Below are 121,896 nucleotides of genomic sequence, written 5' to 3'. Positions count from 1 at the left end.
TCCTTCTTGGCAACAAGGGCACACTGCTGACTCATATCCAGCTTCTCATCCACTGTAACCCCCAGGTCCTTTTCTGCAGAACTGCCACTTAGCCAACCGGTCCCCAGCCTGTAGCGGTGCCTGGGATTCTTCCGTCCTAAGTGCAGGACTCTGCATGTTTCCTTGTTGAACTTCATCAGATTTCTTTTGGCCCGATCCTCCAATTTGTCTAGGTCACGCTGGACCCTATCCCTGCCCTCCAGCGTATCTATCTCTCCCCCCAGCTTAGTGTCATCTACGAACTTGCTGAGGGTGCCATCCATCCCATCATCCAGCTCATTAATGAAGATGTTGAACAAAATCAGCCTCAGCGCTTGGAAGCTGTGGCAGGACCCAGACGCCCTCTCCTGGTTTCAGAGCCTGGGCTCCAGCTCATCCACACTGCGGTTTCTAAAGCCCCAGCTGTGGGCCTAGGCTGGGACCAAGATGCTGGCTAGACCCCCTCCCTGCCCCCTTCGCCGGCAGCCACGCAAACAGCCTTATGGGAAAAGCGCCCCCGGCCCCCCGAAAAGCGCTAGACCAGAGCTGGGCGTTATGATGATGAATGGGCCCGAGGCTCTGGCCCCTGCCACCAGTGAGCTGCCCTGGCGCCTCGCAGCCCCTGCACTGCCTGGGGCGGGGGGGGGGGTCCGCGGCTCCCCCCGCGCCCCGCTCTCACGGGCGCCAGGGAGCGGGCGGGGGGCGGCGCGCGCCGCGCGCCCCGCAGCAGCAGGGCCCGGGGAAGGCACGCGCAGCCCCCCCTCCCCCCGCGCGTTCCCCGCCCACGCGCTGCGAGCCCCGGGAAAGTCTCTCTCTCCTCCAGGCGCTCTATGGTCTGCGCGCTGGAGCGGGGGGGAGGGGCTCCCGGCCGGGGCGTTCGCTCCTCCCGGCTCCGCTGGGCGAGCAGCAGCCTGCGCGCGGCCGCAGCCGGGATGCGGCGGCTCCCCGGCGGGATCTAAGGTAAGGGGGGGCGAACTCTGCCCTGCCCCCCTGCAGGGCTGCTGCCCTGCAAACTTGCCCGGTGCATTTCCCGTGGGGCGCCTGGCGGACGGGAACAGGAGTGGGGGGTGGGTTGTTCGGGGATGGGGGGGCGATCGGCAGCCCTGCCCTGGCTAGGAGCCTGGCTTGTCTCCCCGTGCTCTGCAGGCGAGCCGCTGCCCGGAGTTGTGCTTGCACGGGTACGGGTTACCCTGTGCACACTCGGTTTTGTGGGGTGCAGCTGGGTGGCTGGTGAATGCTGCGGTGAGGCTAGTTTCATAACCATCGCCCTCGGCTGGGAAGGCAACTGGGAGCCCAAACTTGCCATTTCTGTGTAGCAAGGGGAATAACGTGTGCGAACACACAGCCTCGAGGGGAGGCTGCTTTCAGGAGGGGAAACCATCTGTAACTTGTACTAATGGTCCCTTCCTTGAGGAAACCGAATTCTGTGGAAACTTGTATTCCGAAAACCAGGGAATTTACACACCCTTGTGAGAGGACCGGAGTTATGTAATATTAGTGCTGTGTGGCTTGTGATGCTGCAAGTGCTTTTTTACTACCGTGAGGCACCCATCAATGAGTGTGTTCACAACCATTTCAAGGCACGGCACGGAAAAGAAAACCAATTTCTTTTAATGCTCACTTGCAAGTAGGGGGCTGTTGTGTTTTGAAATAGCTTTATAGTAGACATAGTACATGTATCTACTTTGTTCTTTGGTTAGGTGTATTGTCTACCACATTTTACTCTTTGCTGCATTCTGCAGTTTTTCTACTGTTCATTCAGATATTTGGCCACCAGAGCTCTGCTGTTTCTTTGAATATTGTTTTGATTTAATACATAGAACGTTTGTTGAAGTCAGTTACTTACTATAGGGGAATTCGGTTGTCTAATGTGTGGTTTTAAAGTTATTTCAGTGCTCTCCCTATTTACTAGGGCAATATTTTTTTCAATAAGGGAATTGAATGTTAGTGGAGGTAGGATCAGTCTCCAGAATTACTTGCAAGTATGCTGAGCTACGTCTCTAACCCATTTTGTGATTGGAAGGGTGGCTAAAAATGAGTGGTGGGACTTTTGGTTTGCTTTCCTCGCTAACAGTAGGATTTTGACATGAGGTGATCTTGGCGTAGGGTGTTGTTTCAAAACAGAGTGATCCATGGCAGAAGTAACAAAGGAGAGGAGAGGGCATCATGCAAGAGTCAGAACCTGGAACTGTGCAGTATCTCGGAGCTCTGCCAGTCTTTTGATCAAAACTGCATGAAACCCCATTAGAATACAAGCAAAAGGGAAAGGTGGTGGTACCTTTCTAACATGGGCATCCAACGTGGTTTTCTGTACTGGTGGGTTACTGTTGTAATCTGCTGCATTGTGTGTACCAGATTAATATATTTCCTTACGCTAAACCCGTTGGATCCGACTGCCACATGGAGTAGATACTTTTTTGGAATGTTATCACAGGGGAATACAAAGATCTACTTTCGTGAATATATTTCAGGTTGGGCAGGAGGGAGGGTATGCTGCCTGCCTACCAAGGCATTGTGCTTCTGAAACAGGATTCCTCTGGCCCTCCCATGGGCACTAATGGCACATTTAGTCCTGGCTATGGTGGGATTTTGAGACACCATCCCTAAGGCAAGTCTGTGGGGAGAAGCGGCTCAGGGAGGTTGGGGGTGGGTCTGTGGGGAGAAGCAGCCCAGGGCGGTTGAAGACAGGTCAGTGGGGAGAAACGGCCCAGGGAGGTTGGGGGCGGGTCAGTGGGGAGAAGCAGCCCAGGGAGGTTGGGGGTGAGTCTGTGGGGAGAAGCGGCCCAGGGAGGTTGGAGATTTCAGACAGCTTTGTGGATCTAGTTGTGTTGTGAGCTGTTTGAGGGAATGCTGCTGTTGGGAAAGGTCTCTCCGCTGCCATGGGGAGCATTTGTGTTGGTCTCCCTTCCTGCTCACACCATTTTCAATGGTTTCTTGCCATTCAGCTGCCCTATTGAACAGCCCTCAGTGCTGCAGCTTGTGTATAATGACCCCACCCGTGAAACTCCAGACAGCACCTGGCTGCTTTGTCCTCTGCAAAGCCACCCGGTACAGTGCACCAGGGGTGGGGTCTAGGGAGCTGTCTTCTTCCCCCAACTGGTTAATAAAGCATGTCCGATCTCAGGTACTTATCTGAGCCCATCACCCTGGTGTCTGAGCAGCTCACAGACTTTAATGCATTTATCCTCACGGTAACCTCGTGAGGTCAGGCAGTGTCATTCCTTCCCTTGTACAGATAGGGAGCTGAGGCAGAAGGAAGCCCAGGTTGGATCAGGAATTGAACGCAGCTCTCTTAGCCAGCATCCTGATCAATGAGCCATTCTTCCTCTGTCCTCATCTGTCTCAGCTCCCCCTGGAGACGTACATTTGTAAACGGGTGGGTTGGCAGTAGGGTGACCAGACAGCAAGTGTAAAAAATTGGGATGGGGGATGGGGGGTAATAGGTGCCTATATAAGAAAAAGCCCCCAAAATTGGGACTGTCCCTATAAAATCGGGACATCTGGTCACCCTAGCTGGCAGGCTCCTGAAAGAGTTTCCGGTTGTACCTATTGTTTTTGCCCTTCTCCTGTCTCTGCACTTCTCATTCGAGCCGTTTTTTTTCCAGTGCCCCTCTCCCACTTCCTCCACACTCAGACGCCAGTGTCTGATCTCTCCTGTTAGGAGGAAGGCCGTTCCTGCTGTCAGGATGAGTCCATTGTGAGGCGTGTTGTCGTTCCAGCCCCAGATGTATGTGGTTCTATGTAACCCCTGCGCCTGGTGTCATTGATGGGGCCAGTTATATAGTGTTTGCTACCTTGGAAAACATGAAATGTTTCCCGGGGAGGTGACCCTACTCATTTGAGGGGTTCCTGCCTACTCGCTGCTGGCTCAGGGGTCCCTGGTATGAATGTGGGGACTCCAGGATAGTGGGGTGGGGAACGGGACAGCAATGGACCAGCATGAGACACAGCCTGCATCTGCACTGCCAGAGTCTATCCCCTGTCACTTTATGCCCAGGTCTACATTAATGTGGGGGTCAACCTAAAATACGCCACTTCAGCTATGCTATTCGCGTAGCTGAAGTGGCGTATCTTAGGTCGACTTACCTGGCCGTGAGGATGGCGACGAGTCGACTGCTGCTGCTCCCCAGTCGACTCCGCTTCCGCCTCTCGCAAGCTGGAATTCTGGAGTCAACGCGGAGCGCGATTGAGGATCAATTTTATCGCGTCTACACTAGACACGATAAATTGACCCCCGATAGATTGATCACTACTCACCGATCCGGGTTCTAGAGATGGGGGTGAAGAACAGATTGATGGGCCAGGTTTCTGTGGGACTGTTTCTGACTGGGCGAAGACTCTGGAGGCCCCTGAGCTGCTGGCAATGGCTGAGGATGGAGCTGTGCACCCTAAGGAGGAGGATAGCATTGTGGGGGGTGGTAGGTCCATTGCCTGGAGCTCCCAAGAGCCCTGTCTTACCCTGGCACGGGGAGTTCTCGAGCCACCGATCTTGCACGCTGTGGTGATGATGCTGGGTCCCGGCCTGGAGCTGTATCGCCTGCTCCCTTGGGACAATTGGTATGCGAGCTGCTTCCATTGAATCTCCCTCCTTCAGGAATGAGGAGACTGTTCTAGCGATGGCTCGATGTTCTCCTGGGCTGGTGGAGTCTGGGAGAGAAGCCGAGGACAATGAAGATCTCTGGGATGCCGCCCTGGTTCCGGATGTCCCCACCAATAAGCAGATAGGAAGGTTGGGTACAGGGTGAAGGGGATCGGTGCTTTTTGGCTGGCACTAAAGGGAGGTGTGCACAGACCCACTGCCCTCTGGAAGAATTGCTCCTGTGTGTGTGTGGGGGGGGCAGATTGTGACCCCAGAAGCTTGGGACTGTGTCTGATTGTGACTGTGGTTGTCAAAAGCATTTCTCTGGTGAGAGCTGGGAGGCTCCCTTTGCGCACTGGGAAGAGACTGAACACATGTGTGGTGTCTAATGCCTTTTACCCCGAAGTCCAACTCCTCTAAAAGTCACTCGTGTCCCTGATGATGGTGTATGCTGCCTAGTGCTCCTCCTGTTTAGTCAAGCTGCATTTTGCTGCTGCTGATGGACGTCTATGACGGATGTCTGTGAAATCTTTTAGAACCTGGGCTGGTATTATCTTCTGTCTCAGTTTGGTGGATTCATCCCATGAATACCTCTAATCATCAGAGCTGTGAAAAGTAAATTGACCTTTACAAACCCCCTACACCTGCATCCTCTGAAGAAATGAGATTTTTAATTGAAGATTTCACAGGCAAAAGAAGATTTGTTATAATGAAACAGAGCTATAAAGCTGCCACACAGTCCCCTCCCCCTGGTATCAGTCATCTCATAGACCTTACGGCCAGAAGGGACCATCCAGCAGCAGTGAGATGCACAAGGTGGTCCTTTTTTTTTACTGCATTTAGTACTGTGGGGTATCTGTGGTGATTTGATTATATTTAGCTACAAGGACACCATCAATTTAAAAATCACATTTCTGTCTGACTGTTATTTTTATTTATTTATTTGCCTACAAGTGCAGCTCAGCTGACTGTAGCTTAAAGAGAGCAAAGGGGGGAAAAGTCTAGTGTTGGTTTGTTTTTTAATTTGTTTACCCCCCCTGTGGCTTCCGCAGTGCCTTGTGTAAAATCAGCATCATTGTTTCCCCCTCTGTAGTAAGCCTCCTCTGTTGATGTGCGTCTTTCACAAAAGCAATCAGGGAAATAGAAAACCTTGACCAATTACTGCAAACCCCATAAATGGGCCAGGGACTCAGGGCAGGGTGAATCTGACTTTTAATTTCATTTTTGAAACTGAGTTGATTATAAATTGGTGCTGCCCCCTTTAGTTCAAAAAAACATGGCCCTGATTCAGGAAAGCAGCTCTATTCAGGAAAGTGCGTAAGTACCTGTTTTAACACCACGGACTTAAATAGAAATGGACTTCAGGCCAGGTGTACGTGCTTTCCTGAATCAGCAGTAGCTGCATATTAAGGGCTTCAGGTTGGCATATGCAGTGATCTCCGTGCACTCTTTGATCACTCCAAACCATTTTGGGGACTGCGTGGGCTGGTGAGGAAATTCTGGGTTCAGATACTGGCCTGGGCTCCGTGCCTCACTTCCCCAATCTGTTAGAGGTGGAAGATAATTGTTAGCACACTTCACAAGTCTGGGTGCGAGGATCAACTCATGTTTGTACAGTAACTAGGACAGGGGTGGGCAAACTTTTTGGCCCAGGGGCCACATCTGGGTATGGAAATTGTGTGGTGGGCCATGAATGATCATGAAATTGGGGGTGGGGGTGAGGACTCAGGCTGGGGGTGCAGGCTCTGGGGTGGGGTCAGAAATGAGGAGTCCAGGGTGCAGGAGAGGGCTCTGGGCTGGGGCAGGGGTGTGTGTGTGGGGGGGGTGAGGGCTCTGGCTGGGGTCCGGGCTCAGGTGCAGGAGTTTAGGACCAAAGAGTTCGGATGGCAGGAGGGGGATTAGGGCTGAGACAAGGGTTTGGGGCACAGGAGGGGTCAGGGGTGAAGTCTCTGGGCGGCTCGTACCTCAAGCAGCGGCATGTCCCTGCTCTGGCTCCTACGCGGAAGTGTGGCCAGGCAGCTCTGCACGCTGCCCCAGCTGCAGGTGCTGCCCCTGCAATTCTCATTGGCCCCATTTGCTGGCCAATGGGAGCTGCGGGGGTGGCGCTTTGGGCAGGGGCAGCGTGTGGAGCCCCCGGCTGTCCCTACGCATAGGAACTGGAGGGGGGACGTGCCTCTGCTTCCAGGAGCCGTGCACAGCAAGCCCCTGACCGCGCTACCTGGCAGGAGCTCGAGGGCCGGATTAAAATGTCTGAAGGGCTGGATGTGGCCCCCGGGCTGTAGTTAGCCCACCCCTGAACTAGGACATATAAAGTGCTATACAAGAGCTTATAGGTGATCTTTGTTGTTGTTGTTTTGTAAATAATAATACTTGATCCTTACCGGGCTCCATCCATAATCTCCAGTCTAAACAGATAAGGTGGACAATACAAAGAAGTAGGGCAGGGATTGGCAACCTTTCAGAAGTGCTGTGCCGAGTCTTCATTTATTCACTCTGATTTAAGGTGTCGCGTGCCAGTAATACATTAGAATGTTTTTAGAAGGTCTCTTTCTATAAGTCTATAATATAGAACTAAACTATTGTTGTATGTAAAGTAAATAAGGTTTTTAAAATGTTTAAGAAGCTTCATTTAAAATTAAATTAAAATGCAAATCTCCCCGGATCAGTGGCCAGGACCCGGGCAGCGTGAGTGCCACTGAAAATCAGCTCGTGTGCCACCTTCGGCACGCGTGCCATAGGTTGCCTACCCCTGAAGTAGGGCATCAGATTTTGCCACTATTACTTTATTCTCTGAGATGTGGGGAAGCTACTCTGTAACTATAATGGATAGTAGCTGAATAACAGGGAGCTCAGGACTAATAAATGTCCCATATAAAGCCCTGGGTAGAACGCTCCTCCTTTAACTATTGTACTTTGATAGCTATTTTATTGTGACGGCCATGATTAAGACTATCAGAAACAAAAGATTGTAAGAATTCCAGGACCACATAGCCTTCAGTCATAAATGAGGGCCCCAAAGACTTCTTCCTGAATGACCTGGGGAATCGATTTCAGAACCTCCTGCTGCATATAAAGAAGTAATCAGTAGTTTTGTTAATGCTAAAGCTTATTAGGTGACTTAGACCCAGAATTTCAATTTTGTGTAAGAAATAGAAAATAAAACATGATTCTAAGCATTTTTAATAAAAATTTAATGCAGTTTCAATGCAAATTTGTGTTTGTTTTGCAACATACCCTAGTAGGACTTGCACCGTTGTCCTAACACAAAACCAGGAAATGAAACTGACTAGAAAGAAAAGTGAAATTTATTCAGTTTGGACACAGACAATAATCAAATTCAGGATTGTAAATAACTAGGGCTAGTAAATAACTAGGGCTGTTGATTAATCACAGTTAACTCGTGATTAACTAAAAAAATTTAATCGTGATTAATCACAGTTTTAATCGCAAGTGACATTAATATTTTTGGATGTTTTTCTACATTTTCAAATATATGCAGAATAGAAAGTATACAGTGCTAACTTTATATTATTATTTTTATTACAAATATTTGCATTGTAAAAAGATAAACAAAAGAAATAATATTTTTCAATTCACGTCATATAAGTACTGTGGTGCAATCTCTGTATTGTGAAAGTGCAATTTACATATGTAGATTTTTTTTTGTTACATAACTGCACTCAAAACCATAACAATGTAAAACTTTAGCGCCTACAAGTCCACTCAGTCCTACTTTTTGTTCAGCCAATTGCGAAGACAAACAAGTTTGTTTACATTTACAGGACATAATGCTGCCTGTTTATTATTTACAATGTCATCTGAAAGTGAGAACAGACATTCGCATAGGACTTTTGTAGCTGGCATTGCAAAGTATTTACATGCCAGATACGCTAAACATTCGTATGCCCCTTCATGCTTCGGCCACCATTCCAGAGGACATGCTTCCACACTGATCACGCTCATTAAAAAATAATGTGTTCATTAAATTTGTGACTAAACTCTTTGGGGGAGAATTGTATGTTTTCTGCTCTGTTTTACCCACATTTTGCCATATATTTCATGTTATAGCAGTCTCGAATGATGACCCAGCAAGTGTTTGTTTTAAGAACACTTTCACTGCAGATTTGACAAAACACAAAGAAGGTACCAATGTGAGATTTCTAAAGATAGCTATGACACTCGACCCAAGGTGTAAGAATCTGAGGTGCCTTCCAAAATCTGAGAGGGATGAGGTGTGGAGCATGCTATCAGAAGTCTTAAAGGAACAACACTCCAATGTGGAAACTATAGAAGCCGAACCACCAAAAAAGAAAATCAACCTTCTGCTGGTGGCATCTGACTCAGATGATGAAAATGAACATGCATTGGTCTGCACTGCTTTGGATCATTATTGAGCAGAACCCATCATCGGCATGGACACGTCCTTTGGAATGTTTGTTGAAGGGCATTTGGCATGTAAATATCTTATGGTGCTGGCTACAACAGTGCCATGTGAACACCTGTTCTCACTTTCAGGTGACATTGTAAACAAGAAGTGGGCAGCATTATCACCTGCAAATGTAAACAAACTTGTATGTCTGAGCGATTGGCTGAATAAAAAGAAGTAAGACTGAGTGGAGTTGTAGGCTCTAAATTTTTACATTGTTTTATTTTTGAATATAGGATTTTTTTACATAATTCTACATTTGTAAGTTCAACTTTCATGATAAAGAGATTGCACTACAGTGCCAGTAATGGAATTGAAAAATATTATTTCTTTTGTTTTTTATGGTGTAAATATTTGTAATAAAAATAAATATAAAGTGAGCACTGTACACTTTGTATTCTGTGTTGTAATTGAAATCAATATATTTGAAAATGTAGAAAACATCAAAAAATATTGAAATAAATGGTATTCTATTATTGTTTAACAGTGCGATTAATCGCGATTCATTTTTTAATCTCTTGATAGCCCTATAAATAACCAGTGTAAATGGTGAAAAGTAAATTAGATTTCCCAAGTATTATTTTGAATAATCTAGATTTCTAGTAATAGGGAAGTAATTTGAGGTTTTTTTTTTTCTGATTCATACATCATCACAAGTCATAAAAATTCTGCAGCCAATGACTTTAGTCTAACTAAAGTCACTGGGTGCAATCTGATATCCTGTCATCCACAGAAAGATGAGCTAGTGGTTCTTTCTGACTTCAAACTTTATGAAACATCACTTGATTTTTCAAATAGCATGTTGCCCTCATGACTCAGCTGGTAAAGGGTGATTACATTCAAATGAGTAGGTCATTGGCAATGAGTAAATACCAAACCATATGATGATGTGTTTAGAGCCACTGACCAGAACCACCACACCGTGTTTAAGGCTGTGTGGTCTGGTAGACTGAGCACTGGACTGGGCCTCAGGGCATCTGGGTTCTGTGCCTGCTCTGTCAAAATCCTTCTCCCGGATGTTGGGCAAACCACTTCTGCTCTCTGCCCTTTGCTTGTCTTGTCTACTTACCTTGTAAGTTCTCTGGGGGCAGGTGCTGTCTTTTACTGTGTTTGTGCAGCTCCTAGTACACTGGGGGCTTGATCTCAGCTGGGGTTTCTAGACACTTCTGTAATATACATCATTAATTCAACACCGTTGCTCTGCAATAAGGAGAGCATGGGTGGAAGATTCAGAAACCCTGTTTTTCATTATAGATTTATTTCCTGGTCACCAGTAATGACATTTTCAGCCACAGAGATAATATTAACAGGACAGGGTTTTTTTTTGCCATTTTCATGCTTGCTGAGAATAAACATTTGTGGGTTGAGAGCTATGGATAGTACAGCGTTATGAAATTGTTGTGAGGATTGTGCTTGCAAGTCTCCAGTGGAAGAGAGATGCATTGAGGCTTGCAATTTAAGGTAGAAAGTCAGGGTGAAATCCTGGCCCTATTGAAATCAATGGGAGTTTTGCCACTGACTTGAGTGGAGTTAAGATTTGAGCCAGCCAGCCAGCCCTATCTCATAGAACTGGAAGGGACCCTGAAAGGTTGTTGAGTCTAGTCCCCTGCCTTCACTAGGCAGGACCAAGTACTGATTTTGCCCTAGATCCCCAAGCGGCCCCCTCAAGGATTGAACTCACAACCCTGGGTTTAGCAGGTCAATGCTCAAACCACTGAGCTATCCCTCCCCTCTTATGTTCCTTTTGCACCCAGCCCTCCCATTGGAGCAATGCAGGGTTGGGCCCAGGGGAGAAGGAGAACAATATTTAACAAATATAACAATGACCAAAAATAGAGAGAAATTATCTTAAATCTCTTGTGGAGACAGATTTGACATAATGCCTGGCCCCACTAATCCTTGAATGCGGATCTAAGTGTGCAACAGTTAACTACTGTCCCTGTTTCTTTGTAACATTTGTGGGCTGTAAAGAGAAACTTCTGTATGTGTCCTGGGCATGGTCCAAACCCCAGTGAAATCACTGGAAAGGTGAATATGGGATGGTGCAAGATGTACTGGGCACATCACGATGGAAGAAATGTAATCCTCTGGGTTAGCTTCACCCAGCTGCCTCTTTATCATAACAGAGAACCTGTGCGCATAGCTCAGCTGAGAATGCATCCTAAATCCCGTTCCCCAGGGTTCTTCATGGCTAATCTCTCATCTACTGATCAGGCCACAAATGTTCCATCACATTTAGAAGTGCCTCTTTTACAGGCTTGTTATGTTAATTAAAGTCTGTTTCAGCTCAGAAGCCGGATTTCCCTGTCTCAGATCATGGAATCCAAACCGATGAAAGAATTACTCATTTTGTGAAATATGAAGCAGTGCAGTTTTAAATTGTTTGAAGGACTGACTCCCCTCCACCCCACCCCCGAAAAAAATACTGAGCTGATGAAATCAGCCTGCGGAGAATCTCCAAGCCCTCCTCGTTAGCCCTGTGTCCCAAATGAAGAATGAGAAGCAGAGGCAAAAGCTCCAGAACTTCATCAGCCATTGCTGGCCCCACTTCTCCTGGGCTTGGCGTAGGGGTATCCAGCTGTACAGAATCAGGAAGCTGGCTATGACTGTCATGGCTGGGGTGGATTCTCAGTAAATCCAAAAGGCCATGATGGGTTCTCCAAAGGCAAGGCCTGAAGCTGTCGTTTGAGCGGCTAGGGGATCAGGCCCCAGAAAGGGAACATCAGTCTCATAAACCATAATTCCTCATTTAATACAGTTGCCTGTTGAGAAGCCTACCTTTGGCATACGCCTTGGCAAGTTCACCTTAGTGCACAGTTCTGCTGTGCCACGGGATTGTGGTTTGTTTGTGAGGTTCCCTGTCTGTTTTGTGTCCGTGATGCTAGGCTTGCAGGCATCTTACATTCTGAGGTCAGGCTGGGTCCTTTTCTCTTTGCACTTTAACTCTAGTAATAAAGGGACTTGAGAAAGGCCAGATGCTACCCAGGCCTGTACCCACTCTTGTCTTCAAAGCGAGCCCTTACTGCCGTGGTTCTCAACTGCGGCCCCTGGGCCACTTGCAGCCCAATCAGCACACAGCTGTGGCCCATGTGACTCCTCAGGGCCAGGTAGTAGATGTATTGTTTGGATGTGACCCACATAACGCATAGAGAGCTGCAAATGCGGCCCACAGTGGTAAATAGGTTGAGAACCACTGCCCTACTGGTACCAGCGCAGCCCCACTGCATCTGCAACTGAGTCACTGATTAGAACCGAACGACCTGTTTTGGGGATGATGCACAAGCCGGACTAGAATCCGGCTCATAGACCCATAGCTGCGTTAGGACCCTCAGGCCTCGAAAAGCAGCAAAAGCTTATTTTTGTCACTGGAGCCAGCACGTCTGACTCTCGGTGCACACCAGAAGATCTGTCCGGTCAGATGGTGTCATTTCACGTCGTCACTTTGCAGAGTGCAGCTGCACTTCACGCCAACGATTCAATGTTCTCCTGATAAATACACTCTCGACAAGCCCTGGATTTCACTCCTTCCTTCAGTTGTCAGCTGTGACCTTCTGCAGACAGCGCCTTTCAGACAGAGATTTTCCTGCTTCCCTAAACCCAAACACCTTTCATTTCTGAGTGTGATATGCAGTGTTACCTCTTCCTCTGGTTGATTTATTTTACAGCACAGGGGATTATTGTGCTGGCAGGATCTATAGATCCAGATAGCCCTTTTTATCCCCCATCCCGCTTTCTTGGGAGTCCTGAAGCTGCAGGATAGAAATGAAAAGCAATGCTTACCACCCTGGGCATCCTAGAGTGACCGAGGTGCATTTAATGAGTGTTACAGGCTACAAGGCTAAAATCCAGCCCTGTTTGTGCTGAGATTCTAAAAGCTGCCTGGATGTAACAGGACAGAATCACGCATCTCACACATCTCAAGAGCCGTCAAGCCACACAGCTGCATAGCAGAGCCTTTAACCAGCCAGTAATTACTGTCTGCTTGCTAAAGAGGGATAACGGAAGCGTGTTCTGTGCTTCCAGAACCCCTATAGGTCTCGGAGTAGCAGGGATTTATTTTTTAAATCTTGGGAGGGTTAAATGTCCAGCTCTGTAAAGATCTTGCTGCTCATGAAGAGGCAGCTATATTCTGTAGGGAAAGTTCTACTGTCTTCCCAAGCATGACAGCTGAGGGCCCAGACCAGAGCTGGGTAAACTACGGTCCGCAGGTTACATCTGGTCTGTGGGACCGTCCTGCCCTGCCCCTGAGCTCCTGGCTGGGTGGGCTAGCCCCCGGCCCCTCCCCTGCTGTCCCTCTTCCCCCCACAGCCTCACCTCACCACGCTGCCAGCGATCTGGCCTGCCACTCAGGCCAAAACGTTTGTCCACCCCTGCCCCAGACTATGCCCTAGAGCAGCAGTCTTCAAAGCCCCAGTGTCCTAAACACCCAGTCAACTTAAAAAATTCAAACTCGTCCTTTGGCTAGCTGAGCAGCCGGCGGCCTGGGTAGCACAGGATCAGGAGGATGCAACCCGTGGCCACCCTGATCCCCCTTTAGACCTATAAGGGCAAATTCATCACAGGGTCAGGTTCAGCCTCTGGTACAGCCTGTCCTAATTTGTGCCGCCTCCTGCTCACAGGCTGTAGGGGATTCGCAGGAGCCCCCGATCTGCCTCCCAAAACACCCATCCTGCTGGAGATGCCCTGCACCAGTGCTGTTCGAGTTGTTATGCCTGTCCTTGTACTGGTGTAACGGCCATAGGGCAACACGGACTCTGGCCCAGAGAACCAGGCGTACCTGACTGGCTCCTTGGTCTCCAGGTCACACGCGCCAGGGGCCCATCGGCTGCTAGGTATTGTCCTTGTTCTTTACATCAGTGCACGGTGGCTGTGAAAGGCCGTCGTTCTGGGCGGGTGGCACCGGGCTCTGCCTTGGCACTGATGTAGTTGCTCACACGAGGTGCAGGGCAGAGCTGAAGGAGGCCCCTGATGTGCACTGAAGCCTTGACTCGGATTCTGCAGGGAGCGAGTTGTTGGTGCTCTGCACAGCCATCCAGGCAGGTTGGGTTCACTTTCCAGTCCTGGCCCCTCTCTCCCTGGGTCAGCAGGGGCCAGGAGAAGGGCAAAGGCAGCACAGCCAGCCCCTGGGGTGGGGTGGAGCCAGTGGGCACAGAACAAACCCGTTGGACATCTACGGGAAATGGAGTGAGACTGAGGCCACGGGAAGGAACTGTCACAGATCTAATCAATGCCTGCGTTTGATTGTCTAACGCCTGTCTTTGTGTCCCACTGTTGCTAGGTGACTATGGAGATCAGCGGTCTCCCGGTGGAGTTGTGGCGCCTGATTTTATCCTACCTGCGTCTGCCCGACCTTGGCCGCTGCAGTCTGGTTTGCAGAGCTTGGTACGAGCTGATCCTCAGTCTGGATAATACCCGATGGCGCCAGCTGTGCCTAGGCTGCATCGAATGCAGACACCCGAACTGGCCCAACCAGCCTGATGTGGAGCCCCAGTCCTGGCGGGAAGCCTTCAAACAGCACTACGTCGCCTCGAAAACCTGGACCAAAAACGCCCAGGACTTCGAGTCCTCCAACTGCTTCTACTTGTTCCGAAGGAAGAAGGACCGCCATGTCCTCCGCGTTGGGCAGGGCTGCGAGTTCGATACCCTCCGGGCCGCCTTGGCCTCGGCCGGCGTCTACGACCGGATTGTGCTGCTGCCAGGGGTGTACGAAGAGCAGAGCGAGATCACCCTCAAGGTGCCAGTGGAGATCATGGGGCAGGGGAAACTAGGAGATGTGGCCCTGCTGGTCAGCATTGATCAGCACTGCCCAACCACCCGCCTGTGCAATGTGGTCTTTATGCCAGCCTGGTTCACCCCCGTTGTGTACAAGGTGGGTCTGAAACTCTCACGGTAGCCTCGTCCCTTGATGGCCCTGGCTGGAGATGGGAAACGGGGTGGAGTGGGCCGATGCTCTGAGGCGGCACTGAGCATTCTCTTCTTTGGACGGCTGGTTCTTGCTCATGTGCTCATAGGTCTAACTGGTATGTGGGGTGGGGAAGGAATTTCCCCCCTGGCTCAGGTTGGCAGGGACTTGGAAGGGTTTTTGCCTTCCTCTGCAGCATGGAGTGTGGGGCATCTGGGTGTATCTCACTAAATCAGTCCCCTGCCATTGCAGGGATTTGGGCACTGGTGCATCTTGGTCCCTCCTGTTCTCTGCCTGTGGCTCACAGTACTTTAGTCTCCTGAGGACTGTAATACTTTAGTCTAATTCTGGTTGTTGGGTTTAGTGTGTGGCTGCTGGGTGGTATTTGTGGCCTGTGAGATGCAGGTCAGACAGGTCCCTTTGACATGCCTTCCTGGAGGATGCACACACATGATCTCATTCATGCTCTTTTTTAGTAGTGTTATCTAGGGCTTAGAGAAGTCAGGACTCCTCGGTTCTGTTTTTGGCATGGTAGCTGACTCACTGTTTGACCTTGCCCATGTTACCTTGGGCCTGGTCCAGACATTCGTACTCCATCAGGCTACTTGAGGCGCAGCCATGGGAGTAAAGGTTTGAAAATCTGACCTCTTGCCGCTCTTTGCCTCAGTTTACCTGTCTGTAAAATGGAAACCTACCTTACAGGAGTTGTGGGACTCTGTTTTTTAAAATAATTTAATTATCTACTTCATTTAACCTAATTGCTTTTAAAATGCTCAGAGGAAAAGTGCTATACAAGTGTTAAAAGGAAAAACTGTCAGAGTAAAAAAAATTGTATTTAAAAAACAATAGATTTCCTGCTGTGTGTTTATTTAGATTATTGAAACACAGATTAATTTACTCTTCACTGTTGCGTGCTGTTTAGTGACTTTGTACAAATTTCCTTCAGCCTCCACAATGAAAGTAGAAACATTTCCCTTCCATGGATCGTCAGTTTTGCTTTCTGGATCATAATCAGCTCAACGCTTCAGCGTTTGGGTTGCAGACAGTGAATGGAGAATGTTTCCTTCCAAACAAGCCCATTTCCCATTGGTGTTTTTTATTTTAAAAAGAAGATGGAGCCATGAAATTGATCTTAGATTTTGCAAAAGCTTTTACAAAATAATTTGTTTAGCTTGAAATTGACTTGACAGTGTCCCTTTTAAGCAGCTTTAAAAAAAGGGGGAGGGGGAAAAGAGGAGGGGGAAAGATGTAGGTGTTAGATGCGTGACATAGCTGATCCCTCACTAAAATACTGCAGTGTTCTCCATTTGTTTATCTTAGCGCTTTGATTTGAAAGGCTGCTCCTTTACCCTGAGAATGTGCAATGTGTGGCTGACGAAGAAAAGGTCAGGTGTAAAAATTGGAGAGTTGTGCAAAATGATTCCTGTGGCCTGGGAGCTCCTGTCCCCAGTCACTGATTGTATCTTCTTATCAAAATCTCCCCCACAGTTTGGGGACCACTGTACCAGATCCCGCTGGGTCATGGCTCAGATATGTTGTCAGGGCAAGGTGGGGACACTGTCGCTGCCTGTGTCGTACTTGTTGTGGGGATAAGCAGAGAGCTTTGTAGGAGACCCCTGTCTTTCCTCGCCACAAGGTGTTTAAAGATTACTGAGGCTGATCTCCAAGGCTTTCTGCACACAGGCCATGCTGGGTTGTGTCACAAAGCTTCCCAAGGCATGGAAGGGACAGCTGACGACATGACAGACGTCAGCGATCCAGTGCCACGTTCATGTGGACAACAGTGAAGAGTGAATGAACTTTTCAGTGCTAAGGCAAATCCCCCTGCCTAATGCTGACCCATAGATGTGTGAGAGAAACATTTAACTTTCTTCCAGAATGCTTGGGACCTGGCATACAACAGATGCATGATAGTGTGTAGAGCAGATGCTGTGTATGCTCCTGGTACATTCATAAATATTTAGGCAAGAAGAGGCCATTAGGATGTCTAGTCCGACCTCCTCTGTATTGCTGGCTATTACATTTCACCTGCTTATGCCTGTACTGAACCCAACAACTCATAGTAGATGTTGCTCAGTTCAGTGGCCCCAGCAGGTCATGTTGAGCCACCTAGTTGCTGGGATGTGGCAGCTGGAGCCTGCCATGCTATCTAGCATCATAAAGGTAACTGATCGAGGTTGGGGCAGTTAAATGCATGGACTCTTGGTGCAGAAGCCAATGGGTGTCAGTTACTCATGACACATGCCAGTTCCATGTGCCACTAGATGTGTGGGGGTGGGGGGTGAGGGGGTTGCTTTGAGAAGTGGAGTGGGACATAATGGTATTGCCAGGAATGTGAGTTATTTTTGTATTTATTTTGTCTCATGATCGTTCTTCTCCAGACGACCTCTGGCCACGTCCAGTTCGACAACTGCAACTTTGAGAATGGGCAGCTGCAGATCCACGCCCCGGGGACGTGTCAGGTGAAGTTCTGCACCTTCAATCAGTCCAGCGTCCATTTCCACAGCGTGGCCCTCGGGGTCCTGGAAAACTGTGAGTTCACCGGCAGCGAAAACGCCTCTGTCACCATAGAGGGCATCCCATCCTCTGAGAGGAACTGGGCCTGCAAACACCTAACCACGCTGGCCAAGTCCCACTGCGTGTTACAGGCGTCAGACCCTGCGCTTTGCAACGTGTCGAAGCGGGGCGGCTGGGGTGGCCCCCCAGCGAGGAACATAAGGACCTGCAAGATCGTGGTGGGTGGGGACCAAAGTAATTTACATCCTGCTTCCAAGACTCAGCTGGTGCTTGAAAAAGCAGGCGAGAAAGAGGCTGAAGTCAATGGCAGACTTTATCCAGCAAAGGAGGGGGAAGCCATGACCCTGGAGACAGACTCTAGTGACAGCGAGCTGAGCACGAGCAGCGAGAATGAGGACGACGACCGGTCGATGTACAAACTGTCCTATCGGGCCCACGGTCTGAGCCACATGCTGGCCCAGGTGATCCACAGCAGGCCGCAAACCAGTGGGCTCACCGCCCTGCAGAGGGACCTGGAGCTCAAAACTCTGCAGCAGGAGCTGCAGAGGGACAAGGAGGCCCAGTCTCTCGCCAGCTCTCTGCAAGGATGCCTCATTCGGAAGTGCCTCTTCAGGGACGGGAAAGGTGGGGTCTTTGTCTGCTCGCAAGGGCGAGCCAAGCTGGAAGGGAGCGTCTTCAGGGAGCTGACCTATGCGGTGCGGTGCATACAGAATAGCAAGGTGCTGTACAGGCTGGTAATGAAACCCTCCCATGCTGCTAAGGCCACCCGCCTGGGGAGTCAGTCGGCAGAGCCCATAGGCCACGTTGTTAACCGGCCTCCTGCTTTGCACCTGCACTTAAAGTGTGGGTGCAAATGAAAGCACTTAGATGTCTCCTTGATTGTACCCTCAGATCAAGGCGTTAGACATCCAAGTGCTGTCAGTTCTGGAGGCATCCGACTCTCCCTGCAAAGTTAGAGGCTCGATGGAGACCCCTTTAAAAATGTGCTGCTACCTGTCAGCATTTCCAAATACATCTGTGAACATGCCAACGGGTCACCCTGTTAGCAATGGAGGAACACAGGACTTGCCAGACTGGATCAGAGTGTGATCCGTCTAGCCCAGTGGCCTGCCGCTGACAACAGCCAGTGCCACCTGCTTCAGAGGAGCGTGCAAGAAACTCTGCAGTAGGTAGCGAGGAAGTAACCTGCTCAAAGAGACTGTTCCTTCCTAGCCTCAGATAGCTGGAGACTGACGCACTTTATCAGCATAGATTTGTAAAGTGGCCCAGTGTTCTAGAAATGCAAAAGAGTTCAGAATGTCAAAAAATTAATAGCCCTTCAGAAAGGGTGTAGCCAATGAAATTCACTCCCCAACCCCCCAAACCAGTTCAGACTATCAGACTGTGAGCTCTAGTGGAGCGATACTGGTGTGAAGGATCAGGTCTTGGTTTTGTATACTGGTAGTATAAGATTTCTGGTGCGCTTAACTATTCATGTCCTTGCTCTCAAGTGCCTGGTTCTCTCCCTGCTCTGATAGGTGAGCACGCTGTTCTCCCTTAGCAACCGTAACTGTTTTTCTCAAAGGAAATGAGTTTGCCATGGTACCTGTGACCAGTTTTAGATCCTAACTGTTCCATCCAAAGCTGACTTGAAGCTAAATGGTCAAGATGATTGTGGCGCTATAGACCCAATGTGGGACAGATGCCTCTCCCTACAGCAGCGCACAGGAGAGGTGTCTGTCTGACAAGTAGCCCTCCGCTCTTAGCAGTTCACAATTTCTGGCAGGAACAAGAGGACACACATGTCGTCTAGGCCACAGGCTTGAAAATGTTTGTTTGTTTCTTAGCAATAAGGATGTGGAAACTGAACTGAACTGAACCATAGCATTAAACCCTCAGAGGAGGACTACTGCAAGCTGATTGGCTGCGCTAGTAAGTGAGGCACTAGGTGGGAGATTATATAATGAATGTAATGATGCTTCCCAGATGAAATGCTTTGCAATGGCACCCTGCAGTGCCCTCATCCTCCCTTCCAAGTCATTAATTCCACCCATCTGCTTATAGGGAAAGAGATTTTAGTTGTTTTTTAAGGCAACAGCTAGTTCTAACACCTACCCCCTTCACCACAAACACATTGTAATCCTGGTAGACCCTAAACAAGTAATCTTACAAATTAGGAATGGGAAGGATCATTTATGTCACTTTTCCAGGCATGTGCTCTAGTGCTGTGGCGAGCCGTATGTTAAATGTCTTTCACATTATCGCTTCCATTACTTGAAGTCTGATAGATTAGTATCAAAACGTGGGAGATTTGCAGGAGAACCAAATCGCTGTATGGAAATGGAGAATGTGTATCGGGGCCTTCTCCAAAGGCAATTACAGCCTGTGGAGACTTTCCACAAACTTGAGAGGGCTTTGGTTTGGGTCCTGGTGTAGTGAAGCAAATGCTTACACGGCACATAACTGTGCTAACACGAGTAGCCCCATTGGGGCAGGGAATGGAAACAGAAAGGATGGAAATAGCTAGGCTGGAGCTGGAGCTGTTCTGGTGAAAACTGGCCAGGATTTAGCATTTGGGTTAACACCCCCTGTGACACTTTCTCGCCGTGCCCAGGACTGAGGGGCAGGTTCGCTGAGTTGGAAAATGAAGGGGAGAGGCAGGCAGTAACAGAAGGGGAGAGTGGCTAGTTCTGCAAGACAAGGAAGAATCAATGAAGATGGCAGAGTTCAGAGCCCCAGGAGGACAGAAGACAACTCTCAGAAGTTTGCAAGTGGGAACAGAAGATAAGAGGATTTGAAGTCAGAAAAAACAGAAGGCGGAAGGCAGGAGAATCGCACCATCACCAGGAAGAAGCAGGTCCATGTGATTGGAGATTCCTTGCTAAGAAGAACAGGCCTGTCCCCAGAGCTGATGCGGAGAACAGAAGGGTGTGCCTGTAACCCACACACCTCCTGGGTGTGGTGTCCTGTCCCATCTAGTGGCACCACGACCACTTAATGAGAGAGATGTAAAATGAGTCTGCTCTACAGCCTTAGCTAACAGCCAGTTGGCTTTTAGCTCATGCGGTAAAGGCTCATGCACTAAGCTCCAGAGGCCCCAGGTTCAATCCTGCCCACCAGTTACCGGGAAACTAAGATATGGGATGTGGACCTGAGGCTGAAGATGATCCTAATGGGAGCTGGAAAGAATCCTCTGATTGTCCTTCATGCAGGAACAACTGATACTGCAAGATTATTGCTGCGATGCATCAAGGGAGACTCTGCCAGGCTGGGGAAGATGCTTAAAGAAATGGAGGCTGAGATGATCTTCAGTGGGATTCTACCTGTCCCTGGAGGAGGAGAATGAAGGCGAGACAAGATGATGAAGATCAATAGATGGCTCAGGCAGTGGTGCCATAAGGAGGGCTTTGAGATGTTTGACCCCTGGGAGGCATTCATGTGCAGAGGACTGTTCTCATGGGATGGACTCCACCTGAGTAGGGAGGGAAATAGACTTCTGGGGTGGATGGTGGTACAACTGATTTAAACTAGCTTTAAACTAGGAATTCAGGGGAGACAGTTGGGAGATGCTCACGTAATCTCCACGCCTGAGTCTAATATTGAGCGGGAGGAAAATCAAGTAAGAGAAAATATACCAATGGAGACAGGAACAACAGAGGGTAGGAGAATGGACATCAAGAGGAAAGATAGGGCCACTACCACTAACAGTAACAGTCAGTAGGTGATACTGGCAGTAGGATCACTCTGTCTAATCGGGTGAGGAATCTGGGCAAAGCCAAGCAGAAACAACTAAGATGTGTGTACACCAGTGCAAGGGGTCTGGGTAACAAAATGCAGGAACTAGAACTAGTGGCACAAAAAGTGTGAGCAGATATTAGAGGGATAACAGAAGTATGATGAAATAGTTGTCATGACTGGAGTACAGGGATTGAAGCTATGTGCTGTTTAGGAAAAACAGAAATAAAGGTGAAGGTGGTGGAGTAGCATTGTATATTAATGATGAGGTAGTTAGAAGTGATGGACTGAATAAAACTGAATCTGTTTGGGTCAGAATCACTTTGGGGAAGAAAGATAACAGAGGCTCCTCTGGGAGAGTGCTTAGGGTCTGCTGTAGACTCCCAGGATCTGATTTGGATATGGATAGAGACCTCTTTAAAATATTTGTAATGAAATAAGCACTACTGGGATTTGTGTGATTATGGGAGATTTTAATTTCCCAGATGTAGACTGGAGGACAAGTGCTACTAAGAATGGTAGGGCCCAGACTTTTCCGGTTACAATCGCTGAGAGATTTCTTCACCAAATAGTCACCAGACCAACAAGAGGTGATGCCATTTTAGAGGTAGGGTTGGTAAGTAGCGAGGACCTCATAGAAGACCTGGTTGTAGAGGACAGCCTTGGTTCCAGTGATTGAGTTAATTCAGTTTAAACTAAATGGAAGGATAAACAAAAATAGGTCTGCAACCAGGATCCTTGATTTCAAAGGGAAAACTTTACAAAATTAGGGGAATTCGTTAGAGAAGTGGATTGGACTGATGAACTCAAGGATCTGAATGTGGAGGAGGCTTGGCATGAGTTTCTGAAGCTTTGACTTAAAGTATCTGAAGCCTGCATCCCAAGCAAGGGGGGGAAAAATCATAGGGAAGGGTTGCAGACCAAACTGGACGAACAAGCATCAAAGACAGGTGATTAAGGGAAAGCAGAACGCCTACAAGGAATGGACGATGGGTTGGATCAGCAAGGAAAGCTACCTCTGGGAGATCAGACTGTGTAGGGAAAAAGTGAAAACTGCCAAAAGCCAAGCGGAGTTTTACCTTGCAAAGGGACTTCAATAGTAAAAAAGAAAATAAGGAAAGAGGAAGTGGGACCATTAAGCCCCAAGGATCGAGATTAAAGATAATCTAGGCATGGCCTAACACCTAACCAAATATTTTGCCTCGGTTTTTAATGAGGATAATGAGGTGAGTGGACAGTGGCTAATGGGAACAGGGTTATAGAAATAGAAATTATTACATTTGAGGTGGAAGCCAAACTCAAGCAGTTTAATGGGACCAAATCAGGGATTACAGAAAATCTCCATCCAAAACTATGAACGGAGTGGGCATATGGAATTGCAAGCCCAACAAGAAGGATTTGTAATGAATCTGTACTCTCCTGGAGTCATACCCTATGACTGGAAAGTCGCTGATATAGTTCCTATTTTTAGGGAAAAAAGTGATCTAGGAAACTACAGGCTTGTTAGTTTGACCTCAGTTGCATGCAAGGTCTTGGAACAAATGTTGAAAGAGAGAGTAGTTAAGGACCTAGAGATACGCGGTAATTGGGATAAAATACAACATGGTTTTACAAAAGGTTGATCTTTCTTTGAGAGGATAACAGATTTTTTAGACAAAGAAAATGCAGTAAATCTAATCTCCCTGGATTTCAGTAAAGCATTTGATACAGTTCCACGTGGGAAATTGTTTAATTGGAGAAGATGGGGATTAATATGAGAATTGAATGGTGGATAAGGAATTGGTTGAACGGGAGATGACAGTGGGTCACACTGAAAGGTGAACTGCCAAACTAGAGCGAGGTTACTAGTGGAGATCCTCAAGGATTGCTCTAGGGACGGATTTTAATTCTCATTTTCATTCATTACCTTGGCACAAAAAGTGGGAGTGTGCTAATAAAATCTGCAGGCGATACAAAGTTGGGACATATTGCCAATATGGATGTCAGCTCCCTAATGTCTCCAGCCTTTCAGCCACTCAAGTTTTCTTCTGAGGGCTATGCCAGCCCCTGCTCTGCCTTGCTGGGTGTACCCCAGTCCCCGAACTCCTTCGAAGCAGCCTCCTGAAGCATCCAGCCCCTGTCACTGGACACTCGCAGGAATTACCAAGGAAGCTGTCCCCAAAGAGACAACACACCCACAAGCTTGTTTGATTCAGCAGCCCCAGTGTAACACCACAGCACTGCAATCTATTGATTGGGAAAACACATCTTGCCCTTTGTTACCAAGTATGTGTGTTTAAGAGACAGTGAGCAAGGATAAGAACAGGTTACAAAGAAAACAAAGGGTATAACATGCTTCTTACAGTCCGAGCTTAACTTTAACAGGCTAAAATCCTTGTCTCACCTAAAGCACTAGCGTCCCTGACTAGGATCCTGCTTTGAAGAATGTAAACGGCACTGCCCTTTGTGCTACCTCAGTGAAGAATGATAAAATGTCTTTTTGCGTCTCCATACATTTCCAAATTCAGTGGCACTCACACTGCCCAGATCCTGGCCACCGGTCTGGGGGGCTCTGCATTTTTTAAATGAAGCTTAAACATTTTAAAAACCTTATTTACTTTACATACAACAATAGTTTAGTTATATATTATACACTTATAGAAAGAGACCTTCTAAAAACGTTAAAATGTATTGCTGGCACGCGAAACCTTAAATTAGAGTGAATAAATGAAGACTCGGCACACTGCTTCTGAAAGGTTGCTGATCCCTGGTTTAAACCATATTTTAGTAGGAATCCACAGCTCCTTACACACCAACCATACATGCATCCCACAATGCTTTTGATGACCCGTGTGTCACCAGCTTTCATTTGATACTTGACACGACAGCCTTTATAGATTTGTACTATGATAACAATGGGTTAGGTGTAGTGAGTTTGTCAGGCCTGATGGGAGTTGCTGATGCTGAGTAGTGAACCCTTTGCCAGCTGGCACCAATGGGCCTCTGGGTCACACACCCCCTCTTGGAAAAAGTCCCATTGTGTCTTTAGTAACGGCAGATGCACATCACTTGTGCATTATGGTGCCTCAGATCACACGTATATTTAAGCTAGGGCCCATCAAAAGTTTTTCATCAAAACTTCTTCAACAGAAAATTGGGTTTTTGATTAAACAACATTTTTTTTTCAAAACGTGCCTGCTTTCTGTGGAAATATTTGACTTTGGGTTTTTTTTGGCCAAAACCCAAAATATTTTGATACAAAAATGCCACTGTGGTACCTAATGGGAGTTGTAGGTTGGTTGCTTCTTGTCTCCATTCTCCTCTATGCACCAGCCTTCCCAGATAGGCTTCATTTCCCATGATTCACCACCTCTGCCGGCCAAGGGGGGGACCATAGTGTGTCATGGGAAATGTAGTCTGACCAGGGAGCCCAACCTATAAAGGAGAACAGGAGTATGAGGCACATTAACTACAACTCCCACGCAACAACGAAGTGGTATTTCAGAACTGAAATATTTTGGTTTTCAATTATTTGCCAAAAACTTGACATTTTCCATGGGGCGGGAGGGAGGAGGGGATTCCAACCATCCTAACTTCAAAACATTTTCTGACTAATCAAACCATGGTTGTTTCTGTCCATACATAATAGTTGTAATGAACTCCTGCTGCCGTCCCTGAAGAGGGAGCACAGAACATGGATTTTATATGTCCTACAGAAACATCTGCTGTTTCTTGATGCTGGAGAGCAGCAGGTTGCTTTTTAGACAGGTATTTCAGAGATGTGGGGCTTTCTGCAACAGACCATAACAAGTTCAAAGTAAATCAATACTTTGAATTAATTCAGATCAGTTTCTTGTAATTTAGGTAACAGGGCGGAGCAAATCTAGGTGGAAAAGAATGGGAGAGGCTTCCGTAAAGAGAGAAGGAAATAAGGTCCTGAAATCGTGGCTTATGTAGGAGAAAGTGAACTGTCAGGAGCTTTCACTGTCTCCTGAATTGTGGATTACACCCCGGGGTCCACCTTTTTACCCACTCACAAACAACCCTCTCCCCGCTTACCAGCAAGCAAGAGCATTTCACATCGTCTCTTCCCAGTCTGAGCAGTCCAGGTACCTTTCCCCATAGGGTTGATATTGAGTAAACTAATTTGCTCTTGTGGATTTCTTCTCGGCCTGGCATTGGAGACCATTCACTTCCAGTTCATTTTCTGAGCTTGATTTGAATGGATTGCGTAATCCCCATTCTGGGAGAGAACGTGCGAGGCTAGAAATCAGCCGGGCTGGCTCTTTGAAGTGGGTGAAATCTTTTAGCTTTAGAACTCGGAAGCTGTACAATAAAATCCCTGCCCCGTTTCCTCTTATTACAGAGCTACAATGACATGATTCTTGGCTAAAACAGCTTCCCTCTTATCCCCGTTGGAGCAGCTGGGCCATGTTATTTGCAGCTGAAAGCCTTCTATCACAGCTCCAGCAGGGCCCAGCCATACACAGAGGTATTAGTAACTATAAGGGCCTGGCTCAAGGCAGGGAAATTCAGAGTTCAGAGTGAAAATGCTTCTTTACAGTTTGTGCTTCATTCATGCCTCTGTGAAGGTTGTGGGGAGGAAACTGGCTGTGTATAGGGAGCCTCGCTCTTGGTTTGATGGTGTTTGCAAAGCAGGGAGCATGCCCTGGGGGAATATGGCCAGATTCTCTGCTGGAGTAAGTGCATGCAGCTCCATTGTGCTCAGTGGAGTCTTCTCCCATTTCTAGTAGCAGAGAATTTACCCAGTGGACTGAGGCCTGGGAGAGTAACCCCAGTGCAAAGTCACCGATCCTGTGGTGGGGCCATCACTCTTGTGCCATTCCCCTCTCTGTCGTAACGGGCGTGGCTGGAGGAAAGGGGCAGGCCAGGGCACTGTCCCTACTGCAGTTTTGCCACTACAGCCTGTTAGCAGCTGATGTAACTTAGAGCATCCTCTGAGTGAGAACCAGCTGTGCATCCAGCAGCCCCAGAGTCAGGGGAACGCGGGGCTGAGCCGGAGGAAAGCCGTGGCAGGCGACACAGGTCCAGGCCTAGTTAAGCATTTCTGTGGCACCTGGAACTAGAGAGGGCCCTTTCGGATGCTGGACTGGAAACTGGATTAGCAGTTCTTACTGCGGGCTCTGCTTAGCATAGATTCCCCCCGGGCTCCGATTTGAAAGCAGAGACTCCAAGCTGAGGCTTCCCACTTTGCTATCAGTGCACGTTACAGCACCTACGTACTGTACCATGCTGCATGGTAGGCAATACCGACGTGCTGTGGGGGGTGAAGAGCGCAGCATCCTCTGTACCTTGGCCTTTGTTGGATTAACGATTTCTTTGCTCTCCGTCACGATAGCACGGAGGAACCTAGGGCCTGATCCAGTGGCCACTGGCGTCCGTGGAATCAGCTCCCTTGGCTCTAATGGGCTTTGGATCAGAGCCCAGCCCAGCAAAGCCCTTGAACAAGGTGCTCAACTTTCAGCAAGTGCCCGTCTCCCTGTTACCCCTGCTCTGCTGGGCAGGGCTTGGCACGGCACGGTGAACTGGCCCGCCCCATCAGGGCAGTGGGGAGCGACTAACCTTGCCCGCCTAGCTCCACGTTTAACTAACAGATTGAATGAAGCACCTTTTTTGGAACGAGCAAATAAAGGAAGTGTAATTTAATTACCTGCTGCTCCATGTTGTTCATTGAAGTGGGACTGTGTGAAAGCAATTTGTAGATTATTTCTCTCTAGTAATCAGACGTGGGGCTAGGGGTTTATTTGACTGGAAAGAATTAAATCCCATAACTGCAGGAGTATTAAACTACTTGTTTGCTTAAATAAAACAATGCAGCGATTAGAAGGTAATCCGCCTTAACTTTGCTGGCTGGGCTGATGCCGCATCTAGATACTAGGTGTTTTGCCGTCTGTGCCCTCTTGCTCAGTAGATGTGCTTTCACAGCATGCAAATAGTGCATTTGCTGGGCCAAATTCAGGACAGGTGTAAGCAGACGCTGCTCTGTTAGTGGAGCGGTGCCCGCTTCTACCAGGTCTGGATTTGGGTCTCTGACTTCAGGGTAGCTCTAAATAGCAGGGACGCATGCAAGCATTGTTGTAAGTTCTGCTTTGTCCCCTGACTTTGGAACCGCCTCACTCTGGGTGAGAAGCAGCTCGTTGAGTGATTCCCTGCTTTGCTGAGCTCTGTTTGGCTGCGTCTCATGAGATCAGTTACCATAGTGTGGCTCTGCTGTAGCTAACAATATCCCACATGTGGTTAAGGTCCATGAAATGTAATCTGGAGCACTGAGCACACACTAGAGGAAGGGTGTGGATGAGAAATACCAGTGAAGACACAGAGCACATTGTATTCAAGGTTAGTCATCCCTGCGCTGGTTTGGCATGATGGAGGCGTCTGACCCCAGTGCTTCTCCTGCTCCATCAGCTCCTCTCAGCCTTGAAGACTGGAGCCCCCAAGAAGCTGCCAGCTGAATGGAGTCACGAAGCTGGCACAGGAGAGCCAAGGTGCCACCAGCATGACCTTTGTGCAGGTCACCTCGCCTTGATGCCTCCATCTCCATGGAGACCTTGCTGAGCAACACCAGCACGCTGGTCAGGATTGCTTTGTGGCTCCACGGCCCTGTTCAGCTCTCTCTCTCTCTCTCTCTCTCCTCTCTGCCCCTCCCCCGGTGAGGTGCTGCTTCCCTTTGCTCCACGTTCTCCTCACAGCCTTGCTTTCAGGTCAGAGCTATGCTGGTCTGGGGCCGGTGGCCTCCAGCAGGGATGCACGTGTCGCCCCCCTGCCACGTTGCCAGGTTTGGGGTGGGGGAGGATTCCGTTCCCCCACCCCGAGCCTGATGCACGCCCCTTGAGAATGATCCATTTACATGGGCATTGCAAGAGGGGTGGGGTGGGTGTGGGGGGCACAGGCCCGTAGGAAAGACCTTAACAGACTCCGTTTGGTGAGAGACTCAATAATCGACCTAGCCCCTTTTATCCACTGCTCTGGGTCTCCCAGCACCCTCGTTAGGCAGGGACGTGCTCTTACCCCGTCGTACAGGGGAGCAGACTGAGGGGCAGAGATAATGGGGTGACCTCGCCCAGGGTCACACAGCAAAGTCCTGTCACAAGGACAGGGGGATGTTCCGCCAGTTTAAAAGGTGGCAAATTCAACACTGATAAAAGGCACTGCTTTTCCCCACAATGCTTAGACTGTGGAACTCACCGCGAGGGGGAGTGGCCAGAGCCAAGAACTTAGCTTGGGGATTGGACTTTTGTGTGGCTAACAAGAATATCCAGAGTTATAATTAACACTAAACATTTTGGAAGGGCTGTAAAACCTCCTGCTTCACTCTCACCAATCTCTAACTATTTGCACTCAGGCTGCGAGCCAATGTGGGGCAGTTTACCTCACATCTGCTACTGTGGGGTTCTTACACCTTTGTCTGAAGCTTCTGGCACTGGCCATTGGCCGAGATGGATACTAAACTAGATGGACCTTGGCAATTCCTGTGTTCCTATGCCTTGCCAAAGGCAGGAATAGCTTCCAGAGTTCCCGAATGGGCGCTCTAACCACACGTCCTGCCTTTAAAATAAAGGGAGATTGTGGACAACGTACAAAAATCCCTCCAAACGAGACCTGACTTGACTGTTTTACAAACAACCCAAAATCTAGTTCTGGGTTTCTGCGTGTGGCAGAATTCCCTCGGCACTGTTTGTCATTCGCACCCATCAGGCTTTATTTTAAACACTGTTATTGTTCCAGGGATGACTGTTTTGTGGGTGTTGGTTTGTTAACTCATCTCCAGAATTGTGCAATGCATCTTGAGTAGAGAGGGCCAGGTTTGCTGCTCATTTGCTCTGGTGGCATAAAACAGCCTTAAAGTGTGTGGGGAACACCCACCACCCCCATGGATGCAGCGTGTGCAGGCGTTTCCCTGGTTGGTGTAAGGGCTCTATCTCTGCCCCACCCCCCGGCCCTGGCATAGAGAAATGACCTGGGGTGTGACCAGAGGGCTCTGCACTGTGGCTGTTCTGAGCCTCCTGGGCTGAGAAAGAGCCTTGGGGAGCAGCGCACAAGTTAGAGCAGCCCTGAGGCTTCGTGCCCTGCATGGCCACAGAGCTTGGGAAGCACCAAGGTGGCTTGAAACCAGCAGCCAAGCACAGGAGTGGAATAACAGGATCAGGCCCAGGATTTTCCAAAAAGAATCCATTAAAATATTTGTGCGTGTGAGAGAATATTAATAACATCCAGCTCTTCTCACCAATACTTCTCAAAGTGCTTTGCAATGGAGGCCAGTATCATTATCCCCATTTTACAGGTGGGGAAACTGAGGCGGGGGGGCGGGAAAGTGACTTGCCCAAGGTCACCAGCAGAGCTGGGACTAGAATGCAGGTTTGCTGGGTCCCACGCCAGTCCTCTACCCACTAGGCTGCATTGGCCATCTGTAGCCATCATGGAGCATCTCAGCCCTGCAGGGGACTGACTGGCAAGGACACTTAGTCAAACCCTAATCCTGCAGCTGTGGGATTTCTCTCAATGGTATTGTGATGGCTGCTGCAGTGAAGCAGGGAGCAGCTGATAGAAATGAGAGAGACAGAGATGGACAAAGAGAAATTCATGGTAAGGATTTTAAAGTCCTGGCATGACAAGAAGTGTTTAGCTCAGGAATGATAACCCATGGTAGTAAGATGGTCTCTCTGCCATCAGAGCAGATATTGAGAGCTGCCCAAGGGAATCAGGTGCCCAAAGCCTAGTGAAAATGAAGGCAGTGTTGCTACCTCTTGTGATTTTATTGTGACTCTCACACTTGGGTGTTTTTTTTCCATGAAAACTGGAGTAATGGAAATAGGATGAAAGTTAGTAGTGCAAAGTGCAAGGTCATGCAGTTAGGGATTAACAACAAGAATTTTTGCTATAAACTGGGGACGTATCCGTTGGAAGCCACTGAGGAGGAGAAAGACCTGAGTATAATGGATGACTACGAGCCGCCAATATGATGCGGCTGTGAAAAAGGCTAATGCAATCCTAGGATGCCTCAGGCGAGGTATTTCCAGTAGAGACAGGGAAGTGTTAGTACCGTTGTACAAGGCACTGGTGAGACCTCATCTGGAATAACGTGTGCAGTTCTGGTCTCCCATGTTTAAGAAAGATTAATGCAATTGGAACAGGCGCAGAGAGAGGCTACTAGGATGATCCGAGGAGTGGAAAACCTACCTCATGTGAGGAGACTCAGAGCTTGGCTTGTTTAGCCAAACCAAACAAAGGCTGAGGGGAAATGTGATTGTTCCCTATGAATACATCAGAGGGATAAACAGTGAGGGGGAGTTATTTAAGTTAAGCGCCTTGTTGACAAAAACAAATGGATATAAACTGGCCATCAACAAGTTTAGGCTTGAAATTAGAGGAAGGTTTCTAACTATCAGAGGAGTGAAGTTCTGGAACAGCCTTCCAGGGGAGCAAAGGGTGGTGGTGGGGGGAGAATTGGCTTCAAGACTCAGCTTGAGAAGTTTATGGAGGGGACGGTACGATGAGACTGCCTACAATGGCATGTGGCCCATCGGCGACTGCTAGCATCAAATATTCCCAACGGCCAGTGATGGACACTAGATGGGGAGGGCTCTGAGTTACTACAGAGAAAATTCTTTCCCAGGTGTCTGGCTGGTGGGTCTCACCCACATGTTCAGGGTTCAACTGATCACCACATCTGGGGTCAGGAAGGATTTTTCCCCCAAGTCAGATTGGCAGAGACCCTGGCTGGGGGGAGTGGGGTGGAGGGGGGGTCACCTTCCCCTGCAGCATGGGACCGGGTCACTTGCTGGTTTGAACTAGTGCAAATGGTGGAGTCTCTGTAACTTGACGTCTTTAAATGATGATTTGAGGAGTTTAGTAACTCAGCCAGAGGTCAGGGGTCTGTTACAGGAGGGGGTGGGTGAGATTCTATGGCCTGGGCGATGGAGGTCAGGAGGTCGGACTAGATGAACATGATGGTCTCTTCTGGCCTTAAAGTCTGTGAATCTAATGAACTTTTTGGCATCATAACACAGAACATGATACTGCTAGTAGTTGAAGGCAATGGGAGTTTTCCATGCACCAGGGACTCCTGAGGTGGCAGAAGGTTAAAGCGATGCTTTTCCTACGAGGTTCCTTCTTCAGACACAGACTGACTGAAATTACTTTTCCTCTGCCCTGTAGATCATCATGCTGAAGAATGACATTCACCACTGCAAAGCATCAGGGATATTTCTGCGCTTGGCAGCTGGAGGTCTGATTGCAGACAATAACATCCATTCAAACTGCGAGGCGGGGGTGGATATCCGGAAGGGAGCCAACCCTCTGATACTGGTAGGTACATTCCCTCTGCCTGGATCTGTCTGACACTACTCCTTTTTTGGGGCCAAAAAGGCACCAAACATTCCTGTCTGACCTGCCCTGGAGTGTCACCCTGGCCTTTAAGAACTAAAGGATTTTGGCTTCTTGCCCCAAGGCTAACCTTTCTGGGTTCTTCGTTAGTGAATTCTGCCTCAAAATAATCTGCTTGATTCAGCAGGCCTCCTCTTGGACAAGCGTATTTCATTTGACATTGAAATGGTGACTCAAGGCAAACAGGCTATAGGGCTATTTAAACAATCCCCAAATGTCACCTACCTTGCAGTTGCTATGCTTAGGGAAAGAACAGTTACCTACAGGGCATCAGGGCATTCTCCTCACTCTAAACAGCATATCAAATGGACATTGAAATAGAGCAATGAAGTCACCTGTGCAGTCGTGCTGTAAATGATGCAGTCGTGATAAATTGCACCTTGCGCTTTGGATCAGCTCACCTGCCCTCTGCCCACCGTTCTGTCTGCCCTGGGTTTAAATCTCTGAGCAGCAGCCACCAGTGGGGGGGGGACCCCAACCAGCCTCATTAATGTGTCCTCTTGCCCTTCTGATGTGGAATTTCCTCCCTAAGTTGCCGCGTGCCGACTTCCAGGATGGACAGTATTGTTACTATTTCTTAAACATTGTTATTACAGTCGCACCCAAAGGTCCAAGTCATGACTGGGACCCCATTGTGCCGGGTGCTGTACAAACACTGCCTCCAATCTGAATTACCTCCCCAAGGCCGCGCTGGCCCAAGCCCCAGGATGGGTAATATTCAGCCCTGCGCCAGGGTCAGGTTTAAAATCCAGTATTTTGCAACTCTGCAGCGCTTGAAACAGCAGCTTCCCATTGGGAAGAGCTGAACAGCCAACAGCTCCCATTGCTCTCAGCTGGGGAGAAGGGAATCCCCATTGCTCTCAGCTGGGGAGAAGGGAATCCCCATTGCTCTCAGCTGGGGAGAAGGGAATCCCCATTGCTCTCAGCGGGAGCTGTGGGGCACTGAGCATTTTTGAAAATCTATCCCATAGCGCTTCTGTCCTTCCTCCCCTCAGCCCGTCTGCCCCGGGATCGGCTTAGACTGGGCTCTTATCCTGTCCGTCAGCACCCTGTAACCACTCCCTTGGTTACAGGGAGCACTCAGATGACATAACGAGCTGAGGACCAAAGCAGCCTGACCGGGGCTGTGTTCCAGGGCTACCAAGAAGTATGATGTTCTTGCGTAGAGCCCGGAGAGATCTTTATGTGGAGGAAACTGGAAGACTGAGCGTGACACACTCGCCGTCCTTGCTCTAAGCTTGTTCATCAAGCTCTGTTTACCACTCTGTTTCTGTCCCCTGAAAGAGCCGGTCCCGGCTGCGGTAAAGGCAGCGTGTCGCCATTTGAGTGCACCTAGCAGGACATTCACATGCCTCGGGATTAAGTGGCGGCCCCATGTATGTGTGTGAGAAGCATGGAGGTGTATTGCTCCACTCACAGATCATGCCCGCCGCAGACAAAACAAAATCCTTTCCATGTCAGCTGCACAGGACTGCTCTCTCCAGCAGCAGGGAGGGCTCCTGACTGGTTCGGGAGAGACAGAGCTTCCACTTCCATGGTGCTGCCCCCAATTCATATCAGGGCTGACCAACGTCTTTTTTCCTCCTCTGCTGGCTGTTTGGTAATGATCAACCTCTACCCAGCAGGCACATCACAGAGAGACACTGCCCAGCATGGCACCCTAGTTGGGTGTCCTCTGGCATGCCAGGGATTGAATGGGCATGAAGACCTCTGTCCCCAGACCTATCCAGGGTCAGGACCCATTGGCAGGGCAGGGTGGGGATGGCTGCAGTGCTACCGTAGCAGCTGGGTACATAGAGCAGGGGGACTCCAGTCATGCCAGGGTTGTAGATCCAGCATCTGTTTAATAGGCAACAGGTTTAATACAAACAAGAGGAAGTGCTTTTTCCACAAAATGCACAATTAACCTGTGGAACTCATTGCCAGGGGATGTTGTGAAGGCCAAAAGTATAACTGGGCTCAAAAAAAGAATTAGATCTGTTCCTGGAGGATAGGTCCATTGAGGGCTGTTAGCCAAGATGGTCAGGGATGTAACCTTATGCTCTGGGTGTCCCTAGCCTCTGATTGTCAGAAGCGGGGCATGGGAGATGGGGAGGCTCACTCAATGATTGCCTGTTCTGTTCATTCCCTCTGGAGCATCTGGCATTGGCCACTGTCAGAGGCAGGATGCTGGGCTAGGTGGACATTGGTCTGACCCATTGTGGCAGCTTTAAAGTTATTTCAATGCGCAGTAAATTCGTGCAGGAAAATTAAAAGTGGAACAAGACTTTGGTCCGCTAAAGGGGTTTCTGTTTTTGTGACCCCTCCTGGCAACTGGGTCCATTGTCCACATCCCTCTCCATACAAGCTGCCCATCTCTCTCCTGCAATCTCCTGTCGTGTACTCGTCTGAGTGATCTCTCCTCTATTTTGCCTTTATTCTCTCCGCATGTGCATAAATGGAATTGCAGTGTAATAAGATACACAGTGGCCTTCGCTCAGGCATCGTTGTCCTTGGCAACGGAAAAGGAATCATCCGTAGCAATCAGATCTATGGGAATAAAGAAGCCGGCATTTATATTCTGTATAATGGGAACCCCATTGTGAGGTATGTTATTAAGCAATGACCTCTCTCGCTCCCTCCTTTCATGTTCGTCTCCCCTCCCCTCCCCCCTGTATGTTTTTCATGTATTAACCTCCTTCCCCAGGTAAGGAGCAGAAATATCACTGTTATGGGGCTTTTCTGTGGCTGAGTCTGTCCCCCAAGAGCTCCCATGTGTAGTTCTCTAATGCTGACCTTTGATTTCAAAGGGAAACGGGCTTTGCCAGCGCTGCATTGTTCAGAGAAGGTGGCCGCTGGACTCTGAGTCGGGGGGAGTAAAGGAATCGTTCTTTAGACAAGTAATTGCCATTCTGGTTTGTCTTCCTGCTGAAAATCCTCCTAGCACTTTATTTCTTTTGGAGTTTGCTGACTACAGCCGATCCGTTTGAACCGGAGTGTCAGAGCCTGGCGGGTTTCCTTCAGACCAGCAGAATTCAGCTGACTTCATTCTTTGGCTGTGGTTCTTGGTGAACTCTTCCAACATGCTGCACATAGCTCCTGGTGAGGAGGGGGACAGCATGTGCTGTTTTCCAGGCTGTCTCCTGGCTATAGAGAGCAGAGATTGGATCATGTGCTAATCCATGCTGGGACTGATCCAGACTCAGTGCAAAATCACCCCAAGCATGTCATAGACTCCCCAAGGCCAAAAGGAATTGCTGTGATCATCTTGCCTCAATGTGTCCATCCCCCTCTGCCCCCTCATGCACACCCTGCCTGGCAACCCTGTCATGAAATCACAGCACATGGGTAGTTTGATTAGTCATTGATGCTGGAATTGAAAAGTGAGCTCTGGCCCCCTCCCCTCAGGAGAGTAATCCTTTTAGCCTTGATAAAACGGGTGGGACGTCTCCTTTGGGTCATATCCTGCCTTAGAATTGTGCGCGCAACCCTGCTGGCATGGGAAGCAGAATGTTCCCACTGAGGGCAGGGCACTGCCACCTGGACAGATGGTTTCGTGGTGTGGGAGTGAGGGGGTGCACTCCCCTGGTGCAGGTGACCCACGTTAAGCAAAGCGGCCTCCTCCTTAACCTTGACCTTGCTGCTCTCCCTGGTAAGAAGCGTTTCAATGCCTGGTGCGTTCCAAGGAGGGGCGGGGGATGGATCTATACTCTGCACCTGCCAGAGTCAGTGGGCAACAGGCAGCAATGGTACGTGCCAGCCGCCTCTCCTGAGGGGAAACGGAAAGCCATGCAGCTCGCCGAGTCCTCTTCTCCTCTGATTTTAGTTCAGAGGTTTGCCCTGGCCATTTTGGTCAGAAATGGCCCTGCCCCTTGCTGTTGGGATGGTTGGTTGCTGCCCTCCCACCCCAGACATGGCTGCATTTAGTAGTATTATTTATATTGCAGTAGAACCTAGAGATCCTAACTGAGATCAGGGCCCCACACCGCGCACACCGAGTGGGAGACAGTCCCTGCCCTGTGGAGCTTACAGTCCAAGTAAACGAAGGAAGAATGATCTTCCCAGGAGTAGAGGTCAGGAACAGAGGCAAAGAGAAACAAGTAACGTGTGTACACACACACACACACACACACACACACACACACACACACACACACACACACACACACACACACACACACACACACACACACACACACACACACACACACGATCAGGAAATGAATGAAACACACACACACACCCACCCCAGGATCAGGAAATGAATGCAGCTCACCTGTGTCTGAATCTATTGCCCTAATCATTAGGGAGCCCTTCCTCTCATTCTGTTCATATATAGGGACCAGAGTTTGTAAAGCATGTTGGGGTGAAAATTGCTGTATCAACATGCAATATTAGAACACTTAACGTTGTGAAATAAGCTGCCATATTCCCTTCATTTGCCTCCCCCCCCATGATGCTCTTTTGTTTGACTTTTAAGTAATTTGAGTTTTGTATTTTAAATAGTAATAACCATACTGTGCGTTTAGATAAAGTGACTTTCATCCTGAAGGAGCCCAAATTGCATCACAAAGTCTATTAAAGCCACTTCAGCCACTGTTGAAATGTAGCCCCCTCTGGGGTGGAATCTAGGATGGAATTCATGTAACGGCTCACAGCAACACTACACACCAGTTTAGGCAAGAAAAATATTATGTGGAATTGTAACTGCAAGGGATGTGTAGTAGGCAGAATGTGATTATTCATGCTAAGAATACGTATAATTAAGCCCAAATCTTGCAGTCCTTATTTAAGTAAAACTCCCACTAACTTCTCATTAGTCCACGTTCTGTGCTGAGTGCAGAGCTGAAAGTAGTCTTGTAAGCTACTTGTAAAAAGGCTTAAGTATAAGTTGCAGAACCACTTGTTCCAGGATGGGAGCTAGGATTGGCAAGTGCAAGACAGATTTACTGTGCTGTAAACCACCAGGGTCAAGAGGGAGTCTCTTTTATAAAGGGTTGTGGAAGTGCTCCATCAGACAAGTAGCAATTTCTGAAATGGACCGGTCTTCGTGATGGTGTGGCTAATAAATCTGGAGAAAGACAGGCTGAAGAGCAAGTGATTAGCTATGTAGCTTTCATTCTCTCCCTAGTCACAGTGTCGTTGGCAGGTTGCCGAAGCAGGTTATAATCAAGAGTAATCAAGATCAGTTGTTGATGCAAGAGAGGAGGAAAGGGAACGAGGAGGCAGGGATAATTTACTCTCGGGTTCCAGTAGGGGAAGAAATTTTATTCTGCCCAATCGTTGCTGAGCAGGCCATGGGAGCCTTGCCTTCGCTCCGCTACCAGTCGCATGCCTGATTTCCCCCTGCATTCAGCCCTCTTGTTCCTTCCAACCACATCATTCTGGGCTGCTCTCACAACGCCGTGGGACAACGAGCCTTCCGTGGCTACTGCTGAAACCGAAGCTGCTGTCCCGGCTCTATCCCTGTTGTGACTCTAAATATGCAGAGAACAGGGATCGGCATGGCAGTAATTGACTGAGTTAGATACATAAGCCTGTCTTCCAAACCTTTTAACTGTCCTGTCCGGCTGCCTGTAATTCGGACAGATAACTTCCAGATGTTGGGTTTGTAGCCAAAGCTCCTAGGCGCTGAACTACCATTGATTTTGATGCCCTTAGGCCCCTTGGCACTTTTTAAAGTCCCAGTAGGTACCTGGGTGCCTAAATACCTTTATAAATCTGGCCCTTAGTGACTTCGGAGCCTATGTTCCATTTTCCAAAGCACTTAAGTCAGGACTTAGGCTCCAAAGGGCCCAATCCTCAAAGGTATCTAGGTGCCTCTGAGGATTAGGGCCCGAAATGATCAAGGTGCTTTTGGAAATAGGACTGATGCTCCTAAATCACATAGGTGCTTTTGAAGTTCTTACTGCGGTGGGGTAGCTCCGTTTCCCTTCTCAAGCACTGAATCATATGTGGACAATAGGACATAGATGTCGTGGTCCCAGGCTGCACCTTTAAAAATACCCTCCTGTCTGAGCTTTGGATTTCGGCACAGCAGGGAAATGTGACTGTTAGCCAGCCAGAGGGTTACCCCTTTGGACATCTGAATGTCATTTGGATGCGTCTCCCGGGGCAAGATTTTGGAAATTCTTCTCAACTCCCATGGCGACTCCCATGAAATGTCAAATGCACAGCGAATGCGGGGACCGTATCTCTGCTTTTCAGTTCTTCGTGCGTTGCTCACTGTGTTTCTGTTGTAGTCATGGAGCAAGGTTGGCTTCCTCCGGCTGTCAAAGCTGAGCTGTGCTGACTAGGCATTAAGTGTAATTGAGCCTGGAGCGACGAGCGACTGCTTTGAATTCAAGCTGTGCAGTCGTGAGCACAGGTACTTCCCTGTGCACATGCAGAAAATGGGAGGGCGGTGCCCCAGGCTTCTTTCATGCTGTCAGGTGCCCAAGGGCAGCGAAAGCCCCTCATTTTCGGTGTCCTCGGTGCTTCGTCTGCACTTGGAGAAATACTGTCCTGTGCGTGCAATCTGACGCCCACTTTGAGAGAAAATAGCCCTGGCCCCCTTGATTCCTGTCACTAGCCTGCTCAGTGATTCAGCCCAGATGCAACAAAGCATGTTAAACATCTCCCTAGAGGCCCTAGCGGGTCATTCTCTGGTGAGTTTCTGTTTGTGGCTTGGATTTCTGTCCCTGGGTCCAGTGTTGATTTTCATCACTCTCTTGCTGGGTGGGCACTGAGGCAGGTCCTGTGTGAGGTTCTGTAGTCGGTAGATAGATTTTCCTTTTTGCAAACTCGAGGCTAAATTGTACGGGTTGAGCACAGTCCCTTGTACGGGATGCTGCACCAGCACAGTGCCCCTGAGAGCAGCAGAGGGCTCTGTGCTTCTCAGAGGATCCCTCCTCTGCTAAGGAAGGGAGCAGGTTTACTTCAATGGTGCAACCTACTCCTCACACGGACCAGCTCTGCTGCATGTGAGGGTATGCAGAGTCCTGGCTATGCCTGCCTACTCCGACCTTCTCCTCTCCCTTCCCCATAAGCTCCCACCAGGGGAAGGCCCCAGTGACTGCAGAAACCATGATTCTGGGCAGCCCTTGTTCACGCTGCCCAAAGTAAGGAGGGGGGTTTAAAAGAGTTCTAAAAGAGCTGGCTGACCATGAGCTCCCAGTGCAACACTGTGGCCAAAAGAGCTAATCGATCCTGGGATGCGTAAACGGGGGAATCTCGAGTAGGAGCAGAGAGATTTTTACCTGTTTTTGGCACTGGTGCCACCTCTGCTGGAATGCTGTGTCCAGTTCTGGTTCCCACAAGTTAAGAAGGATGTTGCTAAACAGGAGAGGGTTCAGAGAAGAGCCACGTGAATGAATAAAAGACTAGAAAACCTGCCTTCTAGTGATAGACTTAAGGAACTCGGTCTCTTTAGCTTAACAGAAATAAGGATAAAGGGTGACTTGATATAAGTACCTACATGGGGAACAAATATTTAATAATGGGCTCTCCAGTCTAGCAGAGAAAGGGCTAACATGATCCAGTGGCTGGAAGTTGAAGCTAGACAAATTCAGGTTGGAAATCAGGCATAATTTTTTTTTTTTTTTTAACAGTGAGAGCGGTTAACCATTGGAACAACTCACCAAGGGCCGTGGTGGAGTCTCCATCCCTGACAATTTTTAAATTCAGTTTGGATGTTTTTCGAAGAGCCCTGCTTAGAATTATTGTGGGGCAGGCCTCTGGCCTGTGCTATGCAAGAGGTCAGGCTAGGTGAGCATGATGGTCCCTTTCGGCCTAGGAATCTATGGGGTGCTCTCTGCTACCTGCCAGGTGGCTGCAGAGGGGCGAGCTACAATCTCAGGGCTTGTCTTCCCTACAGAGTTAACTTGAGTTGAAACTCGAGTGTTGCCCCATACCTGAGTCCTATCCACACACCCCCCCTTGACTCAAGTGCAGTGGTGCTTTTCCCTCGAGTTGGCTGGTCAGTCGGCTCCAGCTTGAGTTAGCACAACTCGTCAGCTGCTAACAGGGCCACCCTGCAGCGTGGATGCAGGCTAGCTCCACTTGAGAGTTGCAAGTCCTCCAGTGCCTTCCCATAATTCCTCCGGTATGGCCAGACACAACAGACAAATTCTCCCACAGTTCGCGGGGAAAGAGTGGCCAGAGCGGCTCAGCAGAGTGCAGTGCAAAGAACCATGGGGTGGGCTCCCAGAAATCTCAGCAGCACGCCCGAGTGAGGAGCCAGCAGCTCCAGTGTTCTCTCGCGGCCGGGCCGTTCTCAGTCGAGCGAGGCTGACTGGAGAGGAGTCGCTTGAGTGAGGCTGACTCCCACTAACTCTGCGGTGAAGACAGACCCTCAGGTGCCGGAGGGGAGACTATTAATACACTGTAAAGCTTGTAGCTTCTCACAGTAGATCATATGTCATGTTGGAGATGAAGTAACCCTTTCCCATTCCACAGCATTGCCAAAGGCCTCATGCATCTTCGCTGGCTGCAGGCGGAGGCTCTTTTCATCCTGGATGATGACCCATCGCTGTTAGGAGGCTATGGGGTTTTGGCCCTGGTGGGGGATCCTTAATCACACTGCTGTGCAGGTGCTTCAGGATGTCATGCTGCTGACATCAGTGAAACTGCTCCTTTGCGAAGAGGCCCTCGGGTGAGAATGCGGGGTCCCTGTGTCACAGGGCGGGGTTCCCTCCCCTGGGAGTCCTCACGGCAAACAGGCCTCACGCACTCCTGCATAGGTCCAGTGCTGTGTGCGTCATTCCCAATGTGCTACACCCCAGAGCATAAAGCTTCTTACCATCTCCCTTGGCGCAGGGGGGGAGATCTCATCGCTCGGAGATCCAGGGCGTCTCTGGCCCTTCCTCCCAGCCTCCCTTGTCTTGTGTTTAACTGTCCCCCCATGGCAGCTGTTTAATCATCCAGTCCCTGACTGATTGTCTCCTCAGTCTGGCCCATGCTTGGGAAGTGCAGTGACAAGTCAGCCGTAGGTGACTCACAACCTACAAGCCCCTTGTTGGGACTTACTGGTACAGCACCCAGGGGCCTTGGCTTTCCCAGAATGTTTCCCCTGGCTAGAGTGAAACGGTCCCCAGGGGAACGATTCCTTTTGTGTCGCCTGCATTCAGTCTCCCTTCCTGAGCTGAGCTTGCTCTGCGGACTCGGAGGAGAAGGGGATATTGTATGTGCCGCTCGGTGCGGTACCAGAGCAGTGGTGACGCACGCCGATGTGTTTGCTGGCCACCGATGTGATACGGCACCGGTGTATTTCAAAGCACGACGCAGTAAGTTCATAACCACCTGGCGAGAGCAGCCCAGGCGGATGAAAGAAGCCCGTTGGCGGTGCAGTGCAGTGTGGCAGGTACTGAGTTCTTGGCAAATGCTGCGTGCACATCACAAGCTCTGAGTGCTGCTAATTATGTTCTACCTCCGGCTGTTTGGCCAGGAAGCCCACGTGCTGATCCTGTGTGCAAACGAGCATGGAAGGGCTCTGCTTCTGTCGCTGCCTCCCGGCTGCACTCCCCAGCCCCTCTCCATCAGGGCTGATCCACCGTCCTTGCAAACAGCCAGCCAGAAGCCCTTGCTTCCCCATCGATGGGGAACGCTACGCTCAGTTTAAACCCTGCTGCCACTGAATAACCCCAATCGTTAGCACCTCCTTGCAGCCGAGAATTCTGTAGATCTCCGCTCCCTCCCTTTCTCCTTGCTTGCCTGTCCCTGTGCTCTCCCTACCAGAGAGGGGATTGTCTTGAGCTTTCTGGCAAGACACAGAGATTTCCAGCCACTGACCACTCCGTGCCTCAGTTTCCCCACGTGTAAAATAGGAGTAATAGTAACCTCTGCAAATTGCTTTGAAATCCTCTGAGAGTAGGCCCTGTCAGTGCAAAGGGTAAGCAGTCACACAGGAGCCAGCCATCTGTTTTCATACAAAACTCCCATTAACCCCAATGACTGTTTGTTTGTTATAGTTGTATTGCAGTAATCACTGTACAGACATTTACCAAAGAGACAGTCTTTGCCTCACAGAGTTTGTAATCTAAGTGTAAGGCAAGAGACATGGAACAATGGCCGGCCAAGGTGGCACTGACAAAAGATTCAGCTGCCTGATCTTTGTCACGGAGCCTGCACCAGGAGCTCGTCAATAGACAGCAGCAATGCTTTTAAAGGATACAATCACGCTGCCAAACAAAAAATGTGGGCGTAGTTAGTTTCTCCAGTGCATTCTGAAGTGTGTTATACCCGTGAATGAGCTGCTATTGTTCTAAATGTTTGCACCCCCTCACTGAATTGGGGCAGAACAGAAGATGCATTTTTGGAAAGTTAACTGAATTAAATAGTTGGGGGGATGTGTGTGTGTATATTTATGTGTGGGCAGAGGTACGGTACTTTCTCCCTTTGTTGTGTGGCAGCAGCTCTCTATATAAATAGCTATTTCTAAATATTGCGTCTTTTGTGAGTACTGCATTGTATTTCAGGGACACAGAGATCCTAATGCATAATGCTGTAATATTATTACGTCCGTTTTCTCAACACACGCTAGTAATAGAGAAAATGCGGATGCTTCTCTGTATAGCACAAATACAATTGCAAATAGGAGTAAATGAATGCATGCTCATATATAATGGCCAAATGCCCATATGATCATTCAGCGCTTCCTGTGGCCTTGGACTGTCCGTTCTAAAACACCGCCCATTTAGGGTGTGGAGGACCCTCATGATTTTTGGCCCAAATCTTCACAGATATTTAAATCAATGGAAATCAGGAGCCTGCAAACCTCTGAGGATCTGGGCCTTTGCACTCCCCATGTTGCCTGTTGCTTGAGCACAGTCCATGAACGGAGATGGTGCACTGCGCACAGACGGATCCCAAACGGCATTCATTTACAGTGAGAATAGGGGGGTAAAAACTGCAGCGTGTTGCCTTTTATGCCCAACGTTGGGAAGATGTGAGACGCGGGGCCCTTTATTCTCGTGAGTAATCCTTGCTCGGGCAAGGGGTCCTGTTGAAATCATTGGGACAGCGTGGGTAAGTGTCTGCAGGATGAGACTGCAATTGCTTTTCCAACAAACAGCTCTGTGGTTTTTACCCTCTGGCTTGCCTCACTCTTTATGACACAGCAAACTGAAAACAATTAAAATGCAACTTACTGAGCCAAAATCCACCCTTCCTTACCCCTGGGCGACCACGGGAGTGTAAATGACAGTACGATTTGTCCCCCTGTTCCAGAATAAACAGTGTGACATCTTGTCCCATGGTGCTCCTGAACTAAAATATCTGACTTTTATTTTTGCTTTGAAATACATCAAAGCATAATGTGCACATTTTATCAGGCCAGCTTTTTTGCCAACTGGGACTAACCCATGTGGCTTCACTTGAATTGTTGTGGATTTGCATTGGAAAGCAGAATCTGGCCTATTCTTTTCAGTTTACTTTGCCTTCCATTGATGCATTGATGTGTGTTATGGGGGTTCTCTCTGCATCGTGTTAATGGAGGATCATCCCATTTGATGCCCGTTACTTAGGTTTGAGGGTTATATTTATGACAATCTGTGAGCGGAGAGCATTTTTCAAACCTGCTGTTTCCTAATTTTGTGGCTTCTTTATGTTTTATAACAAGTATATTTGCGGGACTTGCAACATGATGTACATTTCCAAGAATAGCTGTCTCTAATGATAGGGTTGCTTCTATTGCTTTGTATTTCAGCATGTTTTCCCCATTTGATTGGCATTACAATTCATATTTTGAATCACATGAAAGTTATCCAAACGCCTGCAGCTCCATTGTCTTTATCAGTTTTGCATGTATCGTCTCCTCTGTCTATTTTTCCCTGGTTACACATGACCACTTTATTGTCACTACAAAGCTTGCTGCATTCTCATTAAAGAAGGAAAGGAACTGAACTGCAGCCTAGAGCCAATCAAGCAGGCAGCACTTTGAACAGAAGCGCTCCCTGCTGGGTAATGAGTAAAGGATATAAGGGCTATTACATCAGTTCATTTAACCCACAAAGTCTAGTTAGGGCAAATCTGTGTGTGATGAACATATAATAAAAAGAGCAACCACGATGGTAGCTAACTTTTCCCTTTCTTTCTACTCTAGTGGGAACCATATATTCCAGGGGCTTGCAGCTGGTATAGCAGTGAATGAGAATGGAAGAGGCCAAATAATAGGTATATAATTTAAAAGCAGCTTTGTTATGCATGATAGACGGTGCTTTCTAATGGGCGTCGAGCTTCTAAGTCATATTTAGATGCATCTTTCTTGCAAAGTTATTTTTGTTTTAGACTCAGTGGCTGGGTGCAACCTCCATTGGAATCAACCTTAGACTTAGGGTATGTCTTCACTACCTGCCGGAACAGCGGGTAGCGATTGATCTATCGGGGATTGATGTATTGCGTCTCGTCTAGACGTGATACGTCGATCCCCGAACAAGCTCCCCATCGACTCCGGAACTCCACCAGGGCGAGCGGTGGTAGCAGAGTCGACAGGGGAGCGGCGGCCGTCGATCTCGCGCCGCGAGGACGGAAGTAAGTCAATCTAAGATGCGTCGACTTCCGCTACGCTATTCTCATAGCTGAAGTTGCATATCTTAGATCGATTCCCTCCCCCACCCCAGCGTAGACCAGGTCTTAGATCATCAGACCATATGCCAATAAGGGAGGGTGTAGGCATGTCTTTTCTGTATTGTTTCGCTGGAATAATTGATCTCTCCTTGGCGTTGTTTGTTCGTAGAGCTGTGCTATGGAAGCAGCATTCCAGATCAACTGTATTTTTACTCATCCAGTATTTGGTTTTCATGGTGAACTTGAGTCGTCAACGTTATTCTACTTCAGCGGCATCTTGGAGTCGTTTCCCCTAGCAATTGTTCTGCTGAATATATACGTGGGAAGGAGGGAGGCTAATTAGGTAGAACTAGTGATACAACTAAGTGCAATTAAGCTGCTGAATACACTGCTGCCCTCCATTTGCAGTTACAGACAGTAATTATACTTAACTGAATCTTTGCTGTTGTTCCATAGGACAAGATGATAATTGTTGCCCTATTTTCCATCATAAAAAATGTAAATACAGGCCCACCACTATGGATTTTTAAAAAAAGATAATAGGTTTCTAAAAAAGCTGAATTGCTCCCAAGAGACAGGGCAGGATAAATACTCACTAGACCACAGAAGATAGTAATAGTGTGGCTCGCGCTAAAATTAAATCTTTTCTTTTGTTTCAAAAGACAGCGGCCTTTTTAAACAGCAGTAATCAGCCTCTGTTGTAATCACGTGTCCTGTCTCTAGCCATTGTTCTTCTTGCATCTCCTTGTCCTGTACTGCTGCTCTGGTGAGCTGGGATCAGGCCCCTCTGTGATTGGGTAAAGAACGGCGCTTATCCAGGGCCAATCCAGTAAAACTCCCGTTACCTTTGCCGAGAGCAAATTCAGGCCAGTTCTATGGGATGGTTTGCAAACAAAAAGAGGTGAAATTTGCTAAATCAATGGTGGATGAAATCCTGGTTCCATTATAGTCATTTTGCTGTTGACTTCAGGATAGAATTCGATGTGTTTTGTGAATCAGTTCAGCTGTAGGTGCATCATTTCCCTACTTCCCCAGCTGGGTTCTTCTGCCCCTGATACAAACAGGGACTTTGCTTTTCAGCTTCCTTGGGGGGAATGAGGACTTCCCAGCAGTGTGTGTGATTGTCAGATGTGTAATTGTTTAGCAGCTACGCCCCGGGGGCGGACGGTGCATAAGAACGCAGCATGGCCTCCCTTCTTTCTGTGGGGCTCTCAGGTGATTTTTTTTCTCTTCTGCTCTGTGTTAGAAAATGTCATTCGTGAGAACCAGTGGGGAGGGGCGGACATCCGGCGCGGGGGTGACCCTGTCCTCAGGAGCAACCTGATCTGCTGTGGCTACTCGGATGGAGTGGTGGTGGGAGAGAGAGGCAAGGGGCTGATCGAAGGAAACACCATTTACGGTAAGAAGCCAAAAATGTGGAAAATGCCTTGAGCTCTCCACGTCCTACTGTGCTGTCTCCTGCCTTTTGCTTAATCAAGGGTCCTGTGCAGCTTTAGAGTTGGATTCCATGCTGAGCAAGGGCAGGGAGGTGGGCAGGAAGTCAGTTATGGCTCCCTGATTCTCTGCCCCAGCACAAGTAAGAGCAGCCTGGATGCTGCTCCAACTTGTGCCAACTGGCTGTGGTCCCCAAGGGACCATACCCTAGCTGGGGATAGCCACGCCTCCTTCCCTCTCCCTGTCCCTAACAGAGCCCTTGTGCCAGGGGAGGGGTCCCTGGTGATGGGGGGAGCTGGTGTGTGTCCACTGGACTCCTTTACACCAGGGGAATCCATGCTGGGGGACTTGCAGCCAATCTCCACTCCCTTTGTCCTGTCTTGGTCTCTGGATTACCCAGACCAGCAAGAGGTTCTGTCATTACCTTCAGGGGCCTTGGTGCTGTGAAAGTTCCTCGACACCAGTAGCCAGCCCACAATCACAAGGTCTCACCAGCCTAGCTTCTCCTGGCAGGTTGTTGCCAACAGCCCTTCCAGTCCCATCTCCTCAAACCCAGCCTGCCCAAGTTCTTAATTACCAGAACCTTGGCCCATTCCCCTCTGGTTCATCATCTGTGCAGCCCTCCTGTTATCAGCTCGCTTCGACACAGACGTTCCACGCAGTTTATGCAACAGAGACCTGCTTGGGGTGAAAAAACAGCAACTGGAAAGGTTCTGCCATCACTGTAAGTTAATCCACCTCCCCGAGAGGTGGAGTCTAGGTTGATGGAAGAATTCTTCTGTCCATCTAGCGCTGTCTACACCAGGGGTTAGGTCAACGTAGCTACATTTCTCAGGGTGTGGGTTTTTAACTTCCCTGAGAGACGTGGCTACACCAATGTATGTTTCCAGTATAGACCAGCCCTTCGTTCCCGAACACTGGGGCTTTCTTTGCAGCTTCGAGCTATTTCTGTTTGCTTGGATGGTTCCTGGTGGTTTTATTCCTGGGCTGGACAAAGGCGAGGTGCTTGGGGCCGCCCTCGTCTGGTTGTGAGGTGCTGCTCACGTTGCACCACATTTGCAACTACAGTTTTCCACATGCATTCATAACCCGTGACCATAATGACTATTAAGTTTGGGGTATTACAAGCTTTCATAAAGTTCTTACTTGATATACTTCCATTGTACAGTAACACAGCATGCAATCAGTTGGTTTCACTGCTTATTTGTTCTCCTCCTGGGGTGTCGAAACCCTGATTGTCATGCTTAGAGCCTGCCATGGGGGTGTGTGGGTGTGGGTGTCCCTTTATGTATAATGATGTATCCTTAGGGATAGGTGTGTACTGCAGGGGCTGCAAAACAGCCGCTAATGGCCATCTCTCACCTCGCACCAGTGCTGCTGCCTTCACAGTCTTGGGAATACTTCTCTAGGAAAAGTCCCTGTCCACACAAAGCTGAGAGCTGTGGTCCAGTCGGGCAACAATTAGCCTGTTTTGGGCTATAGGGGGTCCAGAAACAAGTGTTATCTGGGGTCAGTGGTAGGAATGATAGGAGGACATACGGATTAATAGGAGAAGAGGGGAATTCACATGAGAACAGCGGGTCCCTTTAGGTGAAAGAAAAGGGGAGAGAGTAAATATGCTTTTTAAAATTAAATGCTCAGGTTGGAGCAATAAATAAATCCCAGTTTCACAGGATCAAAATGAAACGGCTGCACATGTGAAAAGCTGTTGGAACTCCCGGCATGGGCTCCTGTGCCTTGCACCGAGTACGTACAGCCTGACCCAAAGCCCTTTGAAGTCCGTGGGAGTCACTGTGTTGAGTGCAGCGTGCGTTGGATTGGTCCCTTCCTGAGGAGGGAGGCAAGAGGTGGAGCAGGAATGAGGGCTGAAGAGACAGGAAAGGAGGAGAAAAGACAACAAGACCTGCATTAACCATGGTTTGGGGCAGTTAATTTCCCGTGGTTCTTGAGGAAGAGGTGCTAGTGAGGGGCACGATTGGAGGGCACCTGTGGGAGGGGGATGATTTGCCACTTTAGCTACCAGCTCTGCCCTCCTCCTGGCCCCACCATGCCCCCAGTAGGGCGGGAAGGGCCCTGGGAAGAAAGGAGGGTGGTAACTGACGGGCTGTGAGGAGCACGTCCTGCAGTTGGAGGCAGCAAGAGGAATAGCAGGGAGCCCCAGACTTTGTATCTACGTCAGGGAGCTAGTGCAAAGGAAGGGGCTCTGCACAGCGCTCTGCAGTACAGTGCTGTTGATGTGTGGAATGGCCCATTCAGTGGGATGTGCTCAGATGAATTAGGATGCTCCAAAGACACAATAGCTCTGGGTGGTGGGAAATGACCCATTCAGCTCAATGGGAGTTCCCCTCCACCCCCGTTTCAGTTGTGGAATATCACTGTTCAAGGTAATCTCCCTATGCATGTCAGTTCTAGAGCAACTGGAATACACCTCTACCCCGATATAACGCGGTCGTGGGGAGCCAAAAATCCCTACCGCGTTATAGGTGAAATGCTGTTATATCGGGGTAGCGGTGGCAGGGCTGCAGCGGTGATTTAAAGAACCCGGGGCTCCGGCTGTGGGGATCCCCAGGCCCTTTAAATTGCCGGCAGAGCCCCGCTGCTGCAGCCCCAGGGTAGCGGCAACAGGGATCCAGCGGTGATTTAAAGGGCCCTGGGCTTCCTGCGGCAGCCGGAGCCACGGACCTTTTAAAGTGCCACCGAAGCCCTGCTGCTACCGCGCTATATGTGAACCCGTGTTATATCAAGTCGCGTTATAGCGGGGTAGAGGTGTATTACAATTTTCTTCTTATTGGGGAAGAATATACACCTGAACCAAATTATTCCAAACTTGCACCATTGGCCCTGTTGTAACATACGAATATCCTAGATAATCTCATCATGCATGTGGATTTTAGAGTACTTTGAAAATTAAAACAAGCTCCTAATGCAGGGGGAGGATATGCATTGTAAGCAAGCACATTTATTTATTCTTAAGGTAAAAGCATTTCAGATAGAACATTAAAAACAATGAAAGAACCTACACACATGATAAAAAGCTTACCAGAGGTCACCCCAACTCCCACCTTGGGCTCTGGGAACTGTCAGTACTTCAAAACCCACAAATGGGTTTTCCCCAGGGTTACAAGTTCAGAACTGTCCTACATTCAGAACCAGAACAACCATGAATAGTTCAGTCATTCTTTATACAGCTTGGCCCTTTGATCATGGCCGCTTGTAACAGGCGATTAGCAGACAATGGCCTTCTCCTCAGGGCACAGCTTCCAAAGGCTGGGTTTTCACATAGCTGGAGGTGGGAATTTGCCTTCACCTCCCATAGATGTTCCCCAGGAAAACCACTTCACACTTTTTGTTCCTAAAGTCCATTCTTATCTGGCACTTTGCTCAATACAGTTCTTTGAACCCCCAGGTCTCTCATCTGTCATGTCTACCCCCTCAAGAGCTAACATACGGTCCCAGCCCAATTGATAAACCATTAATTAATACAGAGATACTTACATTTAATTCAGTAAGGTCTCCCAAGGATATTGCAGGAAATTGCCAGATCAGACGCAGTAGGTACTGTTCTCCACTGAGTTTCCATGGCAGTATGTTTCATTGCGTCTTTCGAGTGACATTGGTTTGGAGTAACGCAGCTCAAGAGAGAATCATCAGTCATTAGCTCGGCAGCATACAACAAGGAGAGCAGGAGTCTGGAATAAACCACCTAAATACCCATAGGGGGATTTATTTTCCAGCAGCAAACAAAGGAAAACACACCAGTGGGAGACATCTGTGTATGTGTTTAATTGTGTAAACGGGAACACGTGGGGACAAAGCAAGTAAGAGTGAGGATGACCACAGGGACAGGAATATATGTGACATATGCTGTATGTGACACATCACAATATATGCCCCAGGGAACATGAGGACCTGAATTATAAACCACATCCTAGCAATGGCAAAAGAGGATTTTATTACTGTTTGTATTTTACCAATGCCTAGTAGCCCCATTCTGCTAGGTGCTGCACAGGCACATTGTGAGAGACCATTCCCGAAGCTGCAGTGTGAATAGACACGACAGACAAAGGCAGGATTGGTATCCCCATTTTAGAGATGGGAAACTGAGGCACGAGGTGATGATGTGTTCAAGATCACCCTGCAGATCAGTGGCAGATCCAGGAATTAACCCAGCTCTCCCAGGTCCCAGTCCAGTGGGTCTCGGTTCCCCATCTGTAAAGCAAGCACAATGATACTTGCTCTCTCTGTCTGGTCTATTTACACTGTAAGCTCTATGGGGCAGGGGCTGTCTTGCACTAGGTGTCTGTGCTAAGAGCTGTGTAAATAACAGATTTTTCAGTTTGCTGGCAAGGCGTGGGGTGGGGGTGGGAGGAATGGTTTGAGGTTGAACCGGAAATGGAATTTTTCAAAATTTTCAGCGAGTCAAAAAGTGGAACAGAAAATCATTTCAGGTCGAATGAAGTGTTTTGTTTCTGCCACGGGGCATTTTTTTTTGGTTTAAATTTTGACCATTTTCCTGTGTTTTGTTTTGTTTTCAAACGAAAGGGAATGTCAAAACACCAAGTGGTTTCAAAGTGAAAAATGGAAATGGTTTCATTTGTTTCATAATTTATTGTTAGGGACGTTTTTCTGATCGAAACCATTTGGTGAAACCGAGACAAATTCATGAAACGTTTTGGTGTCATCAAAGCTGCCTGGTTTGTTGGGGAAAAAAAAAAGTTTTGCCTGAAAAATTGCGCCCAGGTCTGGTGTGCGCAGGGCCTAGCCTGGTGGAGCCGGCCTGCCGTTGGAGCCTATAACAGTGGCTGTCACACGTTGGTCTGTCTGTGCATGTTGCAGGTAACAAGGGCTGTGGCGTGTGGATAATGTCCTCCAGCCTCCCTCACATCACAAACAACCGAATCGGCCACAACAGCATCTACGGGGTGGCCGTGTTTTGCCGCAAGGACGATGCCAACGACTATCTGGCCAACCAAGGCGGCAACGAGAACTTCAACGACGAGGGCGAAGCTGCCAGCTGGGAGAATGACTTGGACAGCGAGGACGAGCGCTTCACCTCCCGACGGCCCATCAGCGTGGCACTGGTGGAGTCCAACAGCATCAATCACAATGGAGGTGAACGAGGCCCCAGCTGGGCCTGCCCCAAACATGCTGTCCAGGGGCTGACGCTGTCCCCGCACCGAGTCCCCGGAGAGCTGTGCTAGGGGTCTCCTGGGGCCTGCGGAGATCACAATCCCAGTAACCATGCAGCTCTGAGTATGATGGAGCCAGGCAAATGGAGGAGCAGACTGGAGGGGAGTGAGGCCTAGCGGTGGTAGCGCCTGGCACTGCCTTGCAGAGGACAAATTCAGTCTCTAGACCAGGGACTGGATTTTGTCCAGTGCTGCAGCCATTGTATATAGGCTACAAAGGGGGTGGAAACAACCACTGCAGGATTTCCATCACTGGGATTTTTCCTCTCTGGGCATATTCCGGTAGAACCATGGTACACCAGGCCCTGGCAGCCCCCAGGGTTGAAGGGAGGAAAGGAGTGTGCATTGTACTCTGGCTGTATACGAGCCCCGCAGAGAGTTTTCAGGGGGCCATTACAAGCTGCTGAGGCTTAGAGTGGTGAGGGTTGCGCTGAAGCCAGAGAGGGCACTGGTCTGAGTAACAATTCAGGAAGCACAAAGGTAGTTTAAAGCCACTTTCTTCACCCCCTGCAGAAGAGGAGCAGGTAGTCAGGGAGTGAGAAGGCTGCAGGGTCTCTGTCTTCATCCCTTTGGAAGGAAGATGGAGAAAAAGCTTTAACGTAGGGAGCAGCATTGAGCTCCAAAGTGAGCCCCACCCAGCATTCCTTGGATGGAAAGTTGGTTCCTGCAAGAGGGCACTTGCTGGAGCTTGTATGTGGGGGGCAGGAGGAGTAGCAGAAGATCAGGAAGACACTGGAAACCACAGCTGGGGTATGGAAAATCCCTCTCTCTACAGCCCTGGATAAAGAGTCAGCTTGAGTCTCAGGAAACCAGCGATGCGGCTCCATTAATGAACCCTTGGGCAGCGTCTGTATTACTCCCACGCCAACCGGTAGCTCTCAGTCTCTACCCCAGCTGTTGTTTCTGTGTTCAGTATTGTTGCCCTCTCCCATTCCAGAGTCTGCCCAGTTCAGTGCTGACACCCTGGAGTTTATCACGAGAGCCGGGCAGAATTTCTGCAGCTTGTGAACTAGCCTGGCCTTGGGGCTCTTTTACAAACGTCAGACACACTCCGCTTTGTCCAAAGACAGCCTCAGAGTGGAGGCTCACCGATCCTTAGCACAAACCCGAGTGCCGGTTAGCCTGAGTTTTTCTTAGCATTTTGGGGGTTTATTCCCGTCCAGAACTCAGGGTGTTGAACGGTTAAGCACATTCAGAGTTTCCCAATCACAGGCTGGTGGAAGCCTTGTTTCTCTGGCTGCCCAGCAGACCCACTTGTCTCCCCTGCCCTGTTTCATTCACTCGAATGAGTTCACTGACTTCTTTCCCCCTCTTTTACAGCTGCAGGCTTGTACGTCAAGAGCAGCGAAGCGCTTAACATCATAGCCAACGCCATCCACGCCAACCACGACAGCGGGGTTGCTGTGCTTCAGAGCAGCCAGCTCACACGCATCGCCAACAACAGCATCTCCTGCAACAGCCTCGGCGGGGTGCTGATCGAAAGCGAGGCCAGGGTGGAGCTCCGTGGCAATGGCATTTATGACAACAGCAGCCACGGCATCACCTCCAAGGGCGACGGGGTTATCGTCGAGAACGACATCGTAGGCAACCGGGGATGTGGCCTCCAGTTGTTACAGACGGCAGACATGAAGGTGGGTGTTCAAACAAATCTTAGATTCCGAGACCAGAAGGGACCACTGTGAGCATCTACTCGGACCTCCCATGTAACACAGTCCGGTTGGCTCTATACTAGAGCCCATCTTAGGGGAAAACCATCCAATCTTCATTTAAAACTAGCCCATGATGGAGAATTCACCACCACCCTTGGTAAATTGGTACCATTGTTAATTACTCTCACTGTTTAAAAATGTGCCTCTTATTTCCAGTCTGAATTTCTCTCCTGAATTCATTAGGCTGGATGGATTGGTGCACTAGGAGGAAACCAGACTTGGGTTCAGCGCTGGTGTCCATCCCAGAAGAACGGTCAAAGTCCGTAGGTCTTAGCTTCTGTTCTTTGGATCTGTAGTGAAAGCTGCTAGTCATTTGTAGCATCACTAAGATAATCAAAGGGAAACAGGAGCAGCGAAAATTCCCCCTCCCTTCACAGGAGAGCAGAGCAGCACTGCTCATGTGCAGCAACTCTATCGCTTAACAAACATTCATGTCGGAGAGGGTAGGAGATAGTGAATAAGAGAATTTCCATTCACGGAATACAGCTGTAATGATAGTAATAGTACTTAGCTCTTCTCATCAGCAGGTTGCAAAGCTCTTTACAAAGGAGGTGAGGATCATTACCCTCATTTTACAAAGGGGGAAACTGAGGCACAGAGTGGGCAGTTACTTGCCAGACGTCACCCAGAATAGAGTCCAGCTCTCCAAAGTCTCTGTGCAGTGCTCATAAAAAGAACCATACTGGATCAGACCTATGGTCCATCTCGCCCAGTATCCTGTCTTCTGACAGTGGCCAATGCCAGGTGCTTCACAGGAAATGTACAGATCAGGGCAATTTTGAGTGATCCGTCCCCCATCATCCAGTCCCAGGTTCTGGCAGTCAGAGGCTAGACACACCCAGAGCACAGGACTGCGTCCATGACCATCTTGGCTAATAGCAATTGATGGACCTATCCTCCATGAACTTCTCTAATCCTTTTCTGAACCCTGTTATAGTCTTGGCCTTCACAACATCCTCTGGCAATGAGTTCCACAGATTGACTGTGCGTTGTGTGAAGAAATACTTCCTTTTGTGTTTTAAACCTGCTGCCTATTAACTTCATTGGGTGATTCCTGGTATTTGTGTTATGTGAAGGGGCAAATAACACTTCCTTATTCACTTTCTCCACACCAATCATGATTTTATAGACCTCAATCATATCCCCACTTTAGTCATTTCAGAGCTGAGCAGTCCTAGTCTCTCTTAAATCTCTCCTCATATGGAAGCTGTTCCATACCCCTAATCATTTTTGTTTCCCTTTTCTGTACCTTTTCCTATTCTAATATATCTTTTTTGGAGATGATGACCAGAATTGCACACACTATTCAAGGTGTGGGTGTACCATGGATTTATATAGTGACATTATGATATTTTCTGTCTTATTATCTATCCCTTTCTTATTGATTCCCCACATTCTGTTCATGTTTTGTGACTGCCGCTGCACATTGAGTGGATGTTTTCAGAGAACTATCCACAGTGACTCCAAGATATCTTCCTTGAGTGGTAACAGCTAATTTAGACCCCATCATTTTAGATGTATAGTTGGGATTATATTTTCCAATGTGCATCACTTTGCACTTATCAGCATTGAATTTCATCTGCCATTTTCTTGCCCAGTCACCCAGTTTTGTGAGATCCCTTTGTAGCTCTTCGCAGTCTGCTTTGGACTTAACTATCTTGAGTAGTTTTGTATCATCTGCAAATTTTGCCACCTCATTGTTCACTCCCTTTTCCAGATCATTTGTGAATATGTTGAATAGGACTGGTTCCAATACAGGTGCTTGGGGCACCCCACTATTTACCTCTCTCCATTCTGAAAACTGACCATTATTCCTACTCCTTTGTTTCCTATCTTTTAACCAGTTACTGATCCATGAGAGGATCTTCCCTCTGATCCCATGACTTTTTACTTTGCTTAAGAGCCTTTGGTTAGGGACCTTGTCAAAGACTTTCTGAAAGTCCAAGTACACTGTATCCCCTGGATCACCCTTGTACAGAAGTTTGTTGATAGATTGTTAATAGATTGGTGAGGCATGATTTTCCTTTATAAAAACCAACTTGATTCTTCCCCTACAAACAGTGTTCATCTATCCACTAGGCCACACTTCTGATTAATAGCACATTTGTCGCTCCAATGTTGATTTTTATTTTACTTTTCATACACTGTTGATCTGACTTTTCCCAGTGTAGGTAGCTCTGTGATTATTCCTTGTATGTGGATGGACAATTGTGTCTTCCATGTGGAACCTATTTGCCAAAAAAGAGAGCAAAGGAGACAGCCAGAGACTGCAGTAGTCCCCTTGACTACAGTGGTCTCACTTTGCTTGTCTTTCTCCTACCCCACCTGCTTTATTGAGTTAGTTGCTCCACTGCCATTGTTGTATCTAACCCAACGGTAGCCAAAATCCCGCCCAAAAGCCAAATGTAGCCGAAAGAGTTCAGCACTATGGTCAACAGTTGTTTCATGTTTAGTGTATTGGTGTGGCTAATGGGGACGACAGATCCCAGCATGCATTGCTCCATGTCTGCCTGAACAACCAAGCTACTTGGAGCAAGAGGGAGCATTGCACCTTGAGACCTCCAGAACCTGCAGGCTGCATCACTGCATTAAAAGCAGGAGTTGCTGCAGTTTGCTCTGATGTTTGCAAACTAGATGCTGCAATCCCACTCCTCGCGAGTTGCCAGTGTTCCCCTAAGGGTAAAAGTCACCTTTGTTCTAGTCTTTGATGGGGTGAAGCCACAGTAAGGCGCAATACTAGTCTGTTGCAATATCTTCACTGAAAAGGCCCCCACAATGAACACGCAGAGAGCTCTGAGGTTACACTGTAGAGATGGGTGCTCTCTCCTGCGTTCTGTTCATGAACCACAAACTCCTTCTGAAAAACATTCTGATCAGGGAACTGTTGTCATCTGGGCCTAATGCTAAACTAGACCTATGGAAACCCTAATCACACTGCTCCCTGGGCGCAAGTACCCCTGAGGGATTGAGGGAGAATTCAAATTGTCACAGGCCCCAGGGGACACTGATTGAAGCCCGGGCTACACTAGTTGCTGCTGTTGTTTCTCATGCAGACTCTAGCAAGGATCTGTTACCTGTCCCAAGAGTCGCGTGAGAAGAAGTAAACAGTTTGCACTGTCCCTGGTGGCTCTGCCCAGGATAACAAGGACGATAGAGATTGGGACTGCTGCCCATGGGATATGTTCAGCGGTGAGAGGATCCTAGTTCCCACTCAGAGATTCCAGAGCCAGAAGGGATCATCTAGTCTGACCTCCTATAACACGGGCCAGGGAACTTCCCCACAATAATTCCCACAGTGGATCTTTTAGAAAAACATATACTCTTGATTTATAAATTGTCACTGATGGAGACTCCACCACATCCCTTGGTAAATTTCTAGCAGAGAAAAGGTCTCACACGATCAAATGGCTGAAAGTAGCAGCTAGACAAATTCAGACTGGAAATAAGGTTTAAATGTTTAACAGCGAGAGTAATTAACCTTTGGAACAACCAAGCCTCTGGGTCGTGAGATCTCTGGGTGTTCTAAGCCTCGGGAGCCTGAATGGAGCGTGGTCACTGCCCAATCGTAGGGTCCCGCGGCACACTTCTTTCTGAGACCTGTAACACGCAGTCCAGCTGCCTAGCCCCACTGGGCACAGCGGTGACCTTCAGCCAACCCCATATTTAAACACACCCTCGCCCAGAACTCCGTCCCCAGGTGTGAGCCTTCTGGATTACAAGGACACCTTAATAAAATAGAATTAACGGCCTTCTGAACGTGACTCCTTCAAAGTTCTGTGACCACATGAGAAACCGTCCTGGAACTCTGTAACCTCCCCAGCCGATCTCTCTCTGGTCCAGTCTGGCCTATACATGGCCCCTTTGCTTAACTGTACTGGTCCTAGTTGGACATTTATCCCCCAGTTCATCAGTGCGTTTAAGTCCATTCCTAAATGTGTGTCTAGTCAGCAAAGCACTTAGGTATGTGGTTACCGTTGAGCAGGTGCTTTGCTGAATAGGGAGAGATTGCTGAATCAGGGCCCTTGACTTTAAGATCTTTGGGGTTTTGTTTGTATGGATGGCAGGCACATAGATCTACTAAAGTGCCATGTACAACTGCAGCACTTTATTGGATTAGATCATGGAAAAGGCCGCGTGGCCCAATATTCTTGCCAGGTTCTGGTTGTCCCATGTTGGGATATTTCCCCCCCAGGTAACCAAGAACAGGATCCAGTCCTTTTGGGATTATGGGATTGTTATGCTCGACCAAACCAAAGGCCTGGTGCAGGAAAACCTGATTTTTCAAGGGAGGTCCAAGAAGACCATCTTGCAGCAGGTGTCGAATGCAGAAGATTGTATTGTGCAGAACAACAAACTCCTCACCTTCAAGAGCAAGTAAGCCCCTCGCGCTGCTCTTTAATGAGTCCCTTGGCCAAGAACAGCCCTTCTCAAAATGTGGGCAGTGACCCCTAGGAGAGGCCACAAGCTGGGGGCTTCAGGCCATGAGCCTGCTCCGCTTTCCTCACCTTCTTCCTCATTTGGGGCAGGTTTGCTCAGCTACTCCAGGCACCGGCTCCTGCAGGGCCAAGCTCTGGATCTGTACAAAGGAGCCTGGGCTTCTGGAGACGGAGGCTGGAAGCATCTCACTCCTGACCCTGGGAAAACCAGGCTCCCCACTGGGGAGAAGCAAGAGGCTTGATGCACCTGTTCTAATGCTGGCCCCCCGAATGCTCTTCCATTGGCTCTCTCCTGGCAGGCTTGTTCTCAGATGTGGGGGTGGCCTCCTTTTCCCTCAACGGGCCCATTGATTTCACCTGGCCTTTGAAGGGAGGTTGGAGGAGTGCTAATGGCTGCTTGTGGGGTGTTTTTTCTGTTTCTCCAGGTCTGACGTTGCATGGACCCTGGAGAACCCTCCAGCACGACCTCACATTGAAGGATCCACCCGAGGAACCTCCACGTCAACGAACAGTCAGAAAGTTACCACCATGTCGACCAGGATAGCTGCACGGATGGACGGAGGCTGTCGCAACAATGGGAGCATCTTCTGCACTATTCTTTGACTCCCGTGTGAGTTTCTTCACCTTTCTCTTAGGCTGGTGCCACTGCAGAGACCAAGCTGGGAAGGGTCTCTTGTGCCCATTCGTTGCAAGAAGCTTTCAATGTGGGCTCTTCATTTTAATCCCCCCTTCTTTTAGCACTTTGGGATATTGCCACTCCTGAAACATGTTGCACACTAAATCAACAGTGGCAGGAGCACATTGCCATCTGCTTTTTGTTTCTTATTTGAGCCATTTGACCAATCTTATAGCAATCGCCAAGCAAATCAGTCGCCTTGGACAGACCACAATAATGCCAGTGTCTAGCCAGTTAGTGGCCTAGAAAAGGAACTGGGAATGAATTTTACTTTCCTGCCAGGAACTGGAGCTGTTTCAGCCCAGAGGAAAGGCACAGGCTTTGCCTGTTGCAGTGGCAAAATGAAAGGAGCATTGCAGTTGCATGAAGCCGTAGACTCGCAGGGCAAAAAACTAAACAGCAACAAAAACGCCACTCAAAGTTCAGTCACAAGCAGGCAGAATGTCATGATGACTGAAAGAGGGCAAAAAATACTCCATAGTGGCTTGTTGGCGGCCACCTGTACAGGGAAAAGTATGTAAAGAGTGGAGGACTTTAGAAGCTGATCATATGTCCTGTGTAATCTGGTTTATCTCCAGGAAATAATTGCTCATAGCAATTCTGGCTTGCAGTGTAAGATTTGCTGCTGCACTTGCGATGCTCAAATGTCCAGGCCTCCTCTAAGTCCTAGTGTTGGAGACGATGCGTTAAGGCCCAGTCGGCACTGGAGCTAAAATGGCCTTGAACAATGAGGAATAAATAGTAAAGTCAGAGTTCACACTGCAACTTTTAAATGCTAGGAGTTCATCTCCCCTCGCAAATTCAGCCTTCCCTGACAATGGTCACCAGCGATTGGTCTTCCTGAACCAATGCCGTGACCAGGATGAGAGACAAAGAGTTCTTGAATGTTTAAGTGGCAGGAGTGAAACTTTTCAAGCAGTGGGTCAGTGTCCTGCTGTAAACAGACCCCGAAGTGCTGTTGCAAGGATGTACTGGGTACTGGGAGTTCAGCTGTGCAGGCAAGTGTGAAAGTCACAGTGTGCTGCACCACATAGTGACTATAGCATGAGAAATCAGGACAACTCCAAAACATTTTCTGCTGCTGAACCTTGGAGGCGAGTAAGAAATATGCAAAGGGCCCCTGATCCCGTGTGCAAACGGGGCCCGCCTGCCTGATATACAGTTGTCCCATCTGTGATCTTGAGGTATAGCCTTGTGACTCCAGACCCAGCAAGGCACCTATCTAGGGCTGGTACAGTCTGGCAGTAATGGAAGCTGAAGCTTTTTCTGCCTTCTGCAGGATGTTGGAATTACAGGGCAAAGGAGAGTGTTGCTCTTTCACGTTTCAGCCTTTCTCACTTGGGGACGGAGCCTCAGTTAGTCACGTTGACGTCAGTGGATTTATACCAGCTCGGGACCTGGATCTTTCTCTTCTTTTCAGGCAAGGTCTAGGCTGAATCTTCTCTCTCCACTTCACATCGTCTGTGACACGCATCCTGGTCCAGACCCCTCGCTGGTATAAATTGACATGACTCCACTGAAGAACCATTGACTCCATTAAAGTGAAAGTAGCGAGGCTGGTTTACACCCTATGTTTTTTTGTTTTTTTTTAAGAAAAACAATTGTTTTATGTGAAAACTTTTGTAATTAAAAACTGTATATGACAACAATAAAGTGCTATATTTTAAGGGTTTTTTTTTAAACTGTTTTATTTTGCAAACATAAGGCAAACATTAGAATTTACAGGTTGTCACTGGCATTTCTGAAGGGTTAAAATCCATGTGCATTTTATATAACAACCAGGTCTATGGATTGTGCCAGCTCTTTTCCAGACCCAAAGTCCAGAGTTTGGTCAAGAGAGGCCTAGCAAACAGTGATCAGGTAAGAGAAAGCTGGGTAAACAGATAATCTTGTTTTGCTAAAATAAGACTAGTCAGCAAATTGCCAGGTGTTGGAGCTAAGAACTAAATAATTGTCTTATTCAGAGTTGTAGATTGAACAAAGGATCCCTGTTCTTGTTGTGTTAGTTTCTTCTGTAGGGAGACGTTCTTCCCACAGATCCAACCTTGAGTTTATGAAAAGTTGGCACGTGTCAGTATAAGATATGGCATCTTCCCACCTCCCCTTCCAAGAGACCAATGCTTGACCTCTACACGGTGTGGATTTATGTCCTTCAGTTTTCCAGACATAAGCGGATAAGGGCCCAAACGTTTAAACGTGCCTTGTGATTTTGGGTGCCTGACCTGAGCTGCCTTAAAAGGGACCTGATTTTCAGAAAGTGCTGAGCATTTGTCCTTTGAAAAATCACATCCCATTAAGGCATCTCAGGTTGAACGCCCAAAAACAGTGTCCTGAAATCATTAGTCGCTTTGGCAAATATAACCAGTGTTACTGACTACAGAGGTTCTCCATACCCGTCCACATGCCACAAACAGAGGTACATGCACTCAAGAGAGCCATGTGACCTGCTTTTAAACAATAATATGAAAGTAGAGAAATGATTGACCAGAATCATTTAATACTTAACTTCCTCAGAGCAGGAGCTTGCATGCAGGGTCCCTTCTGCCTGTACCTGTGTGGCAATGTTCATTTCACACCGATCAGACTCTCAGGGGATTTTCTCAGCTGTAGTAACTTAGACTCTTCTGAAAACTTTCCTGATTTTTAACACCCTATTTAATTCTCAGGCTTCATTCACACTTGGGGCCAGATCCTCAACTGGTGTCAATGGGATTAGCACCCCTGGAGCCATCAACCAGTCAAATCAGCGCTTGTGATAGTCAGGCATTGCAAGATCATGGAGCCAGATTTTCAAAGGTGTTTAGGAGCCTTAAGATCCCAGGGTGGGACTCTGACTCAGCGTTGCAACAGGTTATGTCTTGGTGCCCTGCTGCCTGGTGGAATCCACATCCCGAATGAGGCTTCCAGGCGCCCTGCACAAGGTCCGGGGAGAGCCAGGCCCTTGAAAATGAGATCCACAGAATCCAGCAACCTAAGCCACCTAAACCAACCTGTCGGAAATAGTGAGGAGAGGGGTGTGGCCTAAGCCCAGCCCCTCCAAGGGCCTTCGGGGTCTAACTCTGGGCCGGAGGGAGTGCCCCCTTCAGTTCAGGATTCCCAGCCACGCACCCTCCCTGCAGCCAGGACAGCTGTTTTTCAAGAAAAACTGAGAAGGGGGTGGGAGGGGGCAATGCCGCCTCTGTTTCCCCACTAGCCCAGTGATGAGGAGAAAGGCCCTGTCCTTGGCTCTCACAGCTGAGGGCCATGACCACTGGGCTGGGGGGGACAGCGTTGTATAAACACTTACATTCTGGCCTAATGAATACGTGGCTAGCTCAGTGATCAGGGCACTGACCTAGGCCAGAGCAGGCCATCTCAGGCAGCGTGGGGCTTTGGAAGCAGGGCCGTGACATGCAAGGTGAGGCCTTAACCCCCGGGGTAATGGGGTGGGGCGTGTACAGGGTACCCGGGCATGCGGCAATGTGTAACTCTGCTAGTGGTGCTAGCCCACTGTAAACAGGGCTGGTCAGGAGTGAAGCGCACCTGTTATCAGAAGGACCTGAAAAAAGGCTGCTGTCAATCATGGTGCCAAGCAGGTCAAGAGCTTAATTCAATCAGCACAAAGCGCTGGAGTGTTGGGGCACGAGACGCTGGAGCCAGGCAGGCTTTCAGAGGCGCATTCAGTCTAAATCCATTCCGATAGCAATGTTTGCAAAATGCATTTCTCCACCAATTACCAAGAACAGCTGCTTTGGGCAGGCGGAGAAGTGGGTCTGGCAGGTTGTAATTTACAGATAACTTCCGCGTTCTAAATAACCAGGGAAACAGGCTTGACAGATTGTGTGGGGGGCTGTCAGCCGGTGGAACAAAACACAGGTCAGCGCTGAGCAGCCGAACTGAACGCATTTATTTTTGCCTGGACGTGAACAGATTCTGTAATGGGCAGGAGATGGCAGTGGCCACGTTTGGGAGACCAGATTATTAGACCAGCGGTGAAGCTTGGTCTCCTGAAGATGTAGCCTCTGATAATCCCACACGAGAAACTGGACCCCCAACCCTACAGAGTGAACCTGCAAGGTGAACCGTTGGCACGTTCGCGCTGTCGGTGGGCATCATGTCACACACAAGTGCTACAGTACGTGTTCTAGCAGGACACACACATACGTGCCTTGACCCCAACTCTTCTGCACTAGGGGGAGAGGGACAAACGTGCTTTAAGCCACCTTTGTGGCCCCATAGTCTGGGGCTGTGTAGGGCCCCGTCGGGCCCTTGTGTCATTTAGAGTAGTTTCAGGGCTGCTCTAACTTGCATGCTGCTGCTTCCTGTGGCCCCTAGGCCGCTGTGAACGCTGACCCCTTCCCAGCCCTGGCTCACGCTCGGTGCCAGCAGCAGGGAGAAGGGCTGGTGTACAGCCAGCTTCGTGCTGGTGGAAAGGCCCCTGTGCAGGGTCTGTTCTCAGGGCCCTGTTTCTGGCAGCAGAACAGCGTAACAGGGCCATTGTACAAGTGGGCACCAAGCCCATTCTCTGTAATGGCTATGTGATACGCTGCCCTTCCCAGATCACCCGGCCCGGGTGCTCCGCTCCTCGGCCCCGCTGCCCTGCCAACACCAATAACGAACAGGCCACCGAAATCCTTCCACTTCCCAGCTTCTTTGACGGGGGCTACGATCCAGCCCAGGGTCCCACCCTGGCTCTTCAGCCGAATTTTGCTCCTAGGGGCTGCATGGAGAGTCGCACACATCGAATGTTCCTTGACTGGGCTAAGCTGACACATCGTGGGGGAAGATACTTCAGTTATTTTGTGCTGGGCTCCAAATAACTCCTGCTATTTTGTTCTGAAGTGTCGCTGTCTCATTATCACAACATGCCCCAGGTAGAGTAGTTAAGGGCGGCTAATTAACCACCGCACCATCTTTAGACTAAAAACCTTCCAAATTTTCCCAATTAGATTTTCCACAGTAGCATTTACAGACCTTCAATCAGAACCTCTGCCTTGATCAGCCCGTCTGTAATCTCTGTGGCATTAATTAGCAGCCTCTGCCCAGAAAGTTGGGTACGGTTTCTATCGCTTTTAATGACTGACTGACTGCTCACGGCACTTGCCAGAGTGAGCAAAAGGCTACATCGGATCCTGAGAGAGTTTCTGTGGGAGCCTCAGAGGCCTGAGTCGCTCCCTGAAGTGAACGCACAACATAAAATAACAGGCATTTACTCTAGCGGTTAAACACTTCCTGCTTCCTCCAGCTTACACTGGCTTTCCTGCTTGGAGATGGGCTGCAGCCTTTGCCAGGATCGTTGCTGACTAGAACGGGCTACGATTTTCCAAAATAAGTGCCCCCCCAATAATTACTGAGGCTTCTAAGTCCATGTTATGCCTAAGGCCTGGGTCTACAATCCGTGGAAACCAATGGGAGTCTTTCCTTTGACTCCAATAGGCTTTGATGAGTTCCCCATTGACCTGAATAGGAGCTGCTGGGGGCTCTGCGCTTCTGAACATAAGAATGGCCACACTGGGTCAGACCAAAGGTCCATTTGGCCAGTGTCCTGTCTTCTGACTGGCCAGTGCCAGGTGCCCCAGAGGGAATGAACAGAATAGGGAATTATCAAGTGAGCCACTCCCTGTTGTTCATTCCCCACTTCTGGCAAACAGACGCTAGGGACACCATCCCTGCCCATCCTGGCTAGTAGCCATTGATGGACCTGTCCTCCATGAACTTCTCTAGTTTTTTTTGAACCCTGTTATAGTCTTGGCTAGTGGTGGGCAACCTGTAGCCCACATACAGCCCATCAGGATACTCCATTTGCAGGCGCGAGACATTCTGCTGATGTTTACAGTCTGCTGGCATACTCTCCCCCCCCCCCCGCAGCTCCCAGTGGCCATGGTTCGCTGATGGGCTGCATGCGGCCCACAGGTTGCCCACCACTGGTCTTGGCCTTCACAACATCCTCTGGCAAGGAGTTCCACAGGTTGACTGTGCCTTGTGCGAAAAAAATACTTCCTTGTTTGTTTTAAACCTGCTGCCTATTACGTTCTTTGGTGACCCCCTGGTTCTTGTGTTACAAGGACTATTTAATCCTTATTTACTGTCTCCACACATCATGATTTTATAGCCCTCTATCATATCCTCCCTTAGTCATCTCTTTTCCAAGCTGAAACATTCCAGTTTTATCAATCTCTCCTCATACAGAAGCTGTTCCATACCCCTAATAATTTTTGTTGCCCTTTTCTCAACCTTTTTCCATTCCAATATATCTTATTTGAGATGGGGCAACCAGATCTGCACACAGTATTCACGATGTGGGCATACCATGGATTTATATAGAGTCACTACAATACACCTCTACCTCGATATAACGCTGTCCTCGGGAGCCAAAAAATCTGACTGCATTATAGGTGAAACCGCGTTATATCAAACTTGCTTTGATCCGCCGGAGCGTGCAGCCCTGCCCCCCCGGAGCACTGCTTTACCGCGTTATATCCGAACTCATGTTACATCGGGTCGCATTATATCGGGGTAGAGGTGTATTTTCTGTCTTATTATCCATCTCTTTCTTAATGATTTCCAACATGGTGTTTGCTAAATTGGGTCATTCATGTAGGTACCTGCCTATGGACTTGGGAGCCTGTCTGAGGACACCTGAATAAGCACACGGGGGCAGAAAACCCTGGAAAAGGTTTTGTTTTCTGTGCTCCTGCATCTTCTATTCTAGCTGAGGACTGAGTTGTGGTTCTAGCTTTCCCCTCACCCCCCTGCAGCAAACCTGTTCCTAAAAATATGGTTAACACCTGCAAACCAGCTCTTCATCCATCTGCATTCTGCTGCCTGCCTGGAACAGCCTTGGACAGGAGAGAGCACTAACAGCACGGGCTAAGCATCCAGAAAAAGCCTAATCCAATTCTTCTTCCTTTAGAATACCGTGTGCCAGGGAAAATGGTGCCTGGTTCCTGCAGATGGCCAGCTTCTCCTGCTCTGGGCTGAGTTACATTGTGATTTTAGCTTGTGGGATGGAAACAGGGCACAGGATGGGTACCAGGCGGTGCAGCACGGCCATGTGAGGAAATGAGTACGTATAACTTTTGTTTTGATTTGCGCCCCGCTCAGCTTCCCTCCCCCCACATTTCAACAGCATAGCTGGAGCCTCCACTTCCAGTGAGGACTGAGTGACTGGCTGGGTTCTGCTATGATGCTTAAAGGATTTCAGCAGAGCAAACAGCACTGCAACTGTCTGGCTGGGTGACTGGGGTAGGTATGATGATAACCAGTGGGCCGGCAGGACATCTTGCCGGGTATATGCTCCAGTCTCTTTTTGTCTGGTGTCCTCTCTTGTCTAGTCTCTGCAAAGCTGAAAATTTGACAGTGGGGAGAATAGGATAGAGAAAAGCTGTAACGTTTTTGCTGGGTGCTTTGGTACAGAAGAATGAAATCAGCTCTATCCTTAACTAGAAAAACGCTGAACTTCCACTGATTCCCTCTCATCACATTTAGCAATGATGGGAAATTGAAGAAGTTCATAAAGCCAGAGGCATGTGCAGGTTAGTAACAATATGCTCCAGCCAAAACCAACTGAAATAACACCAGTTAACGCTGTTGCCGAAGGTCAAACAACAAGTAAGGTTAGGAATCAAGATTAGGAGGAGTTCTCATTCCTTCATCTGACTAGTTAGAGGATGAGAACGTCCTTTTAACGTGAATTACAATACTCTCCCAGAGGCACAGACAGCAAGCGAGGAAGAGGAGCTGATCAGGTTAGGAAGAGGCGCTGATCAGGCTAAAAAGTCTGGACTCCTCTTTCAGGATGCACAGCCACAAACCACATTTGTTCAGCAGCCTGGGTTGGCCACAGAGCATTCATTCCCCTGCCTGCCTTCTTTCACAGACTTGATGGGGCCACAACTGATCCAGGACTAACGGAAGTTTGTGAGGTCTGCATGGCCTCTCCTATCCTCTCCTCCCTCCTAGCCACCCCATATCCCCTAAAAGCAGAGTGTAGCTGTGTAGAAAGGACAAGAGGGTTTTGGTTTATTTTCAAAAAAGGACCGATTACAGAGATGAACATCAGCCCAAACCCATTCTTATGATCAGCCAAGGGGGTAAGTGCCACTGTCTGGCACAACAGCCCTTCTCGGAGCTCAGATTTTGAAGTGGGATCAGGAAACTGGCGAAAGCTTTGTTCTTGCAGAGGCTCCTGCCCTTCCCTTTCAGCCGGCGTTCTCCTCCGTGAGATGTGCACAATAGTCCTTTATGTCATCTTCTTGCGCTTCCGCTGCCTCCCGGCTGGCTTGTACACAGGTAAGGGTAGAGAGAGGGTGGCCAACTTGTGGTCTTCATCGTCCGTGAGTCCTGAAGGTCCCTTCCTTTTGGAGATCTTCAGCCTCATGGCTTTAGCGATCTCCAGGATTCTGACAAAAATAAAAAACACCCATATCAGTGAATACATTCCTGTGTCAAATCACAGACACTAGTAGCACAAGGCATCCCGCTGGATCAGAGCAATTAGGCTTTCACCTCGGAGGCGCAAGAATCAGGTCAGAAGCAAGCAGGAATGTGGCTCTGGGGCTGTTCTCTGGAGCAGTGACTGGCAATATGCATCTCCTTGTGATGGCAGATCCAGTTCTAGAAAAGCCCACTGTGGAAACAGCAGGGGTGATTTTGATCAGGAGCGAAGTTACAGCAACAGGACTTTGTGGGGAGGCTGGAAAGCCATTGGGCTTGGCCTGCCCAGCTTTGAAAATAGCCCGTTGCTTTATTTTAGTGGCTCATTATCCCAAGTGTGTGAAAGTTATTCAGTCCCTGCCAGGCAGGAGGGAGAGGAAGTAAAAGCAATCTACATTTTGTAACAGGATCACCACTGAGGTATTTATTTATTGATAACACTGCATGCTGCCCTGCAGGACAGCCCAGCTGATTTCCAGACACACATCCCTGGAGGAAAGAGAGAGGATGTCCTGTGGTGCTCAACTGCAAACGCTTTTGGCAGCCTAGAAACCTCCCAGTAGAATTAACGCACCGTCAGCAAGGAGAACACACAGAACTTTTTAATCAGGGATGCAAAATCCTTAGAGAACTAAATCAGTCCTGAATATAACGATCGCAGCAATTTCTCATCCCTCCCGTGGCACACGGAGCATCTGACTGTGATTAACAATGCTGCCTGTTACAGCAAAAGTCCTAGACTATCACTTTAGAGTGTACAGTAACTCCTCACTTAACGTCCTCCCGCATAATGTTTCAAAGTTACGTCGCTGCTCCATTAGGGGACATACTCTTTTAAAGCTGTGCAATGCTCCTTATAATGTCGTTTGGCTGCCTGCTCTGTCCACGGCTTGTAAGATTCTGTGGAAGAGCAGCGACTTTACAAGGGAGCATTGCACAAGTTGTTGTTCTCCGCCACCTCCATGTCCCTCTCAGCACTTCCCCCGCCACCAGGGGTGAAAGGAACTTACAGGACTTACCGGTACTGCTGGAGTCCTGGGGGGGGGGGGGGGGGCCGGGCTTCAACCGGAAGAGGCGTGGCCTTGAGATTTAAAGGCCCTGGGGCACTGGCTGTGGCTGGGAGCCCCAGGGCCTTTAAATCAACCCGGGGCTCAGGGGCAAATTAAAGGGCCCGGGACTCCGGCTGCCGTGGAGCCCCGAGCCCTTTAAATCCCCCCCGCAGCTCCGGCAACCGGGCTCAGGCGTGGATTTAAAGGGCCCAGAGCTTCTGTGGCTCCCCAAGCCCTTTAAATCCCAGCCCCAGCCCAGCTGCCAGAGCTGCAGGGGGAATTTAAAGGGCTCTGGGCTCCCCGCAGCTGTGGGGAGCTCTGAGCCCTTTAAATCCTCAGGGAACTGATGGGCAAGGTCCCCTGGGAGAATAACATGACGGGGAAAGGAGTCGAGGAAAGCTGGCTGTATTTTAAAGAAACCTTATTGAGGTTGCAGGAACAAACCATCCCGATGTGTAGGAAGAAAAGTAAATATGGCAGGCGACCAGCTTGGCTCAACAGTGAAATCCTTGCTCGTCTTAAACACAAAAAAACAGCTTACAAGAAGTGGAAGATTGGACAAATAACCAGGGAGGAGTATAAAAGTATTGCTCAGGCATGCAGGAGTGAAATTAGGAAGGCCAAATCACACTTGGAGTTGCAGCTAGCCGGAGATGTTAGGAGTAACAAGAAGGGTTTCTTCAGGTATGTTAGCAACAGGAAGAAAGTCAAGGAAAGTGTGGGCCCCTTGCTGAATGAGGGAGGGAACCTAGTGACGGAGGATGTGGAGAAAGCTAGTGTACTCAATGCTTTTTTTGCCTCTGTCTTCACAGACAAGGTCAGCTCCCAGACAGCTGCACTCTGCAGCACGGTATGGGGAGGAGGTGACCAGCTCTCTGTGGAGAAAGAAGTAGTTCGGGACTATTTAGGAAAGCTGGACGAGCACAAGTCCATGGGGCCGGATGCGCTGCATCCAAGGGTGCTAAAGGAGTTGGCCGATGAGATTGCAGAGCCATTGGCCATTATCTTTGAAAAATCATGGCGATCGGGGGAGGTCCCGGATGACTGGAAAAAAGCTAATGTAGTGCCCATCTTTAAAAAAGGGAAGAAGGAAGATCCAGGGAACTACAGGCCAGTCAGTCTCACCTCAGTCCCTGGAAAAATCATGGAACAGGTCCTCAAGGAATCAATCCTGAACCACTTAAAGGAGGGGAAAGTGATCAGGAACAGTCAGCCTGGATTCACCAAGGGCAAGTCATGCCTGACTAACCTAATTGCCTTCTATGATGAGATAACCGGCTCTGTGGATGAGGGGAAGCAGTGGATGTGCTATTTCTGGACTTTAGCAAAGCTTTTGATACAGTCTCCCACAGTATTCTTGCCAGCAAGTTAAAGAAGTATGGGCTGGATGAATGGACGGTAAGGTGGACAGAAAACTGGCTAGATGGTCGGGCTCAACAGGTAGTGATCAATGGTTCCATGTCTAGTTGGCAGCCGGTATCAAGTGGAGTGCCCCAAGGGTCGGTGCTGGGGCCGGCCGGTTTTATTCAATAACTTCATTAACGATCTGGAGGATGGTGTGGACTGCACCCTTAGCAAGTTTGCAGATGACACTAAACTGGGAGGAGTGGTTGATACGCTGGAGGGTAGGGATAGGATACAGAGGGACCTAGACAAATTAGAGGATTGGGCCAAAAGAAATATGATGAGGTTCAACAAGGACAAGTGCAGAGTCCTGCACTTAGGATGGAAGAATCCCATGCACTGCTACAGACTAGGGACCGAATGGCTGGGCAGCAGTTCTGCAGAAAAGGACCTAGGGGTTACGGTGGACAAAAAGCTGAATATGAGTCAACAGTGTGCCCTTGTTGCCAAGAAGGCTAATGGCATTTTGGGTTGTATAAGTAGGGGCATTTCCAGCAGATCGAGGGATGTGATCATTCCCCTCTACTCAGCACTGGTGAGGCCTCATTTGGAGTACTGTGTCCAGTTTTGGGCCCCACACTACAAGAAGGATGTGGATAAATTGGAGAGAGTCCAGCGGAGGGCAACAAAAATGATTAGGGGGCTGGAGCACATGACTTATGAGGAGAGGCTGAGGGAAGTGGGATTGTTTAGTCTGCAGAAGAGAAGAATGAGGGGGGATTTGATAGCTGCTTTCAACTACCTGAAAGGGGGTTCCAAAGAGGATGGATCTAGACTGTTCTCTGTGGTACCAGATGACAGAACAAGGAGTAATGGTCTCAAGTTGCAGAGGGGGAGGTTTAGGTTGGACATTAGGAAAAACTTTTTCACTAGTAGGGTGGTGAGGCACTGGAATGGGTTACCTAGGGAGGTGGTGGAATCTCCTTCCTTCGAGGTTTTTAAGGTCAGGCTTGACAAAGCCCTGGCTGGGATGATTTAGTTGGGTTGGTCCTGCTTTGAGCAGGGGGTTGGACTAGATGACCTCCTGAGGTCCCTTCCAACCCTGAGATTCTATGATCCTGGCCCCAGCCTGGCTGCCAGAGCTGCAGGGGAGGATTTAAAGGGCTCTGGGCTCCCTGCAGCTGCGGGAGCTCCGCGCCCTTTAAATCCGGCCCCAGCCTGGCTGCCGGAGCTGTGGAGGGAAATTTAAAGGGCTCTGGAGCCCTTTAAATCCCCGCCGAGGAAGCTGGTGCAGTCCGGCACAGCGTACTGGCTCTTGCCGGTACGCCGGACCGGACCGGACCAGCTTACTTTCACCTCTGCCTGCCACCAATCAGCTGTTTGGCAGCAGGAGAAACGCTGGGAGGGAGGGGGAGGAGCAGGGACATGGCATGCTCCGGGGAGAGGTGGAGTGGGGGTGGGAAGAGGCGGGCCTGGAGCATCCCCCGGCAAAGTCGGCACCTGTTCTTCTCCGGGGAAGCTGCCACTGCTGCTGCAAAGGTGCTTCCTAGCATCCTTGCCTGCAGCGGGCTGTGCCTGTGGGAGGTAAGCCAGGGGCACCTCCCAACCACAGTACAGTACATAATGCCTTTGTCTGCCCCAAAAAATTACCTTGGAACCTCACCCCCGTATTTACATTAAATCTTATGGGAAAATTGGATTTGTTTAAGATTGTTTCACTTAAAGTTACATTTTTCAGGAACAGAACCACAACGTTAAGTGAGGAGTTACTGTAATTCTGACTGATCCCCAGTGCAAGCTTTGCATCTGTGTTTCAATGAACTATGCCATTTGCAAGGAGATTAAAGAAGTGGCTTTTTTCCAGTCTGAGTCTCACTCTGACTTTTGCTTTTCAGACTTCTCTGTGCTCATTTTTTTTAGGATCCCCCAAAAAGACAGCTGAGCAAGTCAAGGATCTATCGTGCCTGATGCGGCTCCCAAAAGGCAGCGTGACCTTTCCAAAAGCCATTTACTTCATCTTTAAAAATGGGGTCGAATTGGCTTCAAACGCTGCCATTAAAACCATTATTCTACATCAATCCCAAACAGCAAAATGACTGGAATCAGCAATAGCCTCCACTCCCACATGTACAATGGAGTCAGCCTGTGAAAAGTCAGATCGGATCACTTCCATTTGCCGTTGGAATTTAACCTTTCTAGTCGAGAATCATTTCATTATTTTCTGCAGGATTTTGTTAGGGGGAATAATTGATTTCTTGCTGGAGTTGTTAATTCTGCAGGACACAGATCTCGAGATGGATTTTTCATACCCTGCAATAGCATCTTTAGAGACCTTGTCAGGAAGGGTCATCCTTACGAACCAGGTCAAGCTACAAAGCATGTCCTTGGAGTTGCTATTTCTCCCACCAAGCTGCAGCAAGCCAAGCATGGTTGAACTCAAATTGCTGACTGGGGGCTAATACGTTTCAATTCCAGATGGTATTATGCAGCTGCTCTCTGTGCTAACAGCCAGTCTCCCCAACCTGGAGGTCAAGGATTCCCCAAGCGAGTCCATTAGATTAAATCAAGAAATGATCATAATTGTATTCTCCAACGGCCTGAATCACACCCCTCTGAAATCAGTGGAAAGAGCCCTCTGAGTTTTATGGACTCTGGATCAGGCCCTGATTAAGACGTGTTGATAAAGGCAGACTTTACACTCAATACATATGGCACAGACATATTTCTTGTCCTGTGGAAAATTAAGCACTAGAAAGTAACTTCCCAATGAAGATACCCGAGCAAGTGTTCTTCATTAAGGACCCGATCCTGCCCCCTCCAAATCACCACAGTTGTCCTTGGTAGGCCCAATTAGCCAAACCCTCATTTCCTGAGGCAGGTGCAATTACCCTCCCCAAATTTCAGGAAAACACGTCTCCTCTGCACCAGGCCCAGGCAAGGCATTTTGGGGAGACTGGATTACTGGCTGGGCCAAGGGGGCACGTGCTCACGACTGCTTTTGTTTCAAAACTGGAGTCCCAACCTTTATGACAGAGACTGTTGCCTCCTGGCAATTAAATACGGATCATAGATCCAGCAGGGAGTCAGAACTCTGCTTCCCTCTTGTCGTGAGAAGGAGAGAATAGACTGGAAAACACAGAGGCAGTGTTACTCAGTGGACAGAGCACTGGACTGGGACTCAGAGTTCTACTGGCTGTCACCGGCTTGCTGAGTGACCTCGGGCAAGTCACTGTCCCTCTGTGCCTCAGTTTCCCCATCTGTAAAAGGGGACAAGGATGCCAACCTCCTCTGTAAAGTGCTTTGAGATCGACTGATGAAAAGTGTTCGACAAGAGCTCAGTATTATTCGTTATTTTAAAAACGACCCCATTACATCCCAATCCTGCACTGAGCACTGCCTGGGTGCACCCCACTGACAAGAACGGGGGGAGCCTGCACGGTACTTAGGGCAGCATCTGGATCAAACATCCAACTCTCAGTTGAGGAATTGAACAAAACCCCCCAGTGCTGCCTTCCTCCCTCTCCACCCCAATTTTTTTTAAATTACTGCATGCTTGGTGTTCCTACAATTAACAGAAACGTCACTCACCTGTTCTCGCGGAGTTTCATGTCCCTCTGTAGCACAGTCAGGTCTGTTTGGAAGTTGTTAATGTGCAAGGCTAAGGCTATGACGTAGGCTGTAATTTTAGCCTTCATCGAAGCAGAGATTAAATTCTGGATACTGGAGAATAAGAGGGAACGGGAGAGAAACAAAATGTGACACTTTTTAACAGAGCCAAAGCATAACCCTTTGGCATAACATCCGACGGCAAGACCTGGGATTATATTCCTAGTAAAGGGATGGGGAATACTGGTGACAACAGCAGCACTATTTCCACTACCAGCCCTTTCGTGAACAACTGAAAAACCGTGTGTGTCAAATCTGTGAATAGTTTTGGGTCGACCAAAACTGCAATTTTCATCAAATAATCTAGTGAGCTGAAAAATGTCACCCAGCTCTAGTTATAAATCAACACAGCTCGCAGGGCAGACGGGTTTAGAGGATTGTTTTTCATGCTGACGTGGCAAATTTATGTTCAAAACCTCCTGGCACTTCATAGTAACGCCGATAACATGAAGTGTGAGGAGACAATGCCTGTAAAGCAAAAAAGTGTGGCCCTTCTGCACACAGCCACCTAGGTGGAAGCCAACAAAATTCAATAAAACCACAAGCAGCTTCTTGGAAATATTATTTAACTAAAACAGCTCCACAGCTGACCACCCCCCCGGCAGATGCTTATTTTAATTACTTTCCATGTGTCCATGTCCTTTGGACAGCCTTCCCTAACTCAAACCTCTGCAGTTCTAAATGTGTGTATTCTGGCGCCTCCTGCTGGCAGTCGCTCAACTGCTGAAAGGCTGATCGGTGGCCAGCAGGCAAAGAATCCAGTGCCCAAGAAGAGCAGAAGCCAGTGCCACAGCTCTGACCAACGTCCAGAATGTTTCTTTTAATGCTGAAAACTGGAGAGATTGGTCAGAGGCAGGCCCAGCGGGGGGCTTTGGGGACCCCAACACAGGCATGTACCATGGGGAAGAGGTGAAGTCTTAAACGTGCTTTAGTTTAATGTTCTGGGACCAGCCTGCACCACGTTGGCACCACAGGGTCCTGGCCTGGGAGGTACAATGGCAGCTGGAGCTCCCTGGCAGTACCTTTGAAGGGTACAGTGTGTGCTCTCCTGCTTTCCACTCAGAGGGGTCTTCTCCTGGCTAGCCCCCTTTAGGGCACAAGCCAGAACTCCTGGGTTCTAGTCCTAGCTTTACTGCTGCTGACACTGCACAATTCACCACACCTCCACTTACTGGGCTAGCTTCTCTGCTCTGCAACATCATGCTCAGAGGATCGAGGAGACTGGAGAGGAGCATCGCAGTCTGGCTACGCCTCCTGCCAGCCTGACAGGCTCCCCGGGGTTGGGAATGGGGGGAGGAGGCTGCGAGAGGGTGCACAGGGGCTGCACAACTCCCCAGCCAACGAGATATAGCAAGTCTTTCCTTCCACTGTGCTGCTGGAGTGGAGCAGAGAGTCTGCCCTGCCAAGGCAGCAATGATGGTGCATTATGGTTGCAGGGCTGCTGGCAGGTTTCATTCGCTGATGTCTGTAGAATGCTTCAGAAAGAGAAGGCCCCAGGCAGATGTGGGTCTTGTGTACACACACACACTTCATTAAATGGGGTTAGTTAAACTGATACTAGGTTAGTTAAACTAGACTAGGCCTAGGCACCCCTAGGCCTAGTCTACACTGGAGAAGTTCTGCTGGCACAGCTACCCCGGCATCGTTATACCAGCAAACCCTCCAAGTGTGGACACAGCTCAGATCTGCATAAAAGAGCTTCTGCCATCTTAGCTAACACTGGTTCCCCCTGAGAGAGAAGCTACGCTGGCAAGGCTCTGATGCCAGTATAACTTCATCCATACTAGGGCTCGTTCCGGCATAGCTGTGTCAGTTAAAAAATAAAAAATAAAATAAAGGTCACACCTGTAACCAACATTGCTATACCAGTGTAAGATTTAAATCGGTTTCAAACTGGTTTTATCGGTTTAGCTTCCCCCTGAAATCTGACAGAAGCAAGATTTAAACTGACTGAAGAGCTTCTGAGTGCAAAGCTGCATTGACTTATTACCTCAGTTTCAAATCACAACTTTAGTTAAACTGGTGCAACCGTGTGTGTAGGCAGGGGTGGCATTTTCAGTAGTGCCCCTGGGAGCCCAAGCCCCCAGGGAGTTTCAATAGCACATGAGCTCCTAAGTAGCATGATCTCTTAAACATGGGACTGGGTTCCCAAGTCACTCAGATGCCTGTGAGCATTTTACCCCGGGCCTTTGTACTATGTTAAATAAAATACCTGATTTTAAAATACAAGCCATCGGGTCAGAGTCTCCTCTCATACTGGTGTGACTCTAAACTGAGGGAAGTGGTAGATACACTGGAGGGTAGGGATAGGATGCAGAGGGACCTAGACAAATGAGAGGATTGGGCCAAAAGAAATCTGATGAGGTTCAACAAGGACAAGTGCAGAGTCCTGCACTTAGGATGGAAGAATCCCATTCACTGTTACAGACTAGGGACCGAATGGCTAGGGAGCAGTTCTGCAGAAAAGGACCTAGGGGTTACAGTGGACGAGAAGCTGGATATGAGTTAACAGTGTGCCCTTGTTGCCAAGAAGGCTAACGGCATTTTGCGCTGTATAAGTAGGGGCATTGTCAGCAGATCGAGGGACGCGATTGTTCCCCTCTATTTGACATTGGTGAGGCCTCATAGAATCATAGAATTCAAGATCAGAAGGGACCATTATGATCATCTAGTCTGACCTCCTGCAAGATGCAGGCCACATAAGCCGATCCACCACTCATCTGGAGTACTGTGTCCAGTTTTGGGCCCCACACTACAAGGAGGCTGTGGAAAAATTGGAAAGAGTTCAGCAGAGGGCAACAAAAATGATTAGGAGGCTGGAGCACATGACTGATGAGGAGAGGCTGAGGGAACTGGGATTGTTTAGTCTGCAGAAGAGAAGAATGAGGGGGGATTTGATAGCTGCTTTCAACTACCTGAAAGGGGCTTCCAAAGAGGATGGATCTAGACTGTTCTCAGTGGTACCAGATGACAGAACAAGGAGCAAAGGTCTCAAGTTGCAGCAGGGGAGGTTTAGGTTGGATATTAGGAAAAACTTTTTCATTAGGAGGGTGGTGAAGCACTGGAATGGGTTACCTAGGGAGGTGGTGGAATCTCCTTCCTTAGAGGTTTTTAAGGTCAGGCTTGACAGAGCCCTGGCTGGGATGATTTAGTTGGGGGTTGGTCCTGCTTTGAGCAGGGGGTTGGACTAGATACCTCCTGAGGTCCCTTCCAACCCTAATATTCTATGATTCTATTCTATGATTCTATGACTCCACTGACTTCAACAGAGCCACTCCTGATTTACACTGGCATAAGGCAGAGGAGAATGAGAGCCAAAGTTTCCGCACTATCACCTCCTGAAGTACAGATGATTGCTCAGTATGGTGACAGCCCCTTCCATTTTCTCCACAGAAAAATCTCTGTACCGAAATCTACAGGCATTAAGCAGGGAAGATGCCAATAATTTAGATTTCTTTATATGGCAGTTGAGAGGATTTCCTGATAACGTGGGGGCACAGTTATGATCCCCTGATCTGAACTTTCCTGTGTCACGAACATCAATTTCAAAACAAAACAAACTATTCGCTACCTGCCGTTGTTGTATGTCAGGGCCGTGAAGTTTTTCATGAGTTTGCTGTTAATGACGTGTGGACAGTCAGGGCCCAGTGCATCTAAAAGAAAAACCTTTTTGCAATGAAATGATAAACACACATTCTGAACATCATGGGGCTTCATTCAAATTAACACTTAACTATTATAACACTGTGCTGGTTTTATACTGCTTCACTGACATCTTTAAGGGAACAACTTAAAAATACATAAATCAGTATGTTGACAAACTACTTAGAGCGTCTAGGGTAAGATTTTCAAACAGTGTCTAAACGATTGACAATCCTAAACCCCATTTTCAAAAGAGACTTAGGTGCTTACAAGCCTAAATCCCGCAGACTTCAATCAGACTTAGGCTCCTAATAGCCTGACACTTTTGAAAATGGGACTTAGACGCTTTTGAAAATTATACCCCTAGAATGTAGGACAAGCTTCTGTACTGTCTATGGACTGTCATTTTGTTCTTTGTTTGTCCAGAGCCTCGCACAGCAGAGTCCTGGTCCATAATGAGGACTCCTAGGCATTATTTTTTGTATTATTATTAATAAATTAAATTACATTAAGTATTAATATGATACAATTCCTTCCTTATCTGTGTTTCCATACCAGAAGGTTATTAAAATTTAAATAGTTTTTCAAAAAAAACTTGAATTTCCTTTTCACTACTTCGGGGTTGTCTACACTTGAAATGCTCCTGCAGCTGTAGCGCTTCAGTGCTTACAAACAGGGTTCTCCCAACGGTCTCGTTAATCCACCTCTCCGAGAGGCGGTAGCTACATTGATGGAAGAATTCTTCCATCAACCTCACGCTGTCTACACTAGGGGTTAGGTCAGCTAAACTACATCACGCAGGAATGTGGGTTTTTTCACACCCTTGAGCGACATAACTGGGTCGACCTAACTTTTGAGTGTAGACTGGGCCTTAGAATGGTGAGTTTCACTTTTATTTCACACCACTTTGACTTTTGGACTCCCATGCATCAGAATGTCTGGCTTCCCAATACGACAGGGAGATGTTTAAAGAAAGTTTTTTCTATAGAAAGTCTAAAGCTGAGATTTTCAAACCTGCCCAGCGGATTGAGAAGCACAATTTCCACAGAAGACAATGGGAATTATGCATCCAAATCCCCTTTGAAAATCTACACCTAAATGTTTTGTGGGGAGCATTAAAGAACTGTGATTCCTGCACCTTTAAAAGATTGTTTTGGATGCAGAGTTCAAAAGAGCTTGTTAGTTGGAAGCAATGGAGCTGAAGTTGGCTGGAGACTGAGCGTACAAATAAAATAAGGCTGGATAAACTTGTAAATAAGGGATACCCCCAGTTCTGCAAGCTCTCATCAAGTGCCTCATGATATTTGGTATTTTTCTTAAATCTCCAGCTGCTGGAATCTTCATATTTCCACATGATTATTGATTATTTGCATTACAGTATCGGCCTGAAGGCCCGCTCAAGGACCAGGATTACTCCACTGAGCTGTACAAACAGAACCAAAGGATGGTCCCTGTCCCAAAGGGCTTTGATAGAAGCTGCCATGTGTTATTTCATGCAACAACTCAGAAATGCTAGAGTTGAAGAAAGAAATCACTTCCTTCCGGGAAAGAACAACAGCTTTTTCATTTACTGTGTTTATCGGTTAAACAAACAAACAAACAAACAAAAAACCTGCAAAGACCTTCTTGATAACAGCACGAGAAAAAGTAACATATGAAAGACTATTTGGTTCAATGGCTGTTCCCCAATGGACTTCCCAGTGATCTGCTCAACATGCAGAGGATGGGGAAAATTGTATGATAGCAGAAGGCTGCAATAGCTCATTATTAGAGCCAGCTGGGTACTGGATTTTTTGCTTGGTGGGAAACTCACAATTTCTAAATTGTTTCTGTCCAGAAACAAACCCAAACAAAAAATTTCAAAATTTCTTACAACAAATTTCCAATAAAAATTTATTTCAGGTAGTTTGGCTAAAACCCGAAAAAATCATTCTGAATTCTTACCTTTTAAAATGTCACATTATGTTTTATAAAGTGAAAAAAAAATGAAACGAAAAGTCATTTCAAAATAGGAAATCAAAATGTCCTGTTTTGAAAAACAAATTGGAACTTATTGGAATCTTGTTCCAATTCTCGCGCGCCCCCCCACCCCCCAATTTCATTGAAACAGACATGTTTCCGCAAAACTGTTTCACTTTTGATGAACCGGCGTTTTCTGATGGAAAAATATTCAGTTGGAGCATTTCTGACAGGAGTTACTCTGGTCTTCGCAATACCCTGATTTAAAATGGTAAAGTCACTGATGAATTAAAATGGCAAGTTTACAATCTTGAATTATTGGGGTTTCTATAACTTCAAGAAAACGTACATTTTCCTGATAAGAAAATGCCATTTCTACTTCTAAAGGGAAGATCGTTTGTGACACGAACGTGTTGATTTGTTCTGCACTCTGCTCACTGTTGAGGCATTAACTGCACAACATGTTTCACTACTCCCCCCCCCCCGCCCATGCAGATTCAGTATCAGGTTTCGTAGGGAAAAAGAGGGGGTTCATTTTTCGTCAGTATTTTTAGGTTGAGATTTTCATAGCATTCCAAAGGGCTCTGGACGCTGAACGTGTGCCTGACTGCCTTAGACTGCTTTCAAAATTTTAACCTTGGCCCAAAAGTGTACCTGGGGAACAAACAGTTACCGGCGTCTGTTAGCGCTCATCTGTCAGCTTGGTGGAATTTTTTGTTCTTTTTCTGGATTTAAGACTCCATTAGTTACAATACAAACCCCAGACCACAGCTGAAAGGTAAGTAGGGCAGAGAGATCCTCCTGCTATTAACTTACGTTTCTTCTTAATCACTTTCTGGAAACTGAACTTGATGAGGGCATCCAGAAACCACAGACACCGCGCCTTATGGTCCGCTCTGTCCTCACTTAGAGGCATGGACTTCAGTTCTTCTAGAACGAAGGAGCAATGGCTAAAAGGAAGAGAGGGAACATCCCTTAGAGCAAAGGGCATAAAGAAATGGGGTTTTGGGTACAGCACACTAGGACAGGGAATGCCCGAGTGTAAGGAACACACAAATAAGGCCAATTCTGCAGCTAGTTTAAATTTACAGAGCTCCACTAACTTTGACATGGCAAAGACAATTTACGCCAGCAGAGGATCTGGCCTCGTGTGTATTCCTTTGCCAGAGCTCTACCCAGAACCTTTAAATGCACTAATGCTTAATGATGAAAGGCAGGAGTAGTATTCTCTGACCAGACAGGAGAGAGTCACGAGAAGGACACTTCCACCCAGGGAAGATATTGCTCTGAAAAGGAATGCAGATGATCCTACAGTGTACTAATATGGCGGACAATAGCTGTGCAACCTGTGAGCCCGTCTATGCTAACCTCAAACCTCACCAGGGCACAACCGTCTGTATTCATCCGCGGTCCACGCAGCTGCTCAGGTCTTTCATCTCCTTGTTATGGTTCCCCCTTGCCTAGACTCTCCAAACTTCAACGTGTTCCCTGTTCAGCAGCTTGTCTAGAACAGTGCCCAGAATGATGACAGGTTTCAGAGGGGCAGCCCTGTTAGTCTGTATCAGCAAAAACAACAAGGAGTCCTTGTGGCACCTTAGAGACTAACTAATTTATTTGGGCATAAGCTTTTGTGGGCTAAAACTCACTTCATCAGATGCTTGAAGTGGAAAATACAGTAGGCAGAATATATATACACAGCACATGAAAAGATGGGAGTTGCCTACCAAGTGAGGGGTCAGTTCTAACGAGACAATTCAATTAAAGTGGAAGTGGGCTATTATCAACAGGAGGAAAAAAATCACTTTTGTAGTGGTAATCAGAGTGGCCCATTTCAAACAGTTGACAAGAAGGTGTGAGTAACAGTAGGGGGAAATCAGCATGAGGAAATTAGTTTTTAGTTTTTATAGTGACCCATCCACTCCCAGTCTTTATTCAAGCCTAATTTGATGGTGTCCAGTTTGCAAATTAATTCCAGTTCTGCAGTTTCTCGCTGGAGTCTGTTTTTGAAGGTTTTTTGGTTGAAGAATTGCCACTTTTAGGTCTGTTATTGAGTGTCCAGGGAGGTTGACGTGTTCTCCGATTGTTTTCTGAATGTTATAATTCTTGACGTCTGATTTGTGTCCATTTATTCTTTTGAGTGGAGACTGTCTGGTTTGGCCAATGTACATGGCAGAGGGGCATTGCTGGCACGTGATAGTATATCCCCCATGCTAATTTCCCCCTACTATTACTCACACCTTCTTGTCAACTGTTTGAAATGGGCCCCCTGATTACCACTACAAAAATGATTTTTCCTCCTGTTGATAATAGCCCACTTCCACTTTAATTGAATTGTTTCGTTAGAACTGACCCCCCCATTTGACAGGCAACTCCCATCTTTTCATGTACTGTGTATATATTTTCTGCCTACTGTATTTTTCCACTCCATGCATCTCATGAAGTGGGCTGTAGCCCACGAAAGCTTATGCCCAAATAAATGTGTTAGTCTCTAAGGTACCAAAAGGACTCCTTGTTGTTTTTAGTGCCAAGAATGGGGTCATCTGCCCCCATGCTCAGACTCACTGTTTGCTTCCTGTTCGTTTTAATATCCTTGCTAGTCTTCAAACCCTGGGATTTCCCACCCAGTTCCTTCCTCTGGCCCCCAGCATTGTTCACATTTACCTATCCAACCTCATCTCTTCCTATTTGCTAGCCAGTTCCTTACACTTCTCTTATTCCCATTCCCCCAAACAGTAGCCATCCTGGCTGCACCTACACAAGCAGGCAGAGACTCTGCCTTTGGCTTCTGGCTGTTTCCTAGACGCCCCGGCTCTCACTGTTATAAACTCTGCACACACAGATGCACGCCCCGAGTCATCCCTCAGCCTGCTTCCTAGATTGCAGCTCCTCCCACTGGGGCAGAGTTCACAGACCAGTTCAGGTTATATCCCACCTTGTCATAAAGAGACCAAAACAAAGAAAGGGCTCATCTTATCCAGCGTCAGAACCACAACTTTGAAGTCAGTATTAAGGGGCTGTTATTACATCATGGAACATGTTATTTTAAGAAAGAAATGAGCCTTTCTGGAACAAAGATAAACCTACCAGCCACAGTAGAAAATGGTCATAAGAGCATAAGAATGGCCATCTAGCTCAGAATCCTGTTGGCCAGTAGCGGCCAGTGCCAGATGCTTCAGAGGGAGTGAACAGAGCAGGCCAATTTATCGAGTGATTCTTCCTCTGTCTTTCAGTCCTGCTTCTGGCAGCCAAAGGCTTAGGTTGCATCCCTGACTATCTTGGACAATAGACACTGATGGACCTATCCTCCATGAATGTTAAATATCTAATTCTTCCATCTCGTGATCTGGTTCCAGTTGGCTAACAGGGATTTGAAGCAGCACTGAGCTTATGCATCTGCTGATTCCTGGGGCTACTGGTCCATCAGACGAAACAACAGAACAATTCTGATGAAATCTGTCTTGAAATTCCACTAGGGATATACAGCTTCCTACGGGTCAGCTAAGTTCTACAGGTGTTTTCCTTCATGCTAGGAGCTACTCGTTTTTTCAACTCATTTCATTACAAGGAACTGACCACTCTATTTGCCCCATCAATAAGCCTACAGCATCCTTACCTTTTCTCTTCTGTCTTCTTAAGGATCTCCTCAGGAGTAATGCTAATGAAAGCTGCAGCTGGAGTCTGCAGCGCTTCATATTCGGCAGGGGAGAGGACTGGAGAGGTTTTAAGAAATAATAAAGAACACTTTGCTCGTTCAGTCGAGGCTCTAGAAGCCCTTAACGACTATTATGGGTCACAACAGCCCTGTACAGTAGGCAAGTCATGTAGATTTACATTACACAAAGGGCTCACTTCATCCATTGCACGACTGCTCGCAGCAAGAACCACCACTAATATCTGAGAGCAGCGAAGAACAGTATATCCGACTAACGCTGCACGGGGAGACGTACTGCAGGAAGGCACACCAATCCCAGGGACTGGGAGCCAGCCAGGATTCATGTCCCTGTAGGTTCTGATTCCATGATGAAGCATCTCTCCTGGTACAGGGTCAACAGTCCAAATTCTACCCTTTGCTCCCCATCATACCCTCCACAACACTTACGGTTGACATCTACGTCACATTCGCACAGGGGAACGCACAAAATCATCTCTTCTGGGAGAAGCCGCTCAAAAGGCTGGAGTCTGACTTATAGGCCCAAAGCCCTCAGGCGCACTCTCAAATCCTCTCCCCCCAGCGTTTTGTTCAGGAACAGAAATTACTCCTCTCAAATGAGACACAACTCTACTGCTCACCCGAGTCTGAACCTTTCCTTTAACTCCGTATTTTCAGCTGGGTAAAGCAGTGCTTTGCCCCATAAAGGATACTGTCCTCAAACCTGTAGACGTTCTCTGGTTTGTCAGCATCTTCCTGGCAGGGAGGTAGGAAGAGGGAGGCATCTTGCAAATCATCCAGAGCGGCGTCACTGACTAAAGCTTTCAAAGCAAGCAGGAGAGGAGAGTGTGCTTGAGCCAATGCGAACATGAATGGAGCCACAAAGCGAATGCTTGTGTTTAGTGTCAGTCTATGCCAAGGGAATTCTTGGTTAAAAAACCATAACTCTTCTGGCTAGAGTTTTAAAGCTCCAAATGCAGTATGGTATGGCGGGGGGGATACTGGAAGCTTTTGAAATGACTAATAAATCAAACTCACAACAATGACTCTGCAAATTTCTATTGTTTTCCCCACTCCAAGTAGAGTTAGCTACGGTACGCAGAGCAGTCGTGTGTGTGCAGAACATAGTGCATTCTCCTACGGGGAGCTCTTTGGGATCATAGAAATGGAGGCCTGGAACAGACCTCAGGCGGTCACCTACTCCATGCCCCACACTGAGGCAGGATTAAGTATACCAGACCATCTGACAGGTGTCTATGTAACCTCCAAGTGACAGAGGATGGGGACCGTCTTTTTATTGTCCATTTGTACAGCACCTAGCACAGTGGGGCCCCAATCTCCATGCAATACTGAAATAATATTACTATTAATAAAGAGCCTAATTCACCATTGTGGTTCTCCACAGTTTTATGCTACTGTCATCACTTCATTGCTCGCAACTCTGGGGACTTGCAAAAACCCATCTGGAGCATGAAAGAACACGGTGACACCAGACTGTGGAACTGGAGCAAGAGCAGCCTTCGCTTCTGCTGCTCGTCTGATCCAAAGCCCAGACCCGCAGGACTGACAGGGTGACTTAGCTTGTCGGTTTTAAAGCTTTGGGGTCAGCTGATCCTTTGTGCAGCCTGATGTGGTATCATTCTTTAAAGGATAAAGTGTGACGGGTTCTGTAGACTAACATTCTACGCAAACAGCTCACAGAACTGATGGGGAGAATAACTTTCCAGGACCCTGTGCTACCAGAGAGTTGAGATGGCCGAGGAAAAGAATGTATGATTCACCAATTTATAAGCAGCGTGATCAGAACTAGAAGATTTGATTTCAGCATGCTTGTAGCAGGGAGGGCTGCACGACTCTCTCCCAGAATGGTACACCTCTACTCCGATATAACGCGACCCGATGTAACACGAATTCGAATATAACACGGTAAAGCAGTGCTCCGGAGGGGCGGGGTTGCACATTCTGGTGGATTAAAGCAAGTTCAATATAACGTGGTTTCACGTATAACGTGGTAAGATTTTTTGGCTCCGAAGGACAGCGTTGTATCGAGGTAGAGGTGTAATTTGTTAGTCTGTGGCTGCTCAAAATTCTCCAATGCCACTACTAGAGAGTTCACCATTCTGCTTCATTTAACACTCCAGGCAAATGCGCCTCTCCCTCCCCTAGTCCTTGAGCTGAGTGAATCCTCTGAATACATTAGAGGAGGGAACAGACACAATGAATTAGCCAGTCTCCAAAAACCCAACAGGGAGGTTTGCTGCTGCTCTTCTGCATCACTCTTGTTACTTACCAGCAACACCTTTTGTCTCTATGATGTTTTCTGCTGCTTTTGTCACAGCCACATTTAAAGTCTCACTGCCAACTTGGTGCATCCTTCGAGAGTTCAGGGCTCGCTTCTGCTTGTTGGTGCCGAAGGCTTCAATACACGAATCCACCTGCACAAGAAACCGATCCAAGTTACTGCCCCTAGATACAGAGGTATGCCCCCTTTGGAAGGTGTTGGAGGGAAGCAGGATATAATGCACCCTGAATAGGAAGGGCTGCTATTGGATTCTACCTTTCAAAGGAAAGGAAAGGAAATACATTTCACAAACCCGTAGGACCAAATTCTCTGCCCAGTTACAGGGGTGCTCCTCTACTGGTGTTAACCAGTATGAATGAAAGGAAAACTCAGCTTTTAAATTACGGTCCAGTCCAAGGCAGAGATTGCTTTTGCTATTTTTTTTTAAAAAGCTAACACGTACAGAATGAATGAGTCACTAAAAACGAAAAGAGGGGATGCGTGATTTTCAGTATGGCAGAATGCAGCCCCCACAATGACCAAGTGCTAGTGAATCTGAACAATAAGCTGCAAACTAAAACCACGATCCCGCAAATGGATCTACATGGGCAAATCTCTGAGTGTGTTCTGGTTTCAGACCCCAAGTTGACAGTGGTGTCCGCCTGCCTGGATCTGACCACAGGATCATGGCCTAATGCCCATATGTAAGTGGGCCATCATCGAATGGAACATTGGACAAGATCATAAACAGAGATTCTATTCGAGGTACAGAAACTAAATACAGAGGGTTGGGAAAGCTAGAGCTCCCTTTTTTAAAAATTGTCAATTTCACTTTTGCTTTGAGTGTCCAAAAGAGTTATCAGGTTATAGCTGCAAAGCAGTAACAATAGAGTTACATTGGAACAACAATGTATTTCCTCCCTCTCCTATATAGTGATTAAGGCCCTGATTCTGCAAAGACTTATGCACGTGCTTAACTTTACACATTGCAAATAGTCGTCCTGTCTTCCATGAGAACAGCCACCACGCATAAAATGAAGGACATGTGTAAGTCACCGCTGACCTGCCGTCTGTCTACATTTAAGGGTTAGAATAACAGAACTACGGGGCTGGAAGAGACCTCAGTGAGTCCTCAACTCCAGCCCCCAAACGCTGAGACAGGACCAAGTAAACTTAGACCATCCCTGGCAGGTGTTTGTCCAACCTGTTCTTAAAACCCTCCATTGCTGGGGATTCCACAACCTCCCTTGGAAGCCTGCTCCAGAGCTGACTGCCCTTAGAGTTAGAAAGTTTTTCCTGCTACCGAACCTACATTTCCCTTGCTGCAGATTATTTCTTGTTCTACCTACGGTGGACATGGAGAACAATTGATCACAGTCCTCTTTGTAGCAGCCCTTCACATATTTGAAGATTGTTATCAGGGTCCCCCTCAGTCTTCTTTTCTTAAGAACAAACATGTTTTTAATCTTTCCTAAAAGTCAGGTTTCTAAATCTTTTATCATATTTGTTGCTGTCCTCTGAACTCTCCTCAATTTGTCCACATCTTTCCGAAAGCATGCCCCCCAGCACCGGACACAACACTCCAGCTGAGGCCTCACCAGTGCCGAGCAGAGCAGGACAATTACCTCCCGAGTCTGACATCTAACACTCCTTATACATCCCAGAGTAATAGTCTTTTTTGCAACTGCATCACACTGATGACTCATCCATTTTGCGATCTGTTATAGCCCCCAGATCCTTTTCAGCAGTACTACCACCTCGCCTCTAATTCCCCACTTTGTAATTGTGCATTTGCTTTTATCTTCCTAAGTGAAGTACGTTGCACTTATCTCTGTTTAATGTCATGTTGTTGAATTCTGACCAATTCTCCAATTTGTCAAAGTCCTTTTGAAATCTAATCCTGTCCTCCAAAGTTCTTGCAACGCCCCCCTGTGCCCCTTTTGGTGTCATCCACAAATTGTATAAGCATATTACTCACTCCATTATCCAAGTCATTAATGACAATATTGAACAGAACTGGATCCAAGAATAAACCAGGTGGGACCCCACTTGATACAGCCTCCCAGTCTGACAGCGAACCATTGATAACTTCTCACTGAATATGATTTTTCAACCAGTTATGCACCGACCCCCAATAGTAATTTCATCTATTCCTCATTTCCCTTGTTTGCTTATAAGAAGGTGTGAAGAAGTAGGAAGCACAGACTGTCTGTGCGGGGGAGGGGAGAGCCAGAGATTTAGGTGAGATGCAGGAATTCAAAGGGTGAGTTGAGCCTGGCCTGGGGGAGGGGAGGTGACACCTCTGGCCAGGGGAGACAAAGGAAGGAGGCGGAGGAGAGAGGAGGGGCCGGAGAGGACTGGGAGAAGAAGGTGGGCTGGGGAAGAGAGAGGAGCAGGGAGACCGAGCTCTGATCCCCGGGGGGGGGGGGGCTGTGAGGCCCCCCAAGATGGGCCTAACCGGGGAATCTGGTTATCTGTGCCTGCAAGACCTGTGTTGGACTGTGTTCCTGTCGTCTAAATAAACCTTCTGCTTTACTGGATGGCTGAGAGTCCTGGTGAATCGTAGGGAGCACGGGGGTGAAGGCCCTGGGTCCCCCACACTCCGTGACAACTGGTGGCAGCGGTGGGATCGGCGGCACCCCGTGGACGGCGCTTCCTGCAGTAAGTGACTGGGGAGCAGGAAAACGAAGGGGCGATTCACCCCTGGGAGAGTGTGGCCAGAGAGCAGGACTTTGCAGTAACAGGGTCCCCCGGGGGATCACAGCGAGCGAGCCCAGGGGCGGAGGAGTCTGCAGCTCGACCCTGGCAGAGAGGGGGTGACCTCAAAGACTGGCACACGAGGGGTCCCCCTGGAACCCGTGGGGAGCGGCGAACACCTCGGCCTGCGAGCGGCCAGCAGGAAGATGTATTCCCAGAAGCGCAAGTGTGAGCTGGTGGAGCTGTGCAGGCAGAAGGGGCTGCGCAGTGGGAGGCTCACCAAGGCCCAGCTGATTGCCCGGCTGGAGGAGAGAGATCGCAGGGATGAACCGGTCCCTGTCTCTGAGGGAAGCAGCCGGGCAGATGCAGCGCAGGCCCCAGTGTCTGGACCCGCTGGGAGTGGGCAGCCGGCCGCTGAGGGCTCCTCGAGACCCCCCACCCCTAGGCCTAGGGGGAGGGGGAGGAGGAGCCCAGCTACGGAGGGCACCGTGACCCCCCCGGCCAGCAGGGGATCGGCCCGGCAACGCTCGGCCTCCGTGGAACTCAGGCGGCTGGAGTTGGAGAGAGAGATCAAACGGATGGAAATGGAGGAGCGTAAGGAGCTGAGGGCATATGAGGAAAGACAAAGCCAGCGTGAATTCGAGGCGAGAGAGAAGGAGGAGCAGCGCAGACATGAGCTGGCCATGGCCCAACTGAACAACAGGGAGGCCCCGGCTGCGGTGAGTGAGGGGGGGCCCAAGCCTACAAAGAGCTTCGATACGAACTTCCTGGCCCCGCGTAAGGAGGGGGAGGACATAGACACCTTCCTGACGGCCTTTGAGAATGCCTGCGCGCTGCACCAGGTTGACCCCGCAGACAGGATCCGGCGCCTCACCCCCTTACTGGACTCCACCGCCGTGGAGGTGTACAGCCGAATGAAAGGGGAGGAGGCGCGGGACTACAACCTGTTCAAAGAGGCCCTGCTCCGCGAGTTTGGGCTGACCCCGGAGATGTACCGGAAGAGGTTCCGGGGTCAACGTAAGACCCGGGAGGTCACATACCTACAACTGGTCAACCGGGCGCAGGGGTACGCCCGCAAGTGGACGGCTGGGGCCCAAACTAGAGAGGACCTGCTTGACCTAGTCGTACTGGAGCACCTGTATGATCAGTGCCCAGCTGACCTGAAGCAGTGGCTGATGGACCGGAAGCCGGAGAACCCGCAGCATGCAGGCCGGCTGGCCGACCAATACATGGACAGTCGGGCGGGGATGGCAGGGAGGAGTCTCAAGGAGCAGATCTGCCTCAACGCAGAGAGAGTCACCATGGGACCTCCCAGAAGGAGCCGAGGGAGGGCCCCCATCAAAGGGAAGCATCTGGCGTCAGGTCCAGCCATCCCCCTCGAGGGGACCCACGAGACATGGGCTGCTATCAATGTGGCCAACCGGGCCACGTACGGGGCCAGTGCCCCAAGCTCCGGGACAAACTGAGCAGACCAACCCCACACCGGGTCAACTTGGTAGAGACCCAGCCGGATGAGGGGCAGCGGTCGACGAAAGGGGGTAGGCCGCGCACTTCTGCAAAGGAGGGAGGGGGCCCCGGGTCGACCCTCTCCGAGGGCTGGATGCTCCCAGCCCTGAGTTTGGGGTTTACAGGGTGGGCACGGGACTACCCCTCCGGAGCGAGTGCCTTGTTCCCCTGGAGGTAGACGGGAAGGAGGTCACTGGGTACTGGGATACGGGCGCAGAGGTGACGCTTGCCCGGCCGCAGGTGGTGGGCTCAGATCGGATGGTGCCCCACACCTACCTGAACCTGAGGGGCGTGATCGGGACCCCATTCAAGGTGCCTGTCGCGAGGGTACACCTAAAGTGGGGGGACAAGGAGGGCCTCAAGGACGTGGGAGTGCACCCATATTTGCCCACGGAGGTGTTAATGGGGGGGGACCTCGAGGACTGGCCAAGTAACACCCAGGGTACCCTGTCCGTGAACCGTAGTCAGGGTCGACGCAGGGCTCTGCACCCTGACCCCGGGGAAAGTACTTTGGCCGAGACACCGGACCCGGACCCGGTAGGGAGGGAACGCCCAGGGACAGGGCCCAGAGAGGCTGTGGTCCCAGACCCAGCCGGTGAGAGAGGACAGATCCCCGCCCCTGCCCCAGCGGCTGAGTACCAGGCCGCGGTGCGGGAAGACCCCTCCTTGCGGAGGATAAGGGACCTGGCCAGCCTCGGGGGGGGACAGACCATGGGACGAGGTGGCCGGAAAAGGTTCCTGTGGGAGAAGGGGCTCCTGTACCGAGAATGGGCTCCCCCAGGGAAGATGGAGTCAGGGGGGATCAGGAGGCAGCTGGTGGTACCCCAGGAGTATCGCCGCCAGCTGCTGTGCCAGGCCCATGACATTCCCCCCTCAGGGCACCAGGGAGCCTGGCGTACCCAGCAGCGGCTGCTGCAGAACTATTACTGGCCTGGGGTCTTTGCCCATGTCCGGCAGCACTGCCGCTCCTGTGACGTCTGCCAGAGGGGGAGGAAGGCCCGGGACAGGGGGGAGATGGCTGTAAGACCCTCGCCCCGCCCCGAGGAGCCTGTCCAGAGGGGGGCCAGGGTCAGAAGGGGGGCTCTGAACCGAGAGAACCCGAATCCCAGCCCCCCAGACTGGAACGTGGGGAGAAGGCCCCAGCCCAGGGTGCACCCCAGGGGTACTGGGGTGGGGAAAGGGCGCGGGCGGCATAAGGTTGTAGGTGGGTCCGAACTTCCCCGGGTCACTGGCTGGAGTGACCCCGCTCAGTTCAGTCTCGGAGGGGGGAGAGGTGTGAAGAAGTAGGAAGCACAGACTGTCTGTGCGGGGGAGGGGAGAGCCAGAGGTTTAGGTGAGATGCAGGAATTCAAAGGGTGAGTTGAGCCTGGCCTGGGGGAGGGGAGGTGACACCTCTGGCCAGGGGAGACAAAGGAAGGAGGCGGAGGAGAGAGGAGGGGCCGGAGAGGACTGGGAGAAGAAGGTGGGCTGGGGAAGAGAGAGGAGCAGGGAGACCGAGCTCTGATCCCCGGGGGGGGGGGGCTGTGAGGCCCCCCAAGATGGGCCTAACCGGGGAATCTGGTTATCTGTGCCTGCAAGACCTGTGTTGGACTGTGTTCCTGTCGTCTAAATAAACCTTCTGCTTTACTGGATGGCTGAGAGTCCTGGTGAATCGTAGGGAGCACGGGGGTGAAGGCCCTGGGTCCCCCACACTCCGTGACAGAATGTCATGTGGGTCTGTGCCAAAACCCTTAGTAAAAACCAAGATCTATCATGTCTACTGCTTCCCTCGCTAGGCCACTAACCCTGTCAAAGAACAGTTAACATTAAACTTGTTCTTTGTGAACATGCTCTAGGTAAACTTAACATAAATCAGTGAATACAGCCCAGCATTTCGGTAGCCATTATTCTGTTTAATGTTTAGCAAGTTCATAGAACCACCACCAAAGCTACAATAATGATAAAAATGCTGCTGTTACACCACTGAAAACCTATTGCTCAGCTTCAGAACATATTAAAACAGTTGAACTACACCCATTCATGGCAAACGTGAACAAATCATTTCTAGACTAGTATCGTTTACTGAGGACAGCCCAGTGATTATGTTAGAAAAAAATGAAACTTACCTTCTCTCTGTAGGATTTATTCTGATAATCTGATGGGTCGTCATCTATTACATCATCTACAAAAAGAACAAAAATGAGTCCACTTAGGTATGACTGTGCTACTGCAGTCCATAATACGTATGTCTTCATTCGCCCAGTGCCAGAACCTGGCATGCAAGTTCTCAAGCTCTCATGCTTGATACTCGAGAATTTAAAAAAGGGTAAAATGAAATGCTAGACAGCACTTGAGAGAGAGACTGGGCGGTCGTGTTACTACAAAGGGCATTAATACTTTGGTTTGATACATCACAAAAGGGGTGTCCTGGATTATACCAATATCAGCATCACCTAGTGCACCAAGGAAACGTTTCATTGAGGATATTGAATATTTCCCTCTAGGCTTGCGGCAATAAAAGCAGCCCTGCTGAAGAACTGTGCTGTCCGGGCATTATCTGATTTCCCAGAAAGTGACGATTCAGTCTCCAGGCCTGTTTAGTTCTACCCTTCTCCTAAGCAGACGACACAAAAGACGATGACACCAAAACACGACCTGAAACCGTTGATTGGGATGAAGTTCAACGTTTTCCACCTTCCACCCTGATTTACTCTAACTCTCCCCCGCCCCTTTCTCCCTAAACATCACCTCTCAGCGTGCAACGTGGAAAGCAGTAAAAGGGAGAGTTGTAGCTAGCTCCTTAAAGCACTGGGAAAAAGTGTATTGTGGGGGCATTGTCCAATCATCTTGCGCTCTTTCACTCAGGGACCAATAAGAATATCCGTGACGTTGGACTGATGGAAACAGGAGCCGAACTATAGGCAGCAGACCGAGTACAGACGTACTGTGATGTCGGTGGGAGAGTTCAGACTTTTACTTACCTGACAACAACGGCTGCATGTTGAATAATTCAGCATTATAGACCTCCATTTGTCCAGCGTCCTTGTCTAACACACCGACAAAGTACCTGTGGAGAGCACAGCAAGGAACGATTAACCAGAGATGATGGTAAGTAAAACACGTTCGCAATATTATACGGCATGGTGCTCTTCATGTCCCTCCTCCTCCCTCCCTGCCCCAGCAGGGACCGATTTTTTCCAATCACAACAACTAGAATTTCACAGTAAAATTAATTCCATAAAAGTCACATAGGAGGCTTGATTTTTAACCCTGGAGTCTCAAATTAAGGCATCTAAATTAGCCCCCAGGCACACAAAACCGGTGTTGAGACGCCTAAGTGTCATCTTCTATTCTCTTTCTTGTTTCTATTTGCAGGGAGCCTAAGACCTTCTCTAAGCAGGATCTCATTACGTGCGGCGTCTGGGTTCAGAAGCTTAAGAATGAAGTTTTTCTAGGGCTGCCTGAGCTCAGGATCAGCACTATCTGGAATTCAAAGGATACGGATATTTCAAACCCTGACTTGGTTCTCAGGCAAATAACTGTTTGCTGTAATTTGTTGGTTCTTTTCAAAGCTCAGATTCCACATGACCGTTCTCCGATTATTAATGGCCCCTGGAGCCTACAGTTTGGCTTACACTTAAAACTAACAACAGATTAGCTGCATTGGTCAGAGGTGTGAAAAATCACACCCCCAGCCAACATAACTATGACAACCAAACCCGCAGCGTAGACTCAGCTATGCCAACAGAAGAGTGCTTCTGTCTGGGGAGGCAGTGTTCCTACATTGAAAGAAAGACTCCTTCTGTTGATGTAACCTGTGTCTGTGCTAGGAGGCTATGCCAGCATAGACATGTCTACACTAAAGCCTAAGTGTGACAGTGTCCCAGAAACGGAGTCTACTTTCTCTGCTACTGAGAAAACAGATATTTTTGCAGGATCAAACCAGTTAATTTTAAAGGGATCGAGCCCTCCCTTTCTTTCCACTTTGCTGCTGCCAGTCCCGCATGGCTTGAGAAAATGTGTGTTTCTCCCATATTCAGCGTAACTCTGTGGAGCAGGCTGGATATTTCTCTCATCCACCTGGCAGCTGAGGACATTCTTTTTATGTTGCGTTTGGCAAGGTTTTCAGCCGTCTTGTGCTGGGTCCGCCCCCTCTCTACCATTTTTAAAACTGGAACTGACTTGGTGAGGACCAAGTATGGCTACACTATTACACCAGACATTCAGGTGTCCTGAGCTGAGGGAGGGATTCTCTCTACTGCCTTGTCTATTTCACGGGAGCAGTTCAACTAAAGGCGTAATTTCAAACTGATGTAGTTCAACAGTGCATCACCGAGCTAAGCCGAATTGACACAAGCCAGCTTCAAATTGAATTCAGTGTCTCCGCAGGGTTTAGACAGGGACTAAGTGCAAAAATACAAGTCTAGTAGCTAATAAAACTTGGGAGGTATTTCAGGAACAACTATGGACGAGTAGCTGCTAGAAGCTTTATGGAGGCCATGCCTTGTCTTCAGGTTGTGGAGAACGGCAACCCCATTGGTGGCTCCTTCAACTAGACAAAAAGAACGAGTCACACATTCAACTAAATTGAATGGAGAGGAAAGGAATAAAAAAAGGATGGGGTCTGAAGCCTCTAAACAAAGAAAAACCCTCAGAAAGAAAGAGAGCACCCTACTCAGACTAGCCAGGTGTCCTCACCTAGGTGCAGTGACCTTCACACCTAAGGAAGCTAAGTTTCCACCCCTCCAGCTTCAAGAACTGGCCTCACATTAGCCAGGCACATGTCTAGGACTCACAGCAGCTGTTCCAAGGATTGATTACATCATTCAAACGGTCTCTTAACCATGCCCAATGTTATGAGTGTTCCTACGAGATGGAGTCCTACGTTGGTATAAAATTGCACATCATTGATATTTGTAGCGTAGATGTTCATTAGACTAATTGGGTCTCAATTTAATTCTCCAGACACAAGCATAAAACCGCCCCTAGAGTCTTGTTGCAATGACCGTATTGTAAATTAAGTTCTGTCAAAATTAAAGCCACAGCTCTCCTCATTTCATTTGAGACAGAGGAGAACAAAAATACATGACCAGCATGTAATCAATCTCTTTCACCTTTTAGACGAGTTTAGTCCTGGATTTCCTGCTACAGCCCCTCTTGGACGGCTTAACGAAGCGGTGAGTAGCAGAAAGGGACTTGCGTTTAATCGACTCATTTAGAACCCAAGCACATCAGGAGCCTCAAGTTTAGAAGTACCGTCCCCCTGCTACACTCTCACATGAGCCAAAGCAAACACTGAGCTAATCTGTTCTCTTCCCACCCACATTGCCCATCAATACTTCAGTTGTTAGGAGGCACAGAATCAGCAAATGTCTGTCAATGCCGCTGTTACCAGTACAGATCTGACTAGGACTCAGACTTGACAGAGATTTCTGAAGTTCGCCTTTTTCACCCTCCATTTGTATATATTAAATTTAAGAGACACATCAAGTCAAATTTGACCCCCAAATGCAGGTTGTCTATTAAAACAAACTTCTCTCTCAATCTAAGACAAAACTAGCTGCAAAGTTCAAGTTGTGAGCACCACAGGCAAATGTTTTAGCGGCATCTGCCTGAAAAAAATCAGTTCAGCTGGAGGAACAGAAATCCAGTTCTAGGTCTTCTCCACATTCCACATCTAAGGCAGGATTTTCACAGCCGCCTTAGGGATCTGGACATCCAATTACCAACTGATTTCAATAGGATTCCTCACAGATAAGCATATGAGTATGTTTTTGCAGGATCAGGGCCTTACATGATTTTATTATTCAGTTCCTATGGAAACAAAACTGGTTGTACTGTTAGGACTACTGCCTGAAGTCATGTAAAAGCCTGTTTTGTTCTTTTTCTCTCACTATTTTTATATACACAACAAAACCTAAATTTAGGCTCGAATTTGACCCGACAGTGTCTCTTAGGGATGCTCCTCCTTCCGACTGCACACACATTAAACTTCCCTTGATATTAACGGGAATGTCAGCGTGCCTCAAGGGAAGAACAGATACCCTTAACGGATTCAACAGGAAAGGATTATTTGGAGTTGACTTTTCCTGGATCCTCTAATTCCAAAGGTTTCTATCAAAACCAGAGGCTCCCTTACTTACAGTTCCTAGATCAAGCAAGACTTGATAAAACAACATTATTATTACTAACATTGGCCTGGATGCTCCAGCATCTGTTATCTTTTTCTTATTCTTCCCAATGAAAATGCCATCACTTCATGTGTGTTTCCCTTTATGGTGTATGGCAGTGGTTCTCAACCAGGGGTATGCGTACCTCTGTGGATATGCAGAGGTCTTCCAAGGGGTACGTCAACTCATCTAGATATTTGCCTAGTTTTACAACAGGTACGTAAAAAACACTAGCGAAGTCAGTACATACTAAAATTTCATACAGACAGTGACTTGTTCATATTGCTCTATATACCATACACTGAAATGTAAGTACAACATTTATATTCCAATTGATTTATTTATAATTATATGGTAAAAATGAGACAGTCATCCATTTTTCAGTGATACTGTGCTGGGACACTTCTGTATTTTTATGTCTGATTTTGTAAGCAAGTCGTTTAAGTGAATGAAACCTGGGGGTGCGCAAGACAAATCAGGCTCCTGAAAGGGGTACAGAAGTCTGGAAAGGTTGAGAACCACCGGTGCATGGAACAGTCAAATAGATCATCAAGCTGCTGACCTGCAACTGCCCAGTGAACATGCAAGACCAAGGAATCCTCTGCATAGATCATGTACAGATTCTGCCACATTTGAAGGGTGGGTTCTGCAACATCAGTGTCTCTCCTCGGTGATTTTACTTACTGTTTGTTTGGTTTTTTAACCCAAATCTTCTTAACCTGATGTACACAGACTGCATGGCCAGATTTTTCAGAAGCCCTCAGCACCTCTCATTGAGAGCAATGGGAGCTGCGAGGTGCTGAACTCTTGAAAATCTGTCCCTCTTTCTTTCCGATCCTCAGCAGAAGCTGAGCTCGTCTGAAAATCTGCCCCCGCATTTATAAACAGCACAAATGAAAAGGATAAGAGAAGAATTAAGTAAACAGAACAACTGCTTTCCCTCCTCCTTTGCACACACCCCATACCTGCATAGGGAGTTACATTTCAGGACACCTGAGCCGAAGTTTTTTCCCACATAAGAAAGCCTGTCTGTCTCCGAAGTCTAAAATACAAAGATAAGTAACTTTAGTGATGGGGTACTTGTGACACAAATTCTCCATGTGCACTGAACTTTCTAACCAAGCTATTAAGTCCTTTTTTCCTGGGTATCAGATACCAGTTCTCCAAACAAAAGACATTTTTAACTTGTCTTATTTTAGGGAAATTTTCTCATCAATTCTACTAAAAACAATACACCAATATTTCCCAAAGAAAGTCTGAAAAGAAACAACATTTCTTACCACTGAAAGAGCCCAACCTGGTAAATAATGCTACCTCCACATTCACCTAAAGGAAGGTAAGAACACTTTACGTGGAAGTTATTGCCTTCATAGTTCTAATAGTATTTGTGGTTAACTTCTGAGCATGCTTAGCACTGTTGTGAACTCTGGAATTTAAAAACACAGCTAGAATGTCTTGTCCACAATAGGTAAACCTAAATGTGATGGTTTGTAATAGAAATGCTGTAACTAGTTAGGGCTAAAAATGTATAAGAAATTAACCATCTTTGCTATTAAATTTAAGGTATTATTTCTGATGCTTTAGTTGAAGTTACATCCAGCCTTCCATTATAAGTTGCTCATAACTTCCTGAAAATTAATTCTCCTCCTGGACTGAAAACTGCTGTGCTTTGTCTCAGCTCCAAGGTTGTTCCTGGGGCAGTGATGGCACGAGTAAAATTAATTCAGCGATTTTTCAAAATGTAATTTTAATACACACGAGCACACACTATCACTATACACACACGCTTTTGAAAACCTGGACTTGTTTATGTGCCCTTGGACACAAAAATAGCTGAACTGTAAAACGTCATTGCATCGTCAGTTTCCATCCCCAGTCCCAAAAGCTGAGTGCGATTCAGCCACCCTGGAGAGTTTACAGGATTCGGGCCTATGTTGAAAAATGATTTAAATAAAGAACGTTTGTACATCTGCAGTACAAAATTTCTACCTAGTTTGTGGTTGACCACATGTATACCATTCAGTAGTACAAACTGCGTAACTCCACAATAACTCAGGTAAGATTTTTCCTTTTCTGGCCTTTGGCTTGTTTCTCTTTCCACTAAAGCCAACACAAGCAAAACTTTCACACAAGAGAACTCAGTCAGAACAAAAAACTACAGCAATGCAAATGTTAAGGTTAGAAATGTAAACCTGAAAGAAATCAGAAAATGCAACATGGTTTTTGCAGTCATCTTAGCCTGCCTACTCTGCAGCTAATAGCTTTACATTTTTATAGGTATGCTGTTAACCATGTAGCCTAATATATACAGTATGTGCAACATGGGAAAGTCAATATTACTTTCAGAATCCATGACTTTGTGTGTTTAATTCGGTAACCTTAACTATATTATTGCAATGGTATTTTGCATTTAACATATGAGCCAGAACAATTCAAACTTGAGGTGTACTGCATTATTGAACCCTGCTACCATCCCTTTATATAATTGGTATTAATACACTTGAAGTACATTGTTTGGTAAGCTATATGGTGCTAGGTTCATTCTGTGTCTGATCATGAATTGCTTTGACAAAACAAAATCATACCCATCAACACACTAATACTCCATACTTCTTCTTAAGGTTACACTGACATCTTGTGGTTTTGTAGACTAAAGACTCCAGAATTTATGCTTTTTAGAGAATTGAGGAGCTCCAGGTATCAGTGCACAGACTATTCCTCATATTAACATGGCACACAGCAGGCTAACTCAAAGCTACAGGCAAACGCTCTTCCCCCTTTCCCCCACACCACTGTTCCAAGCAGCAGCTTTTTCCCATTTAAACTTCTGCTACCACTTTCCGTCATTCCAATCTGATTTCTGCTGCTAAGAACAGTCTCTCAGCCCTGTAAGCTGAAGTAAGGGTCTGGACATGTCCAGAATCTCATAAAATACCATAAAATGGAATGGTTTAATTTTGAGGTTTGTGTTTTGTTTTTAATTCACATGGAGGGTTCATTGCCTCTTGAAAGAGAAAGTAGCCACCATCAATTTGAAATCTAGCCAATTTTGTTTCTAAGTTAGTTAAAAACTGTTTCAGTTACTACACCTGCTTAAATCCCTCTCCTAATTTATGATGTTTTACAATCACATTTGTCTTAATGTTTTCCTCTCCACTGCTGGGGGGGAGGCGGGGGCGCAGAACACCCACAAAACAATAGCCCAACTAAAGCCCTGCTCCTACCATCAGATCCATGCCAGCGGACCCTACTGGGAACAATGGGGCGCCATGCAGATCCAATTTCAGGACTGGGGCCTATCTCCTTATACAAGAGAACCAGTGAAAATGACTGTCCATGAACAGGACGTCAAATGCACAAACAGAAACCTGATAAAAACAGAGATCTTCCTTCACCCCAGGACCATAGGAATTCACAGACCGGATCAGACCCAAAATTCATCCAGTCCAATATCTGTCTCCAAACGTGGGCAGTTCCATATATTTCAGAGGAAGGTACAAGAACTCCAAAATAGCAGATGAGGGATAATCTGCCACCACATTAGAGCTCATCTTGATGTTTAATTGCTTAAAAGATTTAATACATATGAACAAAAGATTTGATAATCTTCCAAACTGTGTTATTCACTATAACGCTACATATTCTATATCCATACAATATCTTTCATTTCTTGTAATCTTAGGTGTTATACTTGTCACAGTAGCAGGTTACAAAAATATACAAAAGCGAGATTTTTTTATTTCCGTGTCCCTTTACATATTTTTCAATACTTCTTGGCAAAAATATCCTGATTGACAAAGACAAAAACCTGGTAATAAACAGGGATCTGATAGTTCACTGCAGAACTCTTGTACAATAACAAACGAACGTACCAAGATTCTTTGGTGTTTCTTTCTGGGGTTAGTAGCATCTTTGCTTTTGTATAAAGTAAAATCCATGTTTTCGGAATTCCGCAGTTTTCCATTTGAGAATTGAACTGGAATAAATTTGCAAGGAGAAAGCATTTGAAACAGTAGATAAAGGTAATTGGTATGTTTAAAATAAAAACATTTATAACAATGCCAAGAAAGAGGTTGTTTTTAATGAGACTTTTGGGCAGCCTGAGTTATGTCAGAGTTAATTTCAGAATACAAGTGATTTTTTTCCCCCCAGAATAATTACTCCACTTTGGAAGCCAAGTAATTACTCTGGAATAAAGTCACTTTTCTTATGGCACAGTATCCACACAGGAAGTGTGTCTGGAATATCTACTGCAGAACAGTTTACTCTGCAGTGGTTATTCTACTCAATTTCCGAGCATTGACAGGACCTTATATTGTGCTACGGGTGTAGAGCAAACAGAGGCTCACTAATGCCCTACACCTGAGACGGCAGTGATTTGTCCCAAGTAAGATGCCATAGAATCTCCCTGGCAAAGCCTGACACTAAAGAAGGATGTCATCAGACATGAATTGAAAGATTCTACTATTCTACTATTTTCCCCCAACTGAGATAAGGACCTGCTGTCCTAGGAGCTGTACAACCAGTCAGTAACAGACCCTGAAGAGTGCACAATTCCTCCAGCATTGGCAATTTTGAAATCAAGATGGGGTGTTTTTTCAAAAAGCTCTGTTCTAGGAACTATTGTGGGGCAGGTCTCTGGCCTGTGCTATACAGGAGATCAGACTAGATGACCACAATGGTCCCTTCTGGCCTTGGAATCTATGAATTTAAACAATGTTTTGGATGTACACAGCTCCCTGAATTTATCCTCAGCACTCGGAGACTATTTGTATAATGTTCCATTCAGCTCTATGTTCACGAATCTATGTTGACTGCAGACTTCAAAGGGGCCACGCACATGCATGCCATCATTTGCTTTCTTGGAGCAGGGCCGGAATGCAGCACAGCGAAGGCGATGCAAAAAGCCCACACTGTAATAACAAGGCTGATGTCAAAACACAGCAAAGGAGCAGCTTAGAGACAAGCAGCCTGCCCTCCAGAAAACTGCCTTCTAGCTTTGCCTTTCACTGACTTTAATTGAGGGTTGATTGTTTTTAAGAATGGATTTAATAGCTACGATTCTGCATTTTTTTCTTGAAATCCCACAGGTTAATATTTTGTCAGGCCTCCAAAAACTGAGTACAGTTGCACGGTGGTGCATGCCAGGCCAGTGTAGCACCTCAGTCCTCACAGACATCAGGTACAGAACAACTCCAGGGTGAGGGCTCCACCCTCCACCCTTGAGGGCAGCAGAGCGATTCCCTTCCCGGCCAAGCAGGAGGAAGGCGCAGCCAGCAGAAAGGACTCATCTGACCAAGGTGGGCTCTGCAGCCTGCCTGGGGGAAGAGCCCCCCCCAGAATTCGCCTCTACAAGGTTCAGGGTCGGGAGATCCAACAGGCTGGCTGGGAAAGGATGAAACACCCCTAAACCCGAGCCCACAAACGTCCCTGCCCGAGATCAAAACCAGGCAGCCCCCTGCCCACGGCTACGCGCCCACCCCGAGCTCAGCGGACACCGCCGCCCCCCGGGACCCGTGCAGGGCAGAGAGCGGCGCCCCTGACTCCCGGGCTGCTGGGGGGAGCCGGCCCCCGCGCACCGCGTGGCGCAGGAGGGCGCGCAGCCAGCGGCCCGGACCGTGCGCCCGGGGGCGCAGCTCGGGGGCGAGCGGCCCTTGCTCCGCCCCCGCGGCAGGGGCGCGACTCTTACCGAGCGGGGCGCTCTGGGCCTCCTGGGGGTCCCCCCGGTAGCACCAGCGGGCGGCAGCGGCCATGGCGCGGCTCCTCGCGGCCGACTAGAGCCCGCCTCCCGGCCGCGATCGCCACCTACAGCCGGCCGGCGCACGGCGCTGGACACGCCCCCCGTTCAATGGCCCGCTGCTGGGTCTGTGCGCCGGCTCCCGGGCTCTGCTCCGGTCCCACCCTGCCTGGGACTCCAAGCTGCCCTTTGCTCGCTTGCGGCGGGCACTGCGAGCCCTCTGGCTGCAGGGAAAGGTGGGTCCGGTGCCCTCTCCTTGCTGGTAGCGCCTCTGCATCTTCCGCTAAAATTGTTTTTTTTTTAACCTTTTTATGCCTTGCCATGAGTCAATCCAGAAGCATTGCAAGCAGTGCAGTGGGTATCGTCATTAAATACAGCAGGCTTGGAGCAAGCGTCTGAAGAACTTCCTAGGAATTATGTCTGCTTACCACCACATGGCAAACGTAGGGAGAATATTACAATCAAACATAACACACTGACCGACTAGATTGCTTAGAAATAGACCCGCCACCATCTGCTTCCTTTGGTCAATACCACTTCTGCAGGGAGACCCAGTCTGCTGTTTAATTTCTCAGAGTTTTGCCTGGTTTAATAAGAACTTAAGGAGTTGCCCCCATTATATTTATTATTGGAATGGCTGAACTTTATGAGTGTGACCCACAACTTAAAACTGTCCATCTTAAGCAAGAGCTGAGGTGACACTTTCACGAAGAAAGGCAGAGTGGAGGTGTGAGAGTTTGAGAGAAGGGAGACCCCCTTTCACCAGAGCTCATTTGAACTCTTGTTTCAAAAGCCTCTTTTATCATGGGGGCAGAACCATAGTTTAGTCCAGTCCAGAATATTAGTCCAGTTTTTGCCTTTTTTGCCACCTGTTCTTTAGCGAAACCACATCCCTGTTTGACAACTAATGATTCTTTCTGTTCCCAAATGTACATAAACGGTTGTCAATATTATCCTTAAGCACTCTGCTTCCAGTTGAGGTCTCCTCAAACACATATACCCCCTTTCTCTAGGGAGGGTTGTTGGTCTACTTACAACTATCACTTGGCTAACAGTCAACTTTAAACATTCTTCAAATAACATCTTTGTGGCCAGGCTTTGCGTACATGTTAACTGGAGTGTCTGTCCCCCAGACCAGCTTTCTAGACCAACAGTTTTCTGTCATGCCAACAGAAAAAAAGTCTAGAGAAAGGCTATTAGGTAGAATTTTGATATGAATAAGAGATAAGAGTTGTCTTTGGATATTAATACAAAACAATTATAGTTACCCATATCTGGATATAGTATTCCTATGATAGATGTTGATGAGTCTCATTGGCTGCAGGCTGCTGATTCTCTAAGAAGTGAATTAAAACAGTCTGCATGGAGGGAGGGAAAAGCTGAATGATAGATGGTGCCCATAGCCATTGTCTCCTCATGTTCTCACATCCTGTGTCGGTCTGTCACTTCGGAGCCTATGGCTGAGGTAAGCTTATTTTAGATCACAGAAAAACAGGACACTGCATCATTTCTGTTTTAAAATAAGCCACATTGTACAGGTACTTGAACTTAAGCTTGCAAAATCCTTTGGGAGCGACCACTGCTTCTCCTGGCCTATATTGCATGATGTCATTTGTGAAATTACAGGCATCCATAGGAAGACCTTGATACAGCACATTGCAATGATGGATGGAAAGAAGAAAATCCTGCCTGCAATAGAATGTTATTTTTTCTTCCTCTCTCCTGGCTGGTTCATGCAAGAGGATAGAGTCTGCTGCTCCCAGCCAATGGAATTATTACTTTTTTCAGTTCAAATGATAAAAGTTCATTGCTTTAGTGCTGAAGTTTGAGATGCAGACCCGGCTGAAGACCCAAATGGAGGAAGGAGAGGAGAGTGCTGTTACAAATTGGCATCCAACGTAGCATGTGATTTTGTAAGGACCTGTCTACAGTAGCAGACTGGTTCATTGCCAACAGTGGATCTGTGTCCTAATGGCTGGGAATTAAGGCAATTTTTTGTGTTAGTTCTGTGCAGGGATTTCTAGCGGTCTGGTTTTTTCGTATTTTTGTATCTGTTCTTCCCAATGTCTGATGCATGTTTGATTTAAACTTTGGTCTAATGCATTTGTAAACTGCTTTAGTTAAGATGGCTCTAGATGTTGTATTATTTTCTGTATATTAATGAGGGAAGAGGAGCTCATCCTTGTTATTCTCTGCAGCCATTATTGGCACTGGAGGAATGCCTGGTTCTGGGACAATCTGCAGTCATTGCTATGTTTGCTTTCTACAAGCTACTCTTAGTATAACTTTTTGTGAGTGATGTACTCAAATATTTGGATCCTAATATTTTAATGGTATTGTTAAATTTATTAACCTTAATTTGGGATAGTGCAGATTATATACAGTATGTTTTTATGTTTTATATTTTATGACTTTTAAACCAAACTTTGTACTTTTATATCATTATACTCAGGTGTATAAAACTGTTTTCTTAACATGTATATTAGATCATTTTAACATTATTATCTTTAATACAAATTTTAAATCTGTTCTTATTTGTTTTCTCTTGTGGTTTGTCCCAATCAGTACAGTTGGTAGTTACAGTCAGGCCTGAGAATTTTCTCCTGTTTTTAGAATGAGTTGAATTATGCTTCTGGAAGACTTTAACGATCATTTATGGATAGTTTTTTACTTAGTGAAATGTTGCCAACTTGTGTGATTTTTATCATGCATCTCACAATATTTGATGTTTCATTTCAAGCCCCAGCTCTTGCAGGCACAGAATTATGTGAAAATCTCAGCTTTCATTTTTATTAAAAAGTAAGTTTGTGGCCTTCACAAGTGCAGAGAAAAGCTTGGGAGCATGACTCAAGTGCACCCTAAAAGCACAAAAAACAGAATGCATAGGAAAATAGTCCAATGTTAATTTTTTAAAAGAATCTCATGATTTCTAATACAGCTTCATTTTTTTTGGAGCCTGACTCATGATTTTTGAACATCGGGGACTGGCAACAGTTCTTCTTTTATAGCCTCCTGGAAATGCCCTGGAGCATTGCTTTGGAAGCCCAGGTACCTATGCCTTAGATAAGGGTGTGCACAGTTTCCATCCTACTTTAACAGGCTCTGGGCTGTGATCAATGTTCCCTCTAATTTTTGACAGGCCATGTGCACAAAAAATCTGTGCAAATTTTTGACAGGCTGTGTGCGTAAAAAATGTCTGTGCAAATTGTTGTGCATGCGGTGTTTTGCCGTGTGTGTGTGTGTGGTTTAGGATCTGTGTGAGCGCCCACATGCACAGCTTAGAGAGAACAGTAGCTGTGGTGTGGGGCACTGACTGGTCCTGCAGGGTGGAGGGTGCAGAGGGGCCCAGCTCAGGGTGGGATCAGGCCAATGTACATGGGGGATAGAGGTGGGGGCTGAGGCTCTTGGGAGGCTGCAGTTCTACTTGAGAGGAAAGGGGGAGCTCCTGAGCCTCAGCCCTTATTGAAATCACATTCTGATTGGTTTATGGAGTGCATGTCCAATCAGCGAGCAGTTTATTGATAAACCCTCCGGAGCACCGTGGTGGTATCAGCAAACTGGTGGCTGATTGGCTGAAGCTACGCCTCGGGGCGCCAAGGCCCGCGAATGGAGCCCTATGATTGGCTAGGAGTTTCGCATCCCCGGAGCCTCCGGAGCCTTTTTTCTTCTCGTCCCCGCCCACCTCGCTGATTGGCCGCCAGACGATGGCGTCACTTCCTGCTGCCGGCGAGGCGGTTGCAGTGTCCGGAGTGGAGCGGGGAGGAGACCGGAGTGAGCTGGAGAGGAACCCGCCGGGGCCGAGAACGACGGGCCCCCCCCCGCCCGGAGACGCAGAGCCGCGGGAGGGGAGGGGACTGCACGGCGCAGGTGAGGCAGGCCCGGGGCGGCGGGCGGGCGAGGCTGCGCGCGCGCTGCGCTGCGCCGGGGGCGCGCGCGAGACGGGGCGGGCGCGCGCTGTGTTTGGGGTGGTTTGTTCGCTTGTCAGCGCTTGTCTCGCCGATGCGCGCGGGGCGGGGTTGGGGAGTGAGGAGGGGACCACCGGGGTCCTGCGCATGCGCCGGGGCCTGGGAGACGGCAAGATTAGTGTCACCGACACTAGACAGGCTGAGCGGGAGGGGCGGGGCCTCGGCCGGCTGGTGAGTGACAGGGCGGCGGCCTCTGGCCAGGGCTCGGGCTGGCACCAACTAGGCTCCTCATATGCGTCCCCCGGCTGCCCTCGTCTACCTCCCCCCCCTCCCCCCGCCCGGGACAGCCCTGCCCGCAGGGCCCCACTGCAGCCTCCGCTCACCCCTCCCCCCGCAGGCTGCCCTTATCTGCCCCCCCCCGGGACAGCCCTGCCCCTAGCGCCCCATTGAAGCCTCCGCTCACCCCTCCCCCCGCGGGCTGCCCTTATCTGCCCCCGGGACAGCCCTGCCCGCAGGGCCCCACTGCATCATCCACCCCCGCGGGGACAGACAGACCCCAACCTGCCCCTCCCCGCGGGCTGCCCTCGTCTACCCACCCCCGGAACAGCCCTGCCTGTAGGGCTCCACTGCAGCCTCCGCTCACCCCTCCCCGCAGGCTGCCCTTATCTGCCCCCTCCGGACAGCCCTGCCTGTAGGGCCCGTTGCAGCCTCTGCTCACCCCTCCCCAACAGGCTGCCCTTATCTGCCCCCGCCCCCAGGACAGCCCTGCCCGTAGGGCCCCACTGCATCATCTACCCCCACCGGGACAGACAGACCCCACCTGCCCCTATCCCCACAGACTTCCCTTATCTGCCCTCCCCCCCCGGGCAGCCCTGCCCGTAGAGCCCCCACTGCATCATCCACCCACCCTGCGGGGACAGACAGACCCCAATCCCCACAGGCTGCCCTCATCTTCTTGCCCCCTGCACTGATAGCCCTGCCCGTAGGCCCCCACTGCATCCTTCGCTCATCCACCCACCCACCTCCCTGCGAGGACAGACAGACCCCACCCCATCCCGCAGGCTGCCCTTATCTCCCTGCCCCCTGCACTGATAGCCATGACCATAGGCCCCCACTGCAGCCTTCCCTCATCTACACATCCTCCGGCTGGGACAGACATACCCCGTCCCCCAGCCCCCCTCATCTCCCAGCCCTGGCTCCCCTGCAGTGACAGATCTGCATGTAGGCCCCCCACTGCATCCTTCCCTCATCTGTCCATCCTGAGCCTTCCCTTCAGGCTCCCATGATCTCCAGACCCTGCTCCCCTCCCCACTCCATGCAGGTTCCCCTAATGTCCCGTTAGCTCTCTGTTACTTGTTGGGGAAAATCGAGTCCCAAAATTCTTCAAGACTGGGGGTGGGGAGAGCTGTAGTGATGTTCCCCCAGGTTGGGTACCCCTGAGCAAGTGTGTGCATTGGGGGGGGATGGCTGTAGTGAAAACCACCTTGTCTGAGGATCTGTCTTGTGCACATGGGTGGAATTCATATGGGGAGTGGGTTGGCAGTCACACCATTTGTGCTGGAAGTTCTGTCCGAGTCCTCACATTTGTGCAACTTTGTAACAGGTGTTATAATCTGTAGGTTGTAGTAGACACATTGAAATATAATTATAGGGCCAGGTCTGGTCATTCTGAAGTGAGCAAAGTCTTGCTGACTTGACTGTGGTGGCTACCTGCGTGAGTGAAGGACTGCAGCACTCAACCCCTAGTCATTGGTTAGTGCTACTGAACCAATTGTGGTTGCATAAGAATACTTAAGTAGATGATAAAAATGTGGTATGTGTTATATTAAAAACACAGCTACCGGTTAATGTGTAATTTGCAGAAAACCAATGGGGGCTTTTTTATACTTATATCGCCTTTATACTCATGTTGCCATATAGATTTTCTCTTGGCAGATTCAAATTTTTGTCAGCTTGCACAAATCTTTCACTTTCAAGGCATCATTCATGCCACTGAGACTTCTAAGCCTGGAGGGAATGAGGTCTTCCAAAACAGCATTTGACATACTATGAATCTAGTGAAATGAAGCTGGCATTTGATCTCTGCTGCAAGACTCTATGAAACACTTTTTAAAAAAAATGTGTGATTCTAAGCAAATCAAGTGTTACAAAATCGCGTGACCAAGTATGTGAAGCAGAGTTTTCAAAAAAGAACCTTCTGCAGATTTTTTTTTAACTTCTTGGATAGTGAATGATAAAAACTGTGAAATGTAGGGGTAGTGTGGAAACCATTCTAAACCTGTATAACTATGAGTGACTTGCTGTTCAAGTAGGTGTGAAACAAGTTTTGGCATAGCTTAGTTCTTTAGTTTGACTCCAGGTTACCTTTCTAGTGTACCCAAACACTTATAACAACTATTCTTCCCCTCCCCTCTCCCTCACTCCTGGTTTGATTATTTGGAATTTTCAGAGAATAAAAATAATTGTAGGTGACTGTTTTAGAGCCTCTGTTGGCTTGCATTTATAACATTGAACGCGTTCTAGCAAGTGTAATGGAAGGTACAACAAATAGTGCAATCTCTTGCAAAACAAACTGCCAAAGTACAAAAAGATAGTTGTCTGTAGACTGTATGGAGGTCATTTGGCAACTGCATTTTGTGATTCCCTGTTCTGTTCATTCCCTCTGGGGCACCTGACATTGGCCACTGTCAGAAGACGGGATATTGGACTAGATGGACCTTTGGTCTGATCCAGCATGGCCATTCTTACGTTCTTATTTATATGTTTAGGATCTACATTTTTTTACACAATAGTACTGTCAAACTAGTAACCATGTGGCTACTGTTACACTTTGATATAAAATTGAAATATGTAACAAAGCAAAGGGAGTGTGTATATATTGCTGCGTTCTACATTTAGGCAGCCTGTTAGTTGCTACTTTTTTCTTTTAACTTTGTTGTGTCACTGTTGAAATTATTCAGTGATTGCAACAGTTCATTATTTCCCATAACTAAAAGTAATTAGTTTAGACATAGCTACATTATTTGAACATATGGTAAATAAACTTCTTTTTTAAAAAACAAACTTGTGGCTGAGGTTTTTAAAAGAGTTAAGAATTACAAAATTATAGTGGTTACTTCAGCCAAAAATATTTTTATTAATTAATACATACTAAAATGTCTGGAATCATATTATGGATTTGTATGAAAGATTGTACAACACAGACTTTCCGTTAATAGTGGTTCAACTTACACTGCCATGAGAAGGTATATTCTTGAAATAATTTTAATGTGAATAGGTTTGGGGAGGCCAGAAGCAGGGGAATATGTCAAATCTCAGTTAAAATGCAGGATTGGTTTGCTGGAGACATGCCTAATTTATAGATAAAATAATCCGGTTTGGAAGTTAAAATCATGAAGGAAATTGATCCAGCCCATGTATCATCTACAGTGGAGAAGACACAAATGATATTTGTCACTTTAGTCTGCTTTAAATTTTTCTGGTAAAAATGTATTTCTCCATTCTGAGTTAAACTAAATCATCATTGGTTAGATGACTAGAGTTAAAAAACCAGCATGCAAGATTAATAGACTCCATGGCCAGCAGGAACTGACTTCCTGTTCAACGCAGGCCATAGAACTTCCCCAAAATATTTCCTAGAGCAGATCTTTTAGAAAAAACATCCAGTCAGTGTCAGTGATTGAGAATCCACCACGACCCTTGGCAAATTATCCATTGGTTAATTACTGTCACTGTTAAAAACTTATGCCTTGTTTCCAAGCTGCTTCAAAATTAGCAAGAGTTGAGAGAAGTCATTAGGGGTCTTGAATTTCTAGGAAATGGTAAAGTGAGGTTGATGTGTTAGATTTAGAAGTTTAATGCCCCGTTGGGCAAGATGGTATCATGCTCAGGTATCTGTGGCTGCTCTTTCTCCTGGGATACTTAAATGCAGCTCTTTGGCTCCATATGGTATTTGAGGTTTGATTCATGGACAGAGGATTGCTTTTAAATGGGAAAGCTGGAAACTGAATTTTCTTTTTAAAGTTGGGGCCTCCATTTGAGAGGTAGGTGGCAGAGAGGCCACCCTATGGATCCATTCAGCTTTTGCAGATGAAGATGGAGATTGGAAATACAAGTGTCCTGTTATGGTGCAGCGGTAGCAAGGCCATAAGAAAAGTTTCATTTTTATGGGAGTGTTAAAGCTTTATTTTTCAGAAATACTGTAAAACTGACAAAACAGAAATTAAAACTAGCATAGTATCTGAAGTTTTCATGGTGGTTTGGTGCCTGTCAGGCTGATACAAATGGAATAATAAGACAATAATAATAATAGAAATGTAGACATCTGTATTTCTGTAGAAATATAGAAAGAGGCCACCTAGTCCGCCCCCCCCCCCACAGCCCTGAAGCAGGGTTAAATATATCTAGACTGTCCCTGAGAGCTGTTTGTCTAACTTGTTTTTAAAAACCTCCATTGATGGGAATTCCACAACCTCCCTACATAACTTGTTCCAGTGCTTAACTATCCTTTATAGTTTTGTTAGAAAGTTTTTTGTAATATCTAAATATCCCTAGCTGCAAACTAAGCTGATTACTTCTTGTCCTACCCTTGATGGACTTGGGGAACAATTGATCACTGTCCTCTTTAAAACAGCCGTTTTCATATTTGAAAACTCTCTCTTTTCTAGACTAAGCATGTCGTATGAGGAAAGAGTGAAAGAATTAGACATTTTTTCCAAACATCTAATTATTTTTGTTGCTCTGATCTTGACTCTTTGCAGTTTGTTCTTATCTTTCCTTAAAAAGTGATGCCCAGAACTGGACACAGTACTCCAGTTGAGACCTCACCAGTCACAAGTAGAGCTGGATAATTACCTCCTGTGTCTTATATATGACACTGCTGTTAATATGTCCTAGAATGATCACTTTTGAATGAGGCATCCCACTTTTTTATCCCTTTAGACAAGTGTATAAACTCCTTGGATCTGATTTTTGCATCACACGTTACCCCACATCTGCAGAGTAGGTATTTGTTTCTATTCTTCTTACATAATTTTCACCAGTGTCAGTTTTTATATATGCCAACATGAAGTGAACACATTGAGCACTTTTGAAAGTGAGTTGCCTGTGTAGAACTTAATATGACATAATGTTTCTGCCACCCCCAGATGGTTCTGTAGCAGTTAGAGGAAGAGAGAGAGAGTGCCACTATACCGGTAGTTCAGAGAACAGTTCTCTGAGCTGAGAACCAGAGAACATGAGTTCAGATCTCTCACAGTTTATAGTTCTGTGCCCTTCACCACCTTTATTATCAACCAAGGCCATGACCCCAACCCTACAAGTCAGTCAAGTATAAGTTGTCACCTATACCCTACCCCCACACTTTCCCTTTAACAAGTAGATGTTAAAAAAGATAATTTCAGATGCGCTAAGGCCAGCTCTACACTTAGACTGACCTAGCTAAATTGCTCAGAGCTGTAAAAAATTTCACATCCTGGGTGAAGTAGTTGAGTTGACCTAACCCGCACTGTAGACACAGGTAGGTAGGTGGAAGAATTCTTCCATTGACCTAGTTACTGCCTCTCAATGGAACAACTCCTGGCAATGCAGAAAGTGTCTATGCTACAGCAGCACAGTTGCAGCACTGTAGCTGCTGTAACGTAGAACCCAGGTCTCTATTATCGTAACCCAAATCTTATCCACTCAGCCATGATGCCTTTCAGATTGATTGTTCTGTGTTTTTTCTTATCCTATCTCTGAGTATACCACATTGCTGCCTTGAAGTAAGGGATAGAATCCAGGACCCTGATCTCCAATTTTCTACCACTATTTAGCAAACCCACTGGGAAAGTGTGTGTCAAGTCCCCTTCTAGAGAGTATTCCCCTATAGGATAGCAATTACATCTGGAAGCCCAGGTGGCAAAAGGTCTTGGCTAGGAATTTGCAGTGCTAGGGTTCAAACTGATGACCCAATCGGTGATGTTATGGATGCATTGAGAAAATCTTTTGAAGATAATTTAATTTTCTTAGTGAAAAAACACCTTTTAATTTTTGTATTTAAACCATTAGAATCTGTAAACTTTGGAGTGATGGGCCAAAATACAAGTGTTTCACATTTCAATGATTTGTCATGCTTTGCCTTCAGGTGTCACATACTGCAGGTTTGAAAGCTGAAATACTCTTCACAGGGGCAGGGCAAGGGACCTAGAAAAAAGAGGAACATGCTATGTAGCCCTTCTGCCAGAGTCCAGGCTCGCACACACTCTACTGCTACAGTTGCTTTTGGTTGTGTCAAACCTCAAGAAGTGTATGAGAGGCTATGTTGTGTTTCAGGAAGCAAGTGATGATGCTTATTCCATCACAGAGCTTCCCTTTGACTGATAAACTATGCATTGCTGTTAATTACAGTAGAGTGCATTTGGAGTCCGTACTTGCAGTCACTTTTTAAATGGTGATAAAATATTAGGGACAAAAGCTCTCCTGAGCCATGTCTCAGCCTTTTCTGGAGGGTCAAGGTGGCAGAGCAGCTTTGGCAGTGCAGCTTATCCCTCTGATTGCCAAGCAACTGCAGCTCCCCCTCCCTGATACTGGGGAGTTAACCACTGAGCTACACCAACTACCAATCCTGTATTTAAAAAAAACCCTCAAACCACAACACCAACACCCTAAGAAACTCCCACAAACTTCATTTACTAATAAGGTTGTCATTTTTGGTTATGTTTGGGTACATATTGCTGCTGCTTATCTGTTGGAGGTGGAGGTGAAAACCTGATGAAGTGTGCCACTGACAGTGTGAAGGCGACAGAGAATACAGGAGATGATTCCCTTACCTTATTTCCATACTTTTAAGGTGTTTGGATGGATGGGATATGTGCAGATGCAACCTTAGCTGTCACTAAATTAAGATTTTGTGTGTGTTTAACCAGAATGTAACTTTAGAACTAATGACCCGTTTAACTCTTTTGTTTAAAGAGTTAATTTACTGAAAATGTCATCTTCTTTAAGATTTTCTCCATGGCTTATTAAATACAATCCAACTGCTGAAAGGGAAGAAAAGGAGAAAAAAGCATTCTTGATTTTTACATGAATGACACTTTTACTATTTAAGTACCTGGATTAAGTGTCTGTTCTGGTCTCCAAAGGAGTTTTCTATGGGTTTGGATGTATTTGGCACAACAGTTGAGCACAATACAAATACATTCTAATGTGGTGAAATACAACCTTGTTGCTTAAGTTATTTAACATAATTTGGGCATCTTTTCATATGAATTGTGTGCTGGGAATCCTTACAGATTTGGAGTCTGACGCATCAAATATATTTTAAATATTGAAGGTTTAGGGAGGTGCGGAGGGAGGGAGGGAGTCCAAGTAGTAAACTGCCAGCTGTTGCCTGACAAGCAAGAAGCAACCCAATTGTAATACTGATAATGACTTAGAGTGTTAGTACTTGTGTGCCAAGCTCCCTTGGATATTCAGTTTAACTATGGCATATCTAAGACAGTTGACACTAGGGCCATGTCTACACTACCCCTTATGTCAGCAAAACGTGTGTCGCTCAGGGGTGTGGAAAAAACCACACCCCGAGGGACATACATTTTGCGGGTATAAGCGCTCGTGTGCACAGCACTGTGTCGATGGGAGACGCTCTCTCTCCAGCATAGCTACCGCTGCTCATTTAGGTGGTGGTTTTATTATGTCGATGGGGGAAACTCTCTCCAATCAGCATAGAGCAGCTACACAAGCAATCTTACAGTGGCACAGCTCTATTGGTACAGTTGTGCCACTGTAAGATTGCCAGTGTAGACACGGCCTCCCCTCTTATGATGCAAAACCATAGTCCATCACACTATAAATACATTCTTTAACCCATGTCAAATTGCGGCGGGGGACTGTAGGTTCAGTTTGTAATCTTTGTTTGGACCAGTACTTTCAGTTATGATTGGCTATGTCCAAAAGGATAGTTGGCATAATAACTTTTTAATTCTCACGTTGGCTTTGGACACCGCAGTAAAAGAAATAGACTATGATTAAAACCTATTTGTTAAGTTTTCAGCTTTTGGAAGAAGCTCTCTTTTTAAGTTGACATGAGTCATTCTTCTAAAAAACAAGCATAGATATATTAAAATGGAAAAAGTAATGTTTTTATGTGGGTTTTTTTAATTTGGCCCTGAAACAAGTATTCATTCGTTGGGAATCTTTCAGATTAGCTTTGTTGTTTTTTTATTTTTTTTAAACTTCAGGTTTGTCTAATGAGGTCAAATTCCTTTTACCCATCTTCAGTTTAGAAGTGAAGTCTGTAAAATTCATACCTGATACTTATTGCCTATATCAAAATAAATTGCTTTGTCTCATTTATATCATAATGCATGTATCTGGAATTCTGTACACGCATAATGAACTTAGTGCATGACTCTCTATATGCATATGAGAATATTCAGGTACGTGGTTTGAGTCTTGCATGACATTTTGAAATAAATGCATGGAATTGTAAGCCAATGTAAACATTAACTCTTTAAATTAGGAGGCTGTCTCTTAATTTTGACTCCTTTCCCAAGATATATGTTTCTGTAATTTGCCAGTCCCGTCTTAGCTGTTTCTATAGGGTCTGGTAATCTGTCATATAATACACTGCAATATTACTATTGGTCTGTTTGTTTAAAAAAACCCTCCTGTTATCTTCTTAATCAGAAAGGTACAGATAGTGAAAAACTGCCTTTCTAAGGCAAGGGTCAGTCTAGAACACACTGAAATATTGTTTAATTTTACAGTTATATTAACGGAAACTTAAAACCCCAAACCTTAACCACAGTTCTTGTTGAACAGTGTTCATGTTGCTAAGCATGCAACACAGTTTGGGTCCTGAGCTAGCAGGACCAGAAGGATCAGTGGAAAAAGTATTTACAGAGAAGACAGGACGTGTATGTGTATGTACATACATAGTAGGCAAGACGCTCTGGTCTAAATAAGCAAGGCAGACAGCATAGGCAAAAGGAAATATTATCCCCACTTCACTGATGGAAAATTGGGGCATGGGGTTAAGTGAGTTGACCAAGTTGCACAAGAAATCGGTGGCAGAGTTGGGCGTTGAACCCAGATCGCCTGAGTCATGATTCAGTGCCTTAACCACATGACCATCCTTCCTCTTCCTCTGTTTTTTTACCTTGGGCATTGTAGGTGAATCTCCTTGTCCAATTTGATATAAATATATATTTGTGAGACGGTTAAGGTTGCAAAGACAAGTACATAAGTTAGGAAATGTTAGTATAAGCGTGTCTGTGCAACTTTAGTTTGGCCCCCTTATGTGTATGCATTGATAACCTTTGATTACATGATCACATACTGTCCCTTCCTTGCTCCCCTTCTCCCCACCCCCCGCATGCCCCTGCTTTGTTCACTAGATGGGTAGTTATTCAGTATTTCTTTTATCTTCCACATTCAATGTAATATGAGCGTAACATAATTAATGCCAATGAACATGGCATTCATGATATTGCAGACAAAATAGATCTTGTCAAAGTAACTTGATATCTTTTTTTGGAGCGATTACAAGTTTGTTTTTGTATTATAGTGGTTAGGAGCCGTAATCATAGACTCCATTGTGATAGGCACTGTACAAACACACGTAACAGACTTCTGTAAGGTATTGGACTTGGTACCATGTGATCTTTTGATTGAGGAACTAGAATTATACAACATGAACATGTTACATGTTAAATAGATTAAAAACTGGCTAATGGATTGGTTCTCAGTCTTATGGTATTTAATATTTTTATGAATGACCTGGAAGTAAACATAAAATCATGACAGTTAAAGTTTGAAGATGACCCAAAGATTGAGAGAGTGGTAAATAATGGAGAGGAGATTGAAATAGAACAATAGAGATCACTTGGTCATCTGGGTGTAAGCAAATGATATGTTTCAGTATGGCCAAATGTTAAGATCACACATCTTGGAACAAAGGTATCCTGTGAAGCAGTGACTCTGAAAAACATTTGGGGGTTATGGTGAGCCCCCAGACCGACTCTGGCCAAAAGTGTGATTGTTGGATGTATAAACAGGAGAGTATCAAGTAGGAGTAAGGAGGGTTTTGGTACCTCTGTATTTGGCTCTGGTGCAACTGCTACTGGAATACTCTGTCCAGTTCTGACATCTACAGTTCAAAAGGGATGTTAATAAATTGGAGAGGATGCAGTGAAGAACCACAGAATGATTAAAAGATGGGAAAATAATGCCTAAGATTTAAGTGAAATATTCAAGGCACTCAATTTATTTTGTGTTTCTAAGAGAAGGTTAACGGGTGACTTAACCACAGTTTATAAGTACCTTACATGGGGAGCAAAAATTTGATGGCAAAGGGCTCTTCAGGCTAACAGACATAATATAACAAGATCCAGTGACTGGAAGTGGGAGCTAGACAAGCTTAGGCTAGAATAAAGGAACACGTTTTTAACAGTAAGGGTAACTAACCACTGGAATAGATTACCAAGGGGTTGTGGTGAATTCTCCATCGTTAGCAATTTTAAAATCAAGATTGGGTGTTATTCCTAAAAGAGATGCTCTCAAACAGGAATTAATTTAGGGAAGTCTTATGGCCCGAGTTATGCAGGAGGTTCTAGTCTGTGGTCCTAGTCTTCATTTAACAAACCCTGCACTTAATACAAAAGGATCAGTTTCCTCTTGGGCGTTTCTGTGGTGCGCTATAACATCTGTGAACTTCACAAACATTAATATGTCTTCATAACACCCCTATGAGATAAAGGCCAACATTTTCAAGTGTCCATTATTTTTGGATGCCCAGCTTGAAACCCTAAGGGCTTTCAGAGTATTCAGCATTTTTATTACACTTTATATGTTCAGAGCACAGCTCCAGTTGACTATAGTTGCTGTTGTGAGTGCTTAGCAAATCTGGTGGCAGAAGTTTTGTTTTGGGCATTCCGAAGATGAGGAACCCACAATTAGACGACAGAATATTCTGACTTACATGACTTGTCCAGCATCACACAGGAACTCTGTGGCAGAGGCAGGGATAGAATTCAATTATCTAGAGTGGCTTTTAGCATCCTTAACCATTAGAATGTCCTTTCTCTTTCTACAGTCCCCTGCCCCATTCACTGAACACCTTCCAACTTCTGCAACAAATGAAGCATGTGCCCTACAGGCAGCAGCCTGATTCAGTATGCAACCCTGATTCATTCCCAGAGCACTGTCTGTCCAAACTGTGCACTGAATGAGATGGGGTCCTGTGGTAAGTGTAGTGTGTGATTCTGTAATTAAAACCTCTCATAATGCATATATACACACGCAGGAGCTGAATTGGGCAACTTTGATTTGAGCATTTCCTAATTTTTTGAGTGCTTTACATTTTTCTAATGTGGATCTTATGTGACTTCCAATTTTTTTTAATTTGGTTCCCTCTGATACACACACACTGACCCTCAAATTAGGTCAGTAATAGGGTTTAGACCTTTATATCCACAGCACAGTCCTCTGTCACTTGAGCTAATGGAGTAACCCCTAGTGGTAGTATGCTGTTATCTTTGCTGATAGCAGAGGAATGCAGGGACTGAAAACTCCTGGGTTAAATCCAGGTTTTGTAGGGGAGTGTTACCTAGTGGTTATAGATCCTTCTGTCTATCCCCACGCTTCTCTCTACCCCTCCCTCTCTTCTATCCAATCCACTTGGCTCTTGCCCCCACCACACCCACCCACCACCTTTCTGCCTTCTGATTTGTGCAACACCCCTCCTTATTCCTCACCCCTCTGCATTTTTGGTAGGCAGCTTCTTCCTCCGTGCTGCCTGGATGCCAACAGAGGGGCCATTGAGAACACAGGCAAGACAGGCTTCCTGCTCTCAGTTCTCTTGGCTGCTGGGAGGAGCAATTTCAAGGAAAGACCTGGGCTGGAGCATGCTCAGTGAAGGTAGAATCTTCAGAGAATTTAACTGCCACACTCTTAACAAGTCTTTATTGACCATGTGCTGAGCTTTTGTAGAGTATGGCCATGCTTGGGTGAATTTTTACTGGGACTGCAAAAAGTACATCTCTAACCTCCTCACCCTCCCACCCCTGGTCAAACTTCACACCCTTTCTTCAATGTACGGAGGTGCTAGAACTTTTCAGTGAAATGGTTGCAATAATTTTTGTTTGTTTAGTATGCAGAACAGCATATTTTCTCCTAATCTCATTCTCAAACTGCTGAACTGTTTTAGCTAGTGCTTTCCAGCAAAATGTAGTCTAAGGGAGAGACCAGGCATGGGAATTTCAGCCTGAAGGGTTAAAGTTTGGTGAAGTTATAAGCAGCTGAAAGTAGGGTCTTCACAGTGGAAGATATTAGACACTTTTAACTACAGGTTGTGTTATCAGCTCAGCCTATAGTATGTTTGATACTTAGCTGGGAAGTACATTAGAGAAAATCCTGAAAAAAAGAATGAATCTGTCAGAAGATGCAGTTTTTCTATGCTCCTTCACAAGGTTGCCAGCATAAGTGTTATAGTAATATGGTGGCGGTAAGTAAAAGATCAGTTATTGATAGTTTGCCTCTGAGCCACCTGCATTCAATAATAAACCCTAGTTCATTGTGATAAAAATAGAATGCCAGCCATTTTTGTCTTACATTTTCCACTTTTTTTTTAATTATTTTGTAGGATCATGGATTTTCCAGGACATTTTGAGCAAATCTTTCAACAGCTAAACTACCAGCGTCTTCATGGTCAACTTTGTGACTGTGTCATTGTGGTGGGGAACAGGCATTTCAAAGCCCATCGCTCTGTTTTGGCAGCATGCAGCACACATTTTCGAGCTCTCTTTACCGTAGCAGAGGGAGACCAGACCATGAACATGATCCAGCTGGACAGTGAGGTAGTGACAGCTGAGGCCTTTGCTGCTCTGATTGACATGATGTACACCTCCACACTCATGCTTGGAGAGAGCAATGTTATGGATGTCTTGCTGGCAGCTTCTCACTTACATTTGAACTCTGTTGTTAAAGCATGTAAACACTACCTTACTACAAGGACACTGCCAATGTCGCCACCTAGCGATAGAGTTCAAGAACAAAATGCACGCATGCAAAGATCTTTCATGCTTCAGCAGCTTGGACTGAGTATAGTGAGCTCTGCATTAAATTCCACGCAGAGCACAGAGGAACAACAAAATACTATGAGCTCATCAATGAGAAGTAACATAGAACAACGCACTACTTTTCCTATTCGGCGTCTCCACAAACGGAAACAGTCTTCTGAAGACCGGGCCAGACAGCGAATCAGGCCTACCATAGATGAGTCCATCATTTCAGACGTTGCCCCAGAGAGCGGGCAGTCGGTAGTGCATTCACGGGAAGAATTTTTTTCACCAGATTCACTGAAGATTGTGGACAATTCTAAAGCTGCTGATGTGACTGATAATCCAGAGGATAACACCATTATGTTTGATCAGTCTTTTGGTGCCCAAGAAGATGCCCAAGTGCCCAGTCAGTCTGACAATAGTGGAGGAAACATTTCGCAAATGTCCATGGCATCTCAAGCAACACAAGTGGAAACTAGCTTTGACCAAGAAGCTACTTCTGAGAAAAACAACTTTCAGTGTGAAAATCCAGAGATCAGTCTAAACGAAAAAGAACACATGAGGGTGGTGGTTAAATCCGAGCCCTTGAGTTCCCCAGAGCCTCAAGATGAAGTGAGTGATGTCACTTCCCAAGCAGAAGGCAGTGAGTCTGTTGAAGTGGAAGGAGGAGTAGTCAGTGCAGAAAAGATAGAACTGAGTCCGGAAAGTAGCGATCGTAGCTTTTCTGACCCACAATCTAGTACTGATAGGGTTGGTGACATCCATATTTTGGAGGTGTCAAATAACCTGGAACACAAGTCTACGTTCAGTATCTCAAATTTTCTGAATAAGAGCCGAGGTGGCAATTTTGGTGCTAATCAAAGTGATGACAACATTCCAAATACTACCAGTGACTGCAGAATGGATGGAGATGCCTCTTATTTAATGAGTCCAGAGTCTGGCCCTACTAATGGCCATTCCTCTGCTACTGTCTCTCACGTGGAGAATCCATTTCATGAACCTACAGACTCCCACTTTGTTAGACCTATGCAGGATGTAATGGGTCTTCCATGTGTACAGACTTCTGGATACCGGGCAGCAGAACAGTTTGGGATGGACTTTCCAAGGTCTGGCTTGGGACTACACTCTTTATCAAGGGCAATGATGGGCTCTCCAAGAGGTGGAGCCAGTAACTTTCCTGGCTACCGTCGCATAGCCCCCAAAATGCCTGTTGTGACCTCTGTTAGGAGCTCCCAAATGCAAGATAGTACACCTAATTCCCAGTTGATAATGAATGGGACCAGTTCCTCTTTTGAAAATGGGCATCCTTCCCAGCCTGGTCCACCACAGTTGACCAGGGCATCTGCTGATGTTCTTTCAAAATGTAAGAAGGCCTTATCTGAGCACAATGTTTTGGTTGTAGAAGGTGCTCGCAAATATGCCTGTAAAATCTGCTGCAAGACTTTCTTGACCTTAACAGACTGTAAGAAGCACATCCGTGTGCACACAGGAGAAAAGCCTTATGCCTGTTTAAAATGTGGCAAACGGTTCAGCCAGTCCAGCCATTTGTATAAACATTCCAAAACTACCTGCCTGCGGTGGCAGAGCAGCAACCTACCCAGCACTTTGCTTTAATCCTTACCCCCAAGCCCATACAAATAATGCCAATACAAATTGTAAGAACATGAACTGTGTCTGGAATATTAACACTATTTTGTTCAAGACTGCAGGTTAAGAAGCTGCCGTTGTAGTAAACACTTAAGTGTGATCGTGTGGGCGCCCCCCCCCCATGGAAAAAAAAAGTCTTGGTCCTGTAAGATGGGGATAATACCATACCTACCTCACAGAGGTGTTGTGAGGCTTAAACAACTGTTTGGAAGCGCTTTGGGATGCTCTGAAGGAGGCACTATAGAAGTATTAAGTATTATGTGAATGCAGGTCTTGGGCTCATGGGGATGCAATCCCTAAAACCAAGTAGTTCCTTTGCTGTGGGGGGAGGTGGGAGGGAAGAAATAGGAGGGAATGGGTGAAAATGTAGCCAGCTCCTAATTATGTTAAAGTAGCACATTTCAAAGACGAGAAACTGAAGTGCAAATTTTTTTTAGGAATTTTGTAAAATTGTGAAAGTGTTTTAAATAAATAACTTGTAAAATAAGTTGATACATTATGTATATGAACAAAAATGCAAAGAGCTCTTTACTGTTACTAATGCAGATTGCATATCCTTAAAGATATCTTGGATACATACACCTGTCTACCACAAAATGCTTTAAAATGTTAATTATGAAAATAGTTGTAGGGGTTCTGAATGTATTTTTGGCTGTTTTCCTGTAATGGACACTGTAATGAAGGTGCTTACCCTGAGTCCAGGACAAGTAGCGTTTGGACTGTTAGGTGTATATATAGTTTGAATACTGCAAGATCTCCTAGGTGTTTCACCATTTTTTCCTGTAAAGACTTGTAATGAGTGATAAGTGACGTACTGTTTCTGTATGTGCTATTCTTAGCAGTATTTTAACCAACTTGTATTTCATATGTTAAAATTCCATATACATAGATGTCTGAAAAGAGCTTGTTATTGTCTACTTTATTTTAAATGGGAGATATGATTTGTGGTGGCTTTTTATTGTGTAAGATAGTCTCTTACCCTTTCCAGATGCTGACAGTCAATCTGATCCAAGTTATTGTGTAAGCAGACTATCCTTTTCTGAGGCTCTTATCTTCAGGCTTTTTAATTTCCTTCTCCATATACTTATTGTCCTCCCAACCATGGATTGCTTTGATCTGAGGAACAGTCAGGAATGAGAGCCTGTCTTGCCATATTCATATGCCGCTCTGTATAAATGTAGCGGTTGACTCTGATTCTTCAATTTAGAGAAGTATCATAAATGTACTTTCCCACAAGTAAAAATCCAACACAAATTTAATTTAAAAAAAAAAGCACTGTACACCTTGTAAAACAAGTTCAGTAATCTCTGTTTCCCATGAATCTCACAGATCTTATTTTAATTTCCTCCTCTTTGATACCATTGTAACTAATACTCTTTGCAGTTGTGGGGTTTTTTTTGTTGGTTGTTTTTTAAGATGCACATGAACTAACTCCTGGAGTTCAACAAACTGGGTTTCTATTAACATTTTGGAGCACTTCTACTGAACAGTGTTACTCTATTTATGCAGAGTCTCAGTTAGTGCTTCAGCACATCTGTCATATGCAAAAGAGACAGATCATGAGCATCTAATATAGCTAATCTGCAGCAGCAGCAGTTGGGGCTTTTTTAATATAAAAAAAGCATTTGCAAACTTCCCAGCCTCCTCATCTTCAATGTTATGTAGCAAACTCATTCTGTGTGGAGTTACTGTCTGACTTTGATTAAACCTTTTGCTACTTTTTAATATGGATGTTGGCCTCCTGAAAAATCTTGGATTTATTTGAATGGAAGGTGAAAATTAAATCCTTATTCCTCAGTTCTGTAGCTAGTTTAGTCTTGAGTGACTGAGACAGTTGAAACATTAGAACTAAACAATCATGATCAGTACCACAGAAACATGGGGATATGTATGAAATGATATCTATCAGAGAGAAATAAAATGTACTCTTCTCTCCTGCTTTGTGGTGAGAACTGCTTAAGGGCTGTTAACATTTGATTTGCAATGTAAGCTTCTAAGTTAAGCAGGAACTTGGAACTATTATGACATGATTAATTTTTTTAAAACCTCACAGTCCCAGGACTGGTTTTTAATGGCTACAGTTCTGGCTTTTTTTTTAGGCACCAAGGAAATGTGCCAAGTTCATGAATAGCATTAGAAAATTCTGCGTTTTATGTGGTAATCATGTTGACATCAAGGGACTAACAGCATTGAACCTACATCAGTCTCGCTACATCTCCATGCGGTGTTCTCTAATTTAATTTTGTTGATGTGTTGCCTTATTGCTAATGTCTTGCCTAACTTTTTAATCTCTTGCCTTTTTCCAGTTTTGTTCCAAAAACTATTATTTTCTATTTTCCAGCTGTTTTCTTTATCTAGAATCTGTCTAAAACCCTCCCACTCACAGGAAGAAAGCAGAGATTGGGGTGGGGCAATCAATGCACTTAATTTTAAGAATGAATATGAACATGTACAGTTAAATATAGGTTTCGTTTACATCTGGATCAGTTTTTATAATGTTTGTGGTTATGTGAAAGGCCATGGGTGGTAAGGGAGGGCTGCTCTCTTCAGAAACAACAACAAAGAAAAAAATTAAAACCAACATTGGGAATCTTTTAGATGTAACAAACTTAATTTTCAGTATATCAAATGATAGTGTTTCTAGAAGGACATATTACCGCTTCAGTAACCCATCTCTGACCGCTGTTGCTGTCTTAGTCTTCCTGTGTGAAGCAATATCTCAGAATTAAACACACACTACTAAACTGACCCATCTTGTAAAATTATATATTGCTTATCTCCACACCTGACTATAATTACAAAAAGAGCCTCACCCCACTTCTGTTCAGACTTAACAGCTGAGCACTATACTGTGCAGTCTCATCTGAAGCTCTCCGTATGTTTCTAGTGTTATGAGATACGTCTGAAAATAAACACTACATTTTTGTGCTGATGTGTCTGATTTGATTTCATTATTCACTTAATCCTGACTGGACCACTGATAGTATGCTGCAGTGGGTCTACGAGTTCGTGTGTTGGTCTCGGTGGAGTTTGACCTAAAAAGCCCTAAATAACATGGGACTGGCTTACCTGAGGGCTTGTCTCTCTTCCTGTACCATTCTGCCACAGCTGCCCTTTCCAGGAATGCCTGAGCTTGAACCCTATTGTAATAAAGCAGAGAGGGTGGCTGGCAGGGCATTTGGTGTGTGGGCTTGAGGATTCTGAACTGTCCAAATTTGGTGACCTTTCAGGTATGCTGCAAAACACAGCTGCGTATGTTTGGAGAAGGTTGACAGTATGAGTCCTGAGTTCCTATTGAATTATTTTAAGTCAGTGGATCGCTAATGCTATGCAAGGGTACTGAGCTCCTTGCATAGGTGTCTCTTGGTTATTTAAATCTAAATAAAAAAACAAATACAGTTCTGTAATATTACAAACAAGACCTTCATTATCTTGAAAAATGATGCCCCTTGTTGCCAAGTCTCCCTCTCTTACGCAGAATGCTACATGGAAGTAAATAGCTGGAAGTATCTGGCAAGGAGCCTAGAGTGGAAGAAAAAGATTCTGAATCAGTTGTGACATTCCTCAGGCTGCAACCTGAATTGCTGGGCTCTTATGTCCCCTTAGCTCTCCAGCCTGGATTCCCTTTTACACTGCCTTACGGTCAGCATTGCAACCTTTCCAGGCTCTGTTCACCCCCAGCATATAAAGTCATTCCCCCATGAG

General features: G+C 47.2%; 3 protein-coding genes across 9 annotated transcripts; 2 read left to right on the top strand and 1 right to left on the bottom strand.

Annotated features, from left to right (window-relative positions):
• Window positions 1–877: 877 nt before the first annotated feature.
• FBXO10 (F-box protein 10) lies at window positions 878–59,156 on the top strand. Of its 4 annotated transcripts, XM_039542938.1 has the most exons (12): window positions 878–978; window positions 14,302–14,892; window positions 17,307–18,161; window positions 31,312–31,461; window positions 33,989–34,125; window positions 43,598–43,668; window positions 45,308–45,460; window positions 50,332–50,607; window positions 52,005–52,315; window positions 56,586–56,767; window positions 57,255–57,439; window positions 58,926–59,156. In XM_039542938.1, exons 2-11 carry the CDS (start codon window positions 14,308–14,310, stop codon window positions 57,430–57,432), a joined length of 2,898 nt encoding a protein of 965 aa, XP_039398872.1. In that variant the 5' UTR covers window positions 878–978; window positions 14,302–14,307; the 3' UTR covers window positions 57,433–57,439; window positions 58,926–59,156. The 4 variants fall into 4 exon arrangements, with proteins under 4 accessions (XP_039398872.1, XP_039398869.1, XP_039398871.1 ...); XM_039542935.1 differs by having other exon boundaries at window positions 57,255–59,156; XM_039542937.1 differs by lacking the exon at window positions 878–978 and adding an exon at window positions 1,190–1,196 and having other exon boundaries at window positions 57,255–59,156.
• A 6,326-nt stretch (window positions 59,157–65,482) lies between these two features.
• Window positions 65,483–99,768, bottom strand: POLR1E (RNA polymerase I subunit E). Of its 2 annotated transcripts, none has more exons than XM_039545917.1 (12): window positions 99,552–99,768; window positions 97,735–97,838; window positions 94,828–94,904; window positions 90,674–90,759; window positions 89,819–89,874; window positions 83,520–83,664; window positions 81,943–82,050; window positions 81,194–81,290; window positions 78,397–78,530; window positions 75,551–75,632; window positions 71,902–72,033; window positions 65,483–65,886 (listed from the first exon to the last, which is right to left on the bottom strand). In XM_039545917.1, exons 1-12 carry the CDS (start codon window positions 99,613–99,615, stop codon window positions 65,727–65,729), a joined length of 1,245 nt encoding a protein of 414 aa, XP_039401851.1. In that variant the 5' UTR covers window positions 99,616–99,768; the 3' UTR covers window positions 65,483–65,726. The 2 variants fall into 2 exon arrangements, with proteins under 2 accessions (XP_039401851.1, XP_039401852.1); XM_039545918.1 differs by lacking the exon at window positions 99,552–99,768 and adding an exon at window positions 99,343–99,361.
• Window positions 99,769–103,267: 3,499 nt separating this feature from the next.
• Window positions 103,268–121,123, top strand: ZBTB5 (zinc finger and BTB domain containing 5). 3 transcript variants are annotated; one of them, XM_039545672.1, is made up of 3 exons: window positions 103,268–103,466; window positions 115,259–115,402; window positions 116,127–121,123. In XM_039545672.1, exon 3 carries the CDS (start codon window positions 116,131–116,133, stop codon window positions 118,156–118,158), a length of 2,028 nt encoding a protein of 675 aa, XP_039401606.1. In that variant the 5' UTR covers window positions 103,268–103,466; window positions 115,259–115,402; window positions 116,127–116,130; the 3' UTR covers window positions 118,159–121,123. The 3 variants fall into 3 exon arrangements, with proteins under 3 accessions (XP_039401606.1, XP_039401607.1, XP_039401605.1); XM_039545673.1 differs by lacking the exon at window positions 115,259–115,402 and adding an exon at window positions 114,579–114,728; XM_039545671.1 differs by lacking the exon at window positions 115,259–115,402 and having other exon boundaries at window positions 103,269–103,466.
• Window positions 121,124–121,896: the final 773 nt, after the last annotated feature.

Source organism: Mauremys reevesii, linkage group 6 (assembly GCF_016161935.1).
Source record: "Mauremys reevesii isolate NIE-2019 linkage group 6, ASM1616193v1, whole genome shotgun sequence".
NCBI lineage: Eukaryota > Metazoa > Chordata > Testudines > Geoemydidae > Mauremys > Mauremys reevesii.
The sequence above is the reverse complement of the archived record's forward strand: the minus strand, read 5'-3'. Positions and strand labels throughout refer to the sequence as shown.

Bases quoted from the DNA above. Each gene is read 5' to 3' on its own strand.
- FBXO10 (XM_039542938.1), top strand. From the start codon at position 14,308: ATGGAGATCAGCGGTCTCCCGGTGGAGTTGTGGCGCCTGATTTTATCC. The intron at 14,893-17,306 runs GTGGGTCTGAAA...GTTCTTCTCCAG, and splicing joins TCACCCCCGTTGTGTACAAG to ACGACCTCTGGCCACGTCCA. The intron at 18,162-31,311 runs GTGCTGTACAGG...TCTGCCCTGTAG, and splicing joins GGTGCATACAGAATAGCAAG to ATCATCATGCTGAAGAATGA.
- POLR1E (XM_039545917.1), bottom strand. From the start codon at position 99,615: ATGGCCGCTGCCGCCCGCTGGTGCTACCGGGGGGACCCCCAGGAGGCC. The intron at 94,905-97,734 runs GTACGTTCGTTT...TTTGTATTTTAG, and splicing joins AGAAACACCAAAGAATCTTG to ACTTCGGAGACAGACAGGCT. The intron at 75,633-78,396 runs GTAAGTTAATAG...TTTTTCTTTTAG, and splicing joins GAAAGTGATTAAGAAGAAAC to ATGCACTGGGCCCTGACTGT.
- ZBTB5 (XM_039545672.1), top strand. From the start codon at position 116,131: ATGGATTTTCCAGGACATTTTGAGCAAATCTTTCAACAGCTAAACTAC.